The sequence below is a fragment of the Lontra canadensis genome, unplaced genomic scaffold (genome assembly GCF_010015895.1).
Source record: "Lontra canadensis isolate GAN:19392208 unplaced genomic scaffold, GSC_riverotter_1.0 scaffold33, whole genome shotgun sequence".
Classification (NCBI taxonomy): domain Eukaryota; kingdom Metazoa; phylum Chordata; class Mammalia; order Carnivora; family Mustelidae; genus Lontra; species Lontra canadensis.
In genome coordinates this window covers 8,609,161-8,745,679 of record NW_022631027.1, presented here as the reverse complement: position 1 = coordinate 8,745,679, position 136,519 = coordinate 8,609,161, and the positions used below count along the sequence as shown (strand labels likewise).

Genomic DNA, 136,519 nt, shown 5'->3' with positions numbered 1-136,519 from the left:
TCAAGAGATTAAGTTGTCACATATCTGAACCTGTAGAGCTTACCCTTTCCCCATCCCTTGACTGCCACCACCCCTCACTGTCCTGTCCTGTTTTATTTTTCCCATAATATTTACCATTACCTGAAATCACCTTGTTTGTTTACATGTGTCTTGTGGTTGCTCCACAGAAAACAGGATCAGTCCCCCACCAGCACCACCAAAATGGTTCAGATGTCCGGGCTGATGAGGACACATACATGTACCAGCAGGATCCAAAAGGGTTTATGGCTCACATGCTGAGGCTTTCTGGGAAGAACAGGGCAATTCAAAATGGCCTGACTGAAGTCAGGGGTGAACGGTTCTGGTGTTCATTGTGGTGGGTCCAGGGTTAAAATTAAAATTAAAATTCTCCTATGCATCACTGGGGTTTCTATGGTCTGAACAAAGGAAGGAGTGTCCAGACTTCCTCACCCCCTTGTCCAGAGGCGGGACACCAGGGAAGAGGGAGGGCTGGGGCTTGAAAGCTGTCAGCAGTCAAACAGAGTCAGACATGTTTATTGTCTGTCTCCACCAGAATTTTGACCTCCATAAAGCCAGGGGCCTTATCAGTCTTGTTCACCTCTGTATCCTCCATACCTAAAACAGTACCTAGTGAATTAGGAATGCAGTGAATATTTGTTGATACAAATAAACTCATTGCAAAGTTCACAAACTCTTTATACAATTCCTTATTCAGTAAGTTAGGAGCTATCCTAGTGACTTTAGGAGATCTCAGGCATTCCATAACTGAATAAGACACCATCACCATCTTTCAGAAGCTCCCAATACAGTTTGGGAGAGACAGCAGTCTTTCCTGGGGCCAACTGGTAAGTGTCCTGCCAAGTGAACAGAGGGCTGTCAGTGAAGGCCAAGGAATTCTGGTTTGGCCATCATGTTTGAGTTTCCCCATCACAGGGTACAAGGAGGAAAGCTGGAGGAAAAGATGGCTGGGAAGAAATTTCTACTTTCATTCAACAAGCTTTCATTGAGCCCCTTACTATGTGCCAAGTATTACACCAGGCCCTGGCGAAACGATGGCTTTTGACACATACCTCTTGGAAGTTGTATTATAGTGGGAGAGACAGGTCTTAAGAGATAACTCATCTGGTAATCAGCAACCTGTTGAAATCATGGAAATAGATGAAATTGCCTGCCTGCATCTGAAGAATTTCATAATGATGGTGATGTGTTTCCCAGCAATTGGAACAGAGAAGCACTGGTTTGCCAGTTTTTCTAACGCAATCTGGATCAAGACAATAGTCCCTTTGTGGTAGGGTTTCTGTATTTCCCTGTTGTTTTCACTTTTTTGTTTCATTCTGTTTTCAGTGGACAGAAAAATCAAACCAAGAAAACAACAACAACAACAACAAAGTTCCTTTGTGGCACTTTTATCAGTTGGAAGGGTCTCTGTCTCTCCCTAGGAATATAAAAACTATCTTAGAATAGAAAAGTGGATCTAGAATACTTGGTCTATTGTTCAGGTAAAATCCTGCTATATTTATGTGATTCTCATTGCTCTTTGAAACCTTGATTGGCCAGTAATTTCTTCACTGATGGCTTCATTTGTTTCAAAAGGAACATTATACTTCAAGAAGAAGCATGGCCAGGGTTCCTACAATTGGGATCATGTTACCAAATACTCTGTCCCATCTCCTTCTCCTTTCTTATAAGCTACTTTCCCAGCTCTTTACCTGGTGAATTCTTACTCATTCTTTAGATCTGAATCACACCCCTCCATCAGAGTCTGAGATGAGGACTGTTTCTATATTTCCCCACTACTTATCATACTTACACACTTGTCAAACTGTACTATAATTGCTTATGTGTCTATAACCCCAGTAGAGTATGACTTTGATGCGATGAGTAATTGACATTGTACTTGTCCTCCCTCTCTGGACAAGTGATTGTCCAGGGAGATTGACTCCTTGTTGGAATTGATTGACTCCTTGTTGGGTGGACAACTTTTGAGATCCCACTCTGTCCAAAATTGTCTTTGGTTCTGGTCTGCTTATTCTATCTTTGGTTGTGCCTCCAACTTTAGCACAGTGACTGGCATATAAAAGGCACTCAAGTTTGTAGAATAAATCAAGAATGAGTGAACCCATAGTCCTACTGTCAAAGTAAATAGATTGTGGCTCATTTTTTCTTATTACCTCTACTCTGATTCTGACCAGATTTTATTAGCCCTTGAACATGTTAATACACATCAACATTAAGCAAGCAGATTATTACCCATGTCTTTACTGGAATCACATTTGGAATAAAGAAGAAAGTACAACTGGGCAAAAAGTAGTGAATTACTCCTACTGAAGTCCCCTGGTTTCATACAGGGGAGTGAAAGGGAGAAACATATTGTCACCCACAGTAACTTTTTACATGTCAGTAATAATCTCCCACAGTTTCCACTTCACTTTGTTATATGCAAAGGAAAAATAAATTTTAAGTAATTATTTACACAATATAAAGTTTTGAGGCTGCTGGGCTAAGCCTGAAAGTCATGTGGTAGGCAAATCTATATAGTGTTTATGTCCTAAACTGAAATGGGACACCACAAGCTACCTGATCCAGCCTGGCTAAAAACAGATCATATTTCCACCTGTGCATGTGTGACTAGGGTATACATTTTATTTACTATTCAGGTTAATATTAATAATTTTAAAAATAACAAAATCACTTAAAGACAGGAGAGTTATATATAACAACATAGCCATAGCAATTAAGATTAAGTTACAGGGGCGCCTGGGTGGCTCAGTCGTTAAGTGGCTGCCTTCAGCTCAGGACATGATCCCAGGGTCCTGGGATCAAGCCCCGCATTGGGCTTCCTGCTCAGAGGGAAGCTTGCTTTTCCCTCTCCCTCTGCCTGCGCTTGTGTTCCCTCTCTCGCTGTCTCTCTGTCAAATAAATAAATAAATAAAATCTTTAAAAAAAAAAAAGATTAAGTTACAAAACAGATTTTTCTCCCTATAACTCACAATCACTTAAGAAGTTTCTTTTTTTCTTTTCTTTTTTTTTTTCTTTTTGATACTTTAATATGTTGTTGACCCATGACCCATGATTTAAGTTAAAAGACCACATTAGGGGCGCCTGGGTGGCTCAGTGGGTTAAGCCGCTGCCTTCAGCTCAGGTCATGATCTCAGGGTCCTGGGATCGAGCCCCGCATCGGGCTCTCTGCTCAGCCGGGAGCCTGCTTCCTCTTCTCTCTCTGCCTGCCTCTCTGCCTGCTTATGATCTCTCTCTGTCAAATAAATAAATAAAATCTTAAAAAAAAAAAAAAAGACCACATTATGTTGAAGGGGACGGGGGAATGATTGAAAAGGGGCCCAGGGAACATTTTTGTCATGATGAAAATATTCTATTTCTTGAATGGGGTGGTGGTTATATGACTTTATGCCATTTAATTGTACTATTTTATACCTATGCATTTTATTTTACATAGAATGTATCTCAATTTTAAAAAAAGAGTGCTGGGAGGAAAATACGGGTTAGTAAGTTCATAATACTTTTATAAGATTCCTTTTTTTTCTGATTTTGAGATAAATATGCCCTCAACTTGAAAATTAAAGGAAATTGTTCTTTTAAAACTCTTAAGCTTTGCTGCTGCTTGATTTTTATGTTAAAACAACAAATCTTGGCAAGAAGGGGCTGCAGGTCTCAAGTATCTTCCAATGGCACCAATTTGTCTCTGTGAGTAGGACGCTAACAGAACTGAAGAAAACCGTTCCTTCACTTAGGGTAAGTTGTGTTTAGCCTAAAACTCAGTCTACCATTTCCTGTTGATGTAAAAGAAAAAAAATGTAACTGAGACAAGTACACTTCATTTTATACAGATTAAAGAGGGGTTATTCGAATACTTTTTAATGCACTAAATGAGCTCACTATTTCAAATAATTTTATGGTGACCTGTTTTTTTCTAAGTGTGGACCTATAATGATGTGCGCTGTCTACCATTTGTACATCAACCCTTAGATGCACATATTTTCACGTTTTAACAGCTCTGAAACTGGGTCTCTTTACACCATTCACGGCACTTTGCACTGGCCATTGGCCAGGCAGCAGACACTTCCGTAGCTCACACGTGCATTAACTTGGATGTTTTCCTTGATCACGTGATTTCTGGGGCGATCATGAAAGCAGCAGTCTCAGAAGTTGCAGAATGGCAGAATGGGTATTAGCAATTTGGAAAAAGTTCTAGAATTAGTGGAATGACTTTTTTAAAAGAAATGCCATCTCACTGATGCTCTTGATGGAATAAAGGATGATACATGTGGAAAAACACAGACACTGATGCCTCTGAGTTGATACATTGATTCACAGCCATCAGACACAGAATGTGAGGGAGTTTCAGGAACATTTTAACCAATTTTTTACTTATATCTTCTTTTTTGTGTATCTTCTTTTTAATATACATCTAAATAAGTCTAAAAAAGCTTTTTCAAGGAGTATAAGAAATTCCAAGTGATGAGAGAGTGAGCCATAGTATAATCGGCAGCATATTTTTTGACAGCATATTTTAATGGTACATAAAATAATGGCTTGTCTTACAATTGATGTCATCTTAGATGCTCTTGAAGCTGATCTTCACAATTTTTTTATGTTGACTTTTCTGCCAGGGGGAGATGAAAGATCAGGCAGGAAAGAATCTTAAGTGTATGGTAACAAAAAAACTATTTATTGACTAGCTGCTACTATAGGCCAGTGTTATGCTAAGTGACTTACGCATATCACTACATGTAATTCTTCCCAAAAAGTCTGAGAGAAAGTTACTATTGAACTGACTATTATCAGTTCAGAGCCATTAAATAACATGGCCTAAGTAAGTTTTCAAAGCTGAATGTGAACTTTGTTTTGACTTTATATAGTAATTTCTTCCCATTCCTCTCCCCTGAACAGCACTCCAGCTAGTCTCTTGTCTCTCTCTCTCTCTCTCTTTTTTTTTTTTAGTTTTAATTTTTAAGTACTCTCAACACCCATTGTGGGGCTCAAACCCACAACCCCGAGATCAAGAGTCACATGCTCTACTGATGCCAGGCATCCCAGCACTCAAACTACACTGAAGGGTTAACTTGCTTCGAGCTTATGCACTCCTTGCTTGCTGAACTAAACCCTTTGGTCTGTAGCAAAATTAACTTACTTTCCATGAAATTTGAAGACCACTGGTCTTAAGGAGTGAAGGACCAGACTTTTCCAGAAGGTAAGGCCTGACTACATTTGAAAAGAGCTGCCAGAGATGCCACCAACTCTGTTCAGGGTCATGTCAACAGACACCTAACTTCCTGGGCACCTGTTTCTCCTGCCAGTAACCCCCTCCCTTTTCCCCTTTCAAACCGTCTGGCCTCCCCTAGACAGGGAATATGGTCTTTGAGACGTTAGTCCACCATCTTCTCAGGTGCCAGCTTCCTGAGCAGAGCAAGCTTTTCTTTCCCACGTCACTTGTCTCTCAAGTATTGACTTTGGAGCTGCAAGCAGCCAAACCTGAGTTCAGAACCGGTTCTCAGTTGGGTAACTCCCCTACCCCACCATCCCCAGAAGTTCAAATGAAAGCTTAAAGAAGGCAGAAGATAATGAGAGAGAGAATGACAGTCCTAGAAGCACTCAGTTCTGTTCGGGTTGTGCTGGAAGACAGCTTACCTTCTTTTGGCAGTGCAGGTCTTCCTTCGATTGTGTGAGCGCTCCCAGAATCCTAACACCAAACCGCCTTCTTTCTCGGCCTTAACCAGTTCTCTTGGGGACTGCATCACTTGCAGCAAAAAGCATACTACTGTAACACTTCCCAGTTTTAATGGATGTACACATATCACTAGTAATAAGAAGATACTACCTCTCACACACCTTTAACACACGGTCTGAACTCAGCTGGCTCGCTGCACTGAGCCACACCAAGCTGGCTGTTTCAGGGACAGCGGCAGCCCTGGAGGCGCCTGATTCTGCTTGGGTTGAAACTAGAGCAGTGCTCCCTTTCCCGCGGAGTGCTCCCTTTCCCGTGGGCTTGCTTTCCGCAGTTTCACTTACCCAAGTCAGCCTCGGTCTGGAAGCCCAGGATCCTCCTCCTGAAGAATCACCGGGAGGTCAGGAGTCGCCCACCACTACGTGACTCGCCTGCATCACTCACCTCGCTTCATCATCTCCTCACCGAGGCGTCCCATTGGCCCCCATCATCCCAGGCACATTGAGTCCAGCACCGGAAGATGATTTGAGGGAGAGAGACCACATTCACATAATTTTTATTACAGGTATCTCATTATAATCGTTCTATCTTATTAGTAATTATGTTTCATCCCTTCTTGTGCCTAATTTGGAAATTAAATGTTATCATAGGACTGTCTGGGTAGGGAAAACCGTGGTATATAGAAGGTTCAGTGGCACCCACAGGTGCAGGCGTCCTGGCAGGGTGGGGTGTCTTGGAACACATGCCTGCAGACAAGGGGGGCCTGCTGTATGCCCTCAGCAGCAGGGAGCCGGGAGCAATGAACACAGGACTGGGGAGCCAGAGTGGCTCGCTCAGTTAAGCATCTGACTCTTGGTTTTGCCTCAGGTTGTGATCCTGTGGTTGTGGGATGCAATGGAAGCCCGTGTTGGGCTCTGAGCTCAGCATGGAGTCTGCTTCAGACTCTCCCTCTCCCTCCCCACTCACAATCTCTCTCTCTTCTCCAATAAGTAAATGAAATCTTTACCAAAAAAAAAAAAAAAAGAAAAAAAAGAAAGAAAAAAGAAAAAAGAATTCAGGACCACAAACCTACTCAGTCTCCCTGTGAGCAGCTGTTTCCCCACAAGCCACCTAACTCTGAGAACTCAATTTCCCCAACTGTAAGAAGATGCAAATCATGAGATGATTTCGCAGAACTTTCCTGGTTTTAAGATTTGTGGCTCTTGCACAAATGAAAGCCATCCAGATATTGCATGAGTCATACTATGTGTAAATAAACCCGGTGGTTTTCATGGCCAGTTCCACCCCCGATTTCTTCGATAATATGTATTTGTTTTTTAGTAGAATTCAAATTCAATATTTCAAGTGATAGTTTTAACAAAATTAAGATGGTTTTGTTCAGTGGTAAGAATTTTTTTACAAGACCAGTGCTCTAACCCCTGAGCTATGGAGCCCTCCGCTAAGAATTTTTTTAAACTATAAAATATTTATGGATGAAATCAAAGTAATAAATGATGCTAAAAACCTTATCTCCAGAAACTATCTGAAGATAGTTTTTTTGTTTTTGTTGTTGTTGTTGTTGTTGTTGTTTTTACCACAAGACTTGTGACTCAGGGAGGGAAAGAGGGAAACCCACCAAATTCTGGAATGGTTCACTGAGTTCTCATTCTTACCCCAGCATATATCCTTGAAAGGACGTCAGATCTTTAACATCAGGCAATAAGAAGGAGGCTGAAGGGTCCTTGCTTTTCTTTATGGACTATCGATTTCAGATTTTAATACCAAAATAGAATATATGATTGCTTTTCTCCCCAAAATGATCACCTTTAAAAATATAGATTAACAAATGATTTGAAATTATTAAAAAATCATATATTCAATTTTTGGTAATTAATACAATTTTACAAATAAAAAACAACTCTTTAGCAAAAATGTTGACTTGGAAAAACAAACCATGGAATGTGATTGGAATTATGATATTATTAAGTATTTCTTCCAAAAGTACTAAGTATCTTTCTTTCAACAGAATTGGAATTGATTCCATAAACTGCCTTCAATTAATAATGCATTTGAAGAGAGACTCCTGAATATTTTTATCACATAATCACCTGGAGCAGCTATTTCCTAATTCAGTATTAAATATGGCTTGGAATTCTTGATAACTTTCTATGATCTCTAACTTGCTTACACACTCAGGAAATTTTTCAGGGAGTAGTCTTCCTTCTGTGTTCATTGCTTTGGGTAACATTTTCACAAAAAGAAATCGAGGGATATCTTTACCGAATACTAATTATGTCCACTGCCTGAAATGGTCATGCCAACAGGGGACCACAGAACCACAAGCGTGACTACGTGGGCATGTCTGTCTACCTGTCTGTGCTTACACTGGGAAGGGCTTCCCAGCAGGACTTGCCGATTCAGGCATAGCCAATACACCTTCAGTAAGAGCAAGGTTTGTCTTTCAAAATCCGTCAAGGTGAACCCCCGGCTCCCCACCTCCAGATCTACAGGCATCAAGGCATATTAATTACTCACATGTAGTGAGGCCCAAATACAGCTCTAGTTCTAACAGTACATAAATTAACTGGCTGGGAGGGCCAGGAGGAAGCTGACTCTGTGTGTCTCACAAGTAGCTAACAGCAGTGATGTTCAAAATACTTAACACTGACGCAGCTTGGGCCCCAACCAATCTAATGAACATGAGGCATAAACACACTGGATGCAGCAGTGCACTCTGGCTGAGTGTCACCCCCCAGGGCCTGGGGCAACTTTATAGGTTATAAATGCATCTTAAAATATACTATCTTCATTCATATGTGGAATTTAAGAAACAAAACAAATCAGTAAAGGGCAAACAAAGAGAAAGAGAGTGAGTGAGAGGCAAACCAAGAAACAGACTCAACTATAGAGTCTGTATATAACCGATGGTTACCAGAGGGGAGGTGGGGGCAGATGGGTTAACAGGTGATGAAGATTAAGGAGAGCACTTGTGATAAGCACTGGGTGATGTATGGAAGTGTTGAATCACTATATTATACACCTGAGACTAATATTATACTCTGTTGACTGGTTAAAATATATATATAAATACATATTTTTCCCACTTACTCCTCAAAAATTTGTTATGTAGACATTATTCTTTTTCTAATTTATAGCTGAGGAAATGGAGGTTTGCTTACAGAAACTAAATTGCAGTAGGTCACACAACTAGTAAGTGATAGAGCCTAGATCAATTATGGCTGCTTCACACAACCAGTTTTATCCTGTAGTTTCTTTAATTATCAGTGCTAATTATCAGGAGGTGAAACTCAGTAACTTTAATTTTTTAAACAATCTTATTGTATTCAGAAACTAGAAAATGAAAACTGACAAATAAAAGTATTGATTCAGTATTTCAACTTCATATTATTCAAATTACTCAGTTACAGGTCATTCCCATTAAATGACTTCTTTCTTGGCCTACAGAAATGTTACCAACTAGCAAAAGAAATATGTGAAATATGTGAACACTTTCAATATTATTTTTGTGAGGCTCTACAGTGCTCTCAATTTCTGCTACTGTCAGCATGTTAATCTGTATTGAAAAATATGAATCAAAGAGCCAACTTTCTGGATGAAATTTATCCTGCGAGTTTAATCTCAGTAAGCAAGGCATGAAGTTATTGAGTCTGTCATAGGGGGACTAAAAATTGGCTTATCCAGGAAAGAAGAGACAAAGTTCCTGTTTAGAAAATTCCAAATAATTTGTGTAAATACTCCACCCTTGAGGAGGTAGAAGCTAGCTCCTGACTCCTTAAGTGTGGGCTTTGCATAGTGACTTCCAACCAAAGAGGACAGTAGCAAGAGGAGGGAGGGAAGGAACTTTGTAGTGGAGAAATTTGACTAATACTGCCTTAGCCAGGTGATCAAGCTTCATATCCATAGTGATTAGTCATATGATTAAAATGACTCTCTGAGTCTTCCTCCCAGAAACCTATAATCCCAATCTAATCATGAAAAAAGCACCAGACAAATCCCAGTCAAGGGACATTACACAATACTCCTCAAAACTGCCAAGGTCATGGAGTACCTGGCTAGCGTAGTCAGTAGAACATGCAACTCTTGATTTCAGGGTTGTGAGTTCAAGCCCCACATGGGGCATGGCGCCTACTTAAAAACAAAACAAAGTCGTCAAAGTCATCTAAAACTAGAAAAGTCTGAGAAACTGTCACAGCTGAGAGGAGACTAAGGGGCCCTGATGACTAAATGTTAGCCTGGATGGAATTCTGCAACAAGAAACACCAGGTTTCAGTGAACTCAAAATTCCTAAAGAAGCAGATGTTTTTAGTATTTAGATAATGCTGGAATTCCTTGAACTGCCTTTGTTCTGAGAAAGCCTACCTCCAACATCACTGCCCCCACCCCCACTGCAACACATACACAGTTATCCCCTCTCATTTTGCTTTCACAGCCAAGTTTCTTATAAGGAAAGTGCAGATTTAACAGTCTCTACTTCACCCCTCATTGATTTGAAGACTAGTGCAGTCAGGTTTCTACCCAACAATGACTCGAGGTCCAAATCCAGTGGGTCCTTCTCAGTCTCCACTTCTTAACCCGATAAAGACTGAAATTGTTGATCACTCATTTCTATAAAATGCCTGTTTTCCTTACCATGGTCTCTCCTGTTCTTTTAGTAACTTTTCTTTTCCTTTGCTAATATCACAGGATATCTACCGTCCACTGTTTTTATTTCTGCCTTTTTAAACTTCTTGGATTAGAGAAGGATCACTTGAGTAACCCTTTAGTTATGAAATATAACATGAGTAGACACCCATCATTCTGGAATAAGGGAATTTTTTTTCTTTTTTTCTTTTTGTCCTAACAAAAGCTGGCTCTCCCATTGGTGTGCAGAGCTGGTCATTGGGAGGGAGATGACTCAGTCCCTATAAAAGAAACCTAGGGCCTTCTTGCAGAGAAGACATGAGAGCCCCATACTCCAATCTCCTTGAATCGAGTATAGGAAAATTATAAAGTGTTCATCAAGGAGTCCTGACCAAAGTCTGCTAGAAAGAGAATTGATCAAATATTCCAAGAGCTGAATGCACCAGGAAAATAAGATATGTCAACAGAAAGACTCTGCTGCCTGTGCAAGGCTTGGGGGTGGTAGCCTCCCAAGAATGTCTGATTGCCACAGTCCTGTGGGTCCCAGGAATGCAAACTCCCATGGGCACCAGAGCTAGGCAATCAGGTGGTGTCCTCGGGGTAGCAGTCATAAGAACCAGGGCACCAGACATAAAAACTAGGGAACTAGATGCATGTAAACCTTCCCTCCAGGAGACACTGGAACTCTGGAGCACAGCACAGGGAGAGCATAAAGATAGAATATCTGGAAACAATTCTAGTCAGCCCCTAGATGGGTGTTTAATTAGAAGACTCCCTTCCCTCTGAGGCAGCCATGATGATTAGCTAGTTAACAAGACTACTTCACAGAAAGACCTCTTGCTGTGCCCTGGGGGTAGTACTATTTAAAAAGACTTTCTCCCTCCGTTACAGCCCTGTGGGACCCACAACCATAGCCCCACTGGCTACCAGAGCCAGGTGACCTAGAAGTGACCCATGATAGCAGCTGCAAAAATGGTATAGCAGAAAAGGGTATGAGCTCCTTTCTGGGTGGGACCAATTACAGCAATCCTATGGGAGCAAGAACACAAGCTGCCCTGGGTTCCAGAGACAGGTGGCCAAGGCAGCCCCTGGGCTGCAGCCACAAAAACTCCCTTCCAGGAGATACAAATACTCTAGAGCATGACAAAGGGATAGGGCAAAAGTGGCACCTGTAGGAGTCCATCCCAGAGAATGTTCCAGTGGGTTCCTACATGTGTATGTTAAGTTAGATGCCTGCCCTTCAAGCAGATGCTTTAATATGAGCCTTATTGACTTTAGGCCTGGGTGCAATTGTCTGTCTCTGCCCTGAGTCTGGGGCTGGATGAATTTGAGTGCACAGGCCCTTTAAGAGTTTTTTCTCATATCCCTTCAGTCTTGTGGATATTGAGACATGAGCCTCACTGGTTTTCAAAGTTAGATGTTTGGGGGCCCATCTCTCAGGGCAGGTTTTAAAATTAAGCTGCCTGATACAGGGTGCTAAGCCTTTGGTCTTTGGGGTGAAGAAGCTTGGAATTTTCCAGGCTTTGAATTTTCTCCTGGTTGTGGGTCAACATGCCAAGGATGGAGGGATTTATGGGGAGATTCTGTGCCAGGCCTTCCTAACTGCTTTAGTGTGGTCTCCTCATTTGCTCAAAATGAGTAATCATCACTCAGCTATACTTTAGGTTTTTTAAAACAGGAATTATTCCATATGTAATGTGTCTGTGGGAGGAGATGAGTTCAGGATCTTCCTACATTGCTATCATGAACTGGAACCAGAAGCCAATTCCATAGAAGAGGAGGGAACTCTTCAAACTTATTTTATAAAGCCAGCATTACACTGACACCCAAACCAGACAAGGACCACAAGAATATGAACGTAAATGAAAAATTCTTAACAATGTATTAATTAACCAAATTCAACAGTACATTAAAAGGATTACAAACCCTATCCTGATCGGTGTAATTTATTCCAGGGATGTAACAATGGTTTATCACCTGTAAATCAGTGTGATGCATCACAATAACAAAATGAAAAACAAAAATCAAATGATTATCTCAATGGAGGTAGAAAAAACACTTGCAAAGTTCAATATTCATTATGATAAAACCCTCAACAGTTGGGGTACAGAGGGAATTTAACACAACATAATAAAGGCTGTATATGATAAGCCCATAGCTAATAATATCATACTCAATGGTGGGAAGTTTAAAGCTTTTTCCTTAAAGATCAGAAATAAGACAAGGATGCCTGCTCTCCTCATTTTTATTTAATGTAGTATGAGAAGTCCTAGTCAGAGCCGTTAAGAAAAAGAAATAAAAGGCATCCAAATTGGAAAAGAAGTGCATCTAGTCTGCTACTTGCAGATGACCTGTTATGTATAGAAAACTTCAAAGATTCCACCAAAAAACTGATAGAACTAATAAGTAAACTCTGTAAAGTTATAGGATACAAAATCAATACACAAGAATCTGTTGCATATAACAAGTTGCAAATAACAGGCTATTAAAAAGAGAAATTAAGAAAACGATCCCACTTGGGGCACCTGGTTGGCTCAGTCCTTAAGCATCTGCCTTTGGCTCAGGTCATGATCCCAGGGTCTGGGGATTGAGCCCCACATCTGGCTCCCTGCTCAGCAGGAAGCCTGCTTCTCCCTGTCCCACTACACCTGCTTGTATTCCCCTCTCTTACTGTGTCTCTCTCTATCAAATAAATAAAAAAAAAAATCTTTAAAAGGAAAAGAAAACAATCCCATTTGCAGTTGTATCAAAAATAATAAAATACCAGGAACAAATTTAACCAAGGAGGTGAAAGACCTGTGTATTGGAAACCTCAAAACATTAATGAAAGAAACTGAAGAAGGCACAAAGAATGGAAAGATATTCCTTGCTCATGGATTAGAAGAATGAATATTATTAAAATGTCCATACTAATCAAAGCAATCTACATATTCAGTGCATTCCTGTCATAATTCCAGGGGTGTTTTTCACAGAAATAGAATAATCTTGAAATTTGTATAGAATTTGTATAGGGCACCTGGGTGCCCTAGGGTCACTCTGGATTTCAGCTCAGGTCATGAACTCAGGGTTGTGAGTTCAAGCCCCATGTCAGTCTCTATGCTGGGCATGGAGCCTGTTTAAGATTCTCTCTCTGGGGGGGCGATGGGGAGGCCTGGGTGGCTCAGTTAGTCAAGTGTCTGCCTTCAGCTCCTATTATGATCTCCTAGGATAGAGCCAGGAATCGGGCTTCCTACTCAGAAGGAGTCTGCTTCTCTCTCTCTCTCTTTCTCTCTCTCTCTCTCTCTCGCCCTTTGCCTCTCCACACTGCTAATTCTCTCTCTCAAATAAATAAATTAAATCTTAAAAAAAAAAAACCTCTCTCCCTCTACCCCTCCCTACTCCCTCTTTCTCCCTTTCTTAAGGAAGGAAAAAGAAAAGAAAAGGAAAAGGAAAAGATGACCCTGAATAGCCAAAACAATCTTGGGAAAGAACAAAGTTGGAGACATCATGTTCCTTAATTTCAAACTATATTACAAAGCTATAGCAATTAAAACAGTATCATACTGGCATAAAAAACACATTATTCAATAGAACAGAATAAGGAGCTTAGAAATAAACCCACATATATAGGCTCAATTAATTTATGACAAAGAAGCCAAGAATATATAATGGGGAGAGGACAGTCTTTTCAATAAATGGTGTTAGGAAAAGTGGACAGGCCACAAGCAACAGAATGAAACCAGGCCACTATCTTACACCACACACAAAAAATCAACTCAAAATGGATTAAAGATTTGAAATTAAGACCTGAAACAATAAAACTCCTAGAAGAAAACATAGGCAGTAAACTCCTTGACATAGATCTTGGCAATGATTTTTTTTTTTTAAACTGGACACCAAAAGCAAAAGCAACAATAGCAAAAATAAACAAGTGGGACTACATCAAATTAAAAAGCTCCATACAGCAAAGGAAACCATCAACAAAATGAAAAGACAACCTATTACATGAAGAAAATTTTTATAAATTATATATTTGATAAGGAGCTAATATCCAAAATACATAAATAAATCACAAATAATACCAAAAAATTTCAATCCAGTTTTAAAAAACTGGCAGAATATCTGAATACATTTTCCAGAGAAGACATGATGACCATCAAGTACATGAAAAGATGCTCAACATTACAAATCATCAAGGAAATGCAAGTCAAAACCACAATGAAATATCGCTTCATACTTGTTAGAATAGCTATTACCAGAAAGACAAGAAATAACAGTTGTTGGCAAAGATGTGGAGAAAAAGAAACCCTTGTGTGCTGTTGGTGGGACTGAAGATTGGTGCAGCCACTATGAAAAACAGTATGGAGGTGTCTTAAAAAGTTAAAAATAGAACTATCTATCATTACTGCTTTGTCGAAGATTAGTTGACCATAGAGTTGAGGGTCTATTTCTGGGCTCTCTATTCTGTTCCATTGATCTATGTGTCTGTTTTTGTGCCAGTACCATGCTGTCTTGATGATGACAGCTTTGTAATAGAGCTTGAAGTCCGGAATTGTGATGCCACCAACTTTGGCTTTCTTTTTCAATATTCCTTTGGCTATTTGAGGTCTTTTCTGGTTCCATATAAAGTTTAGGATTATTTGTTCCATTTCTTTGAAAAAAATGGATGGTACTTTGATAGGAATTGCATTAAATGTGTAGATTGCTTTAGGTAGCATAGATATTTTCACAATATTTATTCTTCCAATCCAGGAGCACGGAACATTTTTCCATTTCTTTGTGTCTTCCTCAATTTCTTTCATGAGTACTTTATAGTTTTCTGTGTATAGATTCTTAGCCTCTTTGGTTAGGTTTATTCCTAGGTATCTTATAGTTTTGGGTGCAATTGTAAATGGGATTGGCTCCTTAATTTCTCTTTCTTCTGTCTTGTCATTGGTGTAGAGAAATGCAACTGATTTCTGTGCATTGATTTTATATCCTGACACTTTACTAAATTCCTGTACAAGTTCTATCAGTTTTGGACTGGAGTCTTTTGGGTTTTCCACATATAGTATCATACCATCTGCGAAGAGTGATAGTTTGACTTCTTCTTTGCCATTTTGGATGCCTTTAATTTCCTTTTGTTGTCTGATTGCTGAGGCTAGGACTTCTAGTACTATGTTGAATAGCAGTGGTGATAATGGGCATCGCTGCCGCGTTCCTGACCTTAGCGGAAAAGCTTTCAGTTTTTCTCCATTGAGAATGATATTTGTGGTGGGTTTTTCATAGATAGCTTTGATAATATTGAGGTATGTGTCCTCTATCCCTACACTTTGAAGAGTTTTGATCAGGAAGGGATGCTGTACTTTGTCAAATGCTTTTTCAGCATCTATTGAGAGTATCATATGGTTCTTGTTCTTTAAGCCTCTTCAATAAATGGTGTTGGGAAAATTGGACAGCCACATGCAGAAAAATGAAATTGGATCATCTTACACCACACACGAAAATAGACTCAAAATGGATGAAGGACTTCAATGTGAGAAAAGAATCCATCAAAATCCTTGAGGAGAACACAGGCAGCAACCTCTTTGACCTCAGCCGCAGCAACATCTTCCTAGGAACATCGCCAAAGGCAACGGAAGCAAGGGCAAAAATGAACTATTGGGATTTTATCAAGATCAAAAGCTTTTGCACAGCAAAGGAAACAGTTAACAAAACCAAAAGACAACTGAAAGAATGGGAGAAGATATTTGCAAATGACATATCAGATAAAGGGCTAGTGTCCAGAATCTATAAAGAACTTAGCAAACTCAACACCCAAAGAACAAATAATCCAATCAAGAAATGGGCAGAAGACATGAACAGACATTTCTGCAAAGAAGACATCCAGATGGCCAGCAGACACATGAAAAAGTGCTCCACATCACTCGGCATCAGGGAAATGCAAATCAAAACCACAATGAGATATCACCTCACACCAGTCAGAATGGCTAAAATTAACAAGTCAGGAAATGACAGATGCTTGCGAGGATGCGGAGAAAGAGGAACCCTCCTACACTGTTGGTGGGAATGCAAGCTGGTGCAACCACTCTGGAAAACAGTATGGAAGTTCCTCAAAATGTTGAAAATAGAACTACCCTATGACCCAGCAATTGCACTACTGGGTATTTACCCTAAAGATACAAACGTAGTGATCCGAAGGGGCACGTGCACCTGAATGTTTATAGCAGCAATGTCTACAATAGCCAAACTATGGAAAGAACCTAGATGTCCATCAACAGATGAATGGATAAAGAAGATGTGGTATATATACACAATGGAATACTATGCAGCCATCAAAAGAAATGAAATCTTGCCATTTGCGACGACGTGGATGGAACTAGAGGGTATCATGCTTAGCGAAATAAGTTATCAGAGAAAGACAACTATCATATGATCTCCCTGATATGAGGGAGAGGAGATGCAACATGGGGGGTTAAGGGGGTAGGAGAAGAGTAAATGAAACAAGATGGGATTGGGAGGGAGACAAACCATAAGTGACTCTTAATCTCACAAAACAAACTGAGGGTTGATGGGGGGGGGAAGGGTGAGGGGGGGTGGGGTTATGGACATTGGGGAGGGTATGTGCTATGGTGAGTGCTGTGAAGTGTGTAAACCTGGCGATTCACAGACCTGTACCCCTGGGGATAAAAATATATGTTTATAAAAAATAAAATTAAATTTAAAAAAAAAAGAAGTTACAATCAAAAAAAAAAAAAAACTGTCTATCATATAATCCAGTAATTCCACTTCTGGGTATTTATCTGAAGAAAAGCACCAAATTGAAAAGATGTATGCACCCCCATGTAATCAGCATTATTTACAATAGCCTAGATATGGAAACAACCTAATGGTCCACTGATGAACAAACAGATGGAGAAATTGTGGTATATATTCACACACAATGAAATATTATTCAGCCCTAAAAAAGAATGAAATCTTGCTGTTTGTGACAATATGGATGGACAATATGGATGGAATTTATCATGCTAAGTGAATTAAGTCAGGCAGAGAAAGAAAAATACTATATGATCCTTTTTATATGTGGAATCTGAAAAAAAATAACTAAAACAAGCACAGAGATATAGGGTACAGATTGGTGATTGCCAGAGGTGGGGAAAAGGAGGTAAGAGAAAAGGATGAAGGGGGTCAAAAGGTAGAAAAAAATTTTTAATAATAACTAAATACTGTGCAAGCTAATGGTTTAACACAATCCCAGACAGAAGTGGAGTAGGGCCAGATGCAGAGCCAGAGTGAACAAGCTGTTTATAGCCTGGCGATTGGCTTTGAAATGGAGGTAGAGCTCCTGAATGACCATTTAAATCACTGCAGAGCCTGGTCAAAGAGTTGGGACCTAGAAAATAGCACTGGTTGCAGTGTCAGGAATGTTTTGGAGAAAGTTTTTGCTGGAGACCAGCAGGGGTAAAAAGATTGAAGTTTAGCTGGGGTCCTATGTTAGCCAGATGGTTCCAACCACTTGTGAGAAATTTGTCTAACAGTTTTGTCATTTGGCAGCAATGATGCAGCTGATCTCAGTCATCCAGGGGAAAACTTGTATCTCTCCTGGTCTAGTGGGAGGTGAGGGAAATGCCAGGAAAGTTAGAAAGCTCACACCCCTGGTGGAGAAGCAATGTCCAATAGCATTTTCCTCTTGTTTTTTCCCCACTTCCAAACTATAACGAGATAAAGAGAGAACCCACAGTGGAATATCTAAGAAGTACCAGGGAAATCTGTTTTGCTGCTGGAAGATCAAGAATGCTGAAGCAGGAGGCCTGAACCAGAAAACTGGTGAAAAAAATAAAACAGTTTATTCTAAGCGTACTTCTTGGCTCTTTTATCCTTGAGAATAATGTTCTAAAAGGAAGTGACTGATGAGTGCTAATTGAGCAGTACTTTGAGTATCTATTTACTATACATAGTTCAAAAGGAGTAGAGATCACAGTAGGTTGGAGCCACTGAGGGAAGAGTGACTAGAACTTGGTCTTCAAGGATGGGTAGAATTCCCACTAAGTGGTAAGGAGAGGAACAGGGGAGGCTTGCTAGGTGGAGGAAGATGCCATGTACAAAGGAAGCAGAAAGCACAAGGCCATTATTACTCCTAGTTTTAGCAGACGGAAAAGGCTCAGATAGACTAAGTAAGTTGTCTAAGAATACACAGCTCATATGTTACTATAGTGGAAATTAAAGTAAAGCTACTAGATGCAAAAGCCCACATTTCTTCCCTTAGAAAAAAAGAGAAAAAGAAAAGAAGAAAGGACTGGTGTCTTGCGACACTACCCTGGGCACTGAACGTTCTTCTTGGGCCATAGGTCTGAGCTATTACTTCACAGACAGGCATCTCTCTGGCTTGCTGGCAACTCTGGCTGCCCCACCGACCTCTGGGAACTGTAGCCCTGCAGAGAGACACAGATAAGCTGAAAAACAAGCAGAAAAAGTAGCTATACCCTAATATCCCGTCTATAATACTATGATACCTCTGTCAGACCAGTGAGGGCATCCTAACAGCATCCATCAAACTGCAGGACCAGTCTTCAATGGTGGTACCCTGTGGACTCAAAGGCAGTAGATTCATCCGATTCAAATGCTCTCTCCACTTGATGCCTGAAAGAGGACAGACCCACAAAGCTCCCCACTCTTGGGCTGAATCTGTATCTGACATTATTAGAAATTACTGAGGAAGAAAAGTATGGAAACTGCTTCCTAGCATGGACTCAATTTATTAAACAAAACGTGATCACATTTGTAAATTTGTGAAGGTTGCACCAGTCACACAAGTTTTGCTCTTTCTGCCTAACACATAAATATTCCATTTTTGATGATTTTTGTGCTTCATCTAGATAATTCCATCCAATTTGTCACTTGATCATCTCCATGTTATAGTACTCTGAGAGGAAAAAAAAAAGGTGATGATATTTTTCTTCTAAAATGTATTGAGGGAGAGAAAAGCACCTCTCAGCCTCCAGGAATTTGCCTGGTACTATCAGCTAGGCCTTGGGGCTCTCCTGTTGAATATCAACAATTCCAAAGAACCAGCATCAGACAAGGCTGCTCTGTGACCATGATGGGTCAGAACAATAAAAAGAAAGTCCACTCCATCGTGAATGTCTGCACACAGTCATAACATAAACATTGTGCAAGCCACAGAAATTAACTAAACATCCTTCTAACCTGCCTGGCATGAGTGACTGGGGCATCTTTGCCAGTGATAGCCTAACTTCCACCTAGTCTTCTCTCCTTTTAGGTTAGATTTATTAAGATACCCAATCATAAAATTACCTGTCTCTTGACAACATCCAATCCTAGGTACAACTCCACTTCCTACAACTCTCCCCAAATCACTTAACACAAACCCAAATCCTATAATGTGGAGACACCCTACAGTTCCCCATGGTATGCATTTTTCCTTTTTGCCATGAGTACTAAACCCAGTTTGTCCACTCACATGTTTCTGGTGGTCTTTGGTTGGACAGCATTGGCAGTATTTTATCCTATATCTAAGTAAAATACTAAATACATATGTACCATTACTTATGTGATCGTGTGACTTTAAGAATGATAGGAAGTCACATGAACACCTGATGTACATTGATATATGGCCAGCATTTACCAACTAATTAAGCACTGCTTTTTATCATTTCATTGCTTTTTAAAATATTATTTAATTTATTACATATTAAACATGTATAGTCACCCCCAGATTCTCCTGGATCTATCCAGACAGAAGGAAGTTTGGTTTGCTTATTTTAAAGAAGAGTTCTACATAGGTGTGTGATCATATGTAGCTCAAATACCAGCTCCCTGCCTTACTTAGGAAGCAGAGCTCATGGGGAACACTTATAGTGTGTAGTACAGGTTGGACACAGCACTTCATATGGTTAGAAGACTCAGATGATGGACTCATCCTGCAGAAGCAGGAGCCCACTTCAGAGTCTTTGTGCTTATGTTATGTCAACTCCTATTCCGTTTTCTCCCATCTAGGTAAAGTCTACAGACAACATTTTTGTTCAGATAGATTGTGGAAACTGGAGAAGGGCCAAGTTTTGCCTCTGAGTTCATTCCATAAATCGTGGAATAGTCTTTGGGTTTTCAGAGGCTACAGAATTAGTGATGTATTTTGGTCTAATTTTATCTGGATCATGAGAGGGAAGAGAAGCTTTCTGTTGACATCTGGGTTGTACACATAATCGAAAAATAAGTTGAGACTTTTTGAACTACAGTGGAGAATGGAAGTGGCTGTTAACTATAGAATGGAGGTTTTTTTTTTTAATTTAAATTCAATTAATTGACATATAATGTATTTTTTGTTTCTGGGGTTACACTATGGACTTTTTGAGGATGGTCTGTTTTTCCAGTCCTTGCTCCTCAAAGTGGGGTTCAAGGTACAACAGCATTGGCATCACCTAGACGCTTATTAGAAACAGGAATTCCAGTCAACCCCAAGATCAACCCTGCACAAACCACCGACCTACTGAATGAGAATCTGCATTTGAATAAAGCTCTTGATTCTTTGTAAACACAATGAGGAGCACTGAGTCTAGTACTAAATCTCACTCATACTTGAAGGAGGCAAAGAACAGAAAGAAGGAAGGCAGGCCATCTTATTTTGAAAGCTCTTATGCTAGATTATCAGTAAATGAGTATTCGATATCTTTAAACACGAGGAGATAATAAGGAAAATATTTTTAATTCAAATTCATAAGTGTTTTGTAGTCCATGACACGCTCTTTTTATTCCATTTGTTCTCTAATATCTCATATTATTGTCACAAAATTTCTCCCAACTAATTTTTTTTAACAAAAATGCTATTATGGATGAAATCATCTTTTTCTATTACTTAATTTGACATATGCTGCCAACTTGGACCTAAAAAAATAAGGGCATCAGTATTCTCTCTTTCTCAGCTATTCGGATCAGCATTGCAGTTTTTTCATATTATTTCCCTTTGGTTTATGTTTTTAAGGTGCTATTGTCGTTAATATTCTCCCCTGGCTTTGGGCACCAACTTTCATTCATTTTGTTTTGGTAGGAAATAAGTTGCCAAAAATAAACTGTATTAAGTCAATATTCACTTTGTAATTTTGGCTCCCTTAACATTGTGAAGTAAAATTATAAGCACCCTTCAAGATTGTTTTCAGGCTTTGGTAAAATTTAAGAAATGCTAGAGGTCACAATGACATTTGTTAATGAACCTTGTGCCGGAGTAGTCCTGTTGATATAAGTACTTTGAGAATTCTAAGTGCTATGCTGGCTATCACCCTCCTGACCAAAGATAAGAGAATGTTGGAAGTGCTCACATTCCAATGACCTCAAGAACACAATAAACAGAGAGCACTAGCCTGCTGGGGTAAAGATTTATTTAAATTTAATTGCACTTCTCCTCAATGTTTGCTGAAGAGCAAGAAGTTCCCAAGATATTCAACTATTAACTACAATGTTTTTGTTTATTTCCAGGAAATAAAAATTATGTGAGGACCATGCACCATAGAAATAATATTTGTTATAGAAAATTATTTTTTTCACTGAATCTGTAGGATATTTATTATTTAAATGTTATTTAAAACATTTAATTAATAGATTGTTTAGTATTTAAATTTACATTGCTCAGCATTCTGTAAATGAACCCACCAGACTTGTACAGATACCTTACCTCAGTATTTCATGTGAATGGTCTCATTAGTCAAACTCCAGCCTTAACTTTCCACCAACAGTCTGCTCTGTAAAGGGGGCCCCCGAATAGATACAATTCCAAACACACCAGAAATCCTCATTCTTCAACAGAGTCATAATTAGGCAATTGGTTATTTATTTATCAAGTTATTTGATATTTATCAAGTTATTTATCATTAACTTATTAAAGACTTTCCTTCCCTACAATTAAATAATATTTTTAAACACCAGCTTGAAAATAATGTGTTCTGAGGGGAGAGGAAAGGAGAGGTTAAAAAGTATAGCATAAGGTGTTTAAAATGTTTTAGAACAACCTTTTAAATCCAATATTCTAAAGCCAGAGAGGGTTGTTTCTTCCCTTTGGGGGCAATGAATCCAAAAAGGGTCCAGCAAGGGATTTTCCTCATTATTTTCCTTCTAAAAGCTCATATTCTTTATATTAAGCTACTGTTAAAACAATCATTAGGAGCACACATTCATATGGTTTTATCTTAAATAAATTTTTTTGATGTATAGAATCCCTAAGTTTGTACAAATCACATCAATTTTACCAAATGAACTTACCCATGATACTAGCTCTGAGATCAAGAGACAGAACATTGCCAGAATCCCAGAAGCTTCCATCCTGCCCCCTCCCTTTTACCCAGGCCCTATTCCTCTCCAAGGTAACTGTTAACATCATAGATTAGTTTTGACTTGTTTTGAAATTTATGTAAATGGAATTATATGGCATTAACTCTAAATATCTGTCTTCTTTCACTCAACAATAACATGAGTTCACAGGATTCACCCATATTATTCCTTGTAATTGTAGTTCATACATTTTCATTGTTATGTAGTATTCCATTGTGGGAATAGATGGGGAATGGGTTTCCATTCTAGTATTGATGACATTTGGGTTGTTTCCAGTTTGGGCTATTATGAATCATGCTGCTACGTATATGGTTTCAAAGCCAAAGCAATATAGTTAGTTTGGATAAGGAAAAGTTTGTCAGATACTTTCCTTTTCATCATTATTTTCCTCTAAAAAAGTGAAGCTATTGGATTAGATAGAGCAGAGTTGAACCTTAGAGGCTAACATTCTATAATTCTACAATATCTTTCTTACTAATAATTTTTCTTGTCATATAAAGTAGTCAGCTTATCAACTGCATTAGTTTCTATTGCTGCTATAACAAATTACCACAAATCTGGTGGCTGAAACCAAGACGAATTTATTCTGTTACAGTTCTGGAGGTGGGAAATCCAGAATGGGTCTTAAGGAGCTAAAATCAAAACACTGGTAAGGCTGCATTCCTTCTGGAGGTTCTAGGAGAGACTATTCCTTGCTTCTTCCAGCTTCTAGAGGCTGCCCATGTTCATCTCACAGCCTCCGACTGGTAATCCCATTCCTACCATCTGTGCCTCTGGTCACATCCCCTGCCTCTTCCTCAATTTATGATGAGGTTATGTCCTGATGAGCCCATCATAAATTGAAAATAATATAAGTAAAAAACGCACTTAATACTCCCTAACCTATTGCATATTGTATCTCAGCCTGGCCTACCCTGAAAGTGCTCAGAACACCATCATTAGTCTACAGCTGAGTAAAATAATCTCACACAAAGCCTATTTTGTAATAAAGTGGTGAATATCTCATGTATTGAATACTGTACTGAAAGTGAGAAATAGAATGGCCGAATGGGCACAAAATGGTTTTAAGTGTATCGGTTGTTTACCCTCATGATCACGTGGCTGACTGGGAGCTGGGACTACCATTGCCCAGCATGACAAGAGAGTATCATACTGCACATCACTAGCCTGGGAAAAGATCAAAATTCAGAATTCAAAGTACAGTTTCTACTGAATGCATATTGCTTTCACACCATTGTAAGGTTGAAAAATTGTAAGTTGAACCACTGTGAGTCAGGGACCATCTGTAACTTAAGAACTCTTATGATTACATTGGATCCATCTGCATAATCCTGTATAATCAAGATCCTTAGTCACATCTGCATTTTGCTATGTAAAGTAACATTCACAGATTACAGGGATTAGGGCATAGACACCTTTGGAGGGCCACTATCAGCCTACCACAAAAACCCTCTGAAATTATGTTCAGTTCCCCATTCCTCAGTACATTTTGCTCTTCCCACTCACTGAAGGAAAGCAGAAATTCAATGTGCTTGGATTCTGTGAATTCAACTCAAAAATCATTTATAACGTAAATTCCTGGAGAATAGAGAGTAATGAGTAATATTTCTGTTTCTGTACCAGCCCAGTCCCTGGGCATTCAGGGACTATTGGTTGGTTAAGTGAATTCATAAAGGACTATTCCCTACATCCTTACATCTCCCTGATAGGTGAGAAGCAGCCATGTTACACTCATGGACCTGGGGATGGGTGCCTGCAGCTGTGGTTTTACTTCATAAGCTGGTCTTAACCTCATCTGATAAATGAGGTGGCTGGCACAGGTAGAATCTAGAGTACCTGGCCACCACTAGCATTCATTTTGAGTGGAAACAATACTGATGATATACTATAAAGTGAAAAGAGGAAAATTCAAAATTCTATAAATGGTATGATTCAAACTGACTGTAAAACTATGTACCATACTAACATAAATGATAATAAAAGGGGAAATTGGGTTTGGGGTACATGGACACAGTACTATCTTCACAATATTCCAGTAAATTTAAGCTGTTCAAAGTTTATTTTTTAAAAGTTGTTTGATGATGAGATTGGATTATAAACTCCTTGAGGGTAAGGACCATATTCTTCCTCATATTTTTACATAAAGACTAAGACAATGCTTCAACAGAGGAACTAATAAGTGTTGATATATAAGAGAAAGTATTTTTGTGGATTTAAGATTACTATAAACACAGCATCTAATAGTTATTAGAACTGTGGTGTAAGCTTCGTTGTATGTAAAGGCCAGCTAGGCCTGATGAAATCACTGGTCATCAAGGAATGGGGTCAGGAAGTAGGTTTCAAAGTTTGTAGCTTTTAAAGGGATGCATCAGAATGAAGAGTGAAGGAGCCCAAAAAATGATACATGTAATTTGGATAAGCATGTTTAGTTATTATTTTATATTTAGAAAAAAAATTTTAATCCTGTATACAGGATTAGCAGTAGGTATGGAGATGGACGTTGGAGGGTATATAGAGTATAAACATCCCAATCTGGGCACATATATAAGACTGATTTAAAAATATGATGTAATCATGTGTGTAGGTATTTAAAGTTTGAGAAACAGTGGACTAAATCACTGGGTTTCCCATTAAAATCACCTTATTATTATAGAAATAAGGCTAATCATTGAACATCAATTCCCATGAACCTCATTGTCTCCAAATCCACTGATTAGCTCTAAACTGCTTAACTTAATTCCAATCCCAAATGATTATCTGTATAAAAGCTTAGGCGATGACAAAAAAAAAAATGCATAGAAAAAGTTACACTAAGGAAACATTTAAAAAAATTAATCATGGTCATTTTTATGTGGCTAGATCATGGATCCCATTTCTTTCTCTTTTATTTTAGTAAGCAGGTTTTGATTCTATGATGAAAATTAACATTTTTAAAGTATTTTTAAGAGTCTACAAAAAAGATTTTTTGTTGGCTTGTACTGTAAGCAATTAATATTACAAATATTCTGTATGCTCATGAACATGTGTAATTGGAATTATTCAAAGTATTTAAAGATTTCTTGATTTCCCCTGCACCCCTCTCTTAAAAATATTCCTTCCTTGGTATTCCCCACCTCAGGATGTAAGACCATCCTCTCCTTTTCTCAAGCCAAAATCATAGAAAATCATCGTTTATCAGGCTTTTTTCCTTACCTCCTCTTGAGTCCATCAATAACCACTGTCAACTCTACTTCTAAAATATACCCTGAATCTGTTCATTTCTCTCCATCTCTACTGTCAGCACTTTAGTCTGAACCAGCATTTAACAAAAACTGTGAGTTGCAACCCATTGATAAGTTATGAAATCAGTTTAGTGGGTGACAGCCAGGATTTCTTGTTTTATGATGAAATCGAATAGCAATCTCTGAGTGCATCACTCACGGTTAAGGGGATTGTCTCATGAAGTTTTTGGTTATGCATATGTGTTTATGTATTGAGTCACCACATAAAATATGTGCCTTCTTGGGTATTGTGCTAAAAAATATTTGAGAGCCTGCACATAAGCCCACATCATTTTTCCCCTGGACTGCTTAAAATCTGAAATGCTTATTCTGAGCATGATGAGAAGCCAAGACCTTACAACAGCCTACCAACCCAGTGTGAACTCTGCCTACTTACCTCTCTGACCACATCGTCTCTCTCTCCTCCTCTCACTAACCATACTCCAGTCACAGTGGCTTCCTTTATGTGAAACACACCAAAGGACCTCCACCTCGGGGACTTTGCACCTGCTATTGTCTCTGCCTAGCAGGCTCATTGCAACGCTTGCAGGTTCCTCCTGGTCTTAGTGCAAGGGTCCTCTCCACAAACTGGCCTTTCTAAAATGCCTTCCAATCCCCACTGTCTTTTATTTCTTTCCTAGCACTCATTATTACCTGAAATTACCTTGTATATTTTTTTCCTTTCTTCCTTCCTTCCTCTCTCTCTCTTCCTCCCTCCCTCCCTTTCTTTTTCTTTCCTTTTCTTCCTTCCTTTCTTCCTTCCTTCCTTTTCTTTCTTTATTTTTTTCTTCTTTTTCTTTCTTGCTTGCTTGCTTGCTTATTTACTGTTGTTCTCCAGAGGCTAGAATGTGAGTTCTAGAGAGCAGAACCTTCCTTGTCTACCTTGTTCACTGATGTCCTCCAGAGCCTAAAATAGAGCCTGGCACATAGTAAGTGCTGACTCGATGTTTTCTGATTATGTGATTTACTAGATGTGAAACACTATGCTAGATCTGGGATCAAATAGGAAAGACACACCCACAGAGTCACTTGACATATATATGCTTCCCTGCTTCTTACCTCTCCCTTCCAGCTTCCTGTGGGGAAAGACTTGACAGTTTTGTTCACCATTTATACCATCTGCTTGCATGGTACCTGGTACCTAAAGCATCAATGTTTTTAAAGTGAATGACTGGGGGCGCCTGGGTGGCTCAGTGGGTTAAGCTTCTGCCTTCAGCCCAGGTCATGATCACAGGGTCCAGGGATTGAGCCCCACATCGGGCTCTCTGCTCAGCAGGGAGCCTGCTTCCCCCTCCCTCTCTGCCTGCTGCTCTGCCTACTTGTGATCTCTCTCCCTCTGTCAAATAAATAAATAAAAATCTTTTAAAAAAATAAAATAAAGTGAATGACTGATTCCATGAATTTGTGGTGGCTCCAGTTACATAGAGTTGAATGATTTTCCAGCAGGTTTCTGGAGCCTGCGTTAAACATACAAATTGTAGGCATTTGGTTAGATCTGGAGTAAGGATATTTAACAGTTGAAGCTAGTGTCCTGAAAGGGATGGACAGTGGGGAGTAGATTTTTTTATGGCTTCATGCTTAGATGCCTTTCTAAAAAGAATGGCCCAAAGTTATAGAAGTTTTTAGTTTAGTCACTTGAAAAGAACAAAAATAATATACTGGCACATCCATTTTCTTACTCCATTCTTTAGAACATAAATCCCAATTAGCATTTATTTTTACTAATTAGAATGCTAAGGAATCATTCACATTTTCCCCCAGAGCAATGCAGATTTACTTATTTCATTACTTTTTTCATGACATGGTGTCTTAGAGAATCCATCTACTGACTTTAAAAACTGGAGTGGATCTTTACTCTAGATAATTCCTTTATCAGTCAGCCAAAGACCAGTGAAGTTACAGGAAACAACTAAGTGTACCACCCAACCAAGTCACAGACAACAAATGTTGTCAGAATAGTTTCCCCATCCCAGTTCATCCTGGCCTTGACTTTGCACAGAGCCCACCAGATAACCCTAGCAGGCCATGTTTAAAGTCACTAAGAACACAGAACTCTTATGGCAAGTCTGATTACCCAGTATTGAGTCAACCAAGGTAATTGACCCATTAGTGGTAGAATGGCTTCTCAAGATAATTGGAGGATTCAGAGGTTTTGTTTTGGTGAAAAAGGAATAAATAACTTACTGTTTACATTTCCATTAGTCATCCTCTTTCCTTTCTGATTATATTTTCTTGTGGGAAATAAAGAAAATGGGTTCCATTTTTGGATACCATGATCAAGATGTTTATATCTTTCAAAGGTTAACACTAGGAAGAGTATTTAAAAAATGAACTTGGCTTCAAGTATAGTGGGAGAGTACATCATTAAAACTTTATCTCTTTCCCTGAAGAATCTTGAAGCACTCAGCAAATATTACACTCAGACCCTTTTGGCTAGGCTCATCGATTGCAAGTGATACCATCTCCTCTCAGGGCAAGGGGCCTTACTCAAGCACACATAGTCACAATCAAAGTTAGAATTTAAGCCACCTCTAAAATTGTATGCAACTGAAACCAATATTCTAGAATTGCTGCCTGACAGGATTGTTCCTCCTGGCCTGCCATAACCCGGGCTATACCCCAAACTTGATTCTAATTACTCTTATCATAGAATAACTTGAAAGAAAAGGGGCCTTCAACTTCACTCAGTTGCACTCCTCACCTTACAGGCAAAAAAAAACAAATGCCAAGAAGGTGAAAACACTTTCCTAAACTAATCACTAGTAGGAGGTAAGCTGGAACTGGAATCAAGGTTTTCAGATTCCCAGATGAAGTCTTTCCACCATGTTACTCAAAATAACAAAGTCTGTGCAGAAGCCTGAGGAGGGCTGAGCTCCCACTACTTGCCCCAGCCAGTGGAGGTGGCTATACTAATTTTTTTGAGTGAAAACCTAACAGCTGGGCTATGGCCACAGAAGCTTCTCCAGGACACAAAGTTCTGGGATCTAGGCTCAGTCAAGAATGAATTTATTTATCCTGGTTGTTCCAGGGACTCACTTGGCAATCTAGCCAGGGCTTAATAAATATTAACATGATTTGGGGCGCCCAGGTGGCTCAGTTGGTTAAGCATGTGACTCTTGATTTTGGCTCAGGTCATGGTCTCAGGGTCATGAGATTCAAGCCCTCCATCAGGCTCCACACTCAGCATGGAATCTGCTTTTCCCTCTTCCTCTGCCCCTCCCCCTGCTCTCTCACATAAATAAATAAATAAATAAATAAATAAATAAATAAATAAAATCTTTAGGGGAAAAAAATATATAAATTAACATGATTTAATATTCTTCTCAACTCTACCTGAATGTGTTTTTTGTTTTGTTTTGTTTATGTGGAGAAGAACCAATTCTCTTAATATGTGTCTTGAGGATTAAGTAGGTGACAGATCTGTGAAAGGCAAGGGCCTCCAGGCTTGAGACATAGCAAGTATAAGGGCATGCAGCTTGGATGCAGCATCCACCTGCTGAATGTTGGATGGATAGGATGGGGTAAAATCACTGAGAACTTTAAATCTGGTTGATGGAGTTTAGACTTGGGAGTAGAGTATTCTATTCAGAATATTCATAATTTCTGAGCGGGGCTGTGACACATTTAGGATGTGTTTGAAAATGAGTCAGGCAGTAACGTGTGTGACAGATGGGCAGGGAGAGACTATGAAGTGGGAAAGACCAATTAGAAGACTGTATGGCAGTTGAAGAAGGAACGTTTTAGAGTGCTTCTCCATGTCACCATTCTAGCAATTCAGACACAGAAACTGGAGACCTAACACATTCATGGCAGCCTGGCTGCACCTGCTCCAGGTTACACAGGCTTCTACTCCCTGCTTTGAACTTTGCCCCCCTCAACCCCCACTATCCAATGACCACCTCACCTCGGCAGTCAAACCATCTCCACCCGCCCCCGACGCAAGGCTGCAGTTTTCTCCATCTGCAGCAGTCTCCAACTACTAGACCTGCAGCCAGACTCCCCATATGCCCTTCTCTGGGCATCCTCTCTAGAACTTACCCAAGATCTCTGACTAGAGAAGGCTGGGCTGACATCATGGGTAGCACTGAGTTATGAGGACAGAGAGCAGAACTGAAAGGGCTGTGGGGAAACCATGGGTCAGTGACAGGAACCTAGAATACACAGATGTAAGAGGTCAAGGCAAGACCATGGTTCAGAAATGAGAAAAGCCAATGGAAGCTACAACCATGAGGCACTTTGAGAGAGAGTTTTCCTTTCCCCAAGAATGAATTCTTCACATGGCCATTATGTTAAAATCTACCACAGGCTCCACTCTGCTTTCCTAACTAGTGCACCTTAACCTTTCCTCATTTATAGAATGCCTGAAACCCTGACTTCCCTCTTTCCTCTTGTCCACAGCATCCCCTTAAGAGCTACCACCATTCTCCAATCTCCCACTGAGTCCTCGGCTCCCCATGTTCTGACATCACACCTAGTGGCATCTGTCACCTCTCAGTTCCACAGTTTTATTCATGAGTTACATTTGGTTTTCTAAATCTTTCTGGTTCTCCCTTTGCAGTATTTAGCAGATCTAGCCCTTTTGTTTTTCCTCCTTGTCCAAGGCCACGCATCACTTTTTAACCACTTCACAGTTGCTTGGCCAATTTCTCCATCCCTAGCCTATTTCCATACTCCCATTCATCTGACACTGAGAATCTCCCTCAGATGCCTGTCCAATCATATTACTAAGCCTTAAAGCTACACTTGCTCCATTCTAATTGTTGTGTTTCAAGTTAAAGCTCTTACTCATAGGTTGGAAGTGTTGTAAGGAATGTTGGAGATAACAAAACTAAGACTCACAGAGATTAAGATACTTCTTCACAGGTACCTTGGACTCTTGGCCACTTCACTCTCTGCAAATTGCTCTTTTCTAATTTACAATTCAAACAAAATCCTACCCCCTTGTGCCACTTCCATTCATTCATCCTTTTTGTCCACAGCACAGAATACTTTATTTTTTAAGGATTTTTAAAAATTTTTATTTGACAGAGAGAGAGCACAAGCAGGGGAAACAGCAGATAGAGGAAGAAGCAGGCCCCCTGCTGAGCAAGGAGCCTGATGCGGATTCTGGACTCCATCCCAGACCCCTGGGCTCATGACGTGAGCCCGAAGGCAGATGCTTAACGACTGAGCCAGGCAGGCATCCCCACAGCATACTTTTAAAACTGCTAATTTCATCTGCTAAAACCTCTCATGATGAGCCTGACAACACAGATTATTCCACAAAACTTATCTGTTGGGCATAGCTGGTTGGTTTTTTTGTTGTTGTTGTTGTTTGTTTGTTTGTTTTAACTATAACAGACCAAGACTTGGGGTCTTCCACAGACTCAAGCTGCCCACTAGAATCACTGCTCCATGGGGGTGCCCCCTCATTCCTGCCTGTATGGAGGCATCTGTCAGCACTGGGTGAAACACTGCCAAGAGAGACAAATGACAGATACAGTCACATACCATTACCTGTATACATACACATACATATATAAAGACAAGTACCATACGATTTCACTCAAATGTGGCATTTAAGAAACAAAACAAATGGTTACTGGACGGGAGGTGGGGTGGGATGGGATAAATGTGATGGGGATTAAGCTCATCACTTATGATGAGCCCTGGGTGTTGTATATAAGTGATGAATCACGAAATTCTAACCAGAAACCAGTATTGCACTGCATGTTAACTAACTGGAATTTAAACAAAAAGTGAAGAAAAAAAGGCATATATAATGAATGTTTACATTGCATTTTAATAAATTCTTATAATGTGTACAGGAATTTCATTACATTATTTTTGGTAAGTTCATGTCACCCAAAATGCAATGTTTACATACGTAGCATTTTCTTTGTTTTTTCTCTGTGATTTTTATTCTTTTCTTACTTTGTTTTATCTTTTCTTTTCTGTGTCATCCCAAATTTCTATCTATCCTTGAACTTTATCCATAGAAATGCAGCCCATCATCCATATTGCCCTTCATTTTTTCCTATAAGTCCCCTTCTTGGAAAGTTCTGCTCAGGTAATTTCTCAAATGGTGTAATCAATGATTTGTTGAGATTACAAGACTAGATGTGGCGGAATTTAGCTGGAGGTAGATGAAAAGAGGAAGAGGCTTTTTAGCCAATGCAGAGTCAAGCTCCAAGCCTAGGAGCACTGTGCCATAAGCAACAATGAGCTACTCAAGCAGATGTGATGTGCATAGGCCTTATTTGAAGAGTCCAACTTGTGAGAAGCATCTAGGAACAGATGATCAGTTACTAGAATGGGGAAAATTGCAAATCTGCCAACTTACTTATTTTGTGCATGTTTAAGTACCAATGACAGGGAGAAAATGAAATCACTTAACTTTGGTAAAGACTAGGAAATAAAGGGTGGCTCATCTTTGAGACAGCCTGAGGTGTGAGAGAGAGCACCCATTTACACTTGCTTAGAGGGGTTCTGAATCCTTGTAATTTTACCTGTGGCTTCTCTCCACGAACAGCTGTGGCTGCTATTTTAATTCTGAAATTCAGCTGTTCCTTTGCCAGTCTTGACACAACATTTTAGGCATGTTCTGAAGCATGACTCATGATACGCCTCTAAAGGCCAAATCACTTTAGTATTCTAGGCAATTAGCTCTCTGCTTCGGATCTACTGGATATTCTCGGACCAAGATGCAGGATGAAGACCATGGACAATTTAAGAAGGGAAGAATTCCAGCCAAGACATTAGGCAAAAAACATTCAAGACCATATGAGAGGTCTAAAGGACACAGGGAAGCAGATTAAAAACATAACTGCCGAGGTTTTACTTAATCTAAAAGAGTATATTTATTAGCACCATCCCTCCCATCAACAAGCATGACTACAGTGTTTGCTATGCCTCCTGGTTTGTTATATGGCAGGGACCCCAGGGACAAAAGGGAAGAAAGAGGGTAAACAAACTCTATAAACATCTTGAAGAATAAATATTAGCTTTTGGATTCAAGAGCTAGGAGAGACGACTTGAGGAAAGTAATTTTTATCATCTATTCATTAATTGTGGTTATAGTGTACACTTTGCAGACTCAAACTTTTGCACTAAATAATTGTGATTTTATTAATTTTTTTTTTCACAAAATACAAAGCTTTGTACCACATTAGTGTTCTAACACAGGAAAATCTCAAGATTTTCATTGGGAGGAGGGATGATTTATATATTTAGGACTGATTTTATACATATTCTTAAAATTAATATTAAAATGTCAGGACAAAGGAATCCCAACCTTGTAGAACATGCAGATTATTGCTTAGAACTTGCATATACTTTAAACTGACACACATACAAACAAAGAATACAGACATTTTTAAATTTTAAGGGAATTACCTAGAGATATTCATTAATCTCATTCAAATTAAGCACAACCAGAGACCAAGAATACTAAATTGCTATTTTAATTGCTGATAAATCTGAATAACACTGATTTATAAATTACCAAGTCTCACATTTTGTAAATAAGACAAAGTTCTTCATTCAGCCTTACAGAAATAAATTAGGAGATGTGTTCTCAAAATGTTAAATGTATTTTGAAAGACTTCCAAAATCTTTATAACAATTAAATAGTAAGGTTGTATATTCCCAGAAAAAAAATGTGTATATCACTAGAGCTATCACATTTGCTGCAATTTTCAAGTGGCTTTTTCAAATGAAATCTATGTCTAAAAGTTATTACAAATTCTAATAATTTCCAAAAAAACCTCATAACGCATCCTAGTTACAAGTAAGTAACAAGAGTATTATCTGTGCAAAAATTCCTTAAGTAAAAAGCAGACATAATTATAATCAAAGCAAACCAAGCAAGAAACAGAAAAATATATGGCATATTTTATTTACAGTTATATTTTAGGCTTCATTAACCAAGAAGTAGCAAATATCTAATGCACACTTAATTACAGAATTATGTAAAGACAGAAAGAAAAAAAATATACAGATGATGGTTAACAAGTTTTCAGCCAGAGGTATTATATCTTTAAGATTTAGAAATACTTCTCATTGTTTTTGGTCTTAAATATAGGGCCTGATACCGAAACTGTCTAGTTTGCTGTAGACATTTTCAATGCAAACAAATTGTTTATGGTGTAACCAACAAGGGAGCCAGTGTAAACATTTTCAATGCAAACAAACCAATCTTTAGCAGCTAGCCTTCGGTTCTCTATTGCTATCCAAAATATCTTCAAATAAAGGTACAACTTACTACCAAGGCTGGTAGGGGCAGTTTGAGGTCTGGGCTAGAAAGGGATAGGGCTCAAGTCCTTGGGTGTTGCATTCGTAAAACGTGCTGAATAATCCACTTGCTGGTAAAAGAAACATGACCATAACTAAACCAGCTCAATTAAAGAGCAGGACTCAGGAATGCTGCCACAGACAGCAGCCCCTCCTCCTAACAGCCTCATAACAGAGCTACGTCCATTTGTCCTGCTGCCACGGGGGCTAAGAAAGAACATTTAGATAATTTACAGGCCTACAATGAATCCCTCGGTGAAACATATATAAAGCTCTTACCGCTAAGCCAGTTTAAGAAAAAGACTACAGATGTTTCTCAATAAAACCAGAACCTCATTAGCCTTGTTTCATCTCATAACAAGTATTATTAAATACTAAAGAGCTTCCAACAGTCTCTTAGCAATTATGGTTTGCTGAACTCTACTTAAAACTTACCGCAATGCTTTTTTTCCCCCCCAATGGAAGAACATACTTGAAAACTCTGAAGTTTGCCACAATAGACCAGAAAGCTTATGGGTATGGGGAAGCCTCAAAAGAAGATCTTGAAAGGTGCTGACATAAGGGATGGAGGTACTGGTAAAATCTTAAGGGTGTTAGGAGGACAAGTTAGAAGGGCTGGAAGGATTCAGAGAAAAACTTCTAGGTGAGGGAGGGGCATCATGCCTTTTAAGGGAAAATCAGTCGTGTCATCTCCAACTCCAGGCGCTGCTGGCTTCTCACTGTTCTCACACATACCCCATGTACTTCTTGTGAAAAATCCCTTGCAGGAGCTTTAGTGTGCCTCTGGTCAACCAAGCTGTGGTTAAGGCTGGGTGGTTTGTGTGTGTGCCCAAGGTCTCTAGACACAGGAGGGGTCTCGCTGCTGTGCTGGATAGTACCAATGGAGAAACACTGTGCCACATTTCTGACAAAATTGTAGGAGTTTGCTTCTTCTGGAACCCAAGACACACAAACACATAGTGTTCCATGAAGTATAACTGATGAGGCCAACAATGACATGGATTTCTCAATTTTCAAGTGACAGACTCAACCACTGAAAGCCAATTTGTATGTTTATTTCCATATTGGAGTTAAGAGTAACCTAGAAACTGAAATTTATTCAAACATTTATTTTAATAGTGCCTTTCAGGACATGTTTATTTCCCTTAAAAATGAAAGAGAACAAATATGAGTATGACAACACTTTCCCCTTGATATCTCCACAAGACTGTTCTAACGCATGATGACAAATGGCGTAACCAACCATAAAACTGGCCCTTCACGTCCATGAACTGTTCTCCAAACACCCGATGCACCTCACAGAAAGTGTACAATCTAAAAACTGACACTTCAGCAAAAAGTTGAGTCAAACAGATTAAAATTTAGAAAAGAATTTGATTCAAACACCTATAAATGAGGCAGTTTTTAAAACTAGACCTTCACAGTCATACTGGGGCATCCATGGCATATCAGTCACCCTCAAGAATGGTGAAGACATTATTATTTCTCTAAACATAGCACTAACCCATGAAACAACAAAACTAAACAGCTGGAATAAAAATTGCGTCTTAACCTACTATAAGGTATCAAGACACAACTTATGCAGGAGTTAATTTCTTTGCACTCATATATGACTTCATTTTGAATTTTAAATAAATGCAAACAATACTCACTAGAAAGATTTCAGAGACAAGAATGCAAATTCTATAAATTCAAGCTCGTAATTTTTAAATTCTCCCAAACAAAATATCAGATGCAGAATCTATGATCTTGCATGCTATTTAGTTGATTTTCATTCACTTTCAAAATTTTGTAAGAATTGTTATTTTTTAGACTACTGCACATTCAAAGAACATCTTTATAGTTATAGGTTGTCACTAATCTTTTTCTATAAAAATAGAGCTGCTTAAAAATTTATACCAATTTGCTTTTATTTGCTACAAATATTTTAATAGTTGTTAAATTCAGAATGCCTAATAGAATCATTCTAATTAATCTGTGTAGTCAAAATACTTAATATGTAAAATGTCTAGCAAAAGTTTGTCATTTAATAAATGAAAAATTCATCGTTTAATAAATGACATGTTCTGTCTTTAACTCCTTGTATCTTAGGTAGGTGGACACATTCACAGAACAGTGAAGTATAGCTCCTATAAAGATCTGACTTAAAGTAGTATGGCAGTTTATTTATAGTGTCTTTTCCATTTCATGCGTGTTGTACAAGGAAATATGTAGCTTCTACTTTTGGATATTGAATGTGGACGTTGAATTAGCTGTGATGCAGTCTGCATAAAATAAGAATTGCTGACTAAGGGGATAATGAACTTTAGTTCAAAACACGGATATTTTAAACACTTGTTTTGTGAGCAACTATACTAATGAAAAGTGCTATCAATGAAAGTAAAAATAAAGTTTGAAGCATGAAATAGCAACTATAAAAACTGAAACTGCTATATGGAAACTCACTGATGAGTGAGTTTTATATTAAGATACATTGCAATATATTGCTTTATATTGTCTTCATTTTGATGGTGGGTTTAAAATCTGTGTTCAGAAACTATAGAAATATCCCAAGAGTCAAAAATATTTATTTCAAGTTTTGCTTCTTTTTAAAGGAATTTCCAAAATAGTTTTCTAATATAAATGTTTTCCTTTTAAAAATCCAGTTTTCTTGCAAAAGAGCAAGAAAAGAGCAAGATAAAACCATGTGCTTTCCTACCCCCCTAAACAACCAATATGCACTTAAGTGCCTATGATGTCAAAGGTACTAAATTTGGTAACAAATTATCAATGTAATATTAGTAGCTTTAAAAATAAATACCTATACTTTACATTACTTTAATTAAGTCCTTCAAAAATAAATGTACCTACTATAAACCAATCAATCTGATTTTCTCACTGAGTTATTGACCGAGATTTCAATTACCTTCTTTAAATGTTCTAAAACTTATCAGGCTCTCTCTGCATTAGACAGCCAGATCAAATCAAATCAAATCAAAGTCTGATCTATCCAGCCAGCCTCCCTTCACCATCATAACATGGACAGTGAAAGTGAATCATTCTCCTGTCAGCTGAGAAACTGAGTGGATTAGATCTTTTGGTTTGGGTTCAATTAAACTCAAGTAGCCATCACTGATTAAATTTCTTTCTTTCTTAGGTAAGAACAATCATTAAAATCAAGTACTTGAGAAAAATAAATAAAGGCAGTAATAGCTAACTATATAATTCTATATTTGGGTTGTAAGAATCAAAGAAAAAGCAAACATATACTTACACATACACACACACACAAAAAAACCCAAAACCAAAAAACCAGAGTCACCAGCCATTGATCATCACATGAGACAAGGATATTAATGGTCGGAATACTTGGATTAAATTATCTATTTTTTTCCTGTCCTTTAGGAAAGACAGAAATTCAAAGCACTCAAAATGTTGGTTAAGCAAGCATGGATGTAAACTGTGAGTAAAAATGTGAATACTGACTTTTTGGAGTTTTGGTCTCCTTAAGAAGAGGCCTATGTCATGTTAGGAGCATGACAAATATACACTGGATAACACTTTGGTACTGATGATGTTGGGTTCTGAACTTAGGGAAGGTTTTACAAGTAGAAATAATATATTTTTCACAGAAAAAGTACAAGGGAAACAGAGACAGCAGTGTTAAAGCTTTTTTCTTAATGATTCCTCCTATTAGCCTAAATAGTCATACATAACATGCATTTTTAGAAAGAGGAATTTGTCTCTTAAGGAGCTCTGTTAAGATCTGTCTTAAGATTTACTACAAATTAAAAAAGCAGTATTTTGATAAAATGTTAAAAATAGAAATAATAAAGTGACATCTGAAAAATTTAAAAATTAAAGAAGTATTTCCATGACTGAACTAATATTCCCAAAGTAAGCAAAATACTTCATCACTCATAAACAACAGCATATCTAAACAAAAAATACATCATTTCTAACAGCCGAAGAAAACATTTCAACAATTTAGAAATTAAGCCCTAAACGGGTATTGACAGCCACAGTGGGAAATGAGTGCAGTACAACAAAATGTTGAGGGCTATTTACACATATAAAAGCAGTTCCCATCTTTCAGCAAATCTGATGACATAAAACCAAGTGCACCCAATAAGCACAGTTGTCTTTTCACAGAGAAAAATACCAATGCAGGTTAACAGATTTCTGAAAAGATTCACCATTATATGTATAATTTTTTATTTAAATCTTTAAGATTTTATCCATGCTTACAATGCAGAAGAAAATCAGAAAAGAAATCTTGGAATAAAAACTAAGTTTTAGTTTCTCTTTTCTAAAGAGTAAAAAAAAGAGCACTGAAACCCTCGTTAACAAATATAATTAATAAGAAGTACTAGAACATGCCAAGAATTCATCCTATCAGTAGATATAATGTGGCTAGTAATGAAGTGTGCTTATCAGTAGCCCACCTTTAGTCAAGTTTTCCATTCTGCAGACTACTTTTGGCTTTCTCTTGTCTGATGAGAGAGATGACTTTGATGCAACCCTTTGTAATTTTGATCATCCACATGACATTCATCACATCCAAAACAACACAAGTAGAGATCCAGGAACATTGGATTAAAAATCCAAGCCTTATGTAGGCTTCTGTTCCTAACAAGGAATATATGTAACTATAAAAAGGAGGTATTGGGACAATCCGTACGATGAAGAACACCACTGTCATGAGTATTCCATTGATGACGTTAGCCTTGGAAAATTTAGGATACTTCAGAGCTTCAAAGAACCACCTGGAAAAAATTTTCAAAAGCATCACATTTACTCTGTATCTCCAAAGATTAACTTTTTAAATTTAGTTTTTAGTTTTTAAAATTCAGTGAACATCCTCCTAAGATTTATATAGAGAGGCAAAGGGCCTAGAATAGCCAACACAATTTTGAAAAGGAAGAAAGTTGGCAGACTTGTACTACCCACTTCAAGACTGACTTACTATATAAAGCTACAGTATTCAAGACAGCATAGCATTGGTAAAAGAACAAATAGATCAACAGTGTTAGCCCAGAAATAGACCTACACAAATTTACTCAACTGATTTTTGCCTACAGTATAAAGGTAATTTAACGGAGAAGGAATAGTTTTTCCAACAAACAATTGGAACAACTGGATATTCATATGCAGAAAATGAATGTAGGCAGACATCACATTTTACACAAAAAGTAACTCAAAAGGAGCCACAGCCTTAAACATAAAATGAAAAACTATGAAACTTCTAGAAGAAAACATAGGAAAAAATCTGTATGATCTTGGGTTTGGTGATTATACTTTAGATATAACACCAAAAGCAAAATCACAGAAAAACATATTGTTACTAAAAATACTCTTAGTAAAATTAAAAACTTGCTCTGTGAAAGGCACTATTAAAACAGAATAAAAAGACATCGATGCACTGGGAGAAAATATTTATAAAATACATATAGCATAAAGTACTTGTATCCAAAATATAAAAAGAAGTCTTAAAACTCAATAATAAGGCAACAACCCAATTCAAACATGGGCAAAATACCTTAAATACCTCATCAAATAAGATATACAAAAGGAAAATAAGAATATAAGGTGTTCAGCATCATTTGTCATTAGAAGACTGTAAATTAAAACTATGAGATACTACTACATACCCATAAAAACGATTAAAATCCAAAATTCTGGCAATACCAATTGCTAGCAAGGATATGGAACAACGGGAATTTTAAAGCCTTGCTAACAAGAATAAAATGATAAAGCCACTTTGGAAAACAATATGGCAGTTATAACACTAAACATGTTTATAGCACACAATCCAGCAATCACTCTCCTAGGTATTTTTCCAACTGATTTGAAAATTAAGTCCACACAAAAAAATTACACACAAATGTTTATACCAGGTTTATTTATAATTGCAAAAAACTGGAAGCAAGCAAACAACCAAGATGTTATTCAATAGGTGAATGGAGGGGGCACCTGGGTGGCTCAGTGGGTTAAGCATCTGCCTTCAGTTCAGGTCATGATTTCAGGGTCCTGGGATCGAACCTCATGTCAGGCTCTCTGCTCAGCTGGGAGTCTGCTTCTCCCTTTCACTCACCCTCTGCTCTCCCCTGGTCTCTCTCAAGATAAGAAAACTGGATAAGCAAATTGTGGTATATCCACATAACGGAATGCCATTCAGCAATAAAAGGATAAGCTACCAATTTACATAACGACATGGATGACTCTTAAATGCATATTACTAAATGAAAGGAACCGGTCTGAAAATGCTACTCCCAGTATGATTCCATTTATATAACATTTCAGAAAAAGCAAAACTAAAAAGACAAAACAGGTCAGTAGTTGCCAGAGGTTCAGGAAGAGAGGAAGAGAGTGAAGTAAGTGAAGTATAAGAGATAATTTAGGGTGGTGAAACAATTCTGTATAATACTGTATTGGTGAGTATATGATGTTACGCATTTGTCAAAATCCACAGAACAGCACGAAGAGCATGTACAAATTTTAAAATGTCACTTAGGAGGCTGGGGGTACCAGGATGGAATCTAGACTGTGACAAAAGAATCCAACTGCTTTACAAATACATATATAACCTCACTGTAGGAAGTGGGGTCAAAATAGGTAATCTAAGTAACTGTGAAAATGTATGGTAGCTGTAAGACTAAAGACAAAAGAAACTGTACACATGCACTGTATTCCAGTTGGTAAAGTTTTGTGTCATGGAAGTACAGGTTAATAATTCTGAAACCATTATACATATATATTGGGATTTAGCAAATAAGTACATTTGTTTGATGGTGAATTGGGGACCAAGTGTCTCACTGCTGGAGTGGAAAGTTACAGACAAGTGAGTGGAAAAGTCTAGACTGATCCATATGCTACTGGATTAGAGTTGAAAACATCAGTGTGAACTCATTTAGCTTAATATAAATACGGATGTAGCAGAAATAATTATAACTAGCTATGTATACACAGGTTAGTATACTTCCAAGTTGTCACCTGGAAGATCATAGAAACAATGACGCTCCACAGTAATGAGCACACCCAGGGCCTAGATCTTGGTTTCTAATACCATTCTCCAATAAAAGGAACCAGGGCTCCTTGAGACAAGGCTGATTCTAGGGCTGGAACAGAGAATATACAATAAGAATCCAGCATATTTTACTGTCAGAAAGTAAGGAAGTACTCAAGAACCAAAATGATGAGGTTCTACCAAAGGCACACAGAAACCAACCAAAAGAGCTCAATGGCAAAAGCTCTAAAATTTTGAACAAATAATAAATAAATAATGTAGTACTAGATTAAAACCACCTGAAGTATAAATAGATATCCATGAATCCATAGTATTATAAATGAATGAAGGAATGAGTGATTGGAAGAGAAAAGATAAATATCCTATGCAGAATAATTACAAATAATTTCTGTAGATACTGCACTCTCAATGAAATAAGGTGTTTAACTCCCCACTCCCCAAAAGGGGAGCTACTCACAGTGACTTACTTCCAAAGTTCAGGATGGAAGACAAGGGGGATAGAAAGAGTACCTTTAAAATTGAGAAATCTGACAAACCCACTTCAGCCAGGTGAACAAAGAAAATATCCAGCATTAAGTCATGTTTATAGCAGGGAGGCCTAACATGCTATCATGAGAATGGCACTTTACTTCTGTAGTCTTCTTCCCAAAACCCCATAACCCGAGTCTAATCATGAGGAAAAACATCAGACAAATCCAAAATGAGAAATATTCCACAAAACACCTGACCAGTACTCAAAAACACCTCAAAAAACAACAGAAGTCTGAGAAACTGTCACAACAAAGAGGAGTCTAAGGAGATATAACTAAATGTAACGTGGTATCCTGGAGGGGGTCCTGGTACAGAATAGATACAACTTAGGAATTCTGAATACAGTACAGACTTTGGTTAATAATAATGTATTTGTTCATGAATTGTGACAAATGTACCCAACTAATGTAAGATCTCCTTCTTCTTGTTCCATCTAGATGGATTCTTTTGTCTCTCTCACCAACATGCTCAATTCTTCCTAATCCAAAAGTCTCTCCTCTGCTCGTCTTCCCTATCACGCTTTCTGAAAGGGAAGTCAACAGTATATTCACAAACATTCTTGCTCCACTTCACAACCCAGTACAATACAATCACATTCCCCTACAAAAGAAACTGGTCACCAGCGGCTTCTCCATACCCAAGACAGTGGGTCTGTCTTAGCCTTCATCCTAAGTGGCCTTTCTATAGCATACAACATTGCCAACCATCATACTTCCATCTCTCCTGACCTCCATGATACTATTTTCCTCTTGTTTCTTAACTACACTTTCTCAGTCTCTACTTCCTCTGCCTGTCCCTTAAATATTTGTGCCTACCAAGCACCATTCCCTTTTCTATGCATTACCAAGGACATTTCAACCATTCTCCAGGGCTCAACATCCTAACATTAATCTCTAATTTCAAGTCCTCTCTCAAGGTCTACTTGTAGTTCCAGATTTTTAATTTATTGTTGAACATTTTCACCTCATTTATTGGTGAGCATCACCAATCACAAGACAACACAACACAAATCACAAATTCTCATATATGCCCAAAACTCAACATGCCTGAAACCAATCCCCTATTCCTTACCTAACCACTTCTCCCCACCACTGCCACAGAAAACTGCCTGTTTCTCTTCTGATCCTCCCAATCATTTGTGGGTTTTTTGATAGATGGAAACATTTTTATTTTCATGAATAAACTCCATTTTAATATAAAAATTAAGGAATTTGCATAAGCAAACTTTCACAATAACAATAAGCTATAGAAAATTGGTTTGTATAATTAAATGGTTATATTTCAGGGAGCTGGGTAAGACTGGAAAGAGCCCAAAGTCCATCATTTCAATACAGTTTGTATGTTAGTGTGTCATGAGCATCCCAGTGTTTGCTTTTCTTTGTTCAAATTCAGGTCTTTCTGTGGAAAACGTGTGTGTGTGTGTGTGTGTGTGTGTGTGTGTGGTCTGTAGATTTTATTTATTTATTTTAAAAACTGAAGTATAATTGACATAGCATAGTATATTAGTTTCAAGTGTACAACATAGTGGTTCCACATATGTATACACTGGGAACCGATCACCACAATAAGTCTAGTTATTGCCTGTCATTATGCAAAGTTGACACATTATTGATTATATTCCCCATGCTGTCCTTACATCCCCACTCATTTTATAACTGGAAATTTATACCTACTAATCCTCCCAATCTTCATCAATGGTACCACCAACAACTTGCAAACATCCTATACTATTATCCCAACAGTCTGTAACCAAGCCCTGTCCATTTCGTTTCCTTATCCATCCCTGATTCATCCCATTCTCATTGCTGCCATTAAAATCTTTGGTCCTCAGTATCTCTTACATCTATGACTACAATGACCCAACTGGTCTCCCCTGACTCAACCTTTCTAGACTTTTCTCTTCTTACAAGTCCTATGCTGTATTTAGTCCAGAATACTTATACTTGTTTTTCAAGCACTTCACGCACTTTCCAAACATTTGGCTGTGTGGGAAGGTGATTATCTACAAATCCAGACTTAAAGAACTTGTCCTTTGGCTTTCCCATGCAATCACCATATTTATCTTCTGCCAATTTTTTTCAAGTGACCAGTGCCTGTTCTTTGAGACTATTTTTTAATTAATTAATTTTGAAAGAGAAAGAGAGAGCACACACGTGCATGTGTGAGCAAACAGGAGAGGAGCAGAAAGAGGGAAAAAGGAAATCTCAATGCCCAGCACAGAGCCCCACTTGGGGCTCGATCTCTTGACCCCAAGATCATGACCTGGGCTGAAATCAAGAGGTGGACGCTTAACCAACTGAGCCAGCCAGGTGCCCCAAGCCAACCTCTTTTTAAAGTAAGAGCTCATATATTAATTCAAGGTGAAGAAATAGTTTATATAGTTGCTCTTCCTCTCTCAGATCAGAAGGGCCACTTACTTTGTTGGAATCTACTTTTTACCTAATTCGAACACTCTTTCATCCCAATAAAGGCTAATAGTTTGTCAGTGTATTGAAGCTGAGAGGGAAAGGGGTAGGAGGAAGAAGGAAGACATGCATGTGGAAAGAAAGGACAGAGGAAAAACTCTCTTTTAGCCACCATCTACAGTTATTACTAAGACAAGGTATACAAGAAAAGATAGCACATTGTATGTGTTTATAATCCTCAGCCAACTCCATAGAGAAAAATCTGTCTTTGGTCATTTAGCACTTCTTCCTCCCATTGCCCTTCTAAACTAACTTGAATCTTGCAGTTATGTCCTGGGAATTACTGTGCACAGTGTGGTACTAACTACAAATAGTGTAAAAACAATGTATTATATGGTATAATTCACATCTGGAAAAAGCAGAAGGGGCTCCCTGCAGGTAGAGAAAGAACAAAAAAAGTGAGAAAAGAGGATGAAAGCAAAAAACCAGTCTCTACACAGCACTGGTTCAGTGAGTTTTTGGAGTTCAGAGTTGAGAGTCAGAAGTTTGAATGAGCCTTGGGAAAGCTGCAGGGTCCGGGAGATATTGTGAGTTCAAGAGGAGCGAAGAGAATTTTAAGAAGTGTTGCTGTGAGTAACAAACTGGATCTTTGTTGACATCCTTGGAAAAACTCCAATGAGGTTTTGGATGGCTGTACTGTTTCTGGGACTCTACACAGAGACTGGGCAGTAAATTGACCCTAGTTATATCTTGGTTGCAAATGTCATTCTTTCAGGCATGTAAACACTGGTGTTTAATAAATACTAACTCTGAAATTTTAGGGATTCAGAAACTTAATTTTAGAAAAGTTATCTTCTTCCCCAATGTTATTTTGGCTCCCCTTCTTCTAAACTATTCCTTCATTATCTTTTCTCCCTTGTCTTATGCTTCCATTCTAGACACTCAACTTATCCTCTCAATGCCATCTTTTCTCATGGCTTCAAATACACCCCTATCTGATCATTCCAAAATTCCTCTCTGTACCTCTCACTACATTTCCACTCAGATGCTCTGTTTGTCCTCTTACTGAACAGCTCCAAACCAAAACCACCACCTTACCTATAGTTTTATCTTGCCTCATCATCTCTTTTCATGGGCCCATTCCTCAAATGTACAGACAGCAGAGAAATTATCCTAAACTCGTCCCTTTTCTCTATCTCTAATTCCTCATCCATTGCCAATTTCGCTTTTTCTTCCCTGAAAATCTCTATTCTGTCATCTTTTCTCTATCTCCACAGCCTAATTTGGGGCTTCTATTTATTTTCCAGACTAATGAAATTATACCATTCATTCACACAATGAAGAGCTGTCTGCTAACTTTCTAACACAATCTTCTGCCTCCAGTCTTCCAATCCATCCTACAAATACCAAAAACTACAATTACTCAGTGCTATTTTCAGAATGTCTTCCTCCACAGGTCTACATTCTCTCTGTCCACCAGGTCAAAGGCAATCAGCTCTCTCTGACACCCAACACCCTCTCTGTCTTGCCACCTTCCTCCTAGACATACTTTTTGATTCTGCAAGTTTAGGCTTCTCTTTCATAGAGCATGATTATTGCACTTTTTAAAAACTTATGTTCATTCCTTCTTCCTTGAATGGAGGGTCTCCCATTCTAAACATTTCTAAAAACATCCTAAAACATTTTAAGAATATGTTCTGCCTTCTCTATGAAGGCTTGTATGACAAATACCAATTAATAATAGATCTTAAAATGTGGTCCATGAACCCCTGAGACTTTCTGCAGGGTGTACAATGGAAAACTTTTTATAATATTAAAATATTATCCACATTGCTCCTTGTGCTAACTTCTACAATGACAGTGCAAAGCACTGGTAGATAAAATCACTGGCATCTTAGCACAAATCATAGTGAGGGCACAAGATGGTACTAGTGGACATTGTATTCTTTACAGCCACACACCGGCAATTAAAAACAAAACAAGGGAGGGAAAAGAAACAGTTACAAAAGGGGGAAAAAACTGGTTTCACTGTAGAATGTCCCTGAAGAAGAAGAGTAATTTCACTGCATCATGACCTTTGAGTATATCTTTTTAATATTCTGTGTGATAAAATGAGAAGTATACATAACACACTTCTGCTGCAAAGTATAACAGCTGTCTGAAGGGAAAAAACCCTTGAATGATGATTTGAATTATGAGCTAAACTACATGCCTTTTCCATAGAACACCATTTTTACTTGAAAAAAAAAAACTGAAAAACTATGTTATTTAGACTTGGGTATTTGGCAGGCATTTTCTCAAGAGTGAAAAGTGAGTTTGTCACATCGAGAAAAGAAGCTTGTCAGTATTTGTTGCCAATAACAAAATTTGAACTTTCAAATGAAAAACAGAATTTTGGAAAAAATTCTGTCTGGAAAGACTTTGACGGCCTCCCAAGATTAGAGATGTTTTAAATGAGATCAGTGGTGACATTAACTACTGTGAGGTTTTTTTAATATTACTAATAAATGTACCAACACTGGGAATGCCCACACAACTCAGTGGACCAAATAACCAAGTGACCAAGGCATGATGTTACATAATTATGCATGGGCAAAAGATTCAAAGCACAGAGAGACCAATGAATTTGAATGTAACTATGTATGGAAAGTTCATTGATACAGTTTCAGATTCTACATTTAACTAAGCTTTAAGAAACTACCTCTTGGTATGTTTTGGCGTAATGTTAGAGAAGAATATCCTTGAATACTTCAAAAGGCTTCGCAAATACTTCTACCTTTTCCTATTACATGATTAACTCTGAGAGGCTGGTTTTTTTTTTTTTTCATATGCTTCAACCAAAACAACATTTCACAACACACTGAAAACAGAGGCAGCCTTGAGAATCCATCTAAATACCACCATGCTAGACGTTAGGAAGATTTGTAAAAATGTACATCCATGACACTGTTCGCACTAAAATTTTTTTCATTTTGGCAATGTAGTTATTTTTTGAAAAAACAAACAAACAAAAAAAACCAAACCCCACATCATATTAACATAAAATATTATTGTTACTATTAATGAATTAATAAATATTTTTAATGTTGCAGTTTTAACTTCCAATCTGGCAAATATTAACAGATAGAAGCCCACAGGAAATAAAAGTTCATTCAGGTCCTCAATAATTATGAGATCAACAAGTCTGAGACCAGCTATTTTATAACATCAATACCAGCACTTTTTTCTTGCCCTTTTTCACATAATGTCTTGTTTTACTAGCTCATTATTTCATATTTAAGTCCTACTTATTCAAATGTAGACATGCCACCAGACACCAAATTTGAAGGTCCCAGAAGGCAGGGACTGGGACATTTAGGTACTGAGGAGTTATTTAGGAAATACTGAATTAACATATTAAGAAGCATATGTACAAAGTTCTTATCAGCTATTTAATTTTAATAGCAATGTATAAATATGCCCTCATAGCAATGAAAGGCATTTAGGCAAGAAAGAAGTTATCACCACTGAAATACTTTTATAAAAAGAAACCCGATGCAGGGGTATAACTCAGCAGCAGAAATGTCCTGAAGACCAGGTGTCTGAGCTTTATTTCAGTCTTCTTTTCCTCTATAACCCACCACATGCATCCCATGTGCCTTCTTAAATTATACAGAGCTTTAAAATAGAGAAAACATTAAAATATCCCAAACTATAAAGAAAACAATTAACCAATAGAAAACTCTAAGAGAGCTTCAGTAGCTGCACTCAGTTTTGTTAAGATCTCCTTGTTGCATTATACCATTTCCTGTTCCCATTCCAACCACACTTCTCCTTTTCTTAATTTACTAAAGACTCAAGGCTTTTAGATAAAGGTATAGAATTAAACTATTTCTAATTTTATGAGTTCTCAAAGAGTTTCCAACGAAAACGAATTGAAGTTCCTTTAAGCACCAGAGTTAATTTTCTCCTGCTTTAAAATATCATATTCTGAATCATATTTAAGATATAGACATTGTTAGAATTTAACTGATCACCTCTTGGGGGTCATTTTTTCAAAAAGTAATTAAATGGCTACTATGTGCCAGACAATAAGTGCTGGACCACGCAAAGTTTAACAAAATTTTGCCCTTGATCTAATGAAACACAGAGATGAGTAAGAAACAGAAAAAAAGAGAGAGTGAGCGAGAGAGAACGTTATCATAAAACACACTAATCATAATGGTGTAACGGTATGTCACTATTATGGAAGCACAGGTAAGGGACACCCAACCCGACCTGAGAGAGGCGGGGTTTAGTGATGAAAATAATCCTCAGGCTGGGTTGTGAAGGATGAGTAAGGAGCCAGGAGACCTTTCCACATATGGACAAGTTGGAATGAGAGGAGATTTTTGAGGGAGGGAAATGCGGCAGAAAGAGTAAGAGATATACTTGGAAAGTGTTCTGTGTCCCATTAAAGAGCCCACGTTTTACCCTGTAAGCAGCAGGAGTCACTAAGGGGATTCAACCAGGGAAGCTGCATGTTCATTTTTGTGTTTTAGAGAGATCATCATGGGAGAGAATAACATGGAAGCAAGATAAAAGGGAGACAGGTAGACAGTTAATCTAGAGTAGGAATCACCAAAGTTCTTCCACAAAGAACCAGAGAGTAGACATAGTAACAGGCTTTGGAAACTGTATAGTCTCTGTCACAACAAATGGACTCCACTGTTGTAGTGTAATAGTAATGATGTAAACAAATGAGCATAGCTGCCCTCAATAAAACTTTATTTACAAAAAACAGCAGTGGGTTTGGTCCTCGAGTGTTAAATGGCCAATCCCTGGTCTAGAAGAGCACTGTCCAAAAAAACTTTCTGCAGTTAATGAAAATGTTCTATAGATGTGCTACCCAATTCAGCAGACTCCAGCCAAGTGGGGCTGTCAAGCACTTGAAATGTTGCAAGTTAGCCTGAGGAACTGAATTTTTAATTTAATTTAAATGTAAATAATTACATGTGGCTTGCAGTTACCCTGTTGGGCAGGACAGGGTTAGAAGCTGGTACAGGAGCCTAGACAAGAGATGATGGCACTGAGAGTAGAGATGGAGAGTCAGTGGCCAAGGCAAGAAATATTTTGGAGGTTATCTGGTAGGACCTAATGATGGACCAAATGTAGGTGAGGGAGAAACAGTAAAAGATGATTCCCACATGTAGAGCAGGAGAATGAGAGAGAACGGCTGGGCCACATGCTGAACAAGAGAAAGTAAGAGACTGCAGAGGGAAATACGTTGCATTCTATTTCAGACATGTTGAATTTGATGTGCCACCTGGGAGGAGAAAACACTTGACTATCATCAAAGGAGTAGGTAATATTAAATATGCTCTTTTTAAAAGAGAAAGCAACTGTAGCACAGGGATGTTAAATAACTTAGCCCAGGTCAGGGCACGTTAAGTGACAAGGCTGAATACAACTTGAGTCCATCTGGTTTTAAAATTCATGCACAGTCCATCACACGAAAATGAGCATCACATGAAATGAGCAAACAGGTAATAGCGGACACCTTGAAAGGAGAACTCAGCCCAGGCAGAAGCATGGAGATCAGTGGGCCCAGAAGAGAGCCTTGGGGAACACCAGCATTTGCAGAACCGTGTCTTACCAAGGAGGCTGAGAGAGTGTGGTCAAAGACATACAAGGATTGGATGAGAGCAGTGTCATGAAAGCAAAGGGAGTTGGGCCGTAGAAGGAGGTGATCAATAGCATCATGTCCATAGAGACACACAATGAGAAGGTCCCCAAAGGGAGTCTGCCGGATTTTGCAACTGGAAGTCACTGATGCCTCTAATGAAACAGTTCTAGCGACGGAAGAGGAAGCCTAATTTCAGTGAGTTAAAGAGCAAAAGAAGATACAACAAAGTAGAGAAAGCAAATATAAACAAGCACTGCCAGTGGGCTTTAGCATGTGGGGTATGTATGATATTTACCACTTCCTGAACATATACCGAATGGCAAGCACCGTGCCAGGTGCTTTATACATGTAATCTCGTTGAAACTGCACAACAAACTGTGAGGCCTATAGGCAGCATCAGCATCATCATCATCATCATCCCTATTTTATAGGTAAGAAACCAGGCTCAGAGAGATGAATTAATCTTCCACTCATATACAAGGCTAAGTGGGAGAGCTTGGATTTGAAAGCAGGTCATTTGGCTTCAAAGTAAATGCTCTTTGCTCTATCCTTTCACATTATCAGAGTCTTTGAGGATTGCAGAATTATTACTTGAAAAATTCAAATGGCCAAGCCCAAGAAACTGGTTATCTTCTTGAAGAATTAAGATTACATCCTCTGAAATACGGGCAAACAAAAGAAGACAGTGTGTAAGCAAAACTTGGGAAAGAACAGGTTCAGCAGCAATCTACTCTCTCCTGTTTTGGGGGTGGAAGGACCATTTCTCCCCTGTCCCCACCACCTTTGAAAAAAAAAAAAAAAGATCAGGTTAGGGGCGCCTGGGTGGTTCAGTTGGTTTAAGTGTCTGCCTTCGGCTCAGGTCATGACCCTGGGGTCCTGGGATTGAGCCCTGTGTCAGGATACCTGCTCATCGGGGAGTCTGCTTCTCTCTCTGACCCTCCCCCCGACACACTTTCTGCTCTCTCTCTCTCTTTTACTCTCTTTCTCTCAGATAATTTTTTTTTAAAGATCAGGCTAATTGCATAGTGAACATACCAATGACAGATGTCCCGATAAACAGACTAATGGTATTTGTTGCAGGAGAGTCTCATCCATGGAATGTTTTTAGGATATAGCCAGTCTAGGTTTGCTTATGGCAAACAAACCTAGAATGTATGCATTTATGGGGTCTGACCCCCTGGAGAATGTTACATAAGCTATGTAACTATCCGAGTATTAAATGGAGATGTTTCCTAATCAAGAGAGTTCCTTCTATGTCCACAATAGGAACTATGCATACTGCTTACAGCCCTCAGAGATAACCTTATTGTAGAGTCTTCCCAATGCAAAAAGGACCCAGGGAGTCATTCAGATAGTCCTGAACATCTCCCTGCCTTGACAGTGCCTGAGGATTACTTGGATCCTCGGCTTAATACAGGGTACACTCTCTAACCCATGTGAGTCTGATTTGACAGTCCCAATTCTCTGGGTTATCTCTGCACTAAGTCACAAAAGGGTTGCATGCAATCATGGGAGCTTCCCCCTGACTTTGGGACTTTGTCCGAAGATTTTAAAGATAGGTAAGTTTTTCAGAGATGGAAGGGAAATGGAGGATGTGAATACGGGAAGAAACTCGAGAACCACCCACAGGTGCATGAGACAGTAAGGGTTCCAAACTGACTCTAATGAACAGTAGGAAATGAGACTGGGAACAAACATGTGGAGCACATCACAGGGAACCTCAAAGTCAGAGAAGAGTCTAAACAGGATGCAGTTTTTGGAAGAAAATAAGGTCCGGAAAGTGGATCACAGGCAGGATTACAGCGGTGGCACTGTGAAGGACAGAAGAGAGGGTGAACCTGGAAGGAGGGAAGTCTGTTGGAAGGCTATGGCAGTAAGTGAACTGTGGAGATCCTGCAGAGCCTCACCTAGGACCATGGATATGGAGTGAAAGGAACAGCTAACATTACACATGAAAGGCATCAGCAGACCTCACTAAATGACAAGATAAGGGTCATACAGCACCATTATAAATCCACTGGCAAATACAAGCATCTACCTCCCTCCATGAGATGGATGGAACTTAATTTCCTTTCTCCCTCATCTCCTTGAGAGTGGGCTATCCTTCATATCTTGCTTTTAAAGAACAGAGTAAGGAAAAGAAAAAAAACTTCATAATGGAGAAACCTGGCAAACACCACCTTAACCATGTGATAGCCAAGTTCACATCCCCCAATGATATGGACATCATGTACCTCCTAACACGATGTGATGAGAAGGGCACTTTGCCTCCGCGGGATTCCTTCCAAAACCCATCACCTCCACTAGTCATAAGAAAAACGGACAAATCCAGACTAGGGGACAGTTTACAGGATAACTGGACAGTACTTATTAACACTGTCAAAGTCAAGAAAAACAGGGAAAGACTCAGAAACTGTTACAGACCACAGGAGACTGGGAAGACACAAAACTAAATGCAATGTGGCAGTCTGGACTGAACCCTAGAACGAAAAGAAAACACTAACAGAAAAATTGATGCAATCCCACAAAGTCTGGAGTTCACTTAACAGTGACGTATCAGTGCTGGTTTCTTAAGTTTTGACAAATGGTCCATGGTAATGTAATATATCAGCAACAGAGAAAACCAGGTGAGGAGGATATGGGCGTTCATATGCTATCTTGGCAACTTTCTGTAAATCTAAAATTAGAAGTCTGGGTTTTTTTAAATGATGGATGAAGGTAATGTGGATATCAGAATCTGGGAATAGGAATACGCTGGTGTCAAGAATGTGAACTGGCCCCAAGATGAACCCAAGTGTAATAAAGCATCGCCATCCTTCAAAGAGAGCTCCGTTCAAAAGCTTGGACCACCACTCTATACCTACGGGATCTTGGATAATTTCTCTCGCCTTTCGAAGGCTTGGTTTCCTCATTTGCACAATGGTGATAATAATTCATGTCACATATTCTCATTTTTATTTAGTACCTTTAGGATCTTCGGGAAAGTTTCCCCAAACGAAAAGGAAACAGCACAAGTTTAAAATAATTAGTCACCTACCGCTGATTCACAAAAGGGCTGGAAAGTTCTGCAAGCAGGCGAAAATTCCCAATGTATGCCAGGACTCCATCCCTCTGGATTATAAACATAAAACACAATGTCAGGGAGGACATGTTTATCAACATTTCCAAATATAAAGGAACATTCAATAACTTCTCAGCATAAAATAACAATTGATATCAAGACAGACCAAGCGTCCTAACTGATTTTCTTCTTTATGAGAACTTAGAAATGTCACTAGAATTCTAAAATATTTTTAAAATACATCATATTGTACACTTATGTTCACCTATAAAAACAGATTTTAAGCAGTTGTCCCATGTTGAACTAATGAATTCTGCAAACAGCCACTGGTGACAACATTCTCGAATTACTGTAGAAATGATGATCAAAGTAGTGTGAATTTCAGAAGTTGAGGAATTTTATAGCAGTTAAATACTTAAAAGAAACTCATTTTTATATCCATTAATAAAAGCAACTTTAAAAAATCTCAAAAGTGTACTTAACATCCTAAATAACATCTGTAAGCCTGTGAGCAGATGCATATTTGTCAAAAGTAACAACACATGCTAAAATTTATGTATCACATTTGACCTGAAAAAAGTATGTCAATCAGAAGATACTACAGCTAAAACACACACTCTCAGGACCTCTCTGAATTTAGAAACAATGCCCAGTACACTGTATGAATTTAATAGGAAAAGTAGAACAGAGTTACTAAACTCTGAAGAACAAAGAAGTATACATTAGAAAGAAGAACAAAAGTATACATTCCAAAAATATCAGGTAATTTAAACACTGTTACTAGGTAAATAGTCATTCCAGCACTTCCAACTCAATCAGAATTATGATCACACACAAAAAGAAATAGTCGTACCTGAGCCCAAAACATTAGATATACATGGAACTTCAGAAACCCTATTCCTATAAGCTATAACATGCTGCCTTCCAAAATGGAAACAATATAAAGCAGTAAAAACAAATGAACATTTTATTTGAAGGTTTTCAGTTCTTCTCCATGGAAATTATTTTAGGGATTGAAAATTCAGAGCTGATTATACAAATTATCTTTTCCAAGACTAATCTAGAACTTTTTATAATCTCAAATTCACTGGCCTTAGTGAAATTGAAATGTGTGATGAGGAGGAAGGAAGGAAGAGGGACAAAAGAACAAAGACAATGGGCAAGGTGAGTACTGTGCACAGGGGTGATCAACTTTATCTAAAGTCAGCAGAGACACAGCCACACCACTCCAAAAACACATGACAACACAGAAGAAATATTACTCACAGGTGTTATTACTTTAACAGAGAACTAGAATCAGTATTTATCTGAAATTATATATTGTTCTGTACTATTTCGTTTTCTGTTATGGTAAGAGCATTTATTTCAACAAACAGTAAGGTTAACAAGGGTATTTAGTAGTAATTAAGAATAGGACAATTTAACAAATAAAATGTGTGAAAATGTAGTGTGTGTGTATGTGTGTGTGTGTGTTTTAAGGGGAGGGGCAGAGAGAGAGGGAGAGAATCTTAAGCAGGCTCCATACCCAACGCGCAGAGCTGATGGGAATGACAATCTTACCACCCTGAGATCATGACCTGAGTCGAGATCAAGAGTCAGACACTTAACCAACTGAGCCACCCAGGAGCCCCAATATTTTTATGTTCCTTTCTGCCCTTTTTGTTTTGTTTTTACTTTTTTTAAAGATTTTATTTATTTATGTGATAGAGAGAGATCACAAGTAGGCAGAGAGGTGGGCCCAGAGAGAGAAGGGCGGAAGCAGGCTCCCCGTTGAGCAGAGAGCCCGATGCGGGGCTCGATCCCAGGTCCCTGGGCTCATGACCAGAGCCGAAGGCAGAGGCTTAACCCACTGAGCCACCCAGGCGCCCCTTTTCTGCCCTTTTATTTAACCTTTTTTCTGGATATTTAAATCTAGTAGGCTATATTATTGTATATTTTCAGAGACATACATCTGAGACTTTGTAAAAGGGGAATGTAAATACAATGGGACTAAACAGTTATCTATATTTAATAAAAAAATAACAGTGACATCTTATCCATGATACAGTAGGATATTTTTACTCTTTGCTTCCTTTTCCACTACTACTTTTCTGAACTGCCTGTAGCCTTTAGGTGGGGGTATATATATATATGTTTTTTTGCCTCCCCACCCCCAGGAATGAACTACAGTCCAACAGAAAATTCACTTTGACTTGTAGCTCTGCTCTTGTCAGTCCACATTACTGATATTAGTCTAACAGGATGACCTCAATTTAAATATTTTCTTAAGAAAGGTGTAAGCAGGGGCACCTGGGTGGCTTAGTTGGTTAAGCGGCTGCTTTCAGCTCAGGTCATGATCCCAACATCCTGGGATCCAGTCCAGTATTGAGGCCCCTAACAGGCTCCCTGCTCAACAGGGAGCCAGTTTCTTCCTCTGCCTCTGCCCCTGCCCCTCCCTTACTCATGCTCACTCTCTAATAAATAAATAAAATTCAAAAAAAAAAAAGAAAGGTGTGAGCACAAAATACTTGAGATTTTACTTACTAACAATGGCAGGCTTTTTAGAGTTACAAGAATTAAGTTTCCAGTTCTCTTGAAAAGGCCCACCCACTTTGAACCTGTGGCTTCTTTTGTAGACCAGCTATCCGTCTCCAAGATCGTCTGCATGCATAAATTCATCATATAGACTACCCATTTGTAAAATATCCATCCTTTTCAACACTCCAAAGCATACTGGATGGATTCCAAACAAGTTAACAGTTCTAGTCAAGAAAAGCCATTCAATGTGGCTACTCTTTTCTGGTAACATTTCTGAGTTCAGAAGCAGTCTTATTTCCCCAAAATGAGTCATTATCCACTGCATGAGGGTCCGTCACAACCTGCGCACCACATTAAATAACTAAGGTTCGGACTGTTCTTCCTTTTCTGGCGTTTTTTACAGGTTCCTCGGCAATCACCAAACCTTTCAGAGAGACAGTACATAAACACCCGTTGATTTAATGTGAGACTTTTCTGCCTTCACATCCTCAATTATTTCCAAAATCCAGAAGGACATTCTCCTTGCCTCATACTCTAAACACATAATTTTACAGCTGGTCAACATCTGCTAGCAACAATCGTAGCTATGGGGTAGGCAAACATCTATGGAGGTCATCTCCCTCCATTTCCATGAAGTAAAACCCTCATTGTTTTTGCAGGTTTTAAGGAAGCTAAAGGGAAGAAGGAACTTTCCTTACAAAACCCTCAACGTCAGAGGTAAGCAAATCACATCCCTTTTTAGCACTGTTCTAAGAATGCAAGGCGTGGAAGACGTTTCTCAGGTAGTATCTTTTCATTTTCTTTGGTAAGAAGTTTACAGACTGAATGGAATTTGCCAAGTTTACATTTGCACTGTCTGCCAAATATACAGACTGAGCAAAAGCTAATCCATATTTGAACAATACACCAACAATCTTTGTTTTATGTGGTTTCTTTATAATCTTTATAGGAATCGAAAATTCAACTTGAAATACCATTTTTCAAATCAAAGTACCTAAGAGCTAGGGAAACATCTTTGTGTTGCTGTGATTTGGTGCAATACTCAATGGAGTGAATAAAGTTAAGACTGTTGGTAAGATCCAACAGAATCAGCTCTCTATGTTGTAAGAAGCCAACACGTGTTATCAAAATTTACTTTTTTTTTTTTTTCACCGACAGGATGTTTTAGTTGCAACCTCTGAATCAGGAAATGTAACTTTCGTCAGTTTCATAGAACAATCAAGGGAAAAAATAAAATGTGTATATCCATGTGACACATCCATGTTAATTCAGTGCCTACTGTTTTCAACTGAGCAACAATATCTTTTTGGAAGATGAAAAAAGTGCAGATGGATTTAGATGCACTTGCCTGTCTCATTCAGACCTGTGAGACTCCATCTCTGCACATGCTTTTACATTCTCATCTCTACCAGGCCCACAAGTTTGCTAGAGCTGCCATAACAAAGAATCACAAGCTGGGCGGCCTGAACAACAGGAAGTTATTGTCTTACAGTTCTGGAGGCCAGAAGTCCGAGATCAAGATGATGGCAGGCCCATGCTCCTTTGGAAGGTTCTAAGGAAGGATCTGCTCCTGGCCTCTCTCCTAGCTTCTTGCAGTTCCTTCGCTTCTGGCAGCCCAACTCCAATCTTCACATGGCATTTTCCCTGTGTACATATCTGTGTCCAAACTTTCCCTTTTTATAAGGATACCAGTCATATTGGATTAAGGACCCATCATACTCAACTATGACCTCATTTTCACTTAACTAATAACATCTGTATTGATCCTATTTCCAAATAAATTCACATTCAGAGGCAGTACGACTTAGAACCTCAACAAATGAATTGGGGGGCAGGACATAAGTCAATCCCTAACAATGTCCAATGCCAAATTCTTTTCCGCACGTTGTGTCTGTTTTGGTTATCTAATTCCCTACTCCATGGGTCTTTCCATCCATCTATAATAACATATCATTATATACTAATATATGTAATAATACATATTATACGTATTTCCATATATAATAACTGTAACCTTTATTGGTGATGCTTGGAGCATTCTGGTGTTGGTATCATAACTAGTCTCATGCTCATTATCTGAATTTCCAATGGATAGTCAAAGATGACCGTTAAGGCTCATGATTATAACACTTCTGTTGCATCATTCAGGGTAATGTGACAATGAACGATCCATTATTGTGAACTGCAAATCATGGTTGCCAAGATTTTTTGTATCATAGGAAAAGATTTCACAGGATGTGAAATTTTCAGTGGTAAAATGATAAAACCAGGATGGACATGGGCAGGCCATCCCGTCTTTGTTTTATTATGAATCTTATTATAATGAATCCCAAATGGCAGGTGAACTTTTTCATTTTAATATATAATCAAAATCACATTCCCAGTGATGAGAAAGAGGAATGAAAAAAGAATAAACCTCTCTAACTCATCTAGCACTAAGAAGCACTTTCAAGATAATAGGAAACAAACTTTCATATTCCAAGTTCCTGGATGTTTCATGGACTTATTTTTTAGTTTTGGTGATTTGTTTGAAGTTTAGGTGAGTATTTCCAAAGGAAGTGGTTAGAATATTTAAGTTAAGAAAAGGTCAGAAAAATAAGTAATTGTGTTTAGTTGGAGATCATCCCAGGAAAATTAAACAGCTGAAATGTCCTGCTTTTCTCTCTTACCATAGCTAAATTCTGCAGTGAGTAGAGAGCAAAGGAGAAGAGCTTTGAAAATAATGCACAGGTAGAACAAGACTCTTGGAGAGGCAAAAAATGTAAGGAAAATAGTTACTTTGGTGAGATTCTTACTTGAAGCAGACATACAAAAATCTTGGAAATATTTTTATTAGCACAATCCTCTATTATTATGAATTCATGTATGTAACAAACATTTACTCTTATTTTTAAAGTTAAATTCTCTCATTTATAACATTGCCTTTCTTTCCTCAGTTAAAGACCGCTCTTCTTCCAGTCTATTTTTTCTAACAATCTTCTTCTTTTGTTTATTGTTTTAAATCTATGGCACTCTAGGTAACTACATCCAATGTTGAGAGGGTATGACAGACCAAACTGCTATAAAGTATCAATTTATATATTATATAAAAGAATTATCATTCCTAAGGTCAGCCAAAGCCTTGCTAAATTACTTACTGTACCTTTCAAATAAATCATTTTTCCAAAGATGAGACCCAATACTGAAATTTTTAAAGTTTTTGTGATATCTTAAATATTTTCAAGCAGACACACCAAAGTCATACAAAATATTCAAATAGCATTGTAGTAATATAGTTTTACTCTCAAACTTCAAGAAACAATTTTAAATATTTCTCTCTAGTGAGCTTTAAAAATACAAAAAAAAAAAAAACCCGAAATATACTAAGGCTTTTTTGAGAGTTTAGAAAATTATTTCTTCTAACTCTTTTCAAATTGGTATAAAATTAAAAGGAACTATTAACCAAAATATCAAATTATTAGCAGATAAAACCTGACTTTATAGTAGTCTTTAAATATTAAAAGTTACTAGTACAAATTATAAATTTGATATGTTGCTTTCATCTAAATTTAGCCAAAACGCTGTATCGCCACACTTTGAAAAGACTTTCTCTTGAGTCTATAAAAAATTGGCCACAGCATCCTGGCGTTTCTTCTAATTTCTTTCACCTCTTCCCAAAGAAAATGGTTAGTTTTCTCATTTCTAACCCAGTGGTTCTCAAAGTGTGGCCCCCAGACTAGCAACATCAGCTTCGCCTGGAAATGTTGCTAGACATGAATATTCTCGGGCCCCATCACAGACTCATTGACTCAGAACTCCTGGGGGTCAGGCCTGCTAAGTGATTCCAATATTTACTAAAGTTAGAGAACCACTGTCCTAGCTTACAAATGACCTAGGAATCTCTAAGCTCTCGGGGAACTGCCTCCCTACTTCTCTGAAACTGTAGTGAAGATTTACAAAGTCCCCATCAGATCCCACAGCATTATGAAGGCAGACAAGCTACATCCCTCTAGAAGTATTTTCCTGACCCCTTAATCCCCAGCGGGGTCAAGTGTCTCAACAGATCTGTCTGCTTGTCAGCATGCTTTTCCCTGCAAGTATCTACATTCTTTGTGTCTTATTCACTGTTCTATCCATAAAGCCTAGAGCAGTGCCTAGACCATATTTCCTGAGTTGAACCTCACCTCCTCCTCATTGTGAAACAGAATCATTTCCAAAACCAAAATCCTAAGAGTCCTACAAACCTATTTCTGAGTGGGTGAGCACTCTGATGAGATTAGTATTCCACTCTAAAAGAAAAGGAGAAAAATATCCAGATTTTAATTTTGTAAAGAGATAAGTAGATAAGAATTAGAGGTCATCATAAATGTGTTATGGTTAAAAAAAAAAAAAGTTCTGATATTTAACTTCCAAAACGTGATACATTTATATTAGTGAAGCAAGACAAAAAAAAAAAAATGGGTAGGCAAGCAAAAGAGATGGGGAATATCACCTCACATCCATCAGCTTGGCTAGTATCAAAGATAAAAAAAAAGGAAGTGTTTGTAAGGGTTTGGAGAAAAGGGAACCTTCATGCACTCTTGGTGGGAATGCAAACTGATGCAGTCACTGTGGAAAACAATATGGAGGTTCCTCCAAAAAATAAAAAATAGAACTACCATATTATCCTGCAATTCCACTTTTTGGTATTTACCTGGAAAAAAAAAACCAAAAACCAAAAACAAGAACACCCATTCGGAGAGAATCATGCACCCCTATGTTCACTGGAGCATTATTTACAACAGCCGAGATATGGAAGCAACCTAAGTGTCCACCGACGGATGAATGGCTAAAGAAGGAGTGGTGTTCAGATACGCAATGGAATATCACTCCACCATAAAAAAGAAAGAAATCTTGCCATATGTGAGAACATGGATAGACTGGACCTAGACAGTTTTATGCTAAGTTAAAGAAGTCAGAGAAAGAGGACTACCATACGATTTCACTTATATGTGGAATCTAAAAAACAAAACAAATGGACAAGCAAAACAGAACAGAAACAGACCCACAGATACAAAGAGCAAACTAAACTGATGGTTGCCAGAGGAAATGGGTATTGGTGAGGAACAGGGCAGGGGGCAAAATGGGTGAAGGGAGTGAAGAGGTACCAACTTCCGGTTGTAAAATAAGTCATAAAGATGTGATGTTCAACAAGGGGAGTAGAGCCAATAATACTGTAATAACTTTGTATGGTGATGGATGGTATAGACTGAACATGGAGATCATTTGGTATTGTATAAAAATATAAAATCATGATGATATAAGCCTGAAACTAATAGGATGCTGTATGTCAACCACATTTCAATTAAAAAAGAGGTAGGAGAATTTGAGACCTGCCTAACAGCTATGGATCAGAAGGGAAACAGCTAGAAGCAGGTTATGAGGGGCGCCTGGGTGGCTCAGTGGGTTAAGCCTCTGCCTTCAGCTCAGGTCATGGTCTCAGGGTCCTGGGATCGAGCCCCGCACTGGGCTCTCTGCTCAGCAGGGAGCCTGCTTCCCTCCCCTGCCTCTGCCTGCTGCTCTGCCTACTTGTGATCTCTCTCTGTCAAGTTAATAAATAAAATCTTAAAAAAAAAAGAAGCAGCAGCAGCAGCATGTTACGAATGAGTACGCCAGCAAACTAAGGAGCTGATTATTAACTGCATGACCTTGTGGCTGTTACTGAATTTCTCTAACCCCTTTCCAGATCTCTATAAATATGGTGAACGCTTTTTAATAGCGGTGCTGTTGGGAGTGTGTGGCTGTTGCTGCCAACATCCTCATCTTCCCCATTTTCTGGAACAGTGGAATGACAGGCTTAGAATTAACTGATAGATGGAAGTGCCTAAGAATGCCCTTTGATTATTACCACTATATCCCGATGCTGATGGCAGAATTTCCATAAATATTTCTCGGCTGGCTGACTGTTAGAATCTTTCAAAACCTTATTCTATTTGGGAGATTCATTATTATAATTAAGCAATTAAGTCTGAGGAGGCAAGGACAGTCAGTAAATGATCATGAGCCTGTGGCATGGAGGCCAGGATTTGAACCCTAGCTCTCCCGGGTGATCTCAAGTGATTCAGTTTCTCTATTTGTCAAATGGGCGTAATACCATCTTTATGATAGAACTGATGCAAGAATAAGATGAGGTATGTAGTAATGGCAGCCAAGATGAAAACAGAAAAGGCACTCCAAAAGTGGGGGAAAAATTGTAGTTAAAGGTGAAAATGAACCTAGTACTTTTTCATATCATGATTAGAAAGACTAATTAAGCTTCAGGACAAGTCCTAAAAGGGCTTATCCCTTCCTGTCTATGTAGTAGTCTTCAGCTCACTGATATTTGGGTGAATTCACAGGACGAAAGGCCCAGCCGGAAATGATGAAGAAGAGGTGAGAAGAACGACACGTCACCATCACAGTTAGTGAGGACTAAATGGGGACTCACTATTGCCATTTCACTATAAAACATAAATTATGTCAACACATCACTCCTCAAAAAGTGGTTAATGTTACTTTCTAACTGTTGCAGAAAAAAAATCCAATTTCAAAGGGAAAAGAAATTCTTCTAAGGGTGAACTGTTTTATTTACAGAATAGGTTATACCAACTTTCTATCTCACAACCATACTTCACCCAACCCAAACTTCACTCTTTTCATGACAACTTTATGTTCATTACCATCATAATGTAGTAGGTTTCAAACGGCCTCTGAAGATGGCCTACTTCTATTACCCACAGATTGTTTAATCCCATCTATCAAAGCTCTTCCAATTTGCCCTTCATCCTGGACAGCTCCACAGTGAGAAGTGCAGCATCTCCTAAAGCTGCTTTGGGAGCTATCTTGGGATTGTTCTTCAAAAGTTCCAGAACGACACTGCACCTTCTCTGACTTCCACCGGCCAGTCCTACTTCTCTGATCCAGGCAATCCAAAATCTCTTCTTCACATGACAACCCTTCAAAGATTTAAAGACAGTACATGTCTATCTTCTTTCCAATTTGCTCAGAAAATTCTGGTCTCCCCTCTTCAGAGTTCCTGAGCCTTATTAACTGCCAGTCTACAGAAAATGAAAACGAAGAGAACAAACAAGAAAAACCAACCAATCTCTTGGTGAAAAGAACCATTTGCACAAAATAATCTCTACCCGGTAACCAGTTAAGTCACACATGCACATACATCTTTCTGAAGGCACAGGGTAACCTTTCCGAAGATAATTTTAGCAGAACATGTCAACATACTTCAAAATGTACATACCGCTTGCTCAAGATTTCCACTCTACAGAATTATTCTTTGAAAATAATTGCGTATGGGACAAATATGAAAAGATACAAGGCCGTTCACTTGATTTATACATAATGGTGAAACTCAGAACAAACACATAACAATAGGGAATTGGTTAAATATGATTATATATCCACATGCCGTCAAAAGAGATAATGATCCAACCAGATGGCCTGAGAATGAAAACATTTTCAGAACTTACAAAAGACTTGGAGAATTTACCTCCTTCCCACTCTTCCTTAGAAAATCATTTGAGGTTATGCTGCAGCACAATGAGTGAGTGAACCAAGAAAGACAGACACGGGATCCAGGAAACAGTGGCCCCACACCAGGAAAGTCATGGCAGGAAGCCCAGGACACTGGGCAGCAGACCTAGAGAGCAATCTGTTCAGACTGCAGTGGGGACTGGAGGAGGGCTCCAAGGGCTGGAAAAGACGATCACAGAGATGCAGTGCTATCCTCCAGAATATGGAACAACTCAAATGTTAAATGTCAAATGATAAAGGCAAATGTTGCTAGAAAAAAGGGGGGCATCAGAAACTCTAAGCAAAAATTAGACAGGAAATAAAATCGTGCTTGTGCAGTGAACTGTTTTAATATAATCGTCATAAACATGTTACTCACTTTCTCTGTGTAGGATCAACTAGATATAAAAGAAACCTTAATGTGATTATGGAATAAAAGATAAACAGTTTAAAATCTCGGCAAGACAAAAGTCCAAGTGACAGAAACTGAGAGGAGAAGTATGGGTTAGAGACACAAAAGGAAGAACAGGAACACTAATACCTTTACCTCAAAGAGTATCAAAAGGTGCTACAGAACCAGAAATGAGTTTTCAGAGGAAGTGAGACAGAAACTAAAACTCCTTTAGCAACAGTGAAAGAAAGGAGGGAAAGGAGATAGAGGTGTGAGCGTCAAATTCTTAAGTCATAGCAAGAAGTTAATAAATGCTTTCTAACATTGACAAATAAGATGTGAGTGACAGTCTCTGAAGACGGCCAGCACTAATTCCTTCCCTCCCTGTACGTGCACAATGCTCCTCACATCAAGAGTTGGGCTTTTATTTTCCGCCCCTTGAATCTAGGGTGCCGTAGGAAGCTCACTTGACCACCAGAATACAGTGGAAGTGACATTCTGGGTCCTTCTGAAGCGAGGTCATGAGAAGCCTTGCAGCTTCTTCCTGAGAAGCCCAAGGCACACGGAGGGGCCGCATATGGGCACTGTAGGCAGCAGTCCTGCCAAGGTCCCAGCAGAGAGCCAGCATCCGCTGCCAGCTGTAGGGATGAGCCCCTTCAACTGGGTTGAGCCTTTAGGGGGCTGCAGTCCCAAATGCTACCGAACAGCCCCCACTTGAGAGACCCCACACAAGAACTGCCCTGCTTTCTTTGTGGGTTTTTTGTTTTTTTGTTTTTTATATCATTAAGAACTCATTGAGTCAATGGGTTTCAATGGTCACAGTAGTTATTCTGATGATCAGAATGCCACATTTTTAGCCAATGGGACAACCTTCATGTTGGTTACTGTGTCCTTCTGACACAAGCCCATTAGTCTCTGATAGATTCCTTGCTTTCTGACCCAAGATTACCAGAGTTATTTTTTTCTAAAGATTTTATTTACTTATTTATTTGTCAGAGAGAGAGAGAGAGCGAGCGAGCGCACAAGCAGGCAGAGTGGTAGGCAGAGGCGGAGAGAGAAGCAGGCTCCCCGTCGAGCAAGGAGCCCGAGGAAGGACTCGATCCCAGGAACCCCATATCGTGACATGAGCCGAAAGCAGCGGCTTAACCGACTGAGCCACCCAGGTGTCCCCAGAGTTATTTTATTGTATGCAATACTTCAATATGTAAAACAAGTTCTAAATTTTAGTTTTGATCCCATTTTTGTAATATATAGTTATACACAGAATGGTATTTTTGACTTATGCATTCACACATAGGAAAAATGCAGAAATACACTCTTAAATGTAAATGGTAATTAAGTAAACATAAATAGTTATCTCTGGGCTGTGGGACTGGGACATTTTTTTCTTTTTGCTTGTCAATGTTTTCTAATCCTCCAATAAAAATGAATGGCCTGTCTAATTAGTTTTTTCAAATGGCCTCCACTTATATATTATTTTTCATAGCTATTTTTCACAGTGGGGCACGTGGGTGGCTCAGTTGGTTAAGCGACGGCCTTTGGCTCAGGTCATGATCCTGGAGTCCCGGGATGGAGTCTGGCACTGGGCTCCCTGCTCAGCAGGGAGTCTGCTTCTCCCTCTGACTTTCCCCCTCTTGTGCTCTCTCTCTCTCATTCTCTCCCTCTCAAATAAATAAATAAAATCTTTAAAATTACAATGTTGTTATACAGGGCCTTAACCACTGTTTTCCAAATATGTACTTGTGGTTCTTTTTCTACTCTTCTGAAGTTCTCCTTTGCCTCTTGTAGAGGATCCTCCTTTTTCTCCCATCCCTGACCCTGCCCTTGACCACACTGCCTCCACAAGATAAAGCTACTTCTAATGGCATACAGGCCCCTGGAACAGCCATGCTATTGCCACAAACCTCAAAGGATCTCCAAGTTATCTTTCTACCCAGTGTCTCTCATCTCCTTCATAGTATCACACTCCTCTAGTGCTCTGGGTCATTTTGTCCTCTTCATTCCCTTCATCTCTGAAATCCAAATTAGCCACCATGCTCTACTGATTATAAAACAGTTTTGAGATTTTTCTTCTTCATTAATATGACCACTACCATAAGCACCAAAATTAAATTCTTCATAATCTATCACCTGTATTTCACCCTGATAACCTCTTACAACATATCCTCCCCCATGCCGTATTTTTTCTAAATATCATCAGCTTTACCTTCCTAATATGCCAACTGCATCAAGTTTTGTTTGTTTTTGTTTGTTTGTTTGTTTGTTTGGCTAAATGTCCTACAAGCAATTCTGTGGGAAAAAATGCAAGGCTGGTGAGTTGGAATGTTCATTCTGTCAGGTGATTCCATCTTACTCATCCAAATGTACAACCACTACTAGGCACACACAGACCCCATACCCTGAAAACCTGAGTCCTTACTACCTCCCCTGAAGATCTGACCTCTTCTCCTCAGTGATTTTCCTCATGTCTCCTGACCTTGGAAGCTCTCCCCCATTTTTTGATGCCGATCTAAACATAAATTTTTTTTTTTTTTGAGGCTGAGTTTAAGTCCCATCTATTGCAAAAGCTTTCTTGGAAAATTCAAAAAAATCATAAATACATGTAAGAAAATTTATGCACAAATGATATTCACTACAAGAATATACATTAAGTAAAAATGGCTGGTTAGCTCAGCTGGCTAGAGTATGGTGCTAAGAATATACATCAAGTATTGTCAGTAGTTACCTCTGAAAAAAAAAAAGACCTAGAAAACATTATACTTACTAAGCATTATGTTTCAACAAACTCAGAAATTTTTTACAAAGATCCATATTCAGACAAAAAAATTAACACATCCATCTTTCCAGTTCCTAAATTCCTATAGCATCACTGATTTATTGGTGGGTGATGTACTCTTTGAATTTTTTGATAGTTTCCTATGCTAAACTCTTAGCTACCTAACAGAATCCCACAGGTTCTATCATATCCTCATCCCCTACCTCCCAGAGCTCCTTAGTTCAAAGCCACACAGGGCTTCAGTCATCTCGCTTCCCTATTTTCTGCTCCTGTACATCAACGACTGGCCACCTGTTTAACCTAGTACACCTGTGACACCATTAAATGTGGCATGTACTTCTGGGGACATAGTAACCACTAGATAAGCTTTGGGTTACATGTAATTCTTCATTACTTTACCACCCCCACTCAAGATAACCTATTACACTACAAATGAGACAGATGTTATTAAAGGGAGAGATGAGAGGTTTAAGTCTAATATTTTTAGACAAATAAATTACAAATTTTGACACTTTACTGTTAGTGAATTATGACAAAACTCACAACTCACTTCTGGCCAGTATGGGGTTTCCACCTCCTCTACCATTTATTTTTGAGAAGCTTTGCCTACAGTAAAACTCATACTTTTCTTGGCCTCCACACAACTCTGTGAGGAAAAACAAAAACAGGATTTGTCTGATCCCTTCCGGAGCTTTAAAAGAAAATTCTCCTTTTAGCCAGTGATTTTGAAAATCTGGATTTTCTTACCACGGGAAATTTTGTTTTCTTCAGCTGAGAGTGGTTAGGGTTAGGACTTTAGAAGGTAAGGGAGAAGGATAACTAAAATTATCACACACCTGCTACTGTTAGCATGGTTTATATACTGTGCCATCAACTGCCTGGGGTCGGGTAGGCTCCCGATCCCACCACTAGGGCTGGAGAAGAGTTTCGGGCATCCCCAACTGGACACTGGTGTAAAAATGTGGCTGTGTTCAGCAGTAGCAATAATGAGGTGCTTTTTCATAGGTTATTACACTGACCTGGAGCCTTAACACATTTCCATGGAAACCCTTTTCAGAGTACCATCAATCTAAAAATGAGATTTGGGAACAAAATCCATTCTCTATTTAATAACTATTTGCTGAACTTTAATCATTCAAGGCTTTTGATTATTTACTTACAAGACAATGGAAGATCTGAGCTAACAGGACTGGATTGTCAAATCAGACTCCTGTGAAACCATGATCTTATCTAGTATTAAGCTTTACTAAATGTTCCAAGAATAGAGGCCATCAAATAATTCAGAGGACAGAGAGAGAGGTGGGGGCATCAAAGGCAGTTGGCAAGCCAGATCCTCCCTGTGTTGAACAGGCAGCTCTGGCCTAGAAGAAATGAAGGTTCATGAAGTTCTCTACACAGTAGTGAGAGTTCAACTTATAAAACGTCTCTGTCCTCTACCCCCAGAAAGCTGTACAGCTGACATGACATTCTCTAAGGAGGCAGGCCTCACAGCTCCCAGGTTTACATTACCATATAATCTCTTCTTTTAAAGATTTTATTACTTATTTGAGAGAGAGAGAGAACCTGGAGGGAGAGTGAGGGGGAAAAGCAGACTTCCCGCTGAGTGGAGAGCCAGGTGTGGGACTCAATCTCAGGACCCTGGAATCCTGACTTGAGCCAAAGGCAGACCCTTAACCCACAGAGCCACCCAGGTGCCCTACATTACCATATCATCCTCAGCCAGGGACATCTTCAAGGCATTTCAGAGTTAAGGTCTCTTCCTCCTAACAGATGTCAGTACTCTGTTTACGAAAAAGTCCTGCTGAACAAAATTAGACCAGAGTCACCTGCCCTCCTTTCTTCCAAGAAGCAAATGGATTTGCAGGCCAGCTGTTTTTACCCCTTTCGTCCAGGGTTACTTAAGAACCTGGTGACATAAGTTAGCTCTTTCTTACTTGCCCACTGCCTAGCTCCCCAGTATTAGAACCAAATCAAATCATTTTAACAAAACAGATGAATCACACAATAACAAAATAAAATTTCAAAGATACTTTAGTGTAAACTCCTACCCAATGTTTCTACTTACTATATCTATTTTCAAGTCTATCTGATTGAAGATATCTTATGGTAGAACTATTTTTAAAACACCATTGCTAGAATCTCTTATTTACTGGGGATGTCTCTTCCGCAAAAGAGGTCTGACCTACCTCTCTTTTACTGTCCCCAGAGCTTCCAGTTCAAACACCTGAATTAATCCTGAATGAGTCTATCTTCTTTAACTTAACAGTCCTCTCACATGCCCAAGGGTATTTCAAAACTATCACGTCCTACAATTTATCTTTTGCAGGCTGACCTCTCTGGGTCCTTCAATTGCCACAGGACAATAGTTTCCTAATCTAATCTCCACTGTTAACTGGCAGCCCCTCCCCCACCACAGGCGTAAGCCAGGTCCGCGACACCAGATAATGAGCTTGGGTGTGGTCTAACCAGGAAAACTCGTTTTTGTTTGAATTGGATGCTCTGCCTCCCCTAATAGAGTCTAAATTTGAAATCAGCTTTCTTTTAAAGCAGATGTGACGTGCTATTGATACAACTGAAGTTCTGGTCATTTATCACCTCTGGGTCATTCCTCCCTTCTTACACACTGTCACACCTAAATGCAAAACCTAACATTATCACTGTGAGGTTCCATGTATTTGTTTTAGCCTATTGCTCCAGCTTAAAAATGTAATATATCATCCAGCATATTATTAGTTCTCCTTCCTAGCCTTGTTGCAGTCATTTGATAGGCTTGTTAAAAAAAAAAATTGATAGGCTTGTTAAAAAACAAACAAAAAAAACAAACTCACACACACACACATTTAAAAAATTAAAAAAATTTGAAACAAAAATAATTTTTTTTTACTGTGGTAAAATATACATAACATAAAATTTACCCATTTAACTACTTTTAAGTGTTTAAGTGTCCAAAATTTTTCATATCCCCAAACTGAAACTCTCGCCCATTCAACAGTAACTTTACCCCCTGCACCCAGCCCCTTGTAACTATCCTTGTCTGTGTCCATGGATTTGACTATTTCAGCATATCATATAAGGAGGCTCATATGATAAGATTGTTTTTTATAAAATGTAATTAAGAACAAAATACTGACTTGAGTAGACATGGCTGACATCTATTTTATCATCACACATAAGTCCAATATATGAACTGTTTCCTTTTCTGGTATTGAAAGGAAACAGGGTTCAAAAACCAAGCCAGGTTAGAGAGAGGAAGGGAGACAGTTCTAAGATAATTCAACTATGCAAATGTGAGGAAATGTTCTGTGCCCACGAAGACCATGAAGCAGCAAGCACAGGGTAAGGAGAGAAGAGCCAGCCTTGAGCTCCTCCAAACCCAAACAGAGGAAGGTCTTAAGGAGCATGGTTATGTTCATGAAGTAGGGGGAATGGTCACATCAGATATTCTATAATAAAAAGCAAATATTAAAGCAAATTCCAAAAATCCAAACACAATATATTATACATACGTGTGTATACAGGTCTTCACATATATGCACAGAGGTATATAACAAATTTTTTTTAAATGGCCACTTAACATTTTTACCACAACTAATCCCTCAATTAGTAGTAAGAGTTATAAGCTAATTGTATAACTATGGTTGCATATAGATTTTGAATAAATAAACTATACAAATATTAATAAAACAATTTCTAAGACTGACTTCTGCCTGTCTGTTGCTCATTACAGTATAAGAAAAGCTGATGATCTTTTATTTCAGTAGAAAAAAGGTCAATATGTTATTCCAGGTTTTAAAATTTTTTTGATTTAAATAGTTAACATGTTTTATTATATGTAAATTTAGTGGGAAACAGAAATCATACAGACCTTATTACTGAATCTTGATTAGTAAGCTACAGTAGGTGGCTATTTTAATACTTACCTAGTCAACAAAAGTATTAACTTTTGAAATTTTATTATCTTTTGGAATGTTGCTCTAACAGCTATGATAGTTACCTAAATTTTTCTTTAAAACTATTCTAATGGGAAAAAAGAGGAAATACATTATTTATATATAACTGAGAACAGGCAACACTATTCAAGTCATCTTGAAACATCTGAACAGTTTAACACAGTTAATGATAAACTGTTAGTAAGTTATGGCATTTGTTTCATGGTACTGGTGTGGAAATTCTTCTTTAGACTAAAGCTAAGACCAATATTTTTCTAATTCTCATGTTCTCATGTACATTACAGCTTTCCATGTCTTATATACAAGTCTTTCATTTTGCAATATGACTTCATACATACTTGCTTGCAAAATGTTTTTCAAATGTAGACACTGGGGTATAACATTCAACAAGAAACAAATTCTTACCCTCAAGATATCACATTGCAGCTAATTCCCTTTAATAAATGCACTGACAGCCCTGGAAACCAAAATTTCTTCCTAAATTGCTGCTGCATGATTTAATGATTAGATTCCAGGGTAGCTGACTAATGCAGAAGAGATGGGCAAAGTAGGTTTAGGGGTGCTCTTCTTTTCAAATTTAAAAGTTTTCCAAGTATATTCTTTTTTCTGGTTCGGGAATGTGGGTGATCCTCAAGAAACAGAAAAAAATGAAGGCTACCAAAGAGATCAGGAGTACAAAAGACAGTGGCTTATCCTTAAAAATAGAACATTAGAGCATAATTATATTCACGTCCCTTATAATAAGAAATCATCCTGTCACATTTCCCCTAATAATTAGTATCCTCACTGAGGAGGGAAAAGTGAATTCTAGGGAAAAATCTGTAGGGTTTTTACCTTTCTATATAGACACCAGAGAAGATTCCTTAAGCTCTAAATTACTCCACCAAAGAATTTTTAAGACTCCACTAAATATACTAGAGAGAGCTACAAGAATAGTGATCAAGACATTATATAACCTATTTAATAACCTAAATTTAAAAGGATCTTACTTTTCAACCATTTAGTAGAGCATACAATTAAAACCTACAGATAACTTGTCTCTAGTTTTCATTTTAAGTTTTAGTTACAATTAGACAAACTTTTGGGGTGTCTGGCTGTCTCAGTCAGAAGAGCAAGAGACTCTTGATCTTAGGGTTGTGAGTTCAAGCCCCACACTTCAGGGGGAGAGACAATTTAAATAAATAAACTTAAAAAAAAGAAAAAGATAGAGAGAAGAAGAAAAAAAAAGCAAATGTTTTAAGAAAAGAAGTTACTACAAACACTTAAATAGTTGCATATTTATCAAGTCAAAATGCTTTCCAAATACCACTTCTCATAACATAAGGGAAGAAATTCAGAAAAGTTTATACAAAACAGTAGTAGTAATAGTAGTAGTAGTGGTAGTTGTTGTTGCTGTTATTTTGTTAGCCTTACTTAAATTGCACAAGACGACCTGGGAATTCACTGCATGGAACAACAAAAGTTTTTCTATAGTTAAACAGGAAATGTAAAATCCATAAAGAACAAAGGATCACTACATCTATAAGCATTTATTTATTTTCTAATTTTTTTCCTGTTTCCCTCTGAAGAGATTCACTTTAAACAGATAAATTTACCTCATACCATTCATTTATTTCATACAATAGAACATAGGAAGACACCAAACAAGCAATCATTCCTAGAAAACACAGCACTTGATTTTCTTATCAATAAGGCAAGAGTTAATTTCTTTGCACTTTAATCTTTTTTTAAATAAAGACATAAAAGTCCAAAGAGAAAACAATATTCATCCCACATAATTAAATACTCAGCCTACCAAACCACGCACAGCCAGCCTTTTGCCAAGCCTGGGATTCAGGGGCCGAGGGAGAACAGCCTCTCATCCTATTCACATTTCCAAATGCACGTAAGTGACCTGTTATCTTTCATCGGCTTGTATTCTTTTCACAACACAATGGTTATTTGTGACGCATATTCAGAGAACATAATTCTACACTGAAGCATGATATTAAATTCACATGGGCATTCTTCTCAGACTTAATCAGTATTTTGTTAGTCAGCGTTCATGTTTTTTAAGCAAGTGTTTAGGAAAAAAGTGCTTGTGCACCAAAAATTTAAGACCTGTAAAAGGTAAAAGTCTATATTTTATAACTACCTATAATCTATTAAAATCTAAAAAGAAGACAAATAGTAGGAAATGCCAGTAAAAATAGCCTATTGGTTCAGAAAAATAAAGTGATTAAGGAAACATTTTGGGTATACATAATCACTTATTTATAGCATAAAAACAAGCATAGTTTTTGAAAACATTTATATTAATTTATGACTTCAATGGGTAATGAAGAGATATTCTGATATATCTGATTCTTGCAGAAATAATGCCAAATTGACATCTCCTTCACCAGCTATCTGTGTGTGGGTCAATATAAAGAAAAGTGGAAGATCACTATTAATACACATTTATATTAATTTTTTAAAAACCCTCCAAATAGCCACAGATGTCTAATAATGTAAGGATTTTAGTCATACCAAATAAGGGGGAAAAAAAGCCAGTGGTTATATTTCAGTTTCAAAAAGAAGAAAACATGGAATGGCATACCATCGCTATTACATAAAATTTGTATTATTCTAGGGACACCTGGGTGGCTCAGTTGATTAACTGGCTGACTCTTGATTTCAGCTCAGGTCATGATTTCAGGGTTCTGAGATTGAGCCTCATGCTGGGCTCTTCACTGAGCATAGAGCCTGCTTAAGATTCTCTCTCTCCCTCCCCCTCTGCCCCTTTCCCCTGCTCTCGCTCTCTCTTGTGTGCAAGTACACATGCACACACTCTCTCTCTCTTTCTGTCTAAAACAAAAAAAGATTTATTATTCTAGTCTACATATGTCTATTATTTCCAAATATCTACTTGAGCCTTGTTGGCATATCTAGGTTGAAAAACAACTGAATATGGAGAAACTTAACCCACACACAAAGGATATAAAATTGCTAATTTACAAATATATAGTGTAGAAAAATAACTGTTGATGTAAAACTTACTATGCCTTACTGCCTGAGATTTGCTGTGAGTATGCTCTATTAGCTCAGTCTTGGAATTCTGAAGTCTCTGAGCAAGACTCTCCCACTGCTCCAGCCTACTTAAATGTAATTACATATGTACATGTAACTGGACGAGAATTAAACAGAAAAGAAAGTCATAAATGCACCTAGGAAAACAGGCAGATATCAATAGCTACGTGATCCTAAAGGTTTTAAGTGAAAATTAAAAAAATCGAGGTCATCTACCTTAAATTTTATGAATCCAAACAGAACACTAACACAAACACACAAGTCATTATTTTTTGTTAATAAACAAGATAACAACACATCACCACAGTGATCCTTGAATGCCTCCGGAGTTGGTCTTTATAAACTGGGGACTGTAGGTTTCGATTTCTGTTCACCCCTAAGTCATCACTCCCAACCTTGTCTACTTGTCAGGCTACCGTAAATCCTGGCACTCACCAGTACAAAGTAGTATGCATACAGCGCTGCACAATGGTGAATTATAAAATATTTGTCACCAATCACTTTCCAATACAAAATGAGAATCAACAAATCTGAAAGAAGGAAAAATAAGTGAGATATTACATAGGAAGAAGGCTGGACTGTTTTTCAAGTGTATCTAACTTTCCCCCTTAACAGCATCTCACAGTCCATACTGAGCCCACTGCACTTTGCTCATGCTTTGCTAGTCCCATTACCACCTTATTGTAAGGTATCTGCTCCCACATGACTGTGACCTCCCCAGGGTGAGGACCACGTGTGGGAATCCAGCACAGTGCCCACCACACAGGTAATATATTCGTTGAAAGTACAAATTAATAACTTAGCAGGGTTAAATAAAATGGAAATGTTACTGAATACAAATAATTTTTAAATAGGCTGAAATTACTGATGTTTGTGACTACAACAATTCACACAGATAAGATGGTTGCAGAAAAGGTACAAAATGGCCAACTTATTTATAACACAAATCCAAAAAACAGTATTTAAAAATTAACAAAGGATATGATTAAATATTAATTCAAAATAGCAATAAAAACAAAAACAATTAAACTATTAAAGATACTAATAAAACTATTAAAAAGATACACAAAGCAAGAGGTCAAGGTCTCAATTTCTCCTTAAAAGATCCCGAATATAAACACCATGATTCAGAAAATAGTTTTCCCTTAACAAAACAGAATGTTTAACAAAACAAGCTTCTCAAAATGTTCACACAACTATGTTCTTTACCAAATGGCTAAATGTGAAAGTTAGACATGGAGGCAAATGGCTATCATGGGTGGAAACCAAGAGAGGATTCAGGTTTTATGGGATTGGAGCTTATATGAGAATCTTCTTGTATATATATAAAAAATGAAAACTATTGATACAAAACTAGATGTGACTATTTATTTTAAAAAGTAATCAGATTACCAATTTTATGGAGAAAACAAACAGTACAAATCAAGTACAGTGGAAATCAAGAAAATATAACACTATTAGTAACTGACTGCATGACAGACCTCTCTAGATACATTTTCCCAACGTATTTTGGCCATACACTGGTCACCAATTTCTATGATAATGACCTTGTAATAATTTCCATAGAGAGAACAAAAAGAATTCACTCTTCATTCAGCTTGGTCTAGAAAAGTCAGTTTCAGTTCATAATTCTTATTTTTAAGTGCTTCAGATTATTATCTTATTTGGGGAAACCTTTATCAAGCTTCTTTCATACAAGACTTTCTGAGTGGTCACTACTCTCTGAACGGACAATGTTCATGAAGCGGTCCATGAGGTGTGCTATAAATTGTGTCAGGCGAATGTGATAACCACTACACTATGGAAACTGTACTATAAATTGTGTGTCATCCTTGTCCACAACAGCATTTTGTACCAAACAAGCAAATCTTTTTCCAGTGTATTCACATGATTCACTCTCCTTGTAAATGGACCATTAGATAATCTAATCACCTATTCATTATTTTAATTCAAAATTTATTTCTTCCTCCTAATGAATTACTGTGTTTTGGTATAATTTAATCTTTAGTTACAATTCACTTCTTGATAGCAGAAAATTTTCTATTGGGTCCATCACTCATCTTTATCACTTTGGTTTCATATCCCATTATTTTTATTTGGATTTTGCAGTTATCTATTGAATTTGAGAAAATTATAAAATAGGGTTCCCTCTATAAAATGCCCAAATCAAGGGTCTGTTCTTTTTCTCTTGTCTTACAGAGATGGTCTAGAATGTCTCTTCAAAAAGTTCGAATCGTATATTCTCACTTAATTTCCCCTTTATCTCATAGTATAAAAGGCTATTCCAACCCCATCCCACAGGAGGAGAAATAGGACAAAGGGAAACATGGAGTAGAAAGAGTCCATGATCTTAACTGATTATGGCTCAAACAGTTTCCCTTTGCGAAATTCCCCCAAACAATATAAAACGGCAAGCACAGGAACCCATTTCAAGGGCCCTTGCAAGTGAGAGAAATCTTGATGCTTAAACCTCATTAGCTTCCCAGGAATTCCACCTGAGAGACCGTTTAGGGCAAAAAATGGCCCATTGCTAGTAAAAAAAAAAAAAATTCAGGCCTAACTGAGGGCCCACTCTGCTGCTCTACCGTCAAAGAGAACCAGACAGCCAACAGGAAAAATGTTTCATGTTCTACCATCACAGCAGATAAATCTTCCTCTTATGGGTCCTACAAGTGACTTCACAAATAAATAAACTGAAAGCATAGACTATGTATTCTTTGTAAAATCCCATGAGAACTGTAAAAAGAAACAGAGGCCAACATATCACATACCAGAAATGAGGTAGCCTGTAGCAATAGAGATATTCACTTTCACAAGCGATGAATCACCCCTATAAATATTTAAAAAAAAAAAAAGATTCCCTTTTTTTAGCACATGGGTTACAGATGACAGCTACATCTTTTTTCTATTGAGAAACATAATTAAAATGCTTTCTATAGATTCTTGAACAGTAAATTGTCATTTGTACCACGCCCTGGGTTAGCTTGATATACTTCTAACTACACAAATAATCGTAATTTCTTATATTAGCTAAAAGTTTATATAAATAATTTTATCAAAAAGATAACATTTTATAAATGTGTTCTCAAAGGATTTGTTTGTGAAAAGATTCAAATAGATTTCCAGATGCTGGCTCGTTTTGTTTTTGTTTTTATTCCTTCTTCTAAATCAGAGATTCAAATACTCAAGAAATCATCCAGCCTGCCCCTGATCTTGAAGCAATATACTGGTCACTATCACTTTACTGATGACTGGAGAGATCTGCCTATTGTCATATAACTGGAAAATGGCAGGAACAGGACAGTTTAAACCTGAGATTTCAACATATATACAATATCAAGTTCCTACAATTGGCCCTAATAACTGTCTTTACTCCAAGAAACAAATACAAACTATCAGTCTTATATCTGGTTTATAATGTAAACTACTGGTGAAATGAACACAAAGTTAATCTGATAACAGCTAAACTGCAAATGGAAAGGTTTAGCAGAAGTCCTATCTTCTTTACAAATTTTGATCTGCAAATATAACCCAGGAAAACTGAACCTGGAATAAACTGCAGCACCAAAGAAAATGTAAAAAGATCAAAATTATACTATGTAAAAGTCTGATAAGGACAAAAATCGACCAGTGAATTAAATCTTTGTCATAAAATTTATCTCCCAAAAGAACTGGTTCTGTTGACCATCATCATAACAATAAAATCAGGAGAAAAAACTTAGAAACGGTTTAGGTAGATAACATAAAAAACCTCATCACAGAATTAAATTCACTAAATTGATTCACTTTGAAAAATACCTTCCCAAAGAAAATTTATCAATACTGGTAGAATTCTGATGGGCATAATTCTGTATTTATCAAAATGGCATTGCTGCAAACAAATGGTCAAAAATTACATTGTCCCACATCCCCCAGAGCCCACATCTACTACATCCTTATGCAGTGCTTTCTGAAAACATACCTTGTCTCTCAAACTAAGCCGAACTAAGCCTTCTCATATAAGGCCCGGAAATACAGTTTGCAGTATCTCTGCCATTGAAATGACATTTAAAATTTTCAAAAAGAGTCATCTTAAAAATTATCTATTACTGCTGAACATTGTTATTATTAGTATTTCAAATCTTCTCATGTGGTACTAACTTCCTCTTACATGGACATCTATAATCCTCATTTTTATACCTCTGATATCAAATGATGGGTTCAACACTAGACTAAGTCTTTAGATTATTATCCAAGCTGACTATCCTACTCAATAGTTAACTCATTTTTGCTCCAAACAAAACAGTGGTTACGACAACTTGGTTTTACTCACTAACTCAGTATAAATATTTACATCATCATCATATTCTCCCTGTCCTGGGTAACAGCTGGGATACTAGTACAAAATGGCCTTCATTATTTGTATTCAAATCTAAAATAAATCCTTTTATTGCATCTTGCTGAAGTACATCTGAACACAAGCATTTTAATAAACCATGCACCATCAATATATTTTCCATTTTGAAGTAGGAGATGTTCTTATTAATAATTAATATCAAAACATAAATCAAATGGACTATATTGGAAAGAAACAGCTTACCAAAGTGGATCAGCGTTTGCAACCTCATCAAAAAACAAAATGTATAGGCCGAAAAGCCCAACCACCAAAGAATGGCATGTAGATCCTACCCTGAAATGAAACAAAATACATACAAAGATTTTAGATTCTTTGCAATAAACTGTAATTCTGGCAAGACATTTAACATTTTGAAGAAGTTAAATCTGGAAGCATTTAAATATAGGAATGGAGTATATCTAAGAGTATAATACAAAAATATCATTTAGAAATCCAAGGGCTATGACTTTACTTTGGAACTAATAGCAAGGAGGATGCCCAGGTCTACAATTTCCTACTAGAAAATTGTGGAATCACTTATTTGTTAAAAATTCCAAAGCAGGGGTACCTGGGGGGCCCAGTCAATTGGGCAACCCACCCTATCTCAGCTCAGGTCTTGATCTCAGGGTCGTGAGTTCTAGCCCCTGGTTGAGCTCCACACTGGGTGTGGAGCCCACTTAAAGAAGAAAAAAGTTCAAAGCAGAAGCAGAAGCATATCTGGTGAGGCAGCTGACAGCATTTGGTACAGACAGACGGCGACTGGCAAGTCCACTAACCAGCACCCTGCTCCAAGCTCCAGCCCTAACAGCCTCAATGCAGCATTAGTTTCCTGGTCCAGTCAGTGAGGCGTATCTTCCACATCTACTGACCTTAACCAATTCTATATCCTTGGATCAGAATTTGAATGGATTGTGAAATGAAAATGTATTGCCTTGGAGATTTCAGTGTTAAATGCACATTCACATGCTTGCTGCACTTGATTCCCGTAACCAACCCATAAGAAAGCTAGAGCAGCTATTATTAGTCTTTTTATCATTATTATGAAACCACTTCTAAATAGAAAAATTGAGGACCATGAATTTGTACAGAAAATCTATTTTTAAAAGAAACACTCAAGTGAGAGCAAAATGTTCACGAGATCCAGGCTGAATTTTCTTTTATAGAAGGAATAAGATTTAGATGGAAAACATCAGTTTCTGTGAACATATCTTGCTATTAATTTACTGGATTCAACCAACACCCAAGCTCTCTGATAAGCTACTTAAAGAAGTGTACACAGGATACAATATATTTACTCACACAATGAAAAAGTTTACAAGTAATGAAGTTTCTTTTCTCTTCATTAGAATAAAGGATAAAAAGAACAGCAAAATTTTTTTTTAGAAATAGAATGTAAAAAAAATTCTGTCTAAAATATGATCCCAAACCTTTAACAGTGAAATATATCAACCAATATGAAGCTTGATACTAGAAAATCTTATTGTAACTTGAAAAATCAATATGCTGGATCTAATAGATGATGTGGACCTAAATAGATACATCATATTAAATCAAATAATATTTAAATGCTCAAAGATCCTCACTAATTCAAAGGCACTGACAAAGAATACTTTGTAATACCAAAGAATCATTTTGAAGTGTGAATAGTTAACCCCAATTTATCTGGTTTACAAATCTGGAATTTTCATGCCAAACGTACCTATATTCCAAACATGGCTGTTTAAGGATATAAGTTCCTTTACATCAAGTAAGACAGTCCATCTAAATAATCATACAACCAGCTTTCTATTGCCATTCAAAAAGTCTGTGAAAGCAGAAAGCTCACCCTCTCACTGACTTGTTTTAGTGTTTAATAAACTTACATCAAAAAGCTTCCCCTTGGAAAAATGAGAACTTTTTTGTTCCTGATACCCAGCCCTCAAATGCTCTTCGTATTGAAATGTTACCTGGTAAATGGGAAGAATTACAAGTCCTTAACTGATGGAAATGGCATATAATTCACGAGAGAAAAGTTAAATCTTATTTGGATCAGGAAAAGCAAATACCCTGTGCTTACCTACTCTTCTGCATTAAAAGTCTATATGTTCAGAGACTTCTGTTTAGTAAACATTTCACAGTCTATTCTTTAAAATTGGATTCTTGGCAAAGCAAGATGTAGATTCCTTACCGTCCAAAATGAAACACCAAGATGCTACCCAAAAGAAAATATTTTTTTTTCTAAGAAGGTTAAAAAGAAATGTTTGTGCTAATAAAAAGGGAGATAATGGAAATAAGGACCATTGTAGAACAGCAATTTAAAGTTATTGATTTAATCATTCGTATGTAGTAGGGGTATTACCAACAGAAATAATATAGCTCAAACAGGCAAGAGTTAAAAATTAGAGAAGCAGATTTTAAAATTAAGAGTATTTTAACACAATAGGACTTTCTATACCATAGGAAAACAAATGGATATAAGAAAATGTTTTTTAATTATAAGATATAAATAATACTTGTAAATATGTATTTTTTTCCCTGAAAATGCAACAATTAAGTACAGCAATTTATCACTTATGCTTAATTAAACTGTCACCTCTCAGGTGTGAATTTTTTGGTGACTTGTTTTTCCTCCTGTACTTCTTCTGCAGTAGGGTTTAGACCACTCATTATTCAGAGACTTTTTCCTGATTATTAGTAAGAATTATGTGGGTTGGGGCACCTGGGTGGGTCAGTGGATTAAGCCTCTGCCTTCGGCTCAGGTCATGATCTCCGGGTCCTGGGATCGAGCCCCACATCAGGCTCTCTGCTCGGCAGGGAGCCTGCTTCCCCCTCTCTCTCTGCCTGCTTCTCTGGCTACTTGTGATCTCTGTTTGTCAATAAATAAATAAAATCTTAAAAAAAAAAGAATTATGTGGGTTGTGTTGATCTGGGTGTTTCAAGACTGGAAGCAGGATTTCAAGACATATACATGTACTTTACTCAAAAAGTAGCCCATCTTTTCTCTTTCTTTATACTCCACCTCACAGCTTAAGTCTCATGTAAACCAAGCTGGAGTGGGAACAGGAGTAAATTTGAGAGAGAAAGAGAGAGAATGCCATTTAAATAGGGTAATGAATCTTCTATAATCCCAGACTCCTTTTTCAGCTAGGAACTCGGTTTCCCAAATAGCGATTCTGTGCACGGCAGAATGGCAGTGATAAGACTGAATAATGCAAAGTATTTTTCAATTTCATTCCATTTCATTTTCATCTTGCCTCTATCTCTCTGTACCGTCCTTATTCCTCTGGCTTGCTGCTCCCCAAGATTCAAATGCCCTTACCTACCCTGACCATGGTGAAAGGGAAATGAAAATAGTTCAAAATTTACTCTCAGAAAATCTGTCTCCCATCCCACTCCTCGCCCCTTCCTTCTCTTTCCCTCTTCTACCTATCTGCATCTGAGAAAGGGTTTTTAAAAATGATGGTTTGTATTCCACTTGTGAACAACATCTTAGTAGTATTCTTCAGAACAACAACAAAAAAAAAACCAAAACCTTATTTTTCAAAACTACATGGTGAAATAATTCCCACTTTTGGGTAAAAAGAGCTATAGCATGCAGGAACCAGACAAATCAATGTAAGGTGCAAAAGGAAACAACTGAAGTCTTTTTCACAGTCTGAATTATAAAAGTGCATGCCTACAAACCAGTTTGGCTCAAAGACAGGACACTTCCCAGTCAGATAGGACCATTCTCAAATAAATACTTAGAATTTGGCAGAACTTAATTCTCAAAGGAAATTGCAATGAAAAATAATTATAGCAATTTTAGAGACCTGCTGAATTCATTTTATAGTCAGCATTAACTTCAAGTAAATTACAACAAAAAAATATATCCACAGCTGCTCCAATACACCACAGTGTGCAAAAGCGCAGTGACATCTGGGTGACATGCTCACAAGCATGTGAAGCAGTCACCAGAGTCATCTTGTGTTTGAAACACTGTGAAAGGTTGATGAGTTGCACACACAAAAAATTTGCAAGCCAACTCATTAAAACTCCCATAGATTTCTATACCCTTAAAGGTACTATTCATTTTCCATTTTTTTTCTTTTGTTTTAAATAAAATCTAAAAAGCAGTTTTTACTTTAACAAAAAAATAGGTTCTGATGGCCTCTGAATTATAAAGAAAAGTTCATTAAAACAGATACAGATGTGCTAACCATATACTTAGGTGTATAGCATTTAACTGCCCTCAGTCTGGCCAAGCCAGCCAACACCATATATAGGCTACTCACAGACCCAGCTAACACTCACTTCTGTGATCACTTCCAGAGAGCATGTGTTTGTTATCATAAACATTTCAGAGGAGAACACAAAACAGGACTCTTCTGCAGTCAGCTGGAGTCTCCTTAACCTTCCCACGCCTCCCCAGAAAGTTAAATTTTTCCTTACATCTTTCAGGAGAAGAATTTTTATAATTTTCTTGTATGAGATCTATCTACTTACTTTCCTTTTATTCCTAAGGTCAAATTAAAAAAAAAATCTGACCTTCAATTTTATTAGATCTTAAATGAAAGATTTTGGGGGGAAATACTTTTAAAAATTTTATTTCATAAAACTAACTTTTTAAAATCAGTTACATTTTCATATGCTTTACCTTGAGTTCCATTCAATCTTCTTCTCATAGCTGAGACTATTAAAACCTGGAGAAACTTTTGCTGAAAACCAGGAACTTATAAAGTAGAAAAGAAGCTGAAAGGTGAAAAAACTGGTAATAACACTGTTGAAGACCAGTTTGGTGTTGGTGTCCATATTTCTTCAACCTGTTAAGAAAAAAAGATGGGCATCAATTGCTTTAAATTGCTCATAAGAAATCTAAATTAATTTTTTTATTTTAAGAATACATGCTTATATTTTTAATAATTTATCTTAATTTAGCACAAATATAAGAATACAAAGAAACTAAAGGACTTTTAAGTCTCTACTAGCTATTTGTCATGTATCTTGTATTTGTATTTAAAATAAAAAAGGGAAAAATCATCCTAAATATCTCACTATTATCAATTTTAGAAGGCAAATTTAACAGCATGATTTTTAACATTATCTAAGTCTTAGAGTTTAACATTAAGAGGGCATTTCAAGTACTATAACTGAAGGTATTCTTTTAGTAATATTTTTAATTAAACTTAGGAAAAATCACCTGATTTCTCTAAGCTTCAACTTCCTCATCTATGAAATGAGTCCATTAGATAATTTCTAAGAAACAATTAGGCCAAAAATAATAATAAAACTAAGATTAACTACAATAGCAAAACAAAAAATAATTACACTATAAAAACTAATTGTACAGTGAGACAAATGACATTTAAAACAAAATTAAAATCTTAGGAAGAGGAATACCATCTTAGAAAAGAACCATACCACTGTTGCTGCTTTAATTAGTATTTAACTTTTAAAAAAGTATTCTGCAATCACACACATTCTTGGACCAAAAATCCTCCATGGCTTTTTATCTTTAAAATAAGAGATTTTTATAAAAGAGCTTCAGGTTTTAAGGGTAGAGTTAGAAGAACAGTAATATGCATATATATAATATGCATATGTACTCATTCAAAATATGTTTTCCAGCTCACTGAACTGAACTTTATTTGGATCCTAAAAATCTTAGGAACATTCAAACCAAAAGAAAGACACTAAAGCATTTGCTCATATCCAGCAAATATAGCATTTCTAGAAATGGCTCCATCTTTGATACAGCTGACCCTCAAATGAAAAGGAAATGAATCAATCCATATTTCCAGCTGCCTAATGTGAAGAAATAAAGTCACCTACTGAAGCCAATTCACTAGAGAAAAACCAAGTCATTGACTACACTAGCAATAACCCCACTTCATTCCCCTCCAACCAGGAGCTTGTAATAAGAATCAGGCTCCCACAGGGCCCCTTCTGACAGAACTCATGTGTCTGTAATGAGTTCTTTCCCCATTCTTTCTTTCTGGTGTGTGTGCTCAGTAAAAATATTGATATTATAATTCTTCTCCGTGAGATTCCATTAAATTTATTGCTCATTTACTTTTTTTTAATTCAACATGTGTTTTAGGGTATTAAAAATTTAATTTGTGATCTTTTAGCCTAGGTTTACTATTAACCAAATAATACATAAAAGTTTTGTACATAAATTAAATATCATTATAATTCACTAAGTGAAATGTAAAAGGGAAAATGTTTTTCTAAGATTAAAGCAAATGGGGATCTGGAGGCCAGGTGGGCAGATAAATGAAGAAAATGAAACCAGTAACCAGAAAAGAGTGGAGAGTTTAATCTTCAATGTAAGAATGGTTTGCTCTGAAGGGTCCTGTATGTTCTCTGCTAGTCCTGGAGGGTGGCTGGACATGAGCTACTTATTTACTTTTGTTAAAATTCAACCTTATAGTGTGCATTTGTTTCATTAATGTTTGCTAAAGGCATATTATAAAACATAGTAGGTATTACACAACATTATCCATTTTATGAACTGTTAACCAGTACATTAACAAAAAAACACTCAAATAAGTCGCCACTAAGAAATTCCTCATTCCTAGTGGAAGAGCAAACATTATTAAAATGCCTATACTACCCAAGGCAATCTACCCATTTAATGCAATCCCTACCAAAATACCACCAGCATTTTTCACAGAGCTAGAACAAACAATCCTAAAATTTGTATGGAACCACAGAAGACCCTGAATAGCCAAAACAATCCTGAAAAAGAAAAGCAAAGCTGGAGGCATCACAATTCTGGACTTCGAGTTACATTACAAAGCTATAGTCATTAAAACAGAACAGTACTATAAGAGACTCTTAACTTCAAGAAACAAACTGAGGATTGCTGGAGTGGAGGGGATTTGGAGAGGATATATGCTATGGTGAGCGCTGTGAATTGTGTAAGACTGATGAATGACAGACCTGTACCCATGAAACAAATAATACGTTATACGTTAATAAAAAATTAACTAATTAAAAAAGATAGTATGGCACTGGCACAAAAACACACATACATCAATGGAACAGAATAGAAAACCCAGAAATGTACCCCAACAACTATATGGTCAACTAATCTTCGATGAAGCAGGAAAGCATATCCACTGGAAAAAGGATAGTCTCTTCAACAAACAGTGTTGGGAAAACTGGACCACTTTCTTATATCATAGACAAAAGTAAATTCGAAATGGACCTGACACCTAAACATGAGACAGGAAACCATCAAAATCCCAGAAGAGAACACAAGCAGCAACCTCTTTGATTTGGCAGTAGCAACTTCTTAACTAAACACATCGCCAGAGGAAAGGGAAACAAAAGCAGTAATGAACTACTGGCACTTCATCAAGATAAAAAGCTTCCGCACAGTGAAAGAAACAATCAACAAAACTAAAAGGCAGCCTATGGAATGGGAGAAGATACTTGCAAATGACGTATCAGATAAAGGGCTAGTATCCAAAATCTATAAAGAACTTATCAAACTCAACAGCCAAAGAACCAAATAATCCAGTTAAGAAATGGGAAGAAGACATGAATAGACATTTTTCCAAAGATGACACAGATGGGTAACAGACACATTAAAAGATGCTCAGCATCACTTGGTATCAGGGAAATAGAAATCAAAACCATGATGAGATACCACCTCATCCCTATCAGAAGGGCTAAAATTAACAACACAGGAAACAACAGATGTTGGCGAGGATGCAGACAAAAGGGAACCCTCTTACACTGTTGGTGGGAATACAGGCTGGTACAGCCACTCTGGAAAACAGCACGGAGGTTGCTCAAAAAGTTAAAAATAGAACTACCCTATGACCCAGCAATTATACTACTGAGTTTTTACCCAAACAATATAATGGATACTGATTTGAAGGGGCATATGCACCCTGATGTTTACAGCAGCATTATCAATAATAGCCAAATTATGGAAAGCATCCAAATGTCCAACAACTGATGAATGGATAAAGAAGAGGTGGTACAGACAGACACACACACATACACACACACACACACACACAAAATGGAATATTACTCAGGCATCAAAAGAATGAAATCTAGCCATTTGCAACGATGTGGATGGAGCTAGAGTGTATTATGCTAAGCAAAATAGTCAGTTAAAGAAAGACAAATACCATATGATTTCACTCATATGTGGAACTTAGGAAACAAAGCAGATGAACATATGGGAAAGCACAAAAAAGAGAGAGGGAAGCAAACCATAACAAGCCCTTTTTTAAAGATTTATTTGAGAGAGAGAGAGGGAGAGAGAGAGTATGTACAGGTGCACAAACAAGGGGTGGGGCAGAGGGAAAGGGAGATGCGGAGCTCAATGTGGAGTTCAATCCCAGGACCCTACGATCATGACCTGAGCTGAAGGTAGATGCTTAACTGACTAAGTCACCCAGCCACCCCACCATAAGGGACTCTTACAGATAGAGGGGGGAAAAAAAAAAGAGAACAAACTCTGGGTTGAAGGAGGGAGGTGAGTGGAGAATGACTAGACGGGTGATGGGAATTAAGGAGGGCACTTGTGAAGAGCACTGGGTGTTATGTGAAGGGATGAAACACTAAATTCTACTCCTGAAATAAGTATTACACTATATGTTAACTAACTAGAATATAAATAACAATTTGGAAGAAAAAAAAAACTCATTCTTTTAAAAAAAGCTAGTTTTTGTTAAGTCTTTATTATACTGGCTATTTTATATTTTTCACAGAAAGACTTTCATTTAACTGGGGTCTTTGGAGTACATGTTGAGCCTCCCTTTGCAAAAATGTTTCATTTAAAACTAGAGAGATCCATATAGTCGAGTTGTGGCTTCTATTAAAGGCTCAACGGACAGAAGCTAATTAAATTGTTCTACTCCCAGCTTTGCTTCTTATTAAGCAGCTGCTTGCTTCATCAGTCATGCCAAATCAAGAACAAATCCAACGATTTTTTTTTAATTTTTTTTATATATTTCCCCCTCCCCCCCAAAAAACAAGGCTGCTGGTAGAAAGCAAATGCCGCTCTTCATTCACTAAATCAGGCAAGAAGGAGGGGAAATGGATAAAACCAAACAATTCTCATTCCTGACATAGATTAAGAATCTTGGAGAGTTAGTTGACTATTAAGTAGAAGAACACACAGTAAAAATAGGAAAGCATTCGACCTGGGTCATGTACCTCTACATGTGGCTGGGATACTACCCTAGGAAGGAATAGCTAGAACAGACGTGGGAAATATTTCTGTGGCAATTTACAAGGGAAGTGTCTAGACATGAACTTTACAACGTCATTAGCCCATCTTGATTCACACCCAAGAAACTCTTCCAGAGGCCTCCTGAATACAAATGATACTTGAATGTTTTCTCCCAAGACAGTTTCCAAAGACTTTAATTCAAGCAGTTTTCCTAGAAGAAAAACAAAAAGGTCTGAAGGACACCTCTCCACCACTAGCTTGTAACAGCCTTTCTCCAGCAGGACTCTCAGAGGCAGGGCCACGGGAAACAGCGTAGCCAGGCTGACTCAGCCCTCACTTCAGCCGACAGTTCATCCGACATCCGACATGTCCACCAGACCAGCCCTGGGCCAGAACTCAGAATACTAAATGGGGAACATGCTTATAGCCAGTGGGGAAGCAAAGAAACCGATCACCACCACACAGAGTGCCAAGCTCACGGTGCTAAGGGGATATTCTCTGCTTTCAGCATAGTAATTACCCTGCAGAGAGGACCCATGAACAGTGAGGAGATATCGAGGGTATTCAATATAAACCAACAGGGCATCTTCTCTTCTATTAAAATCCCCAAACCCCTGAATGCTGAAGTGTAAGACTCCGTTCCACCAGTGGAGTCTAGAACTACTGACTTGGGAAAACAAAGGTAACTCTCATTTCCCATGTTCATTATTCCCTTGTAATACAAGGGTTTCCCTAGGGAGTGTGTCAGAATTGCCGATGCCATCTCCAGACACATAGACAAACTCACTCTTTTCCATTCTGATACAACATGAACCACTGCATAGTGGTTAGCAGTAAAAACATTAACATGAAGAGGGAAAGGTCTTCTGGGGTTGTCTTTAAAGGCAGCAAGGAAGGGGAAAGCTGGGAAGAATTCTTTGTGCTTAGGATTCCTCTTCCCATCTTTCTGGAGCTCCCTTTCCTGTTTCCCACACTAATTCCACACGCTCACTGGTCTCAAATCTCCAGTTCTCTCTCTCTTACAAAAGATATAGTTTCTTATTATTTCACCAAAAAATGGAGGCTGTCAAGCATGAACTCCCTCAGTGTTGCAATGTCTATTACCTCCCCTGCCCCAACACAGAACCTCTTCTTTGCACACTATAAACTCCGCCTAGGTGTATGCCCCACACCTTCAACATGGCTTCAGCTGTGTGCAACCAAACATCCCCCAGCATACCAGTCCTGGATGGTCACCTTCCCTCCAGATGGCTCCATATGGGCATCCTGGAGGCCCCATAGACTCTATATGATCTGAGCCAAATTTAATCCCAGACCAGTCCTTCTGCCAGGGTTCTGTATCTCGGAGAATGATAACTATCATTGACCACACTTCCCCCATCTTCCAGTCTAGAAGAGTTCAGTCACTCTAGTCCCCTTCCTATCCTTTATTCCCATAATTAACTGACTGCCAAATCCTGGCAGATTAAAGAATAGCAAATGGAGGATAACTTGATTCCAGGAAAGTTCTGGAAGTTCCTCATTACAGCCTTATGAATAATATAAACAAATGTGGCTGGAAAACAAAATTAGGTAAATTTGGAACCAGCTGAAAAACTAGAAGCAGCATGCAGATCAGTGATCTGAAACAGACCTGAGAAATATCTCCTGCTATCCTATAAGATTCTCTCTTTTTGGTCTGTTATTAGCAACATTTTTTACAAATATTCACATGGTACTCAATCTGCATCTAACGCAGAGCCGGGAAATATAACTAATATAATGGGTTAACAGAATCAGGTTTCAGAATTATCTTCATAAGCTGAAATAGTCCCAATCAGAAAGAAAAAGTATACTAGGAATAAATGTTTTAAAGGCAATGCCTAAGTACAGGATTTGGTATAATAGCTATATACCACCCCCCCCACACACACACATGGGAAGCCTGAGCATTTTAAGTTGCACAAACCAATAAGAGATAATAAAGTAATGAAGATATGAATAACAAACAAAAAAAAACTTCAGGCTCATTTATAGTCAGCATAAAAGCATGCCTTTGGATCAAGATACTTATCAGTCCTACTTTACTCTGAATTAATCACATACCATTGGGAACAAGATTACTTAGGACTCAAGAGCATTCTTTAAACATCTTCACTGTGGTGTGGAAAGTGAAAGAGGGAACTTATTCTGCATTACTCAAAATGGCACAAGTGGGCAAAAATTACAGGGAGGGAAGAGTTCAGCTTAATTTAAAGAAGAACCGTCAGACAATTTAGAAGTGCCCAAGCATCCATCATAGGAGTGGTAAAGGGACCTCAATGGGGTGGACCCAGGTCTCTAAGAGCACTCTCAAAGAAAGATTCTGGGACTCTAGGACTGAACTGATCTTTGGTATCTAAAAAGCCAATTTTGCATTCAACACTATATAAGCTCTCAACAGTCAATCATTCAGGTTTTTAAAAAATCAAAATTACATATGTAGGAAAACAATAAGTACATGTTAACTCAGTGGAGTGTACATAGACTTGGTTGCAGGCTTGACACTAAACCTCCTCCCAACGCTTGCTGTGTGACCTGGGACAGATTACTAAATGAGCCGTACCTAAACCTCAGTTCCCTGCGAAATGGCGGTAACAGTAGTAACTTGGCATGGCTGTCATGGGGCATAAACCACACGTTTGTTGGACACTTAGAATAGTACTTGGCATGTGGTGCACATTAAGTTTCTGCTTCCATCATCATCTGTCCCCAGCGGCAAGAAGGCATGCAATTGCTGGGTCTGTCACCACTCCAGCCAAGGGCAACAAGACCACTATCTAGCCACTAAGGCCCCTAACTCATCCCTGTTTACATTAGTCAACACACACATGCAGGTGGACCCCACTGCAGAAATCCATCCTCTACCACATGACTATCCCTGTCACGCTCTTAAATTCTTTCCCAGCAGCCACCTGACCCAGCCCTTTATTATATGCACCTCCCAAATCCTTCCTACTAGGCCCCCAAGGGCTGCTGCTCCATACCCAGGAAACAGATCTCTATCCTTTGCCTCTCCTGTGTGCTGTGAGGACCACCTCCCTTCCCTGCAGCCGTCTCAGGTCGTGGTTGCCAGGTCTCCCACACTTTGGAGTCAGGAGGTCACCCTATGTCCTCTTGGTTCCTCACAGTCTCCTTCAGGCCCTGCTCCTCCAGTCCCCTGACCCCCAGTAAACATCCAGCAAACTTTGGTCCTGCTACTTAGTTATACCGCCTCTCCTCTCCTCACTGGTATTGTGTTCCAACCTCCTGGATGTTTCCTCCCAGCCAGAGACTTTGGTCTCCGTTCACTAGTATCTTCAAGCCCTGATACCATCCTGAATGAATTCTTACTCTGCTGAAGGTACAGGTTTCCTTAACAACCCAGTTCTTCTTCCCTTCATGGGAAATAGCACCTCTTCTATGCCGCCTCAACCACTGATGGACCTTTACTGTCCCATACTCACCATTTTCTGCCTCGACAGTAACATCCCAAGTAGTCCCCTGCTGGCCTTCCCTTCAAGTGTGCTCAGTATTACAGTATTTTTGAGTCCACTGACTTCTTGGCTCTGACCCAATCTGCTAGCCCTTTCCTTTGTTTTACTTCCCTCTTTAATCAGCTTAGAACCTTGAGCCCATCATTTCAGTAATACTCTTACTAACACCCTACACTCCCTTTCCACTGCCAAGAGCTGGCAAAACTCCAACCCCAGAACTACTCAACTCTTTACTCAGCAATGAGCCCTAAACAATCAGAGCACTGTTGGGAAGTGCCACACACCAGAAGGGATTGGGGCTAGTGAGTGAGAAAGGGCAGAGGGATCAGAGGGCCCTCAACACTGTACTGCACTCCCACCTCACTGCCCCAGCTGCTCCTCTCACACTCGCCACCACTCATTTTCCAAGTCATCCCCAGGTTTCAAACCTCTAACCATCCACCCCCATTCTCAACAGATAACCCCCCATCCGACCTCACAAAATTACAGAAGCCAACATATGAAAATGCGATCACACTATCGACCACACAAATTACCTGCATCTTCACCTATCTGTCCTTCCACCTCAGGCCAACCTCTCCAACAAGTGCACTTTGGATCCAAGCTTTCTGGCTGCCTTGGGAATCTTCTGCTCCCCAAGATTCTTTATTCTCTGCAACTAGATCTTTCTATTGGCTTTTAAACAGGCTCAAGTTCTCAGTAGAAACAAAAATAACAAATCCACCAGTTCTTCTTTAATCCAACAGTTTTCACTCTTGCCCTCTCTCCCCTTTCCCCCATTCCCTTTAAGGACAAAGTTCTAGAAAGGTGTATCCATACAATCATCATTTCTCATCTCTCTTGATCTTTAACCCACTCCGTTCTTGTCCCCACCTTCATTACTCCCCTGAAATAGCTATTACTAAGGTCAACAAGGACACCTACATGTGGCTTTCATGTTACCTGAACTCACATTACTGACCACTTTCTCCCTATAATACTTCCTTTCCTGTGCTTCCCTAACACCTTGCTTCATCCTCTTTCCAGCCACTAAGTAACAGAATTCCCTAAGGCTCAATACCAGACCCTCTGCTCTCTACTTGTTTCCTATGTCATTTCACCTAATACCTGTGACATCAGTAACCACTTACATGCAGAAAAATACCACGTTTTAACTCTCCATCCCAGATCTCTCCTCTAAGCTCCTGATGTACACAGCCAACTGCCAACTTGTCAGTACGACAAAGCATTTCAAAGGCATCTCAAACAAAGCTCATGACTTGACCCCGAAACTCCTAGGTTCTTCATCTCACTGAATGGTTAGCATTGTACATCCAGATGTCACAGCCAGAACCTAGCAGCCATCCTTTAATAACTTGTTTTCTGTACATTCCTACTATGTGCCATAATCCAATCCACTGAGTCCTATGGTGGAAATCCGATTTTCAAAAGCATCCATTTTTCTCTAGCTTATGACCATCACTTTTCTGGACTGTCAGCAAACCAGAAGGCTATCTGTAAACAGACTGGAGGACTCCACGGGAATCTTCACGAAAAGCTGCTTCTGATTACATCACCTCATTACCCCCAACTTAAAACCTTCAATGGTTTCCAAGAGTTCTTATGAGGACCCTACTTTCTCCAGCCTCAACTGGCACTTGCCCTCACTTGCTAAACTCCAGCTTATGTAACCTTTCTGTTCCTTACAGGTGCCATGGTCCCTGCCTTCACAAGGCCTTTGGAGAACCTATCCCTCACCTCCCACCCTGCCCCCCACTCCCAGGTTAACTCTCATACTTCTTCAGCTCTCGATCAACCCTTACTTCCTCAGAGAGGCCTTCTCCAGGCTTGGGCACCAGGTCAGTATGCCCTTATCTACTCTCAGAGTGCCAAGTCCCTCCCCTTTATAGCTGTAATTTATTTTAAAAAAAATTTTTAAGTATACTGACATGCAACGTTGTATTAGTTTTAGGGGCACAACATAGTAATCCAACAAGTCTGTATGTTATGCTATGCCACTACAAACGGAGCTCCCATCTGTCACCAGACAACACTATTACAGTACCACTGACTGTATTCCGTATGCTGTGCTCTTGATCTCTGTGACTTACTCATTTCATAACTAGAAGCCTGTGTCTCCCACTCCCATTCACCCATTTTGCCCACCCCCACCCCCCTCTCCTCTGGCAACCCTCAGATTGTTCTCTGTATTTATAGGTCTGATTTGGCTTTTTGTTTGCTTTTTTATTTATCTGGTTTCTTTAGACTCCACATGAGTGAGATCATATGGTATTTGTCTTTGTCAGTTAAAGCTGCAATTTAAATGAATGTCTCCTTCCCCCAGTGAAATGTGAGCCTTGTGAAGGTGGGAAACACGGACATTTTCCCCCTCCATCCCCATACCTAACACAGGCCTGTACATAGCATGTGCTCAGTACATGTCTATTAAATAAAATGATAATAACAGGCATTCATATTCTTACACGGGCTTTCCATTCTGCTGGTATCTCCTCAGCAGCAGGTCTTTCATTTTGTAGTATGGTCAGAATATTGGAAAAAGAATATTCTAAATCGACAACTCTTGTACTACAGCATGAAAACATATTTACTTCTAAAGGATCCTCACCTCAATGGCCGAGAGCAAAGAGTCCTGACCAATATTATAAGATGAACTAACACTGAATATGTGTTTTAGTCCATTTGTATTGCTCTAACAAAATACCACAGACTGGATGTCTTGTAAACATCAGAAACTTCTTGTTGCCCACGGTTCTGAAGCCTGAGATCAGGGCACCAGCATGACTTGGTGAGGGCCCGCTTCCAGGTCATAGACTTCACATGGCAGAAGGGGCAAGACAGCTCAGTGGGGTCTCTTACAAGAGCACTAACCAATTTGTGAGGGCTCCACCCTCATGAACTCCTCACTTCCCAAAGGCCCCACCTGTTGCTACCACCACCTCTGGAGGTTAGGATTTCAACGTAAGAATTTGCCAGCAGGGGCGGTGCGAGGGACACATAAACATTTAGACCTTAGCAGTAGCATATATGGCTTCTCCATCCCGAACGCCTTATAATAAATGGTATGTGTTCAAAGGTTTCATAATAATTACAGTCTGCACTGTATTTTCACTCTTATCAACTACGTAAGTACTTATTGATTTAGCTACATCAGTAGGCCTAACATGTTAAAGTACTTTAGAAGTCTCTATTTGCAAACTGAGAGCTATTTATAAATGAACACATGACAGCAGAAGGCATTTACCAAGCCAGTCATACCTACACCTTACCCAATCATTCTAGGTTCTGAAATTTTTTGTTTTTGTTTTTTTAAGATTTTAGGTATTTATTTGAGAGAGAGCCAGAAAGAGAGAGAGGAGAAAGGGGCAGTGTGTGTGTGTGTGTGTGTGTGTGTGTGTGCAGGATCAGAGGGAGAGGAAGAAGCAGGCTCCCCAGTGAGCCGGGAACCCAACGTGGGCCTCAATTCCAGGACTCTGGGATCATGACCTGAGCTGAAGGCAGACGCTTAACCAACTAAGCCACCCAGGTGCCCTGATTCTGGGTTTTGTTTGCATTTTCATATGGGTGGTACACTTCAATTATCTGTCTAAATGCTCGTAAAACTAATTAACCAGAGACAATAAACCATCCCCCCCAGTAAAGAATAACTATCGCACTACCCACTCTTGTCTTTTATTCATGTAAAAACCATTAACCATCTAATCAAATACCTATAAAGCTCTCAACTAGCTACAGTTACAGTTTTTGGGTTTTATTGTCATTATTATTTCAATTCTATATTGAGATCTATATGAAAAAAGTTAGGAAATTATGCGCAAAAAACATTCCACCTCTCTTCCTTTTCTGAGCATCACGTTCAAGAACCATTAGCACTAGTGTGAAAGTCTACTGGAATCCAGCTACATAAAAGTTAACCTAACTTCCATAAATCCTCCAATATTCGTGGTACTGCTTTTTAAACAGATGCAATGGGAAGAAAATGGACACTAAACCAGAAGAGGCTAAGGAACCCTATATTTGTATGATTAAATCATATTCCCTTTCTCACAGATATGATGTTACTTAAGGTCTAACAAGGAACTGCTCATGATGATAGCAAAGATTTCTCTGTGGTTCCTCCCTGTCACTTAATATACTAAGCTTTGAATAAGGGTATCCTTTATATTTTTCCCATTCCTTCAATCCTTTTTCTTTCAAGAGCATATAACAGAATTCAAATTGCAGAGACACTCTTTGATTCTGTTACACGCGCTGGCAATGCAATGACACGTCTTTGAAATAATTTTTTGAATTATAAATCATTTTAATGATAACAAAAATAAAATATTTAAGGTTATATATTCATCCATTTCTAACTGGCCTTTATTTTCCCCACCATCCTATGTAATAATTACAATCACAGCATGTATGAAAAGGAGGGAGGCTGAAATTCTGTTCCCCAGCTGGTGCTGTTTGGGGAACCCACTCAGCGACCGTGGGGTGGCCCCATCTTGCTACAGCTCAGAGAACTGTTGTAACAGCTAATTCATATTGCTAAAGGATCTCTTTAGGACAAGATTTCCCTTTTATCTGTCTCCTTACATCCTATGCTAAATGTCTTCTAGATCTTTCTCTGGTCCCTCTCATCCAGTGTTTTTTTAATTTTCATATCCCAGAGATTTTCCCTGCCCCTCTCACATGTACCTAATACTTTCTCTGTATATATTCTTATTCCAACCAGCCAAGAAGATTCTGTAGTCTTCCCTTTTACAATTTGGTGGCGGGGGGGGGGGGGGGGGGGGGGGGGGGGGGGGGGGGGGGGGGGGGGGCGGGGGGGGGGGGGGGGGGGGGGGGGGGGGGGGGGGGGGGGGGGGGAGGGCGTGGGAGTGTGTGGTAGGGACTGATATTTTTTCCACACAGCTCAGAATCCCCACCAAGATATTCTGGCACAGCAAGTGGGGGAGAGGAGGGAGGGTTATCCCAGCTTCTTAGGCTCTCCCTGAGAAGTCTTGCTCTTTCAAGAAATAATTTCTCTCCTGGTTTCCAAGAGCACTTGATCAGGTTGCCCTTCTATTACAGGTATTTTATTTTTAAGATTTTATTTATTTGACAGATGGAGATCACAAGTAGGCAGAGAGGCAGGCAGAGAGAGAGGAGGAAGCAGGCTTCTGCTGAGCAGAGAGCATGATGTGGGGCTCGATCCCAGGACCCTGGGATCATGACCAGAGCCGAAGGCAGAGGCTTAACCCACTGAGCCACCCAGGCGCCCCTATTACAGGTATTTTTAATTAGGATTTTAATAAAACGTTTATTCTTATTTTCCTAGCTTATGTTTAAACTTTTTACATGTTCTGGCTACTAACTTCAAAATAAATAAAATGAAATCTAATACAGTTAATCTATGTTGTGTCAACTTTGTAAGTTTTTTGTCTTATTTTTTTATTTCATTTTACACTGACTCTCTGATGCGGGATTTGTTTTTACAAAGCCTAACAAGAAGTGGGGCTGCAAGGGAATGACAGTGGTAAAAGGCCACCTTCCCCAGCTCTCCCCACTGCTCTGTTGATTCCTGACCCCCAATGCATTGAGAATTCTCCCCTTAGAAATTCAGTCCGTTTTCTACGGTCTTAAGGCTCAGAGTACAGATAGCACATTTTATTTACTTGGTAAACGTTTCCTAGCATCTCACCCTACTTAAAGCTTTTATAAAGAAGTTTTTGTTTTGCAAACCTAAGAGCTCCAATGACAGCCACTGGATTTTGGATAAATCAGAATGCCTTAAGCCAGGAGACAATAGTAACTGGAAAATCATACAAATACAGTACTTGACACAAATAATAAGGGGTTGGAAGGGTGTACAATTTGAGGGCCCATCTTTAAGGAAGTCAACATTTCAAATACAACACACTCCCCAAGCCTTAGAAGAGGTTACCGACCGAGGAGCCCTACAGCAGAAGCAGAGACCAGATGGCACCATGTCACCTGCAGGACTCAGGAAGAGGAACGCATTCCTGCAGCCAACCTCTACCCAACCTCTGATGTCCTTACTTCCTTGAAATTCCCTTCCTGGAAGGGAGCCTCTTGGCTTGGGACAGCTCTTGACTTTCTCCCAACACTGTGAAGTCAAGGAAAAGCTGGACAGAGCAAGATTTTTCCAAATGTGATTTGTTCTTTTGCTAAAGGAATCACTGCCAAGCAAGCTGGGAAATCAGAACCTAAGAAGAGAGGAAGGTCCTTCTTACCTTTCAACTGTCCATCCAATTACCCCTGAGAGAGTCCTTGGGATGCAGAGCGTCTCTTTTTGCCTGCTCCCCACAGGAACCAGAAACAGCACTGAATGGGTTAAAGGAGCTGAAGAAGAATTTCGCAAATTTCTCTCACCTGTTGAGTCTTAAAATGCATTCCATTCACCTAAGAGAAACCTAGAATCAAATCCTCCTCCCAGGATTTATCAAGTGGCCACAGGCAAAAAGAATATGACCTTTCTGACTTGCAAGTCCTATGAAAGGGGACAAGAATGCCTATGTTGCAAGACAGTTGTCTGGCTCCAGCGAGATGAACTAAATGTACCCAACACAAGGCTTGGCACATGCAGCCACTTGCGATAATTCCTTGTCACTGTGACACTGCCACTCCAGGGGTGGAGTCTATGTGTCTGACCCCAGGAATCTGGGCTGGCCTTGCACCTGCTGAGAAACAATGAGTAGAAAAGAGGCTGTGAGAGTCCTGGGGCCTCAGTAGGCCTCAGAAGACCTAGTAGCATTGGCCTTTTGCTCGCTTGAGTGTTGCTCTAAACCTGCCATGTAAAGAAACCAGTCTAGAATACTGGAGCATGAGCGATCACCTGGAGAACGGAGACAGCCGGCTGACAGCCAGCACTCAGTATGAGCCACCAGCCATGCTGGCAAGCCCACCCCCATTTTCCAGCCCAGTGCACCCTCCAGCTGAATGCAGCCATATGAATGAGCCTATAACCAGCAGAGTAACTGCCCAGCCAACCACAGAATCATGAGAAATAATAAATCATTGTTTTAAGCCCTTAGGTTTGGGGGTGGTTATTCACGATTACATCAAAACACCACTCAATAAAGGATAGCACTGGTTATCACCTTTTCCTAGCCAAGAAATGTTACACCCATCTCTCAAATGGTACCAAGTCACAGAAGGATAGGATATTGGGTATCCAGAGCAATGTGATCATTTCCCCCTTCTTTTAACCTATGGCCTAGGGGCCCAACAGCTTGTTTACACCTCCTATCCAGCTGGGAGATATGATGGCTTCAATGAGAAAAAGCCAAGGAGTTTCTAAATTCTCTAGGTGACCTTTCATTCTGTTTCCTAAAGGTCACTTAAAACCCTACCAAGGTACACGGAGAGTGGTTTCTCTTCTCTTCTAATATCTTCCCATAAGATTGCCTTTGTCAGCTGCACTGTTTCCCAATAAACATATTTATCAGCATGATGATATATCTGTTTGACACTTGTCAGGCAGCCAAAAAATCTGAACACAGTGACACGTTTCCCTGAACCATGTCTCAGGCTAGGAGGTGATGTTCAAAACAATCATACGAAGCTTCGGGTGACCTCAAGGTTAACATTTACTATAAACCTCGAGTTTAAATTCAGGAGAGGTCCTGTAAAGTACCTCAGCTTGACCCATAGACTTGGTAATAAAGAACTATTCTGGGACAATGCTCTGAGGTAAGACTTGAGTGAATGTGGCCATGGAAACACAGACCCAGGTGGCTCATGACACTTGAACTTCCCCAGCTTCACTAAATAAGGTCACACCACCCCAACCTGTAGATCTCGGAGTCCTGCTGACACTCTCCTATGGGACAACCCAGAAATACTGAAGAGCTCAGAGAAGTGCTCAAGATTTCTTGGAATGGTGGCTCAGAGCCTCTCTCACTCATGGAGCTAATCAATGTGAACATGTGCCATCCTGCCTGTATGGCCCAACGACAGACTTGTGCATGCGTGTTTGTTTTTTTTTAAAGATTTTTTATTTATTTATTTGACAGAGAGAGAGATCACAAGTAGGCAGAGAGGCAGGCAGAGAGAGAGAGGAGGAAGCAGACTCCCTGCCGAGCAGGGAGCCTGATGTGGGGCTTGATCCCAGGACGCTGAGATCATGACCCGAGCCGAAGGCAGCAGCTTAATCCACTGAGCCATCCAGGCACCCCTGCATGCGTGTTTTTAAGAGGAAAAGATTTCATCCATTGTTAAAGTTCTGATACATTGGTGGTGGCTGAGAGGATGGGTGAAACAGGTGATGGGGGAATTGAGGAGTGCACCTGTCATGACAAGTGCCAGGGGCCGTATGGAAGTGTTGAATCACTACACTGTACACTTGACACTAACAGGACATGCTGTATGGTAACGGGAATTTAAATAAAGTCTTTAAAAATAAATAAATAAACATCCTCACTTCTTGCTTTGTAAGTAGGAAACCTAGAAATCCTGGGCAAGTGGGTTCTACTCACAGAAATTCTACTCAAATGATACATTCGGTACTATAGAAAAAAAAATTGTCTAAGAACAATACCAGATTGCTGTTTTCATCTGTCCTCTTACAGCTCTCTCTGGATTAAACCCATGGACTTCCCCCTCACCCTAATGACCTTTCACTGAGGATTTGCCAAGGCATGAGACCCCTGACTAGCACGGAGGAACATGGTATCAAACAGCAGCGTAAGGCAAGGTCGCTAGGTTTTGCTGTACAACACTGGGGACGTTGTTGAGAATGCTGGCCATTGCAGATGCAGTGTTTTCTGGCTGAAAATCCAAAGGGGAAATTTCTCTCACCTCCTAGAACCAGGAACAGATGGATTTCTCCAATCTGGTTTCTCTTTGGGACACCTTGAAGCTCATTGTGGACTGCTTGCTTCTTCTCTTAGGCTGCTGTAATACTTATAGCCAGAACTTCAAAGTACACTAACCAACTTCACTCATAACTCCCTCTTATTTTCCTTTGGCTTATATTTCTTTCTCATCCTAAATTTACTGTATCTTGTCCTATTGCGTGCATCTTTGTAAGCCATCCCAAAACACTTTTGGAATTGGGTAGGTATAAGTAAAACTAAAGATACTATCAGCAATGTGTATGCCTAGTTCCCCTACTCCAGATGATGAACCCTGGTCAGCAAAGGCTGTGCACCGCCCTGCTAGGAAATCCTTAGAGTGTACAGTGCTATCATTTCACTGCTGAATGGATATTTGGGGAATTAAATGGTAGAATAAGTAAATTTTGACAGCACTCTGTTAACTGAATTTTAAAATAAGCAGTCTACTAAAGATTTCATCTTTTATCCTCCAAACAGGAATGTGTCAAAGGAGGCATGTACAAGGGTGTTTCCCACAACATCAGAAGCAGCTCTCAGGGTCACTGATAGGGGGATGATAAAATATGCTGGTGCAGCCACACTATCACAGGCTAAACAGACACTTAACTATACGAGATGATACCAAAGGGCATTCACCCATCACATGCTCTGGGGTGGGGGAGAAAAAAAAGAGCAGGAAGTGAAATAATACATTTTTCGTAAACAGCTAATTTGTAGAGAAGAAGGACTAACTGGCTGTATTTGGGAGTGAGATCAGGGAAATGGGAGCTGGAGAAAGGGAAAGAAGTAAACTGTCATCTTCTTGAGTATTGGTTATTTTCATGGTTTTTCTTTATGTTATTTATAACAAGAAAGTTTCACTTTTGTAATTAAGAAATAAAAAACACTGAAGAAAACATACAGTGACTTCAGGTTGTAAAGCATTCTGGAATCCTCAAAATGTCCAATGTCTCAAGAGTTTGGTTGGGAAATACTATGCTGGGATCATCCAAACAAGCAGTCTTTGCTCTGTGGCTAGGCCTTCCCTATGGACAACTCAGCCTCCCTCCCTTAGAGCCTTTATCCTGCCATGGATTCCTCCACAAAGCAGGGAAGAAACTGATCTGTTTAGTGACATACACACAGGTTGCTAAAATATGGGAAGGCAAAGGATCTTTCTCAATCAGAACACAGCTGCAGTCTTTTTAAGTCCTTAAAATAGCATACAGCAAATTATAAAACATTTAAATTCTTAATCATCTCAACGTTTTTTTTACATGTGTTAGAGCAAAACATGTTAACTGAGCAAGACTAGTTTGGTGATCATGTCCCTAAAATGTTAAAACTTTGTAAAGGGGGAGGGTTTAGTTGTTCTATATTTTTCACCAAATGAAAATTCCTTCTTCCCCCATTCTACTCAATAAATACACACCAAATAGGGAGAAGTTTTCTATGCCTTCAAATGTACTTTTGGAAGGTTTTTTAAAGCCAATCTGGAGAAAGCTAATTAAATTAACTTGACCAGGACAGACTCTCTGTGTCCCCAAAATGTAAAAATCAAATCAAAACCAATGTATAAACCCATCAATGAATGGTTACTTCCTAGGTGGCCCCAGCAGGATCGGGCAGACACCGGTGCAGCATGGGCCAGGATCCCAACACTGGACTCTATAGGAACAGTTAGGTGGATACCATAAGTCCAGAGCTCAGAGATAACATCAGGCAAAGTTCAAGATATACACAGGACAGCAGAGGAGAAGGAACGAGAAGCACTGAAAACATATCACCTAAGGTAAGAAAATCAAAGCAAGGATGGGTCAAAGAGAGGATCCAGCTGGACAGAATGTGGATGATAAACACAAGCAAGTAAACAAGCAACCCCAGTGAACTGTGACACTTGTGCATGCTGCCCTCCACGCTTTGCTGTGCTCACTCACGGGTCAACAGGGCCCGGTGTATGAGTCAGGTGTTAATTGTTACAAAAAGCAACCAAAGGCATGCAGATAAACTTTGCCCTCCATTAACTCCAGGGCATGGTTACTGGACATTTCCTCAAGGATGGTGGATGCTGGCTTCTGCCTCACTTAGCTCCCCAAGAAGCTTTTGAAGACCATGAATAAGGATTCCAGTTCGATGGTGAAACAGGCATCTAAGGAAGCTTTGATAAGCTAACCCTTTCACACAAGGTAAGGAGAATACATTCCAATCCTCTGTAAGGCAGCTAATTTCCTAATGAGCTTCATCAGCAATGGGGTTTTGCAATAACACATCCTACCCGCTTCTGTTAAGAACTTCTCAAAGCTCTAAGAGGAATTATGAACCCACACACTGCATATGAGCCCCTCTGTTCCCTATCCAGCTGATGAAAGTGGACATGGCCTAAACCCACCAGCCAGTCTGTTCTGGATCCACCTGTCCTCTTAACCTATGGAGAGAAATCTGCTCTAAAGACACTGTTTTCAAATCCCAAGTTTACTCCTTCCATGCGTTCTTTTTCCTCAAAACCAACTATTTTGCTTTGAAGTGGACAGAATCAGCAGGAAGTTTCCCCTTTGCACTTGTCCATCCAGCTGCCTATGCCAATGTGAGTCCTACACCCATGTGACACCAGATGAGTTCTCACACCACCTCCTGTCCCCAGCAACAGAGGTCCCGATTTCCCAATCAATTCTGTGTTCCCCTCCAGCATGTCCAACCTGAATGCAACCTATTTATCTACTCATTAGGCAAATGATTTCCAAACAGTGGACTCTGGTCTACTAACAAGTGAGGATTTTTCAGAATATTGAACAGGAACAGAAAGCACAGAAACAGAAAGCAGAATGCTATACGGTAAGGGTGCATATTGTTTCATGAAACTGGTTTCAGATGCACCTATACTTACTTATGTCCTGGGTCGCAGTGCAAAAAAACCATTTTGTACTGTGTTGTAAAATCCAGAAACGTTTGAAACACTGCTTTAGATAAGCCTTTGTCCCCTTAGTCAGACTACCCCCTTGCTCTCCGTCCCACTGCTCAGCAACTCCCTTCCTCATTCTGACCCAAGCTCTGAACAGACTTCCAGCTGTCTTCTTCACCCGCTGTTTTCACAAACCTTGGCCTTTTACAATGATTCACAAGCTCCTTCTCATGTATCCAAAGGATTGCCTTCTCCTTGAACAGACCAATGTTCTGAGGGAAAAAAAAAAAAAAAAGATCCTTTGCTATTCCTGCCTTCTTTTCAGGTCTGGGATCTGCTTGCAGAACATCCAACTGTCTCACTATGAATAACAAACCTCAGAGCAGTAGGACTCCATTTCTTTGAGTGCTACCTTTCATCTCCAACAAGAAAAAACACCACCAAAGTCGCTCGCACAATGCCTTAGGTTTTCTTACAAAATGAACCTCTTTCCTGATGTAATGCATTCTCTGGTGTCATACATTTAGCGCCTGATACCGATGCCAGGTGAATGCAGCTCAGCCCGAGTGGGGAGTTAAAGTCTGGTACCCGTCCTCGAGAACAGATGGTTACCCCACCTCCATATTGCCATCTTCTTCCTCTTGCAAGGCAAACGGAAGGAGGGAAAGCACAGCAAGGTGGCTGCACATGCGTGGGGGCATCCTTTCCTCTCAAGGACGAGGGCACAAGCTGTCCGGCACAATTCTACCACCCCCACGCCCGCTTCTGCCCTCCCTTGTCCACCCTCCCACAATTCTCACCCAGACAATTCATTCATTCTCGTCTGCCACAGAAAAACTCGTTTTCTGTATCTTCCCGTAGACTGCTCAGTTTACTTTTTTCAGCCAAAAGACCTATTCTACTTTTTAACCTTCCAAGAGATATCAATGCTAAATGGAGCCTTCATCTGTAGGATATGGGCCACTAATTTGAGAAGAAGGGAACAGGGAGACACTGAGGTCTGAAGGTTTCTTATGAAACCTTGGTTTCTGCTCATACTTGAGATGCCGGCTTTCAGGGTAGAACATAAAAGTAGGGTGGGAGGAGAGGGCTGCTCTAGACTCAGAAGGGCAAGAAACACACTCAGAGGGAACTAGGGAGAAGGGGAGGTCTCACCTAGGACACATTCCAGAATTGGCCTAGAAGCTCTAATACTAGCCCCTTTCTGCAATCCAACCCCTTTCCCACTTCCTAGTGGGGGAATACAGGGCTCCTTCACTACCTCTCCGATTGCCCAATTATTAAGGCAGGCCATCCATCCCTCCCAGGTCACCATGTCCTCCTCCCCACTCCTTTGCTGGGATCTCTCTTCATCTACCTAGCATGGAGTTAGGTCTCTGATAGCTCCAGCTCCCAAGGCCTCTGTTTACCTTGGTGATCAAATGAATCTCTCCCTGATTAAGATTTCAGAGGAGGAAGGAAAAGACAGGCCAACTCTGGCATCCATACTCCAGGGTGTACTGAGAAGACCCAGCTTCTCTGGGTTAGCTTTGGCCCTTGACCCTTGCCATTCCTAGGCACCCCCAAGTATGCAACTTTAGTGACGAAAAGCCATTATTCTTTCCAACAAGGTCAAGAGGCTTAGAGGCAAAGGAATAGGAACAGAAAGCTCATAGAGTAAACAATTACGACTGACTGAGCCACTGGATGCCAAGTGCCCGGCTCCAGACAGGTAAAATCTGTACAAGATCACACAGTAAGGATTCCAGAGCTGGAGGGAGGTATTGTGGCAAAAGGAGTTGCAGGAGTAAAAAGAAAAGTAGCACTCTGTAAATATATTCTCAGGGTCATCTGATGGCACAGGAAGGGGTGGCAAGTCGACTAAAGTCCACAGTTTCTGGAGCCATTCTTTCCAACTTTCTAGCATGGCAGGAGCCCACTTTTCTAACTTAGTTCCATCCCTACAATTTAAGGAAAAGATTAACACGGGGGGGAAATTCTCCACTTCACACTTAGAAGGGAACTGAGATTCTCTGTCATATTACCTTAACTGGCTACAGAAAGATAAAGCTGCATTCCAACCTATACCATGGGCTCACACAGCAGTATCTCTCTCAACACAAACACAGAACAAGATCGATTTTTCTCAACTCCATTTATGACTGGTGAAGATTTTACTAAAATGATAGCTTGTTTCCTGCCTCACACATCAACTCCTAATAACCACATAAACTCTCCCATCTTGTCCCCAAACTGGCACTGGATTCATTTAAACACTGTCAAAGATCACTCTTTAGGAACAATTTTATAAATTCACATGAAAATGTGTGCTACATTAACAGATTATACAATTGAGGGGGGGAAACGTACTGGCCATCAATAGTGACCCTTTAGTGAACTTCAACAACTCAAAGTACTTTCACAGAGGTTTTCCCACCCTCTTGGGGCTGCAGGAATCCCATTTCATGGCTGGGTAAACCGAGGTTCTCGGTTTAATAAACTTGCAGGGGTTACAATGGTAGAGCTGTAAATAGAGTCCAGTCCCTTTCCTACTACTATTCTGCATGAGGTGGCTAAAAATGGGACGCACTTGAGAACTACAAGGGTGAATAAAAGCGTCTTGTTTTATTTAGATGGGGGAGGGGGGAGGGGAGACTTACCCACTTGATGCACCTGTGTACCGGCCTCTAACAAGAAAGCTTTCCCTGGCTGCCTCACGCACCCACCCCTTTGGGCTGAGAGCCGGGAAGCTTCCCGGGCAGACCCAGCAGCACGAATCGCGCACCCGGGGGGCGCCAGCAGAACGCCCGGCTTACGGGCGGCGCGGGGCCGCGGGCCCCGGGACACCGTCAGCGCCGCGAGCGGCGCGGGAGCCCGCGGGGCCGGGAGGATGCTGCGCGGCCGCACACACCTGCTGCAGCCCGCCCGGGCGCCCCTGGCCGCCTCCGCTCTCGGGACGCCCACCCAGCTCCGGGTGCCGTAGCCCGCGGCCGCGCTAGGCCGGGGGCGGGAAGCCCCGGCGCCCCTGCCCGCGGGCCGTGCTCCGCGGCGCCGGGGAACCGCGGGGCAAAAGCGAGCCCGCCCTTTTCCCCGAACCCCCTCCAAACAGCGTCACCTGTGCCGGGTCCCGGGGCGACTCGCGCGCGGGCGGCGGCTGCACCGGGCCGGGGAGGGCGGCGTGTGGTTACAGAAACCTGGTCATCTGGCCCGGCCCGAGGGCTGGCGCTGGCCAGAGTCACCCCGCGAGATGCTCGGCGGGAGCCAGGGGAGCCGCGGGGCCCCGGGCCGCTCGGAGAAGCAGTCACAGAGACTACAGACACCGCCGCGGCCGCCGCGCCCGCCCGGACTGCGGGCTAGGGTTACCGCAGAGCGGCTCCTTAAAGGGGCCGCGGCCGCTCGGGCTCCGGCTCCGGCTCCGGCTCCCACTCCGGCTCGTGGCGGCTGCGACCCGCGGCCAAAGTGGGCGGGGCCCCGAGGCCGCTGTAGGGCCGACCTTCGCGAGCTGGACTTGGGTCCCGGAAAGGGCTCCGAAACGGGAACACCCAAGGAGGGCTGCGGTGGGATTCGGGAAGAACACACCTCGCCAGGGACAGGGCGTGCGGTTCCTCCGCTTCCCAAAGCAAGGAGCAAAACTAGCAAGTGGGGAGGAACGGTCTGAGTCCGCTTCCGCAGCGGCCAGTACCTGGGTTCGCCTCGTAACCGAAATTCTTTTCAGATTATGAATTTGTATTAATAAAAGAAAGGAGGTGAAAAGACAGTTGCAGATTTTTCATGCGACATCTGGCTTGGCCAGAGCCAGGTCCACCCAGTTCTTGCTAGGGACTGCAGGTGCATTCCAAACTGGGTAGGGGGCGTGTGTGAAACAGGCCCGTTCTCTTGGAGCCGCCTCCTCCGGAATCCCTGAAAAACACCCTGGAGTGCACTAACACTCCACCTACACCCAACATGGGAGCCCCTCTGCTGTCAGGGTGGAGTAATAGGATTTGAATTTTTGATGCTGGTGGACATTTCCAAGTTGCCCAATGCCTAAAGTTTGCCATTCAATAGTAGCTCTTCTGACCTGCTATGTACAACCTCAAAAACCTTCAAATGTTCTGGATTAACACGACGGAATTGGTTTGAATAAAACAAAATGATGAAGAGGTATATTTAGGCTGTTAAAATTTGCGAAAAGTATTCAAAAAATTAGAAGATGTGGCTTCTAATGTTAATTAGTAAGCACCACTCTTAATAATGTAGGGCAGTTATTTGTAAGAAATGCCTATCAGTGGGGCTAATATGTTTTACCTAATATTTACATACACACAAATACATGTTAGCTAACCGAACCTCACTGAGGCTCCATTTCTTCATTTCTCAAATGGGGATAATAATTCATAGTTACCTCTGGAGACCCCAGAGGTAAACGTACCTCAGACTGACCTAGAGAGACAAAACCTATTCCGCCCTACAGACAACAGCCTGCCTGCAGTAAAGCGGGGTAGAAGATTCTGCAGGCCCCAAGTGAATTTCTCCTTTCTCTCCCCAAGACTCTCAGGAGTGCCCTTTGACCACAACCTGTTCCACTGTATTTTCTTCACAAGGTCCTCCGTCCTCGACAACTTTGGTTTGCCCCACACCTGCTTTCTGCGTTCATGTGGCTAGATCATAACTCTGCAGGGACAAGGTAGCTGTGTGTGCTCATCTGTGGGGTAAGCCCTAGGTGTACAGATTGCACATGTCAACTCCAGACTCTGCCTCCACATATCAACTCCAGCCCCTCCCCTGTGCTTGTCTCCAGTGGCTAATAATTGTTTGGTTTTTTTTCTGATAAATACACCATCATTATGTTTAATATACGTATTTTCTTACACCCATAGCAGCAGCCAAAACCCTGCAAACCCACAAAAATCCACTCTATATTCTATGTCCCACTATATGTTCCTTCATATCAGGCCTCTACAAATGCACCATTAAATCTGCAGGATTGTTGCGAGATTATACAGAGCATGTAAGCGAATACATCAAGGACAAGGTCTGAGATAAGGAAAGGAATTCAGTAAATATTAGTAGAATTTTGAATCTTTTAAACTAATCAAAACTCAATGAACTTAGGAGGTAGGAAACTGTATCAGCTGCGTATTTTTTTATCAAAATTGTAATGCAGCTTAATTTCTTTAAAAATATTTTTTATTATTCACATTTAGATTTCTAATTATTCTTAACTTCATTTTACCAATCCTCTCTTTCCAAGAACAGTTTCCCCAAATTCTGTTATTTACTGTCTTAAGTTTTTCTGCTTGTTAACTGTGAGATATCAAAGCTGAACTGTACTTCTTATAGTTTTGCTCACTGAAATGGTTCAGAGAGATGAAATTATTTTTCTTTCTTTAAAAAGAGAAAAACTGGGGCGCCTGGGTGGCTCACTGGGTTAAGCCTCTGCCTTCGGCTCAGGTCATGATCTCAGGGTCCTGGGATGGAGCCCTGCATCGGGCTCTCTGCTCAGCAGGGAGCCTGCTCCCCCACGCCCCCACCTGCCTCTCTGCCTACTTGTGACCTCTCTCTGTCAAATAAATAAAATCTTTAAAAAAAAAAAAAAAGGCAAAAGGTACAGAATTTTTGAGGCAAATTTTCCTGATAAAAAAATTTTTTTGCATATGCTCTAGACAGGAAATATGGTTTATTGTATTTGTTTCTATGTATCTTCTTTCTGTGTGTTTTGAGGTTTTTTTAATTCCAATATGATTAATGTACAGTGTTATATTAACTTCAGGTAAGCAATATAGTGCCTCAACAATTATATACATTACTCATTGTTCATCATAGGTGTACTCTTAATTCTCCTTACCTATTTCACCCATCCTCACCGACATAGATCTCCTTTATCCATTCATCTATGGAATACCTGGGTTGCGTCCATATTTTGGCTATTGTAAATAATGCTGCCATCAACATAAGGGTGCATATATCTTTTCAAATGAGTGTTTTCATACTCTTAGGCTAAATACCAGTAGTGGAATTACTGGATCATACAGTAATTCAGGTTTTTTTTTTTTGAGGCAACTCTGTACTATTTTCCACAGTGGCTGCACCAGTTTGCATTCCGACCAACAACACACAGTTTCCTTTTTCTTAACATCCTCACCAACACTTGTTTCTTTTGTTTTTGATTTTAGCCATTCGGACAGGTGTGAGGTGATATTTCATTGTGATTTTGATTTGCATTTCTCTGATGAGTGCCATTGAGCATCTTTTCATGTGTCTGTTGGCCATCCGGACGTCTTCTTTATAGAAATGTCTGTTCATGTCTTCTGCCCATTTCCTAATGGATTATTTGGGGTTTTGGTGTTGAGATGTATATGTTCTTTACGTATTTTGAATACTAACCCTTTATTGGATATGTCATTTTTAAATATTTTTCCCATTCAGTGGGTTGTCCTTTCGTTTTGTTGACCGGTTCCTTTGCTGTGCACAAGCATTTTATTTTGATGTAGTCCCAGTACTTTATTTTTGCTTTTGTTTCCCTTGCCTTAGAAGACATATTTAAAAAAATGTTGCTATGGCCAATGTCAGAGAAATTACTCCCTGCGTTATCTTCTAGGACTTTTTTTATGGTTTCAGGTCTCCCATTTAGGTCTTTAATCCATTTTGAACTTATTTTTGTGTATAGTGTAAGAAAGTGGTCCAGTTTCATGCTTTTGCATGGAGCTGTGCAGTTTTCCCAATACCATTTGTTGAAGACAAATTTTCCTCATAAATTTGTTTCCAAAAATTTCTAAACTAAATAGAGCCAATTGTTTAGAAAACTAAGACCAAAAGCTGCTTCTTTCTAAAATAACAAGATAATTAATGCAGAATTATTTTGGAAGATTGCCTCAATTCTCCACCCTGCTCTGTTAGTGAAGATAACAAAACACCAAGCATTTTGATCAAAAAGATTGATTTCAAAATTAATAACCCCTGGCACTACTTTTTAAATTACTGTTGATTTTAATGTATCAAGAATTTGTGAGGGGTTTTTTTGTTGTTGCTTTGTTTTGTTTTTAGTATTTAAAAGTTCTTTTGGGATGCCTGGGTGGCTCAGTCAGTTAAGCAGCTGCCTTTAGCTCAGGTCAGCAATCCCTCCCCACCCATCAGGCTCTCTGCTCAGCAGGGAGCCCACTTCTCCCTCTCCCTCTGCCTGCCACTCCCCCTGCTTGTGCACTCAAGGTCTCTCTCTCTCTCTCTCTCTTAAATAAAAAAATAAAATCTTTAAAAATAAAGTCCTTTCATTTGTTTTTCAGAATTTTTCAAGAAAAAACTATTTCAGGATATTACCAAAGGTTAGCTCTGGGTGGGTGAGATCCTTAGGTCTTTTAGATTCTTTTTGCCTATCTTATTTTATGCGACTTTTTCCTGTAATATGTATGTATTATTCTTGTGTGCATCTTTTTTTTTTGCATTTTTATTTTTAATGAAAGTAACATATAAGTAAAAATTCAAATAGTTCATAAAGGCTTATAACAAAAACACTCGAGTCCGATCAGCCCCTTTTCCAACTTCCCCCCACCTGGCTTCACCCCATGTTCTACATAACCCTACTAGGTTATTTCTTAACAATATGCTCATACCAGTGCTTCCTGACTTTTTTAGACATTATTTATTGACTTCTTGTCATGGTATTTGAGGATTTAGCTCTTTCACACATACCACCATCACCACTTTGCCCTCACCCCTCCTTCTCACACACCTACATCACAACTTCTGTTCAAATCAATAATTTGTGTTTTTATCATCCTGTCAAAGTAAATACAGTGCATTGTTGAATCAAGTAAGGTGCCATGACAGTATTTCTCTTGAAAATCTCCTCTGTTGTTCCTGGAGTTAATAACTGCCTTCCTTTTTCACTTATTTTTTTTTAAATGTATCTAACCCAAATTTTATCCAGATGCTTCAACATATCTAACAAATGCCCTTGTATCTTCCAATGCCCAAACATTAGAAATTCACTCTCTTGGGACACCAGGATGGCTCAGTTGGTTAAGCAACTGCCTTCAGCTCAGGTCATGATCCCAGGGTCCTGGGTAATAATCTCATGTTGGGCCCCTTACTCAGCGGGGAGCCTGCTTCTCCCTCTGCCTGCCGCTCCCCCATCTTGGGCGCACACACCCGCTCTCTCTCATAAATAAATAAAATCTTAAAAAAAAAAAAAAGAAAGAAATCCACTCTCTTATTTTGCTAAAGCACAGGTTTCAGTAGTTTACTCAGAGCGTGTATATAGAAGGTGAATTTTTTTAGCGTACTTGCATGTCTGAAAATGTCTGTATCCTATTCTCATCCTCAATTGATAATTTGGATAAGTTGCAGATCATTTTCCCCCAGCATTTTAAAAGCACTGTTCCATTTTCTTTTACTTCCAGCATTGCCCCTGAACTAAATGCCTAATGCCATTCTGGTCCCCCTTCCTCTGTATCTGGTCTATTCTTCATTCTAGAATCTTCCCAATAACTTTACAGTCTGCAATATCACAATCATGTGCCTTGTGCCTTAGAATGGGCCTTTTTTTCCTGGATTGTGCTAGACCTTCAGGGGTGCTTTCAATCTTACCTGCAAATCTTTTATTTATTTATTTATTTTTTTTTTTTTGCTAATTTCCTTCTTCTCATTTTCTATATTCTCTCTTTGTGAACTCTTAGTCAGCAGGATGTTGGAACTTCATTATTCTTCAGATTGATTGTCCTTTTATCCCACTGATTATCTCTACAGCTTTTTCTTTTCTTTTCTTTCCTTTTAATTTAGGTAGACTCCACACCTAGCATTGAGTCCAACTCAGGGCCAGAACTCAGGACCCCTAGATTAAGACCTAAGCTGGAATCAAGAGTCAGATGCTTAACTGAACCACCCAGGCACCCCATCTTTTCTATTACCTAATGTCCAAGACAGAGGTTCTCAACTGGGGAGGGGTGGGAGGTGTTAGTTCTTCCCAGTCCAGCCATTTGGCAATGTCTGCTGATGCTTTTGGCTGTCATCACAGGGAAGGGGGACACGCATGAGCCCCTAGGGAGTAGAGGTCAGGGAGGCTGCTACCATGTCACAATCACAGCCTTTCACAGCAAAGAATTTCCAATCCCAAATGTCAGTCATTCCAAGATTGAGAAATCGTGGACCAAGAGAATTAATCAGCTTTACCTCTGAAGTACGTTTGTATTTCAAACATATTTTTGGCACAGGATGGCAGTGTGCAGTGGTTTAGCCTGGGAAAAAGTCTGCAGAAACAGTGCCCATAGCAAACTGATGAGGCTACAACAGGCCAGTGATGAAGGGGAGCAAATCACTGATGATGATTCTGTTTCTTCCCCACAGATTGTCTAAAGCCACAGGGAAAATGGTGGGAAAGTTACCATCACCATTACCAGAAAGAGCTATTTATGGCTTTGTTCTTTTCTTTCTTTTTTATAAAGATGTTATTTATTTGACAGAGAGGTCATAAGTAGGCAGAGAGGCAGGCAGAGAGAGAGGGAGAAGCAGGCTCCCTGCTGAGCAAAGAGCCCGATGTAGGGCTCGATTCCAGGACACTGAGATCATGACCTGAGCCAAAGGCAGAGGCTTAACCCACTGAGCCACCCAGACGACCCTTTGTTCTTTTCTTAAGCTCCCAATTTGGCTTCATACTATAGGTTGCGTGAGCTTTTATTCCTGAACCTTGGCTAAACTCCTTAGGCTTAACCTACTGGCCTCAAAAAATATTGGGCGGTTGCACTGCCTGTCCGCCTCCTCATTGCTACAGTGATCAGTTATGTACTCTTATCTGGAATAAACATGATGAGTACCTCTTCACTGAACTCCGTTCATACAATCATAGATAACTATGCTAAATGTCAACAGTAGAAGAAAGCCAGAAAGTAAAAGAGGCCATTCCAGCATTAAGAGATATTCCTATTAGTAAAGTAAACCAAATGTTCTTTCTTGCAGCCAAAGAACTTTGTGCTAAAAATGGAATTGTATGTAGACTAACGTCAAACACTTATTTAAGTTTTTGATATAATAATTTTGACCATGATTATTTTGACTATCTCTCTTATTAATAATTGATACTGAAATATAAAAAGCTTCTCTTAAGTTCCATTAATCTTTAAATTTTCTCGCATATTAGTTATTAATAAATAAAATACTGCATTACCATTAAAAAATACACATCCTTCTTTCCCATTCTCTGATCAGACCTTTTGTTACAGGAACTTTCCATCAAAAGATAAACTCCTTTCTCCAGAAAAGAAACTGCATACTTCACAGAGGGATTGCATTAGTGGTAGTATGGGCAATATGACGCACAGGAATGCACAACGGCTGTATGAGGGGCAAGAAGAGACCCGGTGGCATCCAAGAGCTTTGTAAACAACTTCAGGGCAATTCTCCTTCTTCAGGCTTGTACCTCACCCCTGCCTTCCATGGTACACTGACCGCCAAGTGCTAAGGCTCCTCAAAGCATTCAGATTAGCCCTTCTTCCACTTTGTCAAGTCAATTATTTCTACTCCATCCAACTTCTGGTTTCCAAAATTTACGGAAATCTCTCACCGACTGTGGACCTTTCTCCTCTTTTCTTTTTCCTTCTGGATTATATCTTGTAAACCTCTTTCTACACTATCTACACTATGAGTCCCACTTTGCAAAAAATAAGGATAAACAAAATAAAATTTAAATAACAGAAAGGGATCCAGAACAGAGAAAGGGAAAAATGTCCATCTATTTTTCTTAAATTTCTAAGTTGTTTTTTAATTGTGCCAAAATATTTTCATGAATTTTTAAAAAATTTTACAGATTAGTAGAAATTGATATTAACACTCAATATTTATGTTCATAAATTTTTCTGTTCTACATGCTGGGCCCATAAATTTTTCTGTTCTATAATCTTATTTATTCCTTTCTTTTCTTTTTTATTGAAGCACAGTTGATACACAATGTTACATTAGTTTCAGATGTACAACACAGTGATTCAACAACTTTTTACATTATGCTATGCTCACCATAAGTGTAGTTACCGTCTGTCACCAAATGACACTATTACAATACCTTTGGTTATATCCCTTATGATTTTCATTTCATAACATTCATTCAATTCACCTTTCATTGCCGTGACTTATTCATTCCATAACTGGAAGCCCGTATCTCCCACTCCTCTTCACCCATTTTGCCCACCCCCACCTCTGGCAACCATCAGTTTGTTCTCTGTGTTTATGGATCTGGTTTTGCTTTGTTTGGTTGGCTGGTTTTTTAGATTTCACATGTAAGTGAAATCATATGATATTTGTCTTTATCTGACTTATTCCACTAAGCACAATACCCTCTGGTCCATCCATGTTGTCACAAATGGCAAAATCTCATTCTTTTTTATGACTAAGTGATATTCCACGTCTTCTTTATCCATTCATTTATCAGTGGACATTCAGGTTGCTTCCTTATTTTGGTTACTTTAAATAATGCTGCAACAATATATTTATAACTTTTAAGCCAGTTTGTTGAATATCCTCCCAGATACCTTTCCATATATACTTGCATATACTTTGATTTTTTTTAAAACAATAACAAAAAGGACAAAAACATACACATTATTTTGTAACTGCTCAGACTATTCCATTCAAAGGATGCGCCATAATGTATTTTACCAATCCATTACTGCTAAATATTTATGGACCTTACTGTTGGACCAAATTGTCAGTTTTCCAGGTAGAGCAAAGCAGTAACGTCTGACTAGAAATTAATTCTAAGATTCAAAGCTAGTTTAGATTGAATGGGGAAATACTGGAGGGTTCCTGCTCATATCAAGAAGAGAATAAGGGGATACCCACCCTCCCACTGCTAATACAGAGATACTTGCAGTATCAGTCAAGGGAACTAATGAAAGAGAGAAGGTAAAAACATAACTATTGGGAAAAAAGAGTATGCAGTTGTCATTTTTTCTGGATTATATGATTATATGCCTGGGAAACCCAAGAAAATCAACTGAGAAAATATAGGAACAATAGAAAATTAACTATGGAAACAGGATACAAAATTAATTTATGACAATTTGTGAAATATATGTAAATGTGTATATATGTGTGTATATATATAAATACATACATATATGCACATGTGTTTATTTGTACACACACAATACCCCCTTACAAAATAAAAGAAAGAAAAGACTCCACTTACAATTACAGCAAAAAATGTAAAGTGCCTAGGAATAAATTTAATAAGAAATATGCAAAGCTTGTATGAGGAAAATTTTTAAATGTTCCTGCAGAATCTAAAAGTAGACCTGAATAAATGAAAAGACGGACCATGCTTTTAGGTAGGAAAAGTCAATGTATGTCAATTTCCCCTAAATTTTAATTTTTAAATTTATTGCAATCTTAATGAAAATACTAAGAGGCTATTTTCTGGAATAGGACAAGTTGATTCTAAAGCTTGTAAGAAAAAGTAAACAAACAAGAATAGCCAGTAAAACTCTTCTGAAAAGGAAGAACAGCTTTCTATATATTTAAACAAAAATTATAGAAACTCAATAAGGAAACATTCTGGGATTGCCATTTGAATAGTCTAATGGAATTGAATAGGAAACCCAGAAATAGGTCCAAATAAGTGGTATCTCAAATCAGTGAGATAAGATGGACTTTTTAATAAATGTGTATCATCTGGAAAAAGTTAAGTTAAATCTATATCTCATATTGCATGAGATAAATTCCAAATGGGTCAAATATTTAAAGCATGAACACTCAAATGTACTATAAGAAAATATGGCTGAATTCTCTTCTTACTTTGGAACGGGAAGGTCTTTCTAACTATGATTCAAAATCTGGAAGGTACAAAATATTAATAAATCTAACTAAGAATAAAAAACCATTATGAGGTCAAAAAATAACAAGAATAACATACACAAAGTTGAAACAAAAATTACAAATCGGGAAAAAGAAGATCTGGTATTCAAATCACAGGTAAAGGGCTAATCTCCTTAATAAATAACAAGTTTCTAGAAATTGAGGAGAAAAAGACCAGTCAAGAGAAAAACAAAGGGCATTAACAGACAAGTAACAGAAAAAGAAATATAAAATGACCTGTACACATTATAAATGGCCCTCATTCATATAAAATATGTAAATTGAAATTAACCAACCTCATCCCAGAGATAGATTGTTATTCTGTTTTCCCACTACTCTGACTTTGGAGCATTTACTTTTCACTACATTCTCTTCACACTGGCACTACCCACCATCACTTTGGGGGAAAGTAGGAAATTTATGAAGCTGTGTCTTTTTTTTTTTAATTCTAGATCCCAAACACTTCATTAACAAGGCAGATAGACCTTAACCGGGTAACAGTAGTGTATTATCACTTATCAAAATAAAATTTATGCTTGATGTTTTGAAACATGAAAAACCCATGTATCATGATGAAAATCAGAATATATTCCCTATCCTATTCCTATGAACAAGTAAGTTTTTTAAAAAATAAAGTCAATAGTTGAATAATTCATAAGCCGTTCCCTCAGGCCTTATAGCGAAATATAATTTTAGAACTTAGAAATATTCCTTAGTATAAACATCTCCTACCCCATCCATCCTCTGACAAACATATTCAATTCCAAATCAAATCAAATTTCTGTAGTGATGTAAATTTACTACTTCATTGGTCACATATGTTCACATGCACTACTCATATGATCTATCCTAAAAATTACTAAAAAGAGAAAAACAAGAGAAATTTTTGTGAGACTATTTTTAATATATATATTATCCCCCTTACATGTCCCAATCAAATTGATTTCTTAATGTCATTATGATGATTTTTCATACAATATAGCATTATTATAATGAATCCACTCCCATACATCTAAATCATGTTCATCATTAAGTTTCTGTTTTTAGACATACTATATACAAAGTTAAAAGCATCAAGAAAATGTATATCTGCATTCAGATCTCCCACTTAATCTTGAGGTCTGTGTTCTTTTACTTTTGGTAAAAACAACACATTTTTGCCCTCCAGCAAGGAAGTTTAAAAAATTGCCATCTCTTTTCAAAAGCTTTTAATATACTTTACAATACACTAAGAATTTTTTTTATTTTAAAAAGAAGTTTTAATTAAAAAGAAATCATCTTGTGGAATTGTATTTTCCACAAGGAAAGGAATGGTTCTAGTCCCAGATTTTAAAATTCTCATTGGTAGAAAATACAACGTAAAAAACAGTTTTGAAAGACTGTTACAATTAAATATCTTCAAATTTTGTCAAATATGTTTCACAACAACATGTGGCATTTCCCCAAATGCTAACATAATGTTTAAGAACCAAAAAGTAGGAAGAAATGGATTGTGGGGTAAGGAAAATATTTACCATTAGTACCGATTACAATATCAATAATGAAAAGACGATCAGTATATTTAACTTAATCACTGAATTCTCCCCTCAAAAACATAAATCAAGCATTTCACAAAAATACTATATACACCAAATTGAAAGGAAATGTCCAAATTTTTTAGCATAAAAATTATTTCTTTTGATGTAAATAGGAAACTTGCTTTACTCCCTAAATATTTAGATCTAAGGTGAAGTCTTCAGAATTTGTACCTTTGGCAATAACCAGTCTGCAGACGGAATACTACCTGCAGTGGCTCTCAATCTCTCCGCGAGGCTACAGGACCCTCCAACAACCCAGTCCCCTCTGACTCCATTCCTGCCCCACAAACGCATTCCCCGTCTGTATTGGAGCAACCAGCACCATCTAGTCTCTTTTGCTCCAGGCTTGTTCCTGCAACTTCTAATTTACCTCCATTATAATCATCAGGAGGAAAATACTAAATATTTTCTGAATTTAGAAAAAAAATAAGACCATGTTTCATCCCAAGTCAAGCAGGGTTCTGGATAAGTACCTCATTATCAAAGCCCAGCACCAAAGGAAAAAGGCAGTATTATGGTCCATTAGAACCCAGAGCACAACTAAGAGTCTCACAACTGTGTTCTAGGACTTCAATCACTAAAGATATCTGGATTTCAGTGGCCTGGGGACAGAGTGTCTATCTTGTGTTTCTTTGCACCTAACGCCGCACCCTGCCAAGGTCACGTGCTCTGCATGTATTCTCCCTCACGTATCTTCCCCCTTTCCTTAGCTTGCCAAGGAACTCCTTTCAGAATTCAAAGCTCTACAGCTCAGGGAGAGTCATAACTGATAATCTATATCTACACAGGGAAAGGGCAAAAGAATGATATACTTCCCCTCATTTTTATCCTGAGCAATTCCCCAAAGGTAATAAAAGGCAATCGAGTGATTTTAAGAACTGCTTTGCCTTTCCTTTTAGAGCTCCTACAGAGGAACCGACCTCTGGTTTGCAAAGGATGCCCTGTACCTGTACCAGTTTAAAAACTATCAGGATTTGACTTTTAGCAGTTTTTTATGCACACAGTATTCTACTGGTACAGAAAGCGAAAGTAGTCCCCTGAGGTATGAGTGTAGAGGTGAGAGAAATTCAATTTCAATTCACTCTGTCTTAATCCAAATTACCAATTCTTTCAACAAGGAACGCCCATTATAAGAGCATTGCTGGGGGTGGTAGTTAGGGTGCCTGGGTGGATCAGTCATTAAGCAGCTGCCTTTGGCTCTGATCATGATCCTGGGTTGGAAACCTGCTTCTCCCTCTCCCACTCCCTCTGCTTATATTCCCTCTCTCGCTGTGTCTCTCTCCGTCAAATAAATTTTTTAAAAAATTAAAAAAAAAAAAAGAGTATCACGGGATACCGCATGAACAACTGCATGAATTCTGGTCACTAGTTATACAAGAAATTCTTGAGAAATAAGTAACTATAACCAACAGTTAAAAATACCAGCTGTTTATATTCAACATTTGTTATGATTTGGAAGACGGAGGGGACAAATAGAACTAAAGTTCAAAACCACTCGTCTCCTAAACAATGTAGATGTGGGTTTTGTTCTTGTTTTGTTTTGTAGATCTACCCTTCTTCAGTGTGTAATGACATTACAACAAGAAAAACTAATCATTCTTTGAATTTGGAAATCAGTATAAAAATACAAAGCATTAACTCACTGACATCCCTGTCATCACTTCATCATCCCGAACCCAGAACTCAGCCCTTCCACTAGTTTCCATAGAAAAACATTTCCAAGAAGTTTGTGATTTTTCCCCTCAAATTTACCTAAAATTAAGGAGTTCCTGGGGAGTAGGTTGGCCTCCCGCAGCTCTGTGTTCTTCTCTCTCTTCTTCCCTACCTGGGACTTTAAGGAGCATCTTCTGTTGCTTAAACTCCTTGGAGTTCCATTGTTTGCCTAAAGTAGCTCTTCCAAACAAATGCAGCACTATCCCTAAAATAAGTCCTGGGAAACACATTCTTCAACTTGATCCCCCTGCTTTGCTCTCATTTCTCAATAAGCTCTTGCATTCTCCTAACCCTTGACTTCTTATCTCTAAGTTTTGATGATTCTTTGCACCCAATAATACATGGGCTTTTCTGCTTTAGTTCTGAGCTCTAAAGTCTGCAACTAACTTTGCTCAATTCACTTCCATCCACTTCAGGCAATGACCTCATCCAATTTGGACGCCCTCTCAGCTTTGACTTGCCTCTATCCTCCCTATTCTCCCAAACACTAACATGCATCTACTATCAACTCAACTCACACAATATCTGTCTAACACTTTCTTTCTTGAGCTCCAGATTTTTATTACCAATATCCTACCATGTGTTCCAGGTTCATCAAATGCAATAAAATAGAACTCATCATCACCCCTCCTCCCCATACTCTTTTTTCTCACTTTTCTCAGAGTCATCATGCCTCTGATCACCAAAACCAAGAAACCTCAATTTTCCTAGATTCTCCCCACATGCTTAGCCCTCTGTACCCATGTAGACACCAAATTCTGTCAATTCTACTTGCTGAAGATCTTCCATATATTTACCTTCTCTGCCCTTCCTTTTTACTCCCCAAATTTAGGCCTATATATCTTCCCAGCTTCCCAGATAATCTCTGATGTCTCTCTGGCAACTTCTGTCTTTGAGCCTTTGCATACCAGGATAATAACTTCTCTTCCCATCTTCTCCCAGTGCTTAGTACCACATGTTTCACACACAACAGACCCTAAATAAATATTCATTAGTTAGGGAAGAGATTACAAATCTTTGTGATCTCGTATCTTTCCTTTCCTTGGCATTCAGAGATTGCCTCTATCTCTCCAACCTCATGCTTCTTCAGGATTCTTCTAACTTGCAGTTGATTATTTTCTTATTCCTTCATTTTTGGTCAAAGCTTTCTACTATTCTTCACTGTCTATTAAACAAATGAATGGCATGGAAGTCTTCCATTCTAGCTCAAACCTACCTTTCCAGCCTCATGGTTCATAGCCTCCCTCTCACGTTCTTTGCTCAGTCCAGCTAAATCCAGTCACTAGCCATCCCCCAAAAATGCTGTGGATTTTCCTGACTCCTCGCTTTTGCCCATGCTCCTTCCAACACATAGAATGTCTTTCCCTCCTCTCTTTCCCTGTCAAAAGTATTCCTTGTTGTTGTTTTTTTTAGTTTTGGTTTGGTTTTTTGATAGAGATCACAAGTAGGCAGAGCAGCAGGCAGGGAGTGGCGGGGGGTGGGGTGGGTGGCAGGCTCCCCTCTGAGCAGAGAGCCCGATGTGGAGCTGATCCCAGGACCCTGAGATCATGACCCAAGCCGAAGGCAGAGAGAGGCTTAACCCACTGAGCCACCCAGGCGCCCCAAAAGTATTCCTAGTCTTAAGACACACTTTCTTCACAAAACTTACAGATTCCTCCAGACAAAATTTCTCTCTTCCTCTTCTCTTCTTCTTTGAAACTTAGTTTATAATTTGCTTTGTACAAGTGTTTTTTCTTCTACTAAAAAAGTTGTTCAAAGCAGTGTTTTTCAGACCACCTGGAACAGAATAACTGGAGTCTTGTTAAAAAAACAAAAACAAAAACAAAAAAACCCTCCCGAATCAGAGTTTCGGGAAGGAGAACTAAGAATGCTGCAATCAGAAAGCAAGTTCATCAGGAGAGTACGCAATGAAGCTGGAGACCTTGGAGTTGCAGAAATGGGCCTTGAAGTCAGTCAGACTAGAAGTTGCATTCCAATTATGTGTCTGATAAAAGTTAATTCTCAGGAGAAGCTAACACAACTATGAGTTTGATACAGATTGAAAAGAAAAAAAAAGTTGAAGATTTTACTTAACTCATTCGGTGAGGTAACCAGGCAAATGTCATAACCTGTTCAGAAGAAAATCTGAAAGAAACACATTCATAGAGGGTTGTAAAATGGCTCAGACATGATGAAAGGCTACCACAAGATAATCCAGAAGGATGTGCAATAACTCAAAGACAATGAAAAGAGTCAGAGGACCTCAAAAACACCCTTTAGGCAATGCAGAGTGTTCTACTGAGACATAAGAATTTTTTCTATACCTCTTGCTAGCCGTGTGACTTTGAGTATGTTACTTAACTTCCCTGAGCCTCTGTTACTTTTCCTGTAAAACAAGATTTCATAATTAAAAAAAAAATCTTCATGGGATAATGCTTGCCTAATACCGCTCTTGTGAGAATTAGAGTTAAGGAGCACCAAGCACTCAGGACAATGCTGACTTTTATCATACTCGATAAACATGACATAGTAGTACTAGTACCAGGAGTAGTGCTACCCCTAACTAGAAGTTTCTTGACCCTTTCTTGTTTCCTAATGAATGTATTCATTCAGTCAATCAACCAACGTGCATAAAATACCTATTCATGCTAGGTTTGGGTGGACAATAAAATGGTCCCTGTCATCAGCAAGTCCAGGCTAGCCAAGGAGATGAGAACCTAGGTCAGTAATTATATGGGATACAATAAGTGAAAATAAAAGTAGGTGAGCACAATTGACAACATGGCTAACCATGTGTAGAATGTATAGAATGCTTATGGAAAAGCATTATCAAGGGGGATGTAAGCTTAATCTTGAAGGAAGAGTAGGAAATCACTAAGCACAGTGTGCTAACAAGTATCATGCTAGATCATCATGTATGTTAACCTTATTTAACTCACATAAGAGCCATAAAATAATAGCTCACTCAGAGTACTTACTACATGTCAGGTGCTACTTAAAATAACTATCACTATTTTATGAAGAAAAAAATCCTGAGGCTTAGAGAAATCAGGTAAACTTTCCTTAGATGATATAGCCAGTGAGTAGCAAAGCCATAATTATTGCCAGATAACCTCTTTCCCAGTGCAGGAAATCACCTCAATTTACTAATTGAAAATCAAAACCTAAAGAGATGAGGAGATCTCCCAGAGAAACTGATTAGAAATAGCATCCCTGGTTTTAAAGGCCAGGAAAATGGGAAGGAAGAATACTCCAGAAAGAGGGAGAACATACAAAACCCTGGAAGCATGGAGGAGGTTAGCATGGCTCCAGGAATCAAAGATGTTTGGAACTCAGTATGCATTTATGGAAAGAGCTATCAGAGTTAAAGCCCCTGGGGGCACCTGGGAGGTTTAGTCAGTGAAGCGGCTGCCTTAAGCTCAGGTCATAATCTCAAGGTCCTGAGGTTGAGTTCTACATTGGGCTCCCTGCTCAGTGGGGAGTCTACTTCTCCCTCTCCCTCTGCTGCTCCCCCTGCTTGTGCTCTCTCACTCATGGTCTCCCTCAAATAAATAAGTAAAATCTTAAAAAAAAAAAAAAAAGATAAAGCCACTAAAGTAGGCAGGGACTGTGAGAAAGAAATTACACCATACTAACTATTGCAGATCCCGCTCAGGAGGATATAAAAACTATGACAGATTTTAAGCAAGGGAACAAGATCAAAGGTTTAGAAACTGGAGGCAAGGCAAACAGTTATGAGACAGCAAAGACTAATATTATTGAGATCAAGAGTTTTGAACTCCAGCAACCTGCCACTTATCATAACCTCAGGAAAGAGAACCTCTTTGAGCATGAGTCTCCTCATCTGTCAAATGAGTATAATAATAGGGTCACCACAAGGCTTAAATGAAAGAAGGTAGGTAAGCACCTGCTAAGGTGCTCCGGTCTCACAGGCATTCAATAAATGATGGTGGTCATATTAACAGTAGTTTATTGCTAGTTTTGTTGTGATGCAAATACACTGAGACACAGTTTAGATGTTCTTGAAGGAAGAACATGTTAAATACTCTTTTACCTCAGTTGTTTGATTTGTTCAGACATAGTAGATTGATCTGTTCAGACACAGTAGACTGATTTAGACAGCAAAGTCCCAGGAACACAAAAAGAACCAGATTTCAGGAATGGCATGAGGTTAAGGGTTCAGTTTATCAAACACTTCTTGTATCCCTACCGTGTGTGTCTAACACTGTATTAAGTGGTCCATATCTAAAAATAGTTAAGACGCAATCTCTTTTCACAAGGAGCCATCAGTCTACAACATTTTGGTTGATTTCCTTATCCTTGTTGCCTGGCCTCCTCTCTTATTTACAACCTCACCCTCCCAATGTCTGATATTTACACTACTCTTGTAGAAATGATCTTGGTTTCCCTACTTGGTCACCTGCCCTTCTCCCCCACCTTGGACTACTTCCTCTCCTGGCTACTCCAGCTGGACATGTCAGATTATACCTGTTTGATCCAAACCTAGTCTCACTACTCTGCTTTGAAGACATCTTGCTTCTATAGTGAAGTTAAACCAATTTTCTCAACAGCTGGTGCTAGAATTCTTTTCAGAGGAAAACACCTCGATGAGTCATTATGAATAGAGGGTATGATTGAAAAATGAGATTATAAAAGACAAAATGTTCTACTTCAGAAATTCACCTGGGGGTACGGAAGAAATGGGAAGAGAAGAGAAGAGAAAAGAGATGGAAGACAGAGGAACTTCACTGTATACCTAAAATACTTTTTAAAATGTACAATGCTCTATCTTATTTGCATTTTTTGACTCCCCTCATGTCTTCCAAATCTTTAGTAAGCCTTCCATAATCCCCAAGCCTCCAACCTACCCACAAACACATACACAATGTAAGTAGGTTGCGGGGAAGGGCTAAGTGAAGAAATCATGAAGCCAAGTGCCACTGCTAGAAGACAGAAGAAGTAGAATGGAGACAGCACACCCAGAACAAACACACAGCCCATCATTGAACCCTACATTAGGAGCAGGGCCCAAGGTAATGCTAAAATCATAGATGTCTGGGAAATCGGCAGAACATATGAGTAGGTACTGTGCTTTATTTAAAAGTTGTGTAATAGGAGCCTGAACCAACCTTAACTAGTTAAAAAGCAAAACAGATTCTCTCAGCTGATACCTGGGTCATGATTTCTTCAGTGTCATCGATGATTTGGCACCAACTCCATAGGTCTGCTTTTCCAATGTACCTATTGCCTTCCTCAAACGTGGCCACCACAGTCTTACCCAGTTACTGCAACAGTCTCCTTGGGATCAGCAAACATTTTCTTTCTCTCTCTTTTTTTTTTAAATTTATTTATTTGTTTGTTTGTTTGTTTGTTTATTTAAATAGAACAACTAGGGTAGTGGCTGGAGAGGAAGAGAGAAAGAAATGTCAAGCTGGTTCCATGCTCAGCGCAGAGCCCAACTTGGGGCTTGATCCCAGGACCCCAAGATTATGACCTGAGCCAAAATCAAGAGTGTGAAACTTAACTGACTGAGCCACCCAGGAGCCCCAGCAGACATCTTCTTAAAGGGCTGGATAGGCAGTTACTCCATTCTGCACTGAAAGCCTGGAAGCAGCTATAGACAATATGTAAATGAATGGGTTTGGTTGTGTTCCAATAAAACTTAAAAAATCAGGTGGTGGACTTTCTGTCCTTCCCCTTCTGTTCTCCGCCTTATAGAGTCCTCTTTCAGAATGCTACTCCTCCATATAAATACCTGTTTGTCTTCCCATTAACCTTAGGATAAAGTCCAAATTCCTTAACAAAGTAAATAAATTTCACACCATTATCTACTCTCTAGCCATTTCTGGATTCAAACTCAATTTTCAGCACTACTAAACTGCTTTAAATTCCCCCAGGTTCCTGGTTCTCTCTTCCTTCCATGCATTTATATATGCTGTTCTTTGGCCTGGAATCTTCCTCTCTTCCCCCACTCCCCTGATTAGTTAATTCCTACTCATCTAAATTTCAAGTTTCACATTAAGTCTAACTTCCTCCAGGAAGATTTCCTTGATCCCTAAATTCTCACAAAGTGCTGAAGTTATTGGTTTATCTGAATCTCCTGTTAGCTTGAAGCTCTGTGAGGACAGGAAACTTGTCTGCCACTCACCATTGCATTCCAAGGTACTCAATAAGTAACTGGATCCTTGACTGATGAGGTAAGAAAAAAACCAACCTGAAAATGAAGGGGACCCTCAAAGGCTAATTGGTGGCACATAAGCTGACATTTGTTTGAACTGTTCCCTTAAATCCCAAATCTGCTCCTAAAGCATTTTCTGCTCTGCTGATATAGCCTGCAGAGTTGTTTAAGAAATAGACATTACATGTGGGAACTGAAGTCCTGAAGGGTTTCACTTCTGCCTTGGTTTCCAGACTTCATCTATTTACCCTCTCCTTAGTATCTGATCTCTTACCTGATGTCCTATTAGCTGTCTTGCATACAGTGTACTTTATATCTGGTAATTATCCTTGCATAGAAATCTTGGCTTGCCTTTCTGACCAATACTCACATTTCAGATATCATATAAGGGGCATATTCTATATGCCAGGCTCATGGGGCTTCCTCTATAAGCCAGGCCTACTGGACTTAATCATTCAGTCCTCAGGCTAGCCTCATAATGATGTTCTCAGAGGTTTACTTTTATTATTTCCACTCTACAGTTGACAAAAGGAAGACCTAAAGGGAGTAAGTAACTTACAAAAGAAAATGGCAGAGCTGGGACAGAAGGGAGGAACATCTGACTGCTAAACTAGAGTTTCTGAGCTCATACTACTTTCCAGTTCCTCTGGGACCACGTCTGCTTCCTTCTGTGAGTGCTGTCCCTGTCCAAGCCCCAAAGTCTTCTGCAATGCTCCTGCATGTCTTATCCTGAATCTCATGGACAGTGTAGCTGCGTTCAAGGCTGTCATAATCACTGATACTTCTAGAGCGTGGTCACTGTGCTTGTCCCTGTTTATGTATGACCTCATTTAACCTGCACAGACCCTAACATGAAAGATAAGGTTAGCTCTGTTTTATGGAGATGGAAGCAGAGGCACAAAGAGGTAAAATAATGTATCTAAGGTCACATAATTAGCAATGGGAGAACCTCGGATTTACACCTAGACACTCTGACTCCACAACCTGTACTCGTAAGCAAGAAGAGAATACACAGGGAGGTAAAAGAGAGCTCCTTGGGCCTCACAGGATGACATGAAAAGTATGGGGGAGGTTGAATGATTTGGACTTTAATCACCCCAGATATGAGATCATTAAATAAGACTAAGTCATTGCTGCCTAAAACAAACTACCACAAAATTTCATGGCTTAAAACAATAATCATTTACTAGCTAACAATGCTGTGGGTCAATACTTTGGCCTGGACTTGGTTGAGAAACTTGCTGGTTTTGCCTGGGCTCACTCATCTGGTGACAGTCAGCTATGGCAGCTTGGCAAGAGCTCGATGGTCCAGGATGGTTTCTCCAGGGTAAAGGCCAGCTTCACGGGCATGCGACCTGTGTGAAGTTTATTGTTCTGCTATTCTTGTCTCCTTAAGATTATCTCCTGAGATTATGAATAATTATGAAACAGGGGGATTACTGGGCCTTGTAAGTTGCATTGCCAGTCATGCTGGTGGTTGATGCTGGATGCCAGCCAGGCACCTTTCTCCACATAGCCTCTCATCCTCGAAGAGGCTAGCTCATGTTTCTTCCCATGATGACAGAAGCTTTCCAAGAGAGTGATAGCAAAGGCTTCTTCAGCTCTGGGCTCACAATTTCCACATCATCACTTCTGCTGCATTTTACTGATCAAAGCAAGTCACAAAGCAAGCCCAGATACTAGGAGATGGAGATCCAGAGTCCACTCCTTGACGGGAAGAACAGAAAAGTCACAGTGCAAGAGGGCAGGTATGGTGCAGGTGGGCCCAGTTTGTGACTATTAATTGCATAGAGTAGGTACTTGTTGAAGTAAAAAGAACTTCAGTCTCAGACATGTTATGATTAAGATTTCTCCTATGGTCAGTCCATGCAAAGGTATCCAAAACAGCTGACCCTTGAACGGCATGGGGGTTAGGGACACCAACCCCCATGCAGTCAAAAATCTGCATATAAATTTTGATTCCCCAAAAACCGAACTACTAATAGCCTATTGTTGACTGGAAGGCTTACCCATAGACAGTTGATTAGTACATATTTTGTACATTATATGCATTATATACTATAATCTTATAATAAAGTAAGCTAGAGGAGAAAAAATGTTAAGAAAATTGTAAGGAAGAGAAACTATGTTTACAGTACTGTATTGTAAAAAAAAATCCACATATAAGTTGACCCATACATATTGTTCAAGGGTTAAAGGTTAATTGTTAAGGGATAATATAGGTATAGAACATAAAAGAGAATCCTGGTTGGACATACAAATTTAAGAGCTGTCAACATGCAGGTGGGTAAGTTTCTGAATAAATAAATCAGAACCTTCAGGAAGACTGCATTAATTAAGGCAAAGATAAACAAAGAGATTCACTCAATCCTTCAGACTACCCAACTTGTTTTGTTTTGTTTTGTTTTCAGACTACCCAACTGTTTGAGTGCTCTCTTCTTCCCATGTATCTCAACCTCTCTCTCTAAGAGACCATCCGTGGGCCTATCCAGTTTCTGTAGCCGGCTCAAAGCCAGTATCTCTGGGGAAAGTACAGCCTTCTCTGTTATGTCTAGATGTGGCTACATATAGTCCAATTATCATAAACTAACAAGAAGTTACTTGATGCCCACACTCAACCCAATACGCAATGGTAAAGCAGGAATACAATTAACCACAATAAAAACTTCCATTTCTAAAAGGTCAGAATGGGAAACATGCAACAACCAGCAGTCCTTCATAGTTTTCTTTCTAGAAAGAAATTCCTGCCTTGGCCATGGAAGAAATTTCCTGATTAACCCATCTGGATGTGTCTGGGTATACCCACAGTACCCCTGGGTTTACACACTCTGGGAGATTCCTCCTTGCCCATTATCTTCCAGGTTCAAAATTTAAGTGAAAATTGGGAGAGTATGCTTTCCTGGAAATGGCTTGAGGACACAATGATTGGCTTTTGCAGTTTGCAGGTCAGATTTCTGGTTTCTTTAGCAGTACAATTTCCTCAAAACCTTTGTAGGCTTCTATGCTATTCATCTCCAGTCTGCTCAGTGTGACAGAAACTATACCCAAAGTTCTTTTCTGGACCGAGCTCTTAAACTTTCTTATTCTCTACTATCTATGCTTTACTCCTTCCTCTTCTCATTGTTTTAATGGTGGCTATAGTAAACTAAAGATTACTTTCAGGTAATCTTTAAAAACTAAGTGAGGGTAACATCGCTAATCTGACCCTTGCTGCAAGGCTAGATCTCTTCGGCTAAGGAATCTTAATGGATGGGCTTTAAGTGTCTGAAAAACAGTCTTCTCCTATTTGGACCATAAAAATAATTGGATTTTCTAACCCCAATTTTCTATACACTCTATTTTCTTCCATCTTTCCTTGCAAACCCATCATTTCTTATGTGAGCTCATTTCTTTCCTGAAAAACCCTTCCTAAACTAGCCAACAAGCAACAATTACATTCATACTCTGGTTCTTTCCAAATGCTTCCCGTAAAATTCAGTGATATAAGAAACATGATCAGTCTTCCAAATTGAGGTGAGATTGTTACCAAACATCTTGCAATGGCACTACAAGAATGACTAGTTTCCCAGCCTGCAAGAGCCCATTCCTTGTTGGCAATGGTCTGACCACTTAGATAATGCTATACGTTTTAAGACTTTGTTAGAAGTCCCCATTTCTAGGTATCAATTTTTGTATTAGAGTAAAGGCTAACTCGCTGTAATTGAGATCCCAGAAAGCAGTGGAAGTAAAGAAATGAAAATAAAGAAGACAAAAGCGTTTTTCCCTCTCACATAATAGTTGGGCCAACACTGACAGGGCACTCTGTTTGATGAGGTCATTCAGGACCCAGGTTCCTTCTGTCTTATTGTCCCACCCTCTCCTAGGATGTCTTCCTCATCTCCATGGTTACATATGGTCACAGACACATCCATAAAGGAGATGGCAAGCAGAGAAAGACAAGCTGTCTTTTTTTGCAAAAGTAAGGCCAAAGTTGTACTCACTGCTTCTAGTTACAGTGCATCGGCAAGAATGTCCCCACAAAATCATACCTAGCTGTAAAGAAGGGCAAGGAGTCTCCGGCTGAGCAAACATGCACCAGATGGAGGAGGACAGATGTCATGGTGGCAGCCATTCATCTGCCTCGAGAAGTAAGAAGAAAAGATTCCCCAGGTTAAGAACCCTCAGAGATAGAAAGACCAAAATGGGGTAAATAAGGATTTTGTTTCTTAGAGGTAAAGAGAATGGCAGTATGAAAAAAGAATACAAGAAAGGGAAAATCTCGCTGACAGCTACCTAAGTTTCCACTTTATTATTTCTAGCACTTTTTAAAAAAAGATTTATTTATTTATTTATTTATTTATTCGACAGATAGAGATCACAAGTAGGCAGAGAGGCAGGCAGACAGAGAGGAGGAAGCAAGCTCCCCACTGAGCAGAGAGCTTGATGCGGGGCTCGATCCCAGGACCCTGGGATCATGGCCCAAGCCAAAGGCAGAGGCTTTAACCCACTGAGCCACCCAGGTGCCCCGTATTTCTAGCAATTTCTAAATATATTTCATAAGTTTATTTTTTTTAAGGGAAGCAGAAAGAGAAAGAAAAACTAAGAAGAATATCAAGACAGAATAATAGTGATGTGAGGAAAACCAGAAGAAAATGGAGTAATGAAAGTCAATGGGAGAAAAAAATTTCACTTGCCTGAGAGAAGACAAGAGAGGCTAGGAAAGGAAATGCTCTTTGGACTTGAAAATCTAGAGGTTACTGGTGAATAACTATAGAAGCTAGAATGCAGCAAATTAAGAAATGAAAATGAACAAAGAAAAATGAGATAGCAAACATGCACTAGTCTCTTTTTTTAAAATTTTTTTTTAAAGATTTTATTTATTTGAGAGAGAGACAGTGAGAGAGAGCATGAGCGAGGAGAAAGTCAGAGGGAGAAGCAGACTCCCCATGGAGCTGGGAGCCCGATGTGGGACTTGATCCCGGGACCCCGGGATCATGACCTGAGCAGAAGGCAGTCGTCCAACCAACTGAGCCACCCAGGTGTCCCTTAAATTTTTTTTTAAGATTTTATTTATTTATTTGACAGAGAGAGAAAACACAAGTAAGGCAGAGAGTCAGGCACAGAGAGAGGAGGAAGCAGGCTCCCTGCTGAGCAGAGAGCCCAATGCGGGCCTCGATCCCAGTACCCTGAGATCATGACCTGAGCCGAAGGTAGAGGCTTAACCCACTGAGCCACCCAGGTGCCCCTGGACTAGTCTCTTTTAAGAACACCGAGTTTTTAGGAAAAAAGAGATAAGATGGTAACTAGTTATGACTAGCTCCACTTGCAAGTAGACTAAGATGAGAAGCAGCCTCCAGGGACCAAGTTGGGGTATCAGGTTCTAGAGATTAGGGTGGCCCAGTTCTAGCTGCCTAGCCTATGTATCATGTGTAATTTGAACAGCTGGCATAGCAAAGTGCTCTGCACATTAGGCTGGTCAAGTTCTCCCAAAGTTGGGAACCACTCTTGGATATGGTGGTTGCATCCTATAATCATGGGGTCTTGGGGTCTCCAGAGACAGTGCCTCTACCTACCTCCAGTCTCATAGTCAGTAATTGCACTTCTGCTTGGATAGATGGCTTGTTCATCAGACAATCAGGGATCCAAGCTGGGTGTGGAAATGAAGGACCCAAAATATCTCAGCACAGCTGGAGTTTGGGCAAAACCCCCCCTCTTTAAAATATCAAAGGAGGGGGGCAATAAATCCACAAATATGAATGGACAAAAGGGAAATGAAGCAGCAACAATAGAACATAAACTTCGGGCATTTTTGTTTGGCAGATTAAACTGAAAATAGGACTCCCTGCCATCCCAAACTCCCATAAAAAGAGACCCAGAATTATTAAAGTCTAATTAAAGTTGGTGCTGTTTCTTTAAAGTGCCAGAGAAAGTAGCAATATTTGTTCCAATACTATAAGGCCAAAATCCTTTTAAGAAAAGCAATATTTCATGGAGAAAGGATTGGATTGGATTGGATTGTCTCTGAGGAAAATAATTACTGTTGCAACACGTGCTTATATTTTAGATGGCACAGAGATCACTGTGGTGGGAAGACTGAACAACTACTGGGAGATTTACCTTCACCCAGTCATGAGACTTAAGCCCATTATCCTCTGGAGTCCCAAATGACTGAGGGGGAAAAATGCTCATTCAGATTAAGTCTGAGGCACTGGGATATGGAAAAAGAAACCCAGGGATAAAGTATCCTTTGGTGGGAAGTGGCTGAATATTTCTGAAGGATGAGAGGGACGATGAGACCGAGAGACTAAGAAGAAATGCAACAAAATGGGGAGGAGGCATCTGAAAGTTCCTTTCTTGGGCAGTTTGTTAGGTCTTTTGAGAAAGTTATTACAGAACCATATGGTGGTGGCTGACAGGGAAGATTGGCTAAGATAGAGCAAACCTAATGTTTCCCCTTTATTTGCAAGTTTTATCAGAGGAAGGCTCGGTTTCCTTTTGCAGGAATAAGTCAGGTCAGCACAAATTCAACCAAGCTCTTAAACACTCAGACACTCTTTGGGTCGGTATATTATAGAGGTATCCTTTATGCATAGGACAGTGTCATTCTAAGGCAAGGTCTGTGTCAGTCAATACCTATTTCTGTAGTGTTGAGAGGGCCACACTTCCTCTTCATGCTGAGAGGAACCTCCATATGTTAGGAGTCCACCAAGAACTGGCTGCCTGGCTACCTGCTCAGATGACCACCTCTCAACACTTGAAATAGAACTTTGCTCTGTGCTCACCAGGCTTCAAGAAATAGCCCAATTGCATAAGATAGACTGGGAATGGAAAAACACTCTGGCAAAAGCATAAAGGTGTGGTTAAAGACTAGGGTGCCATTTTCATGTGGTTGGGCTGTGCCTGGCTGGTAGTTTAAAGGAGTTATGCTGAGCCACACTGATTGAGGGAGGGTTTTATTGATTCTGCTTTATTTTTTAATGGGGGAGACTTGAGCATTACAGGCTAAGGATAAAGACATGGCAAGAGTCAGTGGTTAGAGTGGTTAGAGATTCAGGAAAGAAAGGGCATAATTAATGGAGGACATCGACCATAAGAGGTTTGTTCAGTGTACAGCATCTGTTCAGAAAGGGAAATTCAGAGATTCTTTTAAATTTCTAAGTTAAGACACAGGCATTCCACAGCTGCCTAGGTAAATATTCATCAAGTATTACAAAGTGGTAAGACTTTTTCAGGTTCATTTAAGTTGTCTATTAACTTACTCCAAAACAAATATAACCAGCAAAGAGCCCACTGGAGTACTGGTATGGAGAAGGGAAGCTTAAGTCTGGGAAATAGCTAAGTCATTTGAGCTTTCTATCAAAAAGTGTCTTTGGTAAATTAACAAGCCTGTCTGTAAGCCTGTCATTGAGAAGGGATTCACAATAAATAGGGCACCTAATGTTGATGAAAGTTGAACAAGGCATTAAATCAAGCTTGGAGACGCAGACAAGAAACCAGGTAAAGGGCACAGCAAGAGTTATTTACCTGCTGTGGTGAAATGTATTCATATACTATGTACACAATAGCTGCAAGAGAAAAATAACACTAACCTTTAAGTAGCACATCTGCATATTTCGTTCTTCTTATCCTCTTCTTCTTAATGTAAGATGTTTTCTGCAGTAAGTACCCTCCCTAGGTAACATCACCATATTCCTGAGGCCACTAGCCGGCCACAGTATATCCACAGGAAGTCAAATTAAAGAAGCAGCAGCAGTGATGAGTTAGCGTGGTAAAGCCTCAACTTCCTCACCTACAAAATGGGGATAATAATAGTACTTAAGTTCACAGGAGGCTGTGAGACGTGGTTGAGAAAGTTTATAAATGCCTACTGAATGGTAGTCTGCATGTTTTATCATGCATCTGAAATTCACAGGAACAGAGTATAGTCCAATAAGAGAGAAGGTATCATCAGTGTATTTCTATCAAGGACAAAGAGCCCTGTGGCAGCAAAAAAGGATTTGGGAAAGACAGGGTAGAAAGGGCAGGTGTACAGTGAGGAAAAGACAGACCTGATAGGCATGCCAGGCAGAGGCTTTGCAGGGAGGGAGGGTTGGGATGAGGAGAAAATTAACTCGCAAGATTCAAAGACAAGCAGTGTTTAGTGCAGAAACAGAATTGTTTCTGACTTTATAGGTCTAAAACTGAAAATATGGTAACTGAAAATTAAAGGAGCCATTATTGTTGTGGTTGTCATTAATAAACAGTATGACGTGGTGTGATACCATGACAGTCTGGGAATTTTTTTTTAAGATTTTATTTATTTGTCAGAGAAAGTGAGCACAAGCAGAAGGAAAGCAGGCAGAGGGAGAGGCAGGCTTCCTGCTGAGCAAAGAGTCTGATGCAGGAGTCAATCTCAAGACCCCAGGATCATGACCTGAGCCCAAGGCAGACGCCCATCTGACTAAGCCACCCAGGTGTCCCTAGGAATATATTTTTAAATAAGATTTCAATGTCTTACTAAAGTTGGAACTGATAAGGCAGTTTGTATGTATATAGGGCTGGAGCTGAATTTATAAATATCTGGAAAGATGTACCTGAGATAAATGAACATAAAGTAAGAGAATAAAATTAGTGTGTCTAGTAATTGCTCTGTAAATTTATTTTAAACAAGGCATGAATCAAGAGTGATTATATACAGAGAGACAGAGAGACAGACATGTCTATTTAATCTAGTATCCTTTTAGAATGCACTTGGATAAAAAGCTAGAAAACAGAAAAGCAATTCTTAACTGGATAATGAAAAAGCCACTTTTTTTTTTTTTTTTTTTTTTTTGGTAGGCTCTACACCCAACACGGAGCTTGAACTCACAAGCCCTAGATCAAGAGTCATATGCTCTACCAACCGACCTAGGCAAGTGCCCCTGAAAAGGTCACTTTTTAAAAATCCTTTGCCTCCTATTTAGCTCTAATTTTATAAAGGAAAAGTCTATCATAGTAAAGTATATTTCTATCTTCCTTTCTTTAATATATAGCACAACAGCTGGTAGAAGTATACGATAAATTCTTTTGATGATACTGTAGAAGGGAAGAGTATGAGCTTTTTGGAATCCTGACTGCCAATCCCTGGCTTTGTGACCTAGAGTAAATGATCTCTCTGTACCTTAATATCTTCATTTGTAAAAATGGGATCATTACAATGTCTACCTCATTAGGGTTATTATGAAAATTAGTTAATTCAGTTCTAAGTGCCTGGCATACTAGTAAGTACACAGTCAATGCCAATTAAATATTAACAATGGCCTTAGCCTTCAAGGGTTAGCATTCAAGGAATCCTAGCAAGTGGCTTTATCCAGGAAAAGGTTGCAACTTAAAAATCTATTAGTATATTTGATAAGGAAAAAAGAAGTCTTGTCTATAGTTTTGGCTTGTACTGGGACAATTTGTGTCACCTATCCTACACTTTCCAGAAGATCTTTAATGGTAAGGCATACAACCATGAGAACTGGTAGCCACAGTTCTGTCTATGGCCCAGACTAAGAACTCCCTTCCAGCTTTACCTTGTCACAGGCACACATAATGCTGACCAAAGTGGTGTTCCTGGCTCTTGAAGAGCTTCAGTCTTTATCTGTACTTTACTACCTTCATTAGGACTGAAGATTGTTGACCTCTGTTAGGAAGGTGCCTACATGCCAGGGTCCCTAGTGGCCCACACTCCAAGATAGCCCATGAAAGCAAGGGCTGGGTGGCTTTTCTCTAGGAGGCCCTGTTAAGAGGTATGCAATTCACATAGTCAGGCTCATTGTTGAGTCACTGCTAGGGTATTAACTGTTACTGCCTTACCACTGTACACCAGGACCTACTCCAGTGAGCTGTACATACTAGGTACTCATAGAGTTGAACTGAAATGAACTGAGAGGCTGCCCTCATCCCTACTTATTCCAAGCCCCTGAAGCCTCCCAGACTAGCCATTATCATCCTGATTCTTATCTCCATGGTTACTTTTAAAATCCCCTAATCTGACCCAACTCTAATTCCTCACCATCCTTCAAACCCTTTCACAACATACTTTGGATCTCCTATTCTGTAACCTGCAAACCTCCCCTGTATCTTCAACTTCATTTTGAATGATTTCTCTACTTCCCTGCAGAAGCTGAAGACTTGCTCCTCAATAGGTCTCTCAAATGGAGGCCATTTGTTTCTCACATACCCACAGGAGATGGGAAAACTCTTGGTCCACATCCCTGCTTCCAAACTATTTCACTTTCTTTCAAAAACTCCAGCTCCTTTGAAGTTCTCGTCATGCAGTTATACCACCCCAACAGGATACAGATGGCACACTTCTATTAAGTTGAGGATGATTTAATAAAAGGGTGATTTGCAGAGGTATGAATGAGGGAAGAAAGGCACAAGGGATAGTGCAGTCACTGAGGGCTAGTACAGTGGAACTGTCATCACCCCTTGGCCTGAAGAAGTAAGGAAAGGGAGCTCTGGGGCCCAGGAGAAAGAGGTGTAGAAGCCATGCTGAAGAGCAGAGACCCCTCTCCCCCATTTCAGGGACACAGCCTCCCTACATCAGATCTGCTGAGGCTCCCCATTGGCCAAATTCAGCCAGAACCAGACAGCAAGGAAACTGCTGACTGAATCCATAAGTTTCAGGTCCCATGGCTGCATGGCACAGAGGAGAGTGAATCTTGAGGGACTAATGGAAGATATCCCGCTTTTGCCCCCAAGTTCTTTTTGGTTGCTATCATTTTCAAACTCTTACTTTTTGAAAACTTGAGCTCATCTTCCTCTCCACCCCTTAGTGACTCTGGCATCCATGTGGGTGGCCCGGTTATCTTTTTCATCCATTCTTACAGTTATGCCCTAAAAACTACTATCAGTAATAACACAATATTGACTTCAAGCATCCCACCCTCTGACTGCCACCTCTTATCTCTAAAGTTCAGTGGCTCTAGTTCTTTCATTGCAGTTTTTCAACCCTCTTTAGGCTTCCAATCCCAACCTTAAATTCTGTCACTACTCATCCACTCTCCTACTATGTCCAGAGAAAGTTCCATGGACCTTGCTCCCTTAAGAGTGAGATTATTAGTGACATAATCTTATCTCACTAATGCAGTCAAATGTCAAAAATCAAACTTTGGTTAAAGCCAACTATTTGCCTTTTCCAGTGGGGAAAAATACATAAAATTATGCTGACTGATTTCACTCTAAATTTATCATCACAAGCTTCAAATGGGCATTCCAATCTGCCCAGAAATCCTACACCAAACCTGATGAATATGCCAATTACTTTTCAAGATGATTATTTCCTAACTTCTCCTAGAGCCTCTCACACTCTATATCCCATACCTCCACAGCCTCATCTATTCACCAACAATTCTGTAAGCCTCCCAGTACCTGCATTATACCCCTGCCTTATACCCTGTTACCATGGGATAAGGGTCCCCCCCCCTCCTATCAAAGCCCAACCCCTCCATTTGTGCTGTATATTCCAACCCTCTTCATCTTTTGAATAACTTTGTTCCTACTCTCGTTCCCTTTCTCTCCTGCATCAATTTTCCTCCACTGGGTCATTATAAAATTCAAATGAATATGCCCAGTAACTCCCATCTTAAAAAATAAGTTTCTGGGGCGCCTAGGTGGCTCAGTGGGTTGAAGCCTCTGCCTTCGGCTCAGGTCATGATCCCAGCATCTTGGGATCGAGCCCCGCATGGGGCTCTCTGCTCTGCAGGGAGCCTGCTTCCCCTTCTCTCTCTGCCTGCCTCTCTGCCTACTTGTGATCTCTCTCTGTCAAATAAACAAAATCTTAAAAAAAAAAAAAGTTTCCTCAATTCCAAATTCTCCTTCATTTCTCATCTAATTTCTCCATTCCCCTTCAAAGAAAAATTTGAAACAATTGTCTATAGACACTGCTTTTCTTCATCTCCCATTCTCTCTTCTTCTCATTTCCAACTGCCTTCTACAACCATGATTCAATGCTGCTTTTGCTTAGATCCTCAGTGACAAATGTGTTTTCAAGCTGTCTGATCCCAGCTATGATCAGCATGGGATATAGCTGACTGCTCTCCCACTCTTGAATCATTTTCCACTCTTAGTTTTTATGGACACTGCTCTTTCCTGATTTTCCTTCTATCTCCCTGGCTTTCCCTTCTCTATCTTCCTTACTGGCTAAATCTCCTTTATCAGACCTCTAAATGTTAATGACCCCATATTCTTCTCAATCCTGAGCTCTCCAATGTAGTTGACGCTAGCCACATGTGTGTACTTTAATTTAAAATAATTTAAATTAAGTAAGATTAAGATTCAGTTCCTCAATTTCATTAGCCACATTTCAAGTATGCAATGGGCACATATAGATAGTAAGTAACATGAACATAAAATCTTTCCATTGTTAAGAAAGTTCTATTGCACAGGACTGACCTAGACTCCCTCCCTAGGTGATCCTACCCATCTCGTGACTTTCAATGCCACGTATATGTTGACTTCTAAATTTATACCTCTAGTTCTGACCCAAGCTTCAGATTTGTGCATGAAACTACCTATTTGACATAATCACTTGGATGTCTAACAGGCTACTCAAACTAACAACCAAAAAAGAACACT

The 136,519-nt window shown here is 39.2% G+C and overlaps 1 protein-coding gene across 3 annotated transcripts; it reads right to left on the bottom strand.

Annotated features, from left to right (window-relative positions):
- Positions 1–32,941: 32,941 nt before the first annotated feature.
- Positions 32,942–133,653, bottom strand: LOC116873385 (TLC domain-containing protein 4-like). 3 transcript variants are annotated; one of them, XM_032867186.1, is made up of 8 exons: positions 133,471–133,653; positions 131,524–131,723; positions 81,975–82,140; positions 77,564–77,653; positions 75,756–75,814; positions 73,420–73,514; positions 52,755–52,828; positions 32,942–38,876 (listed from the first exon to the last, which is right to left on the bottom strand). In XM_032867186.1, exons 3-8 carry the CDS (start codon positions 82,127–82,129, stop codon positions 38,558–38,560), a joined length of 792 nt encoding a protein of 263 aa, XP_032723077.1. In that variant the 5' UTR covers positions 82,130–82,140; positions 131,524–131,723; positions 133,471–133,653; the 3' UTR covers positions 32,942–38,557. The 3 variants fall into 3 exon arrangements, with proteins under 3 accessions (XP_032723077.1, XP_032723076.1, XP_032723078.1); XM_032867185.1 differs by lacking the exons at positions 131,524–131,723; positions 133,471–133,653 and adding an exon at positions 104,805–105,131; XM_032867187.1 differs by lacking the exons at positions 131,524–131,723; positions 133,471–133,653 and adding an exon at positions 104,350–104,443.
- Between the last annotated feature and the right edge of the window lie 2,866 nt (positions 133,654–136,519).

Bases quoted from the DNA above. Each gene is read 5' to 3' on its own strand.
- LOC116873385 (XM_032867186.1), bottom strand. From the start codon at position 82,129: ATGGACACCAACACCAAACTGGTCTTCAACAGTGTTATTACCAGTTTT. The intron at 73,515-75,755 runs GTATGTGATATG...TCCTTCTTTCAG, and splicing joins TACAGGCTACCTCATTTCTG to ATTTGTTGATTCTCATTTTG. The intron at 38,877-52,754 runs GTAGGTGACTAA...AATTTTTTCCAG, and splicing joins AGCCCTTTTGTGAATCAGCG to GTGGTTCTTTGAAGCTCTGA.